Source organism: Henckelia pumila, chromosome 2 (genome assembly GCF_033568475.1).
Source record: "Henckelia pumila isolate YLH828 chromosome 2, ASM3356847v2, whole genome shotgun sequence".
NCBI classification, from domain to species: domain Eukaryota; kingdom Viridiplantae; phylum Streptophyta; class Magnoliopsida; order Lamiales; family Gesneriaceae; genus Henckelia; species Henckelia pumila.
Genome location: NC_133121.1, coordinates 4,565,206 through 4,707,772, shown reverse-complemented (window position 1 = coordinate 4,707,772; position 142,567 = coordinate 4,565,206). Strand labels below are relative to the sequence as shown.

Genomic DNA, 142,567 nt, shown 5'->3' with positions numbered 1-142,567 from the left:
GTGAGTCGAGTCTTAATGAATGAAAAGGAAAAGAAAGTAAATGTTTTTGAATGAAGTGATTTGTTTGTGACAAAGAGGGGTGTTGTTAGGCCGGGGGATGCCTTGTCTACCCTACCCACAGAGGGGCAATGTGGGATCGGGAGCAATCTCGGTCTCCTTGTCATAGAGGGGCAATGTGGGATCGGGAGCAATCTCGGTCTCCTTGCCACAGAGGGGTTAAGTTCGTCGGGAGAAATCTCGTCGTCTTGCCGGCATAGTGCACTGCAGCCATGATCATGATCGAAACAGAGGGTCACAAATCAAGGAACTGATTTCTAAGAGGAAAAAGAAAAGAGAAGTTTAAAAGTTAAAGTTTAAAGTTTCAGTTTGACTCGTCTTACGTTGATGTCAGTCAGTCATGCATGAGGTTAAGAAAAGTATGAGGTTAAGTAAAGCATGAGGTTTATGTCAAGAAAGTTGAAAGTTTTCTATAGCGTGAGTTCATCAATGCATGTTTCCTATACACTCTAGTTTCATGCATATTTACAGTTAAAGTTCAAAAGTATACTAAGTATCATAGTTTGAGTAAAGCATCATCTATTTTTAAACCTTGATATTCAACTGTTTATGCTTGTTGAGTCTTTAGACTCACTACGCTTGTTTGATTGCAGGTGATGAGTTTTATGTTGAGGCGATGGAGGGGCAGGATCCACTGGATTGAGGCCACTGGTAGTGCGAAGCCCAATGACCGTCGCTATTGCATGTTTAAGTTTTCCGCATATTTACTCTGTTATGTAATAATGAAGAGTTATTTGAGTACTTACAGTGTTTTTAGCCAGGATGTGTATTTCCTGTGCTACAGTTGATGATTTGTAGTATGCCATCACCTATGCATGTTTATGTTTAACGCACTCTTTTAAATTCCTTAGTTTACTTTATGCTGTAACCGGGAGGTGATTACTAGGATTGCATGTTTATGTTTAACGCACTTAAGTTTTACGTCAGTTGCTTTTCCTTACTTGGACTGCTGACTGGGTTAAGATGGCTTGTTTCCTTTGCAAACAAGTCATGACAAAATTTTTATAAATTCGTAATTTCCTTTAAATTAAATAAAGCATAGAGGTTAGGGTCGTATTTAGAAACCATAGAGGTTAGTGTACGTAGGGGGCTAGGTGATGCAATTGGATTTGTTCCCTTAATTAGCAACCCAATATCAATCGAAACCAACTCAATTTTTGGTCCAATTATCAATTACTAAAATTTCATATTTAGAAATCAAATTACGATGATTATGTATTATTATTATTATTATTATTATTATTATTATGCCATAAATATATAATGGAGGTACGATTCATTAAATATACGAGATTGTAAAATTATGTAATGTATGCAATAAATATTTTACCTTGTATTTACAAGATCCTCTATTTAATTGACTTGCAAAAAAAAATAAATAAATAAATAAATAAAACCCGTCAACTAATAAAAACTTGGAACAATAACTTTCATTTCAATGGCTTCTTCCGCTCTTCTTCCCATCACACTCCTCTCTCTCCTACTCTGTTCCTCCCTCTCCTCCGCCACTCGCCACCACCACAAAACGCCGCAATTCGCCGGAAACCAAGGCCGCGACACCATCCACGAAGCCTGCAGGGCGTCGGACGACCCGGCGACGTGCGTATCATTATTGTCCAAATCCATCCAGCTGCCTCCAGGCGCCACCGTCTCGCAAGTGATCCGTTCCGCCCTGACGGTCTCCTCCGGCGATATCGAGAAGGCTAAAGGCATGGCGGAGAATATCCTGGACGCGTCCGCAGGGAATCTGAACCGCTCCACGGCGGCGAAAACCTGCCTGGAGCTGCTGCGTTACTCGGATTACCGAATCAATCTGACGAAGGACGCGCTGCCACGTGGCGAGATCAAGGACGCGCGTGCATGGGCGAGCGCGGCTTTGGCGTACCAGTACGACTGCTGGTCGGCGCTCAAGTACGTGAACGGCACGGATCTGGTGGACGGTACGATGTCGTTTCTGAACTCCACTCTCATCTTCGTTACCAGCAACGCATTGAGCATGTTGCAGAATTACGACGTACACGGGGAGAAAACCGGGTCGTGGGGCCCGCCCAGGACGGAGCGAAATGGGTTTTGGGAACCCGTGACGCGTCATTCCGGGTCGGGTTTCAAGCTCGTCGTGCCGGCGGGGCTGAAGGCGGACGTCACCGTGTGTAAAAGTGGAGGGTGTCATTATGAGACAGTGCAGGAGGCTGTGAATGCTGCCCCAGATGATATCGGGTCTAATAAGCTGTTCGTGGTACGGATCAAAGCCGGAGTATACGAGGAGACGGTTCGGGTCGGGTTGGAGAAGAGAAACGTGGTGTTCTTGGGGGATGGCATGGGCAAAACGGTCATCACAGGTTCCATGAACGTGGGCCAACCCGGCGTGTTTACGTATGACACTGCAACCGTTGGTAAGTGATATTCAAAAATCCTTTGATACATTTGGTGTCGCTCGACTGCAAGTAGTAAAGTATTACTATTAGCTATTGACAAAATCTGGTTTACAGGAGTTGTAGGAGATGGATTCATGGCAAGTGATCTTACAATCCGGAACACGGCAGGCCCTGATGCTCATCAAGCAGTGGCGTTCCGCTCCGACAGCGACCGTTCCGTCGTGCAAAACTGCGAATTCCTAGGCAATCAAGACACCCTCTACGCGCACGGCTTACGCCAGTACTACAAGTCGTGTCGTATCCAAGGCAACGTGGACTTCATATTCGGGAACTCGGCAGCATTCTTCCAAGATTGCCTGATCCTCGTCGCCCCTAGACAGACCCGCCCCGAAAAAGGCGAGAACAACGCCGTGACAGCACACGGCAGGATTCACCCCGGACAAACCACGGGCTTCGTGTTTCAAAACTGTTTGGTTAATGGCACCGAAGCTTACATGGCTCTGTATCATAGCAAGCCTGGAGTACATAGGAATTATTTGGGCAGGCCCTGGAAGGAGTATTCGCGGACGGTTTTCGTTCATTGTACGTTGGAGGCACTGATAAGTTCAGATGGATGGATGCCTTGGAATGAAGATTTTGCATTGAAAACTCTGTATTATGGCGAGTTTTCTAATTCCGGGCTTGGTTCGGATAGGTCGAAACGAGTGAGTTGGAGTAGCTCGATTCCAGCCGAGCATGTTCAATCGTACTCGGTGCAGAATTTCATACAAGGGGACCGATGGACTAATGCATTTTCTTGATTCAAAAATTTGAACATGATCCATTCTTGAATCTTGATACTTTAACTTTGAGCAAGTTGAAGCTAACAAGCTCCATTGTACCAATATTAGCTTCTAGTCTTGTATTTCAAGAAAGAAGTTAATTAAAACTTGATTAATTCATAACTTTTCACAAATATGATTCTTATCCAAGTTGTGCCGATGGGTATTTGGGGGTTTAAAAAAATAATTTTGCATCAAATATGGATGAGTGAAAGTGAATTATGTATAAGGGCAGTTGGAGAGAAAATCTTCTGTTACAAATTGGTGTAACATTGTCTGTTACACCAATCATTTTTTGACAAGTGTGTGTTATTCCACTACATTAAAATTCAATTTCTCTCTCTACCAAACACATGACAAGAAATGATTGGTGTAACATATAATGTTACATCAATTTGTAACAGAAGATTTCTTTCCGGGCAGCTGAGCTTGCGCAGTTGCGCTAGCGTCTGCTCACCTACTCTGATACCATTGCACGCCTATTAGGGCATCCACAATGCTTAAAATCCCCTAACCACTCTTTTGTGGTCCTCGCTCCGCCACATCATTGTCATATAAAAAACAAAAAAAACTCATTCAATTTTCCATTATAACAAAAACTCAAACAACTTTTTTATGGACCTCACACTCAATTCAAATATCACAACTATCAATTTATTTGATATATTTATATATACATAATTTATATAAATAGTTTCATTTTATTAATGAACTTGTGTATTTTTTATATTTAAAGAAAATAAATATAATTTTTTATAAATATTTAATAAATTTATTTCATAAAAAATAAATATAATTTTAATTCAATTTCAAAGTTAAGTAACGTTACATACAGATTTTTATTTTTAAAAAAAAACAACTAACAAATGATTTTATATATTTATTTATTACAAATAATTCATAATATTTAATATATGATAGTGAAAATATTCAACATTAATTAATAATTAAAATTTCGATACATAATGCTTAAGTAGATAATAAGAGATATAGAAATTACAACTGATATTAAAAATAACTAAAATACATCTACTATATTTCATGGTTCCTTTTAAACTTTGCGCATATTTTGAGATGTATGTTAAGTTGTTCCGATGTTATGTCACTTGTATTTTTCATAAGGATTTCATAATCCTTATGAAGTACCTCAACCTCTCGGGTCGCCACCTCATTTTTTTGAAGTTCTATTTTCTCTATGTGAAGTTCTTCCAACTTTTGCCACTTAAGGTCCATTTTTTATTTCCATTTTTCGACATTTACAGCTTTCATTTTGCCCTTCCTCTTTGCATCTTTTTGTTCAATTGGACGAATACGAACTTCACAGTCATCTACGTCAATGCTCATATCTGGATTGGATGAGGTTGTATGTCCCCCCGACTCAAAGGTTCGATACTTCTTATTAGCATGATGATGTTGTGGAGCATATTTTTCACACTCTCTAAGAATTCTCCATACATATACATGCTTAAAAGGCTTACTATTATGAGTTGTCTTCCACAGTTCACGAGCTCTGACAAGTACATCCTCATCGCTCCATCCACTCGGACGATGATTGTATAATTTATTTTATATACCAAAAAACTCATTTACCAAATGATGAAATAAATAGAAATGTGATTTTACCTTATTCCAGTCTCTCTCCTTAAATCCGGTATCGCGATGTTTGTTATAGTAGTTTGTAATTAGTTTTCAGGATGCTTGATCCTTCTGGTCATTACCAATAATTGGTTCGGTGCTAATGGTGACCAATGAGTCATGACCTTGCAAGGAGCTTGTCTTCATCAACTGATCAAGGTGCTCGTTTTCCATCCATCTCATTATCTTTATCGAGAACAATGTTGTCGAGTCCTAGTTGTATTGAAAACGTAGGAAATTGAGAACCTGGAATCGAGGATGGTGTTGTGGGTTCTTTGTATGCATCTGTAGTCCTTGATTCATTCGAAGGTATGATCGGTGGTTGTTGTGGAGAAAATACAAAAGGGGGGAGGGGGGCTGAAATTGCAAATTGACTAGCCATGGCTCGCCAATGAATAGGTGGACACACATAAAATGGAGCTTGAGGGTGGATATTACTCGGAAAAGTATGCAAGCTTTGAGAGCTTTGAAAATTAAGCGGATATTGTGAAGGGTTTGGAAAATTGTGAGGATATTGTGTGGGAGCAATAAATTGGCTGCTAGGACGATTCTGAGAATTTTATGCGGTATTTTCTTTGATATTTTGAGAATGCAAATAGTTTCTAAAAGCCCCAAAAAAAATTTCATCCATTTCGGATAAATTGATAGAGTGACTTAATGATTTTGTGTGAAATAATTATAGCATGAAAAATGAAAATATGTTGTGTGTTTATAAAAAAATTTTAACGGCTTGCTTTAATTGAAAAATAAAGGGACGGGTCAAACCCAGACCCGGAACCGGCCCGTGGTCAACGGTCCGGTTAACCGGGTCAACGGGTTTGACCCGAAATCGTGACTGGACTAATTCTTATTTTTGTTTTCGTATCATGGATCTTGGTTCGCGCTTTATGGCACTTCCACTATAAAAAAAATCCAATCCCGCAAAGGATTGTTCATGGAACTACTATCGAGATTCTGTGGACCTTATTTCCTAGTATCATCCTGATGTTCATTGTTATTGAAACACCCTAGTACTATTAAATGCGGAAAAACTTTCTTTTTTTTTTTTATACTATACTATATACATATACGCCCATACATATATGTATAAACTTTAAAAATAATATTACAAATAATAACTCGCTTAATAAAATAATAAACATTTATTTGATAAAATCTTGAGTCATGCAATAGATAAAATAATGTCTATAATGAAAATTTATAACTTATGTCTACTAAAATCATGAAAAATCAATAAGTAATCATAACCACTGAAAACATAAAAATATCCTGAATAAATAACTCATGCATAAATAAAACTCTAGCGAGACGGTCACGGGGCCACTGCCATGCTCGCTCATACGTCCTCGCCACCGATAGGAGCTACATCATACTCACCTGCACCATATAAGCGTAGTGAGCCTAGAGGCTCAACATGTCTAATCCTTTATAACAAGGTTAAAAATAATGCATCACGTAAATACTACTACATATACATGTACATGAGCATGCGTGGAAACATTTTTCATAACATAAATGCTTAATCATAAATCTTATACATAACATAACTTTCTTCATCATACATAACATAATTGAGCATGTCATAAACATAAAAACTGTGTATGGTCATATCCATGAATGTGACTAATAACTGTGCCGACTGATCAGTCTAAAGAACCATCGTACGTGGCGGTGGATAAATCCACCTCTATGCTGGTAGTAAACTACCTCTGTGCCAGTGGTAAAACCCACTTCTATGCCGGTAGTAGAACTACCTCTGTGTCAGTGGTAAAACCCACTTCTATGCTGTCACATCACTTCAATTTCCATAAAAATATTTTTCATGCTCAAATCTTAATCATAAACACATCATAAAATATTTCATGTATGCATGCACTTAAAATATGTCCGTAATATATATTTAATTAATTTTAATAATAAATATACTTTTACTTAAAATAGACTTCATGCATAAAAATAATTAAATATATATTCCGGACTTAGTTTATTTTCATGGATTGGTCCAGACTGCTGGTCTCTCTACTAACCCCTTAACTGACTTAAAGCCTGTTAACTAACTTAAAGCCCATAATTAAATAATTAATTTTAAAAATTATAATTTTTACTAAAATAAAATACTTAAATGTTATTGGGCTTAAATAAAAATATTTAGGCCCAATAACTAATTAATTCATAAAAATTCCTAGACTGACCCAATAAAATCACTGACTAGCCCAAAAATTCCGATGGGCCCACGGACCCATAAAATTATTGGGTTAACTTAAAAATAATTTAAAAAGCCCAAATAAAATTATTTGGAGGCCCAAATAATTTTCTAACTAATTAAATGGCCCAAAAATCCAATTAAAACATTAAACATTTTAAAATTAAAATACTCGAGCCCGGCCCACCTAGCCCGGACCCGGACCTGCCTGACCCGACCCGACCCGACCCTACTGACCCGACCCACTACCCTGACCCGACCCGGAACCACCCAGAACCCCCCTTACCCGACGCCCCCTCTCCTTGCCCTCGGCTGCGCGAGCAGCAGCCCTTTAGGGGCTGCTGCCGCCTCGCTCCGGCAGCCCCTGGCCGGAGCGCCGCCGACAGGACCTTCCCAGGGTCCTGCCGGTTCGAACCCAACCTTGGCTCGGCTGGGTCATGGCCTAGCATGACCAGCCGAGCCCTCCTTCCACTAAACCCTAAACTGTGAGCCACCCTTGACCAACATGTTTCCAGCCTTGTACCCGGTGAACCTAGCCTCTAACCAACCAACCAGACCATCTCCCAAGACCCTTACGCACCCATGACGGCACGGACCAGCAGCCATGCCCCCCTCCATGAGAGAAAACGTGATAAATGTGCATCTAAACCATCGAATACATATACCGCAAGGGAGAAATCATTATTTTCTAACATAAATCAGAAACATGAACGTAAAAATCTTTCAAAATCTGTCCATGAATGCATACATAGCTTATATGGTGTTCAAACGAAGGAAAAAGACATGCCTTTGATAATTTTTAAAGAAGACTATCGCGTGTACGACACCCGGACGACGAACCAACGGACAACTCTAAATTTTTCCTTGAAGAACACGGCTATGGAGTGAATTTTCTGCTGTTGGATCGTGAGAATGGTGGTGAGGGAGAGGATGGAGGCGGCTTAGACGTGAGTTTAGAGTTTAGGGTTTGGCTTAGGATAATTTTTGTATAATAAATATTAACTAATTAATATAGATAATATACCATAGAGAAATATAATTTAAAACTCTCTAATAATAATAATAATCTGATAAGATATCTCCAAATCTCGAAATTATTAAATAGGCAAATTTTAAAAATTAATAAAAGTCAATAAAGAGACTAATTTTTTGCTAAAAATAAACCCTTAAATAAATATATAATTAAATACTAAAATTTTCTTGATTAAATACCTTAAAATATTATTTTAAGGCTCATAAAACTCATAAAATATTTTTGGCTAAATATTTTGGCATCTCGTCCGTCCACGGTCCCGTCTACGCGATCAAAACCAATTAATTTCCATAAATCACAAAAATCACTAATTTTGGGTTAAATGCTAAAATAACTTAAATCATGCATATAAATCACATAATAACACATAAATTCATTTAACCCTTATTTTAAAATTAATTTCTCCTAATTATGCATGCGAATTTACGTATTAAAATTTCCGGGTGTTACAATTCTCCCCCCCTTAAATTGAATTTCGTCCTCGAAATCCGACGGATCAAATTCTAATAACGAAGTTCTTCAAAAATCCAATTCGCCAAACTCATTATCACATATCTAGTTCCCAAGTTTTTGGTATCCCAAAAGTAATGCTTCTGCTGCGCACTCTGATAAACAAAATATTTTTAACTTCGCCAAAGTTCCCTTAAAAGAATAGGTTAGGGCATACCGGAGATTAAAGAGGTGTTTGGGTCTGCCCCGGCTGCTTGCATGACAAACACCCTCCCGGTGGTGTTCTTCTTCCTTGGACAATTTATGGACATGTGCCCCGGCTCCTTGCAATGGAAACACACATTCGACCCACTCAGGCACAGACCCGAATGTGGTTTCTGACACTTCGGGCAAAGTGGTACTCATCCTGCCTTAGGGGCCCCGCCCCTCTGTTGCTGCTGCTGCTGACCCTGCTGATTCTGCTGGTTAAGGTCCTTAGATGGCCCTGTGTACTGTTTCTTCGTGGGTGGCTGCGAAGATGGTTGATAAGATTCCAGCTGGAGCTGTCTCTTACGCTGCTGTTCCTTCTGGATCTCTCTCCGACCCTCCTCGAAACGCAAGGCTCTACTCACTGCAGACTCGTATGTAAAAACGTCTGCCATACGCACATCATGCCTGATCTCAGCCTTCAGTCCCTCCACAAACTGTCGCAGCTTCTCCTGCGGACTGTCAGCAATCATGGGCACAAAGCGACAGCCCCTCTCAAACTGGCTCACATACTCCACAACAGACCTGTCCCCCTGAAGGAGACTCATGAACTCACGGATCATGCGGCTGCGCACATCCTCAGTAAAGTACTTGGCGTAGAAGATATGCCTAAACTCCGTCCACGTCAGTGTGGGCAAGTGAACTCCCCTAACTGCACCCTCCCACCAAAGGGCTGCATCCCCTCTCATCATGTACGTCGCACAGTTCACCCTGTCGGTGTCTGTGATCCCCATGTAATCAAAGATGGACTCAAGAGAGCGAATCCATCCCTCAGCCACCAAAGGATCGGTGGTCCCAGCAAACTCCTTAGGTCCCTTCTTCTGGAACCTCTCAGCCACGTCCTCCTCATGGGATAGTCTGGGACGTGCAGCCTGCTGCTCCAACAGAGCAGTAATCCCTGCCATCATCGTAGCACTGGCCTGTTCCAGTGCTGTCATAGGGTTCTGCGGAGGTGGCGGTGGAGGTGGAGGTCTTCCGCGTCTATTCATCTGTCTGGGAGGCATTCTGTACCACCACATATTTCTTTACGTAAATCGCAATGCATAACTAAGGGTTTCAAAAGTCTTACTGAACATGAAATACTTAAAATTAATACATATGCTCCTTCTAAATCTTATTAAAACATTTAAAACTTACAGACCAGTAGCAGGATTTCTGAGCTTCACGTGGCAGATGGACACCCTCCGAGGACCGTGCTCTGATACCAAATGAAACACCCTAGTACTATTAAATGCGGAAGAACTTTTTTTTTTTTTTTATACTATACTATATACATATACGCCCATACATATATGTATAAACTTTAAAAATAATATTACAAATAATAACTCGCTTAATAAAATAATAAACATTTATTTGATAAAATCTTGAGTCATGCAATAGATAAAATAATGTCTATAATGAAAATTTATAACTTATGTCTACTAAAATCATGAAAAATCAATAAGTAATCATAACCACTGAAAACATAAAAATATCCTGAATAAATAACTCATGCATAAATAAAACTCTAGCGAGACGGTCACGGGGCCACTGCCATGCTCGCTCATACGTCCTCGCCACCGATAGGAGCTACATCATACTCACCTGCACCATATAAGCGTAGTGAGCCTAGAGGCTCAACATGTCTAATCCTTTATAACAAGGTTAAAAATAATGTATCACGTAAATACTACTACGTATACATGTACATGAGCATGCGTGGAAACATTTTTCATAACATAAATGCTTAATCATAAATCTTATACATAACATAACTTTCTTCATCATACATAACATAATTGAGCATGTCATAAACATAAAAACTGTGTATGGTCATATCCATGAATGTGACTAATAACTGTGCCGACTGATCAGTCTAAAGAACCATCGTACGTGGCGGTGGATAAATCCACCTCTATGCTGGTAGTAAACTACCTCTGTGCCAGTGGTAAAACCCACTTCTATGCCGGTAGTAGAACTACCTCTGTGTCAGTGGTAAAACCCACTTCTATGCTGTCACATCACTTCAATTTCCATAAAAATATTTTTCATGCTCAAATCTTAATCATAAACACATCATAAAATATTTCATGTATGCATGCACTTAAAATATGTCCGTAATATATATTTAATTAATTTTAATAATAAATATACTTTTACTTAAAATAGACTTCATGCATAAAAATAATTAAATATATATTTCGGACTTAGTTTATTTTCATGGATTGGTCCAGACTGCTGGTCTCTCTACTAACCCCTTAACTGACTTAAAGCCTGTTAACTAACTTAAAGCCCATAATTAAATAATTAATTTTAAAAATTATAATTTTTACTAAAATAAAATACTTAAATGTTATTGGGCTTAAATAAAAATATTTAGGCCCAATAACTAATTAATTCATAAAAATTCCTAGACTGGCCCAATAAAATCACTGACTAGCCCAAAAATTCCGATGGGCCCACGGACCCATAAAATTATTGGGTTAACTTAAAAATAATTTAAAAAGCCCAAATAAAATTATTTGGAGGCCCAAATAATTTTCTAACTAATTAAATGGCCCACAAATCCAATTAAAACATTAAACATTTTAAAATTAAAATACTCGAGCCCGGCCCACCTAGCCCGGACCCGGACATGCCTGACCCGACCCTAGACCCTACTGAACCGACCCACTACCCTGACCCGACCCGGAACCACCCAGAACCCCCCTACCCGACACCCCCCCTCTCCTTGCCCTCGGCTGCGCGAGCAGCAGCCTTCCGGGGCAGTTGCCGCCGTGCTCCGGCCGTCCACTGGCCGGAGCACCACCACCTACCTCTAGCCCTCTTCAAGACGTTTCCAACCATGTAAGAACCAGCCCAAACCATCAAGTATAGAGGGAGAACGAAGCTCCGCAAAACTGCCTACCCGCAGCTCGCGCGCAGACAGGAGCAGCTGTGGCGTTTTGCTTCGTTCTCGAGATTCCGACACCTAAAATCGCGAAACCAATTGCAAAACTCAGCCAACATCTAGTAGGTTCCAACCCAACAAACCTCACCCAAAATAGTAGTTCTAGGGCGTTTCAATTGGTATCAGAGCACGGTCCTCGGAGGGTGTCCATCTGCCACGTGAAGCTCAGAAATCCTGCTACTGGTCTGTAAGTTTTAAATGTTTTAATAAGATTTAGAAGGAGCATATGTATTAATTTTAAGTATTTCATGTTCAGTAAGACTTTTGAAACCCTTAGTTATGCATTGCGATTTACGTAAAGAAATATGTGGTGGTACAGAATGCCTCCCAGACAGATTCCGTCGAATTTCGAGGACGAAATTCAATTTAAGGGGGGGGGGGAGAATTGTAACACCCGGAAATTTTAATACGTAAATTCGAATGCATAATTAGGAGAAATTAATTTTTAAAATAAGGGTTAAATGAATTTATGTGTTATTATGTGATTTATATGCATGATTTAAGTTATTTTAGCATTTAACCCAAAATTAGTGATTTTTGTGATTTATGGAAATTAATTGGTTTTGATCGCGTAGACGGGACCGTGGACGGACGAGATACCAAAATATTTAGCCAAAAATATTTTATGAGTTTTATGAGCCTTAAAATAATATTTTAAGGTATTTTGTCAAGAAAATTTTAGTATTTAGTTATATATTTATTTAAGGGGCTATTTTTAGCCAAAATTAGTCTCTTTATTGACTTTTATTAATTTTTAAAATTTGCCTATTTAATAATTTCGAGATTAGGAGATATTTTATCAAATTTTTATTATTATTAGAGAGTTTTAAATTATATTTTTCTATGGTATATTATCTATATTATTTAGTTAATATTTATTATACAACAAAAATTATCCTAAACCAAACCCTACACTCTAAACTCACGTCAAAACGCCTCCATCCTCTCCCTCACCTTCTCCTTCATCGGCTTCAACAGAAACAACAGCCCCATAGCCGAAAGCTTTGAGTTCTTTGAGTTATTTTGGAGGTTCGTCGTCCCGGAGTCCCGTAAACGCATCGTTCGTTGTCAAATAATTACGAAAGGCATGTTTAATTCTTTTCTCAACACCATATAAGCTATTATTTTGGTTTTTACAGCAGAAAGTTTGTGGTATATATGTTTGTTGTTCAGAAGTATATGCAGATGGTATTTTCCTTTCCTTTTTCTCACGTTTTGCTTGATCTTTCATGAGTATGATCACGTTTTTTATGCATGGTAAAGGTCCAGGCGGCTAATCCACATCTGAGGGCATGTCTTAGGGTCCTTGTGGTCGTGTGGTCCTGTTGGTTTTGTCCATGGTTGGTCTGAAACGAAGCACTTCTCCTCTAGTGCACCAGATCGCACAGATTTGTGTTCTGAGGGAGAAGGCTTCGTTCTCCCTCCTCAGGCCACTATTTTGGGTGAGGTTTGTTGGGTTGGAACCTACTAGATGTTGGCTGAGTTTTGCAATTGGTTTCGCGATTTTAGGTGGTCGGAATCTCGAGAACGAAGCAAAACGCCACAGCTGCTCCTGTCTGCGCGCGAGCTGCGGGTAGGCAGTTTTGCGGAGCTTCGTTCTCCCTCTATACTTGATGGTTTGGGCTGGTTCTTACATGGTTGGAAACGTCTTGAAGAGGGCTAGAGGTAGGTGGTGGTGCTCCGGCCAGTGGACGGCCGGAGCACGGCGGCAACTGCCCCGGAAGGCTGCTGCTCGCGCAGCCGAGGGCAAGGAGAGGGGGGGTGTCGGGTAGGGGGTTCTGGGTGGTTCCGGGTCGGGTCAGGGTAGTGGGTCGGTTCAGTAGGGTCTAGGGTCGGGTCAGGCATGTCCGGGTCCGGGCTAGGTGGGCCGGGCTCGAGTATTTTAATTTTAAAATGTTTAATGTTTTAATTGGATTTTTGGCCATTTAATTAGAAATAAAATTATTTGGGCTTCCAATTAATTTTATTTGGGCTTTTTAAATTATTTTTAAGTTAACCCAATAATTTTATGGGCCCGTGGGCCCATTGGAATTTTTGGGCTAGTCAGTGATTTTATTGGGTCAGTCTAGGAATTTTTATGAATTAATTAGTTATTGGGCCTAAATATTTTTATTTAAGCCCAATAACATTTAAGTATTTTATTTTAGTAAAAATTATAATTTTTAAAATTAATTATTTAATTATGGGCTTTAAGTTAGTTAACAGGCTTTAAGTCAGTTAAGGGGTTAGTAGAGAGACCAGCAGTCTGGACCAATCCATGAAAATAAACTAAGTTCGGAATATATATTTAATTATTTTTATGCATGAAGTCTATTTTAAGTAAAAGTATATTTATTATTAAAATTAATTAAATATATATTACGGACATATTTTAAGTGCATGCATACATGAAATATTTTATGATGTGTTTATGATTAAGATTTGAGCATGAAAAATATTTTTATGGAAATTGAAGTGATGTGACAGCATAGAAGTGGGTTTTACCACTGACACAGAGGTAGTTCTACTACCGGCATAGAAGTGGGTTTTACCACTGGCACAGAGGTAGTTTACTACCAGCATAGAGGTGGATTTATCCACCGCCACGTACGATGGTTCTTTAGACTGATCAGTCGGCACAGTTATTAGTCACATTCATGGATATGACCATACACAGTTTTTATGTTTATGACATGCTCAATTATGTTATGTATGATGAAGAAAGTTATGTTATGTATAAGATTTATGATTAAGCATTTATGTTATGAAAAATGTTTCCACGCATGCTCATGTACATGTATATGTATTAGTATTTACGTGATACATTATTTTTAACCTTGTTATAAAGGATTAGACATGTTGAGCCTCTAGGCTCACTACGCTTATATGGTGCAGGTGAGTATGATGTAGCTCCTACCGGTGGCGAGGACGTATGAGCGAGCATGGCAGTGGCCCCGTGACCGTCTCGCTAGAGTTTTATTTATGCATGAGTTATTTATTTAGGATATTTTTATGTTTTCAGTGGTTATGATTAATTATTGATTTTTCATGATTTTAGTAGACATAAGTTATAAATTTTTATTATAGACATTATTTTATCTATTGCATGACTCAAGATTTTATCAAATAAATGTTTATTATTTTATTAAGCGAGTTATTATTTGTAATATTATTTTTAAAGTTTATACATATATGTATGGGCGTATATGTATATAGTATAGCATAAAAAAAAAAGAAAAAAGTTTTTCCGCATTTAGTAGTTCTAGGGCGTTTCAATTGGTATCAGAGCACGGTCCTCGGAGGGTGTCCATCTGCCACGTGAAGCTCAGAAATCCTGCTACTGGTCTGTAAGTTTTAAATGTTTTAATAAGATTTAGAAGGAGCATATGTATTAATTTTAAGTATTTCATGTTCAGTAAGACTTTTGAAACCCTTAGTTATGCATTGCGATTTACGTAAAGAAATATGTGGTGGTACAGAATGCCTCCCAGACAGATTCCGTCGAATTTCGAGGACGAAATTCAATTTAAGGGGGGGAGAATTGTAACACCAGGAAATTTTAATACGTAAATTCGAATGCATAATTAGGAGAAATTAATTTTTAAAATAAGGGTTAAATGAATTTATGTGTTATTATGTGATTTATATGCATGATTTAAGTTATTTTAGCATTTAACCCAAAATTAGTGATTTTTGTGATTTATGAAAATTAATTGGTTTTGATCGCGTAGACGGGACCGTGGACGGACGAGATACCAAAATATTTAGCCAAAAATATTTTATGAGTTTTATGAGCCTTAAAATAATATTTTAAGGTATTTTGTCAAGAAAATTTTAGTATTTAGTTATATATTTATTTAAGGGGCTATTTTTAGCCAAAATTAGTCTCTTTATTGACTTTTATTAATTTTTAAAATTTGCCTATTTAATAATTTCGAGATTAGGAGATATTTTATCAAATTTTTATTATTATTAGAGAGTTTTAAATTATATTTTTCTATGGTATATTATCTATATTATTTAGTTAATATTTATTATACAAAAAAAATTATCCTAAACCAAACCCTACACTCTAAACTCACGTCTAAGCCGCCTCCATCCTCTCCCTCACCTTCTCCTTCATCGGCTTCAACAGAAACAACAGCCCCATAGCCGAAAGCTTTGAGTTCTTTGAGTTATTTTGGAGGTTCGTCGTCCTGGAGTCCCGTAAACGCATCGTTCGTTGTCAAATAATTACGAAAGGCATGTTTAATTCTTTTCTCAACACCATATAAGCTATTATTTTGGTTTTTACAGCAGAAAGTTTGTGGTATATATGTTTGTTGTTCAGAAGTATATGCAGATGGTATTTTCCTTTCCTTTTTCTCACGTTTTGCTTGATCTTTCATGAGTATGATCACGTTTTTTATGCATGGTAAAGGTCCAGGCGGCTAATCCACATCTGAGGGCATGTCTTAGGGTCCTTGTGGTCGTGTGGTCCTGTTGGTTTTGTCCATGGTTGGTCTGAAACGAAGCACTTCTCCTCTAGTGCACCAGATCGCACAGATTTGTGTTCTGAGGGAGAAGACTTCGTTATCCCTCCTCAGGCCACTATTTTGGGTGAGGTTTGTTGGGTTGGAACCTACTAGATGTTGGCTGAGTTTTCCAATTGGTTTCGCGATTTTAGGTGGTCGGAATCTCGAGAACGAAGCAAAACGCCACAGCTGCTCCTGTCTGCGCGCGAGCTGCGGGTAGGCAGTTTTGCGGAGCTTCGTTCTCCCTCTATACTTGATGGTTTGGGCTGGTTCTTACATGGTTGGAAACGTCTTGAAGAGGGCTAGAGGTAGGTGGTGGTGCTCCGGCCAGTGGACGGCCGGAGCACGGCGGCAACTGCCCCGGAAGGCTGCTGCTCGCGCAGCCGAGGGCAAGGAGAGGGGGGGTGTCGGGTAGGGGGGTTCTGGGTGGTTCCGGGTCGGGTCAGGGTAGTGGGTCGGTTCAGTAGGGTCTAGGGTCGGGTCAGGCATGTCCGGGTCCGGGCTAGGTGGGCCGGGCTCGAGTATTTTAATTTTAAAATGTTTAATGTTTTAATTGGATTTTTGGGCCATTTAATTAGAAATAAAATTATTTGGGCTTCCAATTAATTTTATTTAGGATTTTTAAATTATTTTTAAGTTAACCCAATAATTTTATGGGCCCGTGGGCCCATTGGAATTTTTGGGCTAGTCAGTGATTTTATTGGGTCAGTCTAGGAATTTTTATGAATTAATTAGTTATTGGGCCTAAATATTTTTATTTAAGCCCAATAACATTTAAGTATTTTATTTTAGTAAAAATTATAATTTTTAAAATTAATTATTTAATTATGGGCTTTAAGTTAGTTAACAGGCTTTAAGTCAGTTAAGGGGTTAGTAGAGAGACCAGCAGTCTGGACCAATCCATGAAAATAAACTAAGTTCGGAATATATATTTAATTATTTTTATGCATGAAGTCTATTTTAAGTAAAAGTATATTTATTATTAAAATTAATTAAATATATATTACGGACATATTTTAAGTGCATGCATACATGAAATATTTTATGATGTGTTTATGATTAAGATTTGAGCATGAAAAATATTTTTATGGAAATTGAAGTGATGTGACAGCATAGAAGTGGGTTTTACCACTGACACAGAGGTAGTTCTACTACCGGCATAGAAGTGGGTTTTACCACTGGCACAGAGGTAGTTTACTACCAGCATAGAGGTGGATTTATCCACCGCTACGTACGATGGTTCTTTAGACTGATCAGTCGGCACAGTTATTAGTCACATTCATGGATATGACCATACACAGTTTTTATGTTTATGACATGCTCAATTATGTTATGTATGATGAAGAAAGTTATGTTATGTATAAGATTTATGATTAAGCATTTATGTTATGAAAAATGTTTCCACGCATGCTCATGTACATGTATATGTATTAGTATTTACGTGATGCATTATTTTTAACCTTGTTATAAAGTATTAGACATATTGAGCCTCTAGGCTCACTACGCTTATATGGTGCAGGTGAGTATGATGTAGCTCCTACCGGTGGCGAGGACGTATGAGCGAGCATGGCAGTGGCCCCGTGACCGTCTCGCTAGAGTTTTATTTATGCATGAGTTATTTATTTAGGATATTTTTATGTTTTCAGTGGTTATGATTACTTATTGATTTTTCATGATTTTAGTAGACATAAGTTATAAATTTTTATTATAGACATTATTTTATCTATTGCATGACTCAAGATTTTATCAAATAAATGTTTATTATTTTATTAAGCGAGTTATTATTTGTAATATTATTTTTAAAGTTTATACATATATGTATGGGCGTATATGTATATAGTATAGCATAAAAAAAAAGAAAAAAGTTTTTCCGCATTTAGTAGTTTTAGGGCGTTTCACATTACTATCAAAGCTATTGGACACCAATGGTATTGGACTTATGAGTATTCGGACTATAACAGTTCCGATGAACAGTCACTCACTTTTGATAGTTATACGATTCCAGAAGATGATCCAGAATTAGGTCGTCAACGGGTTTGACCCGGAACCGTGACCGGACTGGACCAGTCCGGTCACGGTTTTTTTATGAAACCCGTCTGGGATGAATCGAACATAACCTTCTGGCCATTGACTGCATTACTCGTCTGGGAGGGGCGGGCTATAAGAGCGCCTCACGACCTCCGGTAAGAAAGAAAATACTTTTTCGAGATAGCAAATGATATAATAATCAGTTGATGTTGAGTTGGGGCACTTTAACCATTCAGCCATGGATATTTAAAACCTACACATATTGGATTTGAACCCAAGACCAATTGGTATTGACACATAACTCTTGTCACTAGGCCAATAGATCATTTGACATTAGAATCTGATTGAAAATAATTAAATGTAATAAATTTTGTATACAAGATGTTTAAATTGAAATGTAAGAGATAGATATATTTTTTAATATAAAATTTTGAAATTTGAAATATAATATATTTTTTATTGAATAAATGTAATAAATTTTTTATTGAAATATATATAATTTTTAATATAAGAAATGTAATATATTTTTTATTTAATAAATATAATATATTTTTTTATTGAGATAAATATAGTTTTTAATATAAAATGTTGAAAGTTGAAATGTCATATATTTTTTATTGAATAAATATAATATTAAAAGATGTTAAAAGTTTAAATATATATATTTTTATTTAATAAATTTATATATAGTTTTTATTGAGATAATAAAATATTTGATAGAGTTTTTAAAGCTTAATTGTTAAAGTTTTTTTTTTAAAAAAATATTATTTTTTTAAAAAAAACAAGAGTTGACCCGGACCCGAAATCGGCGGTTAACCGAACTCGGACCGGAACCGCCGGTTCACCAACCCGAACCGAAACCGGCCAAGGGCGGGCCGATTAACTGTTGGTAAAATACCAACCCGTACCCGGCGGTTCCGACCCGGAACCGGATCAAAACCGGCCCGTGGCCAGGTCTAGCCATTGTGGAATGCCCTTACTCGTTATAACATAAAAAGCAAGGTTAGTTATACTTCTTTGGGTGATTATGTGATACACGCTTCTTTTGGTGTAGGATTCACACATTTTGTGATCCTACGGGTCCGACACACCAAATGAATGTTGGATGTTACATTAGATTCATCACATTTGTTTGAAGGGAGAAAATATCCTCGAATTCAATTCACTAAAAAAATATATAAAAATTTTGTCCTGTTTTTAAATGAATCCCATCAATGCCAATTGAAAAAATTACAAACCTCATAATTGAAGTTATCATAGATGCCAACATAAGCTAATGAGAATAGTTGTAGGACTAGTTTGATGTTCCCTTTAAGGGTATTATATTTGGTAACGATTCATTGGCTTTAATCAAGTTTGCAAGTACCTTGATTCGAGTTGTTTTGCATGAGTTTGAGTCGGTCTAGAGCTTTAATATCCTAATTCATCATTGAATACTCAAGCTCAATAAAGTTTTTTTTAAAAAAATTTACAAGCTCTTAAAAATATCAACGAACTATTTTCTTTTTATCATATTCATAAGTTACATAGATGATACCATAACTTTGACTTCGAAAAACACTTGATTCAGCCCATGTTTCGAACAAATAGAAGAAAATGAGTGTTTGTGTTGGTAGAATAGTAGAACGTTTGATCGGTAGTCACATAATCAATAGATATCAAGAAGATGTTCGTATTAGTTTTTCGTTTAATTGGGTCATATGTCACACGATCCAATCTATGTAAAAAGGTTGGTCGCCAACAAGAAAATGTCATTTTGCTTTGTTCGAGTCAGACATTCAACAAACACAAGTCACTCTAACATACAAGTCAAACATTTTCAATGCAATTGAGTCATCGACTTTCACCTTTTGTTCAAAGACACACGAGAGACATTCTATCATCCGATTAATCTTATATCCGTGAGATAAGTCAATCATGTTCATATTATGATAAAATCAATATATTTGATATATATAGTAATACTTTTTCATGGTTTACTCAGATAAAAAATTATTCTCACCAAATTGATTTGTGAGAAGTGACAACCAGGATTTTTTCTCAGGAGAAGCTAAATTTTACGTGCATAAAATTTATAACAAAAGATTTGCCAAATTATCAACTATACATATTATGAAATTTTTTAGTCTCTAAATTTATATATCATTTATTTTTTTCATATATTTTTAAATGTATCAAATATCAATATCATAATAATGATATAAAAACTAATTTTTATTAGGTTAGTTTTCTAAACTTAATAGAGAATATTAGCTTATATTACAATATATATATATATATAAAGAATTAAGCACATGAGATCTAATGCCGGTGGATTATTTTTATATTATTTTTTAATTAATTACATTGAAGAGTTAACTTTTTTATATTATTTAAAAAATATGGGTTATCTTTTTATAATTTAATACACATTATTTTCACTTTTTATTATGAATCTAAGATTAAATTAGTTCAATAAGGCACCGTTCTGTTCACGATATTACTAATATATGTACAACTCATCTCATCTCATCCTACGTTCTTCTCATCATATTATTTATCTATATATTAACTATTTATTTTACATCAATCAAATCATTAGTTATTTATCTCACATCAATCAAATCATTGAATTCAAATTACTATATTATCCCTTATAAATAATATAATTTTTATTTTATTTATTGTTAAAAAGACAAAATAGTCATTTAACATTTTTATATAAAATTTAATCAATCAAATCAAATAAACCATAATCTATCAATCAAATCCAATACAATTTTAACTATCGTTTCTTATTTATTTTTTATTACATTATACTAATTATTTATATATTACTTATATCATACCTCAAACCAAACGGTGTCTATAATGAATTTAATATTGTAATATCAAATATGAGGAGATGAATCTTTATATTGAAAATTAATTAGACTGAATTTTACATAAAATCATGTCCAATTTAAACACCGAATAATTCGCTGCCAGAGAGAGCGGACGCTGCCAATGTGCAGTGTCCGTTGTCAGTGACAGCGAACGCTGCAATCCCGAAAGTAACTACTTCACTATCTAGTTGTGATATGATAATTAAATATTGTTAATTTTATTTCTAGTAAAACTTACTAATATAAATTGAATTTATATTTATTATACAGTTTACTATCCATCCAATATAATTGTCAGACATTGAAATTTCTAAAACTCCATTTGAAATTGTAGTGAGCCCATATCAAACAATAGATAAGCGAAAAAGAAAAAAGAAAAAAAAAAGACTATCTATATATTTATCATATTGGACCCTAATATATATATATATATATATTATATATATATATATATATATATACCTAATCTAGCTTTAAGATTAGGTCTGTCTCTGTTTGTAAAATCATCTCATAGAAATTTTTTTTATATATTTTTATGTCAAAAATATTATTTTAACCTTTAAAACCAATACCCAAGATACCCATATCCAAGTTATTGTACTTTTGTTTTAAATATGACAACATATATGACAAAAAAAATCTAATTTTCCCAAATATGAAATATGAATGTGACTGTAAAAATAAATAAATAAATAAAAAGAATGCCGTATGCCAGTTTTGAAAAAGTATTGATCTTCAAGTTTCCAACCTTGTTTTGGTTATCCTTATAATTTTTAAGCATTTCGAGACATCAAATACTCTGTTATATAATCAATGCGGCGATTCTTTGATAAATTTTGATATCAAATTTATTCCAGTCACGTAGTTTACTTCATCTTCCAGCCCAATTCGGTGCTCAATTTGGCCTACTTTCCTGGTCAACTTTAATTCATAATCAGTCAGTTGTTTAGGCAGACGACTAAGTATGAAAATTCTTTCCAAAATTCAATCTTTGAGATTTTCTTGCATTTGATGCAGTTATGATGTTTGACGAAATGTCCGCGTGAGTAGATTGAGGAAATGGCACTTCTCAGAGAAGTAAGCCATAGAACAACGAATTATTCCTCGAAGTTTTTGCCAAGTTTTATTGGAAGAATTTCTATCTGGGGTAAGGAGGTAGGAAGTGGCCACAAGTATTTTACTTATTCATACAGGAGGCCGAGCTACTCAAAGATTTATCATGGCTTGATGCATCTATCGTGCCATTTTTCAACTGTTGCTGGAACCGTTTTAGTCCGGGCTCGTGACTTGGGTAAACTTCATGAGGAGTTGGAGAATGCAATTGATGAGCGCAGACTTAATGATGCATGGGATTTGCATGAGAAGCACATGCGAGTTGAAGGGTTTGCCAGGAAATCTACTGTGACCAAGTTAATTTCAAGTTTGACTGAGACTTCAGACCTTCAATGGATTGAGAGAGCTTATGGTTTGGTGGATAAAGCTTTTGGAGAGAACAAGCACACATTATTTGACAGGGAGATTTTGATTTTTCTCTCTTTGGGTCTTGCTAAATGTGGATTATCAGTTCCTTCATCCATCCTTTTGAGAAAGCTGATTGAAATGGAACATTTCCCACCTGTGGCAGCTTGGTCTGCGATAATTGCTTATATGTCAGAAAATTCGTCTGGGGCTTACCTTGCAGCTGAGTTGACTCTTGAAATAAGTTACTTGTTTCAGGACAGTAGGATTGATCCTCGAAAAAAGGCAAACGAACCATTGATTGCCATGAAACCAAATGTAACTGCATTCACCATTGCTTTGGCGGGGTCACTTCTGTTTGGAACTACTCGAAAAGCAGAACAACTCCTTGAAATGATGCCTCGGATAAATATGAAACCTGATGCAACACTGTTAATCGTCATGGCACATGTTTATGAAAGAAATGGTCGAAGAGAGGATCTCAAAAAGATTAAGAGACATATTGAAGAAGCTCATAATGTAACTGATATTCAGATTCGGCAATTCTACAACTTCCTGCTTTCTTGTCACTTGAAATTTGGGGATCTGGATTCTGCATCAGGCATGGTACTGGAGATGCTTCACAAGGCAAAGAAAGCTCAAAATTCTCTGGGTGTGGCTAATTTAATATTTGGAACTCGTGAAAATGGTAGTATGCCATCTCATCCAGATGATTTTGAAAAGGATTTGTACCAAAACTCCGATCAAGCTGAAAAACCTGTATTGCTTGGACATCATTTCTTATCTTATGAAGATTTTATAAGGGACAGAAAGTTTTTGAGACTTGAAGCTAAGGCAAAAGACTTACTCAATATGTTGATTGCAAAGTTACAGAAGCATGTTGAATTAATTACTAGTGAAAAAGGTATTCTCAGACCTACCGAGCAAACTTACGTGAAGTTAGTTAAAGCTTTCTTGCAAGCTGGTAAACTAAAGGATTTGGCAGATTTTTTAATTAAGGCAGAAAGAGAAGATGCACCAGTGTCTGCTGATAATTCAGCTTTGGTTAATGTTATCAACTCATGCATTGCCCTTGGATGGCTAGATCAGGCGCATGACCTTCTTGATGAATTGCGATTGGCTGGCATTAGAACTAGTTCCTCGGTGTATGGATCCCTTCTAACAGCATACTTTAAAGAAAATCGAATGGGTGAAGTAGCATCATTAATAAGAGATGCTCGTAAGGCTGGTGTGCAGCTAGATGCCAGTTCTTATGAGGCAATGATTCAGTCCCAGGTTCTTGAAAAGAATACTGAAAAGGCACTTCATCTATTCAAGGAAATGAAAGAGTCTAAAATACCCAGAGGTGGTCATCGAACATTTGATGAGTTGGTCAAAAGTTCTACGGAGGCCAGAGAAACTGGTTTAATGGGAAAGCTATTACAGGAAATAAAGGAAGGGCAAGTGGTGGAATCTGGAGTTCACGAATGGAATAATGTCATTCACTTTTTCTGCAAGAAACGGCTAATGCAAGACGCCGAGAAGGCTCTGAAGAAGATGATAAGCTTAGGACATGCCCCCAATGCACAGACATTCCATTCTCTAGTAACCGGGTATTCTGCTATAGGTGGGAAATATATTGAGGTAACCGAATTATGGGGTGAGATGAAAGCTTTTGCTTTTTCCAGTGGAATGAGATTTGATCAGGAACTCTTGGATGCTGTACTTTACACATTTGTGAGAGGTGGATTCTTTGTTCGAGCAAATGAAGTAGTGGAAATGATGGAGAAAGGAAATATATTTGTAGACAAATACAAATATCGCACTCTTTTCTTGAAGTACCATAAAACACTCTATAAAGGCAAAGCACCACAATTCCAGACTGAATCTCAGTTGAAGAAGAGAGAAGCAGCATTGTCATTTAAGAAATGGGTGGGTTTATGTTGAAGAGACCGAATGTCACTTTTGGCCACTTTATTCTGTTACCCACTATCCATCTCAGCACTAGCAAACATCTCTTTGTCTCACTCATTTCATATAAGAGCAAAAGACTACGGTTGCTCACCCTCCTACTTTAAAGAGTACCAACTTGACTTTGTGTAAAAACATGCTCAGAAGTTTAGGAACAACTAATAGATTAAAGGCTCCTGTAATGCAGTTAGATATCGGTGAAATTATTTACAGTCGTGGACATATACAATCTAGATTGCTCAAGGAATTTGGTCTTTCAGCTGTGCAATGTTGATTGTCCAGGAATTTAATCTCGAGCTTGCGGTTTAATTTCTCAACTTGCTTAATGAATGTTTTTGTGTATTTGATATACTGAAGAAGTAAATACTCAAGTATTCTATTCTGCTAATCTGTTTGTGCTGAAAAATGCTCTTAGTGTGAAGTACTATTTTTAATAACATGTTTGGTTTCTCCTCGTTAGTTAACGTATGCTGCAACCATGTTTATCAGTTATCAACTTTTCTATTGTTTTGAAGGTTAAGATGCGTTAAGAAGCACAAAGTACTAAGATCAGATGCTAAACTGCTCCAATTAGTCACTTATGTGTCGATAAAATGATCTAATCATAAATTTGCAGAGCCCATTTACATTGCTGGCAGCGTAGGAACTTGGAATTCACTATCAGTCAAATTTGTCTCCCCCCAATGCCGCAACATTCCCTCCCAATGGCAGTGATCATCAATGCATCTCTTAATTCGAGTATCTTGTATTTTGATCTTCCAATGACCATCAGAATAATTTCCTTTCTCTGCCTGCCGTCTATCCCATTCTATCTGTGCCTTCTGTCTTGACCTCAACAGACAATAATCTTGCAGGTTTTCACGCATGGTGTCATGCACTTTCCACCACCTTTGATGGGCAACATCACTGGCAAATTCTTGTAATAAGTCAACATTCCAGTTGCAATCATAGTCCCTGTAGCACAACCATGGCTTATTTCCCAAGTAGTGAAGACCATAAAGAATAGGTGGTTCTGCCTCAAAGAGGTGAGTTTTTTTCTGCTTTGCTTCTTCATCGTCATGAGCCCAAAAATGTTTGAGGAAGTTCACGTGCCTGGGTATGCGGTGCCACCATGTAAATATTTCGTTCAAGTAACCCTGGTCTCCACCATTATAGGATTCTATTTCGTTTATGTGATCCATTAAAAGTCGGAATGTGGTATTTGATGGTTCTATCACCATTACTCCGGAGTTGAAGAGGGTTCCAGCATTTCCTGTCGCTGAAATTTCTGGCATTCGGAACAAGAAATCAATGTTTTTGAGAATAAGCAAATCAGCATCGATAAAAATTATCTTATCATAATCTGTTAGTTGCCATAATCTGAACTTGCTGTAGTTCCACTCATTGTATGCATCCTTTTCTGCTTTAGGATTTCTTATTCTTTGTATAGTTCGAATTTTCCAGCCTGCCAATGCAAGACCACTTCTGTGGTGATCACTGATTGTATCATCAACAAGAATTACAAGATCTTTGCCAGATCCTGCCATTCTAATGCTCTGAGCTGCAACTATGGCCCCGCAAACATAGATATGGTCTGAATGCAAGATCGTGGCATATGCCTCTCGCTTCCTTTTGCCTGAGTAATCTTGTTCTGTTTTCACGAGGTTGCGTTAGCAGCTTGTCAAGCAGTTATGAACCACATAAACTTCAATTTTATTTAGAATATACATCATTCTATACTTCTTGCTTACTGAGAAATAAGAAAGCTTGGTTTGAGTTTACCTGTGGCTCCAGGAGGTATTGCAAGTTCACATGATCCTATTGGAAGCCGAAGCTTTTCTCTCAGTGCATTCAGCTTTGGTGTGTATAACCATGAATTTCTTTCATGTGCAACAAGATCTTTGGATATAAACAGATTTGGCACTGGAAATCTGGTCGACAATAAAAGCAAATGCACCGGGTAGTCGCTCTTGCTAGAGGCAGCTAAAGCAGCAGCAGAGATCTGTATGTGCAGTCGGGCAACATCTCTAGACCATTTTGCATCATTTCTACCAGGAAGTTTAACCGCAATGAGGTCAAGTCGTTGTCTTGGAACTACAAGTTTTGGTAGAGAAGGGCAATTGGGAACATCCAATTCTTGTTCTTCATCAATCCATTCAGGGTACAAAGATTCCCACGTAACGTTTTTCTCAGCAGGTTGCAGGTGCAGAACCGTGTGATTGGCAGTGGTAATAAACTGTCTCCATCGAAGAATTTCGTTTTCGTTAAAATTAAGAAGACCAACTCCTTGCATTCTGCTATCTTCAGGTAATTGCTCCAACACTTTCAAAATATCATCCCAGTTGATATCTAACTCTGATATGTAGCGAGGATCTGGCCCACCCCATATCCACCTGTTCACAAAGACTGGCTTGCATTATACCTTACATATAGAGAAGCTGACTATTGTTTCTTATAATACTATGGTAGTGTTTGGGATTGCTTCTAGGATGTTTGTGAAGGAAAAGCTCCAAAGCGCTCCTAGAAGCAATCCCAAACACTACCATATATATCAGACTGCAAACTATAACTAATATAAGAATCCATAATCACAGCTGGGTGGAACCAGGATTTTATTGTAGCGGAAACAAAACATGTTTCCATGCGAGTTTCCTAATTGAAATAGAAAATTGTGCTGCAGTTATCTATCTATATAAATCGCTGATAGAAAACTTTTGGCCTTGCGGGCTTCCGTGCAAGGGCCGACTCACATTATGCCTCAGGCTTAGATATACATCTTGGGGGCTTTCAGTAAGTATGAGCGAGTGGAAATAAAAGAAAGCAAGACTTACTGGGAAAGTGTGTGAGATAAAGTTTTGTGATGACAAACTGTTGGAGAAGAAAGAAGGGTGAGAATAGTGGCAATTAGAAGGATAAGTAGCACCACTTTTAGTTCCAGAAACTTAGGTTTACTGGTCTTTCCTGCAGTAGATAATTTCAGCCTCTGCAACTTCTTTTTGTATGGGTCATCCCTGCTAACAAGAAACAGAAGTATAAGTGTCAGATTTTGATTAATTGCATTCTCACATCAGAGGTCTTGATGACTAATCTAGTCCATTTACAGCACGAGACTGAAGCCCTTCACAAATCTAGTCCAACCTCCGATTCTTCGACATCATTTTGCTAGGTGATGTATTGTGTGGTAGAACAATGGTCGGTCAACAAGGGCTATTATCAATTCTTGAATGAAATTATCCTTAAGATTATTGTATAGTTTTCGTGGAGAGATGTTAATCTTGTCCCATAAACATAATCATCTAGAGTCTAGACTCGTGAAAATCGTTGAGACTTTCCTCAGTGAAGATCAAATTACATGATAAATATGAAGCTTAAGTAGTAATACAACAATAAATCAAACAAATAAATGTTCTTACATTCGTTTTCTGGTGTCCATAAACTTTAGAAACAATGGACCAATAATTTCTACTCTGTTAGTCAAGAACGAGAGAACAAAATAGAATATAATTTCCTCAGATACAAGTCCAAATGTACTCTGCTTGAACTAACAGAAAAATTCCCAGAACAGGGGCGATATCAAAACATCATGGATGATCAACTTTGTAGCATTTTTCTTCAATATTTTTCAGTACCTAGAGATGAAAAATGGATATCACAAGATTGTTTGTCAAATATCAACTTATAAGCCCAGAATTGTTTAGAAGAAAACGTGCAATAAACGGTTTTGGTAAGTATTAAAATATTGGATATTAATGCATGTCTTACTATGGGATTACTGCCACACGATGATATTTGTACCTTGTCATTTGATATATTACCATAAGATGCAGGAAGAGCGATCACATTTTTGAATAAAAGAAACAACCATTTAAACCAATTTAATTCAGAAGTTTGGTTCGGTTTGTTCAGTTATTCGGCTTTATATTTGAAACTATTGGTTGAGTGACCATTACTTTTTAAAAAATGGATTAATGAAAGTGAAATGAGTGTGTACATTTAAGAATTGGTAAATGTTTTTTTATATCGGTCTGTTATAACATCAAATGTTTCTATGATATTTTGAGTATAATTATTCATTTTCATGACTAATTCTTTTAGACAAATTGTATTATTCAATAAATATGGCATTATTTTTTTAAAGAAAAATGAATTATTTCATGTTTTATATACAAATTTCGATTAATCGATTTTAAACGGTTTGGTTTGTTTGGCTTTAAATAATAAGTTTTAATCTACTTGGTTCGGTTAAAAAAAAAATCAGTTTTTACTTTTTAATAATTCGGATCGGCTGATCACTGAACTGATCATTCACACGTCCCTAACATGCAAGAAATTTTTACTTGCCTCTGCTGGAGATTGTGTACAAAGTAGACAAGGAATTATGTCGTCTTAATTTGACATGGACATTAGCATCTATTAGTAAATATCTATTATCTCATCTTTATATGTCAAACATGATATTATTTATTCATGATTTATAATGATTTTTTTCTTCTTTATGTTGTCTTTCTTCTCCGAGTTGAAAACATAATTCTTCACTTAAACGCTCGTTTTAGACAATATTATACTCCCTCCGTCTCAATTGTATTGTCCACGTTTCCTTTTTATTTATCCCAAATATATAGTCATATAACACATTTAGTAATATTTTTTTACACTTCTTTACTAATATACCTCTATTAACTACACCTTGAAAATTGTGCAATCATTTTTTAATACATTGAATAGGTTTAAAATAGGAATTTTATATATAATTTGCTTTTTCAATACATTTTTTTTAATATGTGAAAATTAAAAGAAAACAATATATATGGGATGGAGGTAGAAGTATTTTTAGGGTCTTTTCAAGAGAGATGTTGGGAAATTAAACAAGGAATTAGTAGGTAGGACGAAAACATTAGGTTTACTGGATCATGATGTACGTATGGCCATAAATGAAAATGAATAATTTGTTGATGGATATGGTCATTGCTACATTAACTCCGGATATGAAAACATAATTTCCAATTATGCTTGGTCATTAGTGGCAAACTTTTATCTCTTTCTTTTTTGAGAGATCATTATAATTTATATCGAATTATCCTTATTTATTCTTACATGTAAGATCTATTATTTGTTTCCTGTGGATCCCATGTATGAGAATAGATTTGAAACATCGGACACATCCGAGGTTAATGTCTTAAAGGTAGCATGTCATGATCTTATTAATTTGATTCTGATGTGTTATTGCGCAAAAACAAAGTAAAGAAGGCTGGAAAAATGTCCGCTGATGCTATGTTTCTCTATGGTTAAACAAGTACTTGTACTACAAACCAAGAACTAAATATTTATCTGCTTGTTAACTTTAACATTGGAACTGTCATTTCTGCAAATGATGTAATTTACATTCGAAAGAATTTACGATCTGTTGAACCAATGAATTGAACCACATAAAATAGTTTGTTGCTGACCTTACTAAGCCTAACATATTACTTTGGCCTTGTATGAAAGCCAAGATTCTTGAAACTCGGTGAAATAGAAACCAAACTCGGGCATCATCTCTTCCAACAAGTTTCCACCATGGAAACAGATGCGTGCTTTTGAAGCTTAATGCAACCATTTCTGCTGTTTTTCAACTCCGTTGAACGAACAATGTACATAAATTGACATTCTAATTTTGAACAGGCAATCCATAATTATGAAACGTTCTGATTGTTCCGTCCCAACCAGCAGTCACGAACACGAGGCCCCATGTTGCTGATACAATTCTGGAGTTAATACTGTGCTGCTGTTTTTGATGAAAATGATCGCCACATTCTTTACAGGGATGACAATCATTTTCTGAAGATGGTGAATCCCATAAAGGAAGTTTTTCTTCGGGCCATGTTACAGAACCCCTAGATGAACTGTCCATTGAAAACCAGTTCGCTAGGGAGAAGCGTTCGAAATCCCAGGACCTTGATGAGGCTTCTAAACAGTTGTTCGACGGAAACATATTGCAGTTCACATCTAAATCTGTCCAGGGTATTGCTACTGACACACCCTCAATGAACAAATGCTCGCAAGAACGTATAGATTTGGTGTGTTTGTTTTTTTGGATGCATGGATCATCGTAGTTCCACAGGTAAACACGAGAATCGTCCCCAACTGATACAATGTGCCTTCCGTTTGAAGTAAACGAAGCCGACATTTGACAACCTGATTTTGCCAGACCTGTTTGGTTGAAAACAGGTTCAGAAAGGTAAGCTTACAAATCTTGACTGGTATTGTTTTCAAGAACTAGAATCAATTCATTTGTGCACCTCTGTATTTGCGGACAACCTCCAGCCCATCAAGTACTCGGATTTTTGAATCCTCAGACGTTATCATCACCCTTTGCGTGTTGTCCTTGAGAAACTGGAAGAGAAAAAAATCTGTTTAAGACTTCATCCACGTTTGACAACTACAGTTTCAGCAGTTTGGGAATATGATATACCTGAATGCCAGTAATTTTGTTGCCGGATGACTTTTTTCCCCGAAAGTTAATCGTTGCTTTTAACAGCAGTTCGCCTTCTGTATAATGAAAAAATTGGGTTTAAAATCTTCTCGTTTGAGCATATACTGACATCATACAAAGTTCTATTAACAGGGAAGAAATGTGCACCTGATCTTTCAAAGAAACGACAGGTGCCGGAAACAGAACCCACGACAAAACCCTGCGAATATTTGAAATGGGAAAGATGTTAAGAAACTTCGTAGTTGGTAGAATCAATTTCAACTCAATAAAAATATCGTTGTGAATCATACTTTTCCATTTGGCTGGTAGCATACTGCTGTCACTAAATCTCGAATGTTCGCCCAGTCCTCTACTCTCTTCTTGTGGACTCCCCAAATTCGAACTTTACCATCAATGGAGCCACTGATGAAGCAACTCTCGTCCACAGGATTGAATTGCACACACGTTACTGAACCCGCCAGAAAACCGAGGTAAGTTTAGTTTCTTTTTTATTTAGTCAACAACACAACATTTACAAATGCCAAAGAATCAATGGTAAGTTTTTTTATGCTAACCATAGTTGCAGTGATGGAAAACTCCAAGACATTCGTCCGATCCTACTTTCCACAAACGCACGGTTTTGTCTGTTGATGCTGATAGAAGATGCTACAGCAAAAAAAAACTACTTCAGAATTCAGACATATAAGGTTAAATGGGAAAGCTACTGCTCAAGTTGAGGTAACTTGACTAACATTAGAAGGGGACCATGCAAGATCCAAAATTTCGCCCGAATGCCCCTTCAACTTCTGCAATGGCTCTTCCTCGATATGGAAAATCTTTTCAGGGATGACATGAGTGTGGCACACTGTTTTTCTTTGATGACAGGACCTATCCATCGATCCTTGGCGGCCAAAATCGCAGTTCACAGTCTTGCAAGAGGAATCCACCGCGCTCACACGCCATATGCAGATGACCCCATCTTCACCACCACTAGCAAGAAATTTGCCGTCGGAGCTAAACTTCATAGTCCAAATAAGGCCATTGTGAGCATTGATCTGTTGTCCGGTATAGACCGCGGAACATTCCACACACTTCTTCCTATTCTGTTCTGTCCTAACTCGAGCCATCTTCCCCATGCTGGAAGTCGGAATATGGGATCTCTGCCTTCTCATCTTCTCCACCAAGTGTTTCCACCATCGTATCAAGTTCTTGTTTTTCTTGTCCGCGTCGAGGCTTTCGCCTACCGAGACACGACCAGTTTCAAGACTTCCATCGATCTCTGGCTCCCGATTGATGCATATGTCATCCAACCAATCCTGATCCGAATAATCACCCGAACTACGTGCTTCGCTGTTAGATTGCCGTCTTTCACATAGAAAAGTTTCATCCATACTGGCACTAGATGATGCACTAGATTCCGCAGCCCTTTCCATTTCCACTCTTTCAAACCCACCATAAGTTGAATCCTCAAAGAATTTGCTCAAAAAATTTTCCCTTCTTTCCTTGACACTAAGTGGCTTGTTCACCCAAACACCATACTCCATATGGCTACAAACAGAATCTTCTTGCACAGTGAAAAACTCGTCGGATGCCAATCGATCCTTGGTATCAAAGAAAACCTCTTCTCCTTCAACAACACTCGGCATTTCTTGAATCAGAATCCCACATCAAAACAGTATATATCTAATACCAGTACCTGTTTCAGATAAAAATTCACACAATCAAGCTTTTTACACGAACCGAAACACCAGAAAGTTAACAAACTTTTGCACTCCTCCAAAAGAAATCTAATCATGCTGATATACTAACACCACACACCACAAAAGTATTAAACAAAGACACCAACAGACAAATCAAGCCAATTTACGATCCCAGAACACAAGAAAATCACAAAAATAATCCAAGTAACTCCAATTGTAAATCCAGTAACCCAAAGCCCTCAAGTAGTTGAAACTTGAAATCATCATAATATAATGTACCTTCTTCAAGAGCAAGCCCGAAGCAAAGGTACAAAATCCGATCTTTGGTTCAAATAAGAATCATAAACAATCAACCAAATCTCGATCTTCTTTCATTAATGGGTCACGAGATCTGCGAATCACAGAAGATGGGATATCGGGAATATCGGCGGTGCACGAGCGGCGCAGCCCAGAATAGCAACAGGCGATTACAGATGCCTATACAGTGCGTATGTATGTGCATACAGGTGGATATAGATACAGACACCGTATGTATGTATAGGCTCGTGTCTTCTGCAAATTTGCTGCTCTTTTTTTTGCAAAAGCTCACTCCCTTTTTGTACCCTCAGAAGGCAACACCATCCAAAGTCAATTTCCACACAAAGTCCAAGACTCCTCCCCCACTTGAGCAACCAACAAGCTGTTAAAAATATAAGCACTGCAAGAAAATTTAAATTTTTTTTTTAAAAAAAGAACCAATCTTTCACAATCCGAACATAAATCAAGATTTGCAAGAGATTATTTATCTAAAATAGAAGCGGCCCAATAATCGTTTTTTAGGAAAACAAAAGGGGGTTTGACTTTTGGCCGAGAATAGAGGGCAGTAAATATAGCATGCAAGAGCATAATTGGGCAAAGATTACCTTTTTAAGGCTACGATGATCAATGAGATTCTATATTTTTCTGCGTAATTATTGGTGGTTTAAAGATTATCCTATAATTATTTAGTAATAATGGGAAATATTTACGATAATAATAGAGTATATTAGAGTAGGCATGGGCGTGGAGAGATTCAACACAGGCTGTGAAGTGGTTGTGTCTGTATTCATCCCAACAACCATATTCGTAATAGAGAGAGAAACGAGATTATTTTGATATGTATATTTTGTAATAATTTTTACATTTAAATCTGAATTTTCATGGTAAAATAGTAAAGGAATTAATTTTCTTGTTATAATTACGAAGAATAATCGGGATCGTGAATCTTTTTATATTAGAGATGGTGATCATCTCAAATCCAACTTTGAATTGGGATAATAATTGTTTTAGTATGCGAATTTCGTATTGGTTATTATATTTTTTTTTTGAAAAAATTAAATAAAACTTTAAAATCTGTGATTAATTTGTACATTATGCCCTGATTTACATCACGAACACTCGTGTAAGACTATATCACGTATTAATTTTCGACTCAACTCATAAAAAAATATTTTTTTTAATGTAAAAATACATGTCAGACTGTCACAAGAAAAACCTACTCGATTTATATCTTAGAAAGCATCGTGTCATCATTGTTCTCAAACAAATTATTAATTTATGAGTCCAATTTCGATCATAGAATTTAAATTTTCTTAATTTTTTTGTGACGGGTTGAATTTTAAATGCTTAATATTCATAAAATATTATCACCCATTATTATTGGCGTGTAATATGAAGAATAGATCATGGAGACATGAATGCACACATGTGGAAATCCATTTAATCGTGAACTTATTATTATTTTCAAATAATTTACTTGATTTCTTTTATCTCTATTCACTACCATATCGCAATAAATAAATGACAGAGAGCAACTTAGTATCATGATTTGCTTCACAAAACAATAATGTAACCTTAAATCATAAAAATGTAAATAAAAACTATAAAAGACCATATACTTTTTTTAAAAAAATCACAAAATTTATTCTACCGAAAATTTTGATTTACATTTCTTATAAAAAAAAAACTCGTAAATAATTATTTTGAAGTATTTAATTTTAGTATGATCTCGAAAACTTTTAGAAAAAAGTAAAATATTATTAATGAGTGGCATATGTATGTATTGATTATGATAAATTATTTACATGCAATGCATATACACCTATCAATGGCAATAATGATAGGATAGTACAACAGCTTGATATGACAATGGGAAAGTGGGAATTCAATTTTACCATTTAGGATCATATATAGCTTTCACATACCCCATCCCCCTTTCTTTTTTTTACTTTTTTTTCTTTTGCAGAAAATTAAACACTACACAGATATTGATGTACAATTATATTAGATGCACACATTTATGTCAATGTCTTTTAAATAAATTAATCCATTAAATAATTAATCATTATTTGTATATATACATATTATATGTATATGTGTGTTCGCGCGCATACAAGAATTGCATTCAAGACCACAAAACCTAAACACCTATATCCATTTTTAAGTCTTGCATGTACAATTTATTGTGCCCCATATGTGTTGTGTTGTTGTCCAAGGAAATAAATGTCAAGATTTTAATGAAATTAGTAAAGAGTTGTACTATAAAATTAATTAAGTAAGTTGGCAAATTGCACCAGTAATCCCTGTAAAAAAAATTTAAAAAAATACGAAAACTCTTGTGTATAATATTAATTAATTACATTCAAAACCCCATGTTCTTAAAAATTGGGCATATCCACAAATAGGGTAAATTTGCTCGATTTTTTTAAAAAAAGAATAATATATTAGCTAGCCTATTGATCTTGTTTTAGAGTTTTTTTATTAGCTTCTTCATTACATTACACTTCTATCCAACATGGGCAAACAATTATCACTAATATATACGTTGTAGCACATATTTCATATATTTACAATATTTTTTATATGAAATAATATTATAATATATATTTATAATTTATTTAAAATTCTATTTTGAAAAATTCAGCATTTGAGATCACTTGCGATTTGACGTTGGTACTTTGAGATTATGATTAATATTGTAAAGTGTGTGATGTAAACATTATCTTATCAAGAGAACATTTATAGTCGAAAAAGTGACATTTATATGTCACAATTGAAGCCCCACATATCTTCAAATCGATTGCATGTCTCCAAAAGTTCAATAAATTCTTGCTTAGTGCGATATATCTTATTCTTATACAGAGGATAAGGCTCGTGCTTCTTTGTGGACAACATTATGTTTTCCAAATTTTTTCTCCTTTCCTCCCCATCCATTCGAAAAAATTTATTTATTATCACAAAACTCATAAAAAACTGATTAATTTTGTGATATAGATATTCGACTTGAATCATGAAAAACATTATTTTCATAGAATACATTAAGTAAATCGACTCATCTCAATGATAAAAATCTACTAGATCGTCTCACGAGTCACGAGAGACCTACTCTTTCTATAAAAATAATCTATGTAGCATTATCGTTTTTCAATTATACAAATATATAACGAGAGGTATTATTATTTTTTTTAAAAAAATGCACAACATGCGTAGATTTTGATTTCTACGTATAAATGGAATAATTTAAATATGAATACTTTTGTATTTGACTAATTCCCGAGACAACCTGTAAACCACGTGTTTTTTTTTTCAAAAAAAAAAATTTAATAAATTAACTAGATATTAAATTATTATTTTTTGCTAAATTAAATTAAAAGAAAAAAGAATGTAATAGTTATCCCTTTCCAAGTTATAAGGACGTACCAACTACCAAATCTAATAGTACTTTTTTCTCATTAATTGTAATATAATAACAACTAGGCATGGTCAATTAGTTGTCCCTATGTCATTAGGCTACAAGTTAAATCGCCTTCAAATGTTTAATTAATTTATATAATTGCCATTTGTAATATTTTTAGAATTGTCAATTTTATCTAGAAAATATTTTATATGATCTTACTCGTCATATTTTAAAAATGGGGTCACAATTTGACAAATATAAAATTACATTGGAAATTGGAGAATAAAATAGAGTGGTCCAGGAAAGATTACAGATTCATTAAAGCTTGAAAGTGAGAGGAGTAAAACAATTACAAATATATATATATATATATATCTTTCAAGTGTCCACCTATCATGCTCACTACCATGCCCACCAATGATGTGGCACTATTCTATTGGACCAACAATTTATCACATCCAATAGAATAGTGTCACATCATTAATGGGCATGGTAGTGGGCATGATAGGTGGGTACTTGAAAAAAACTCTATATATATATTATTTACCCACCGCGGATGAACTATTTATTTATTAAAATTACATGATAACTTTTTTTGAAAATAAATATATTTAATGATTTTGTGCACTGATAAGATATCAAGATGTGTGGAAAATAAATTTCGTGTATTAATTATTTTTTAGTAATTAATATGTGTATTTTTTTTAAAAAATAACTATTTGTCACAAAAAAAATCCTATGAGATGAAGATCTCACGAGTGATCAATTTTTGAGACAGATCTCTCGTTCGATCCGAAAAAAAAAAGTATTACTTCATATTAAAAATATTATTTTTCACTCTAAATATGAACCAAGTCGATTCATCTCACATATATATATACATGAAAATCGTTTCACAAGAAATATACTAGTCCTCTCACTATTTGTTGTATTATTATTCTTCTTTTCCAAAATACTTGGCGGGAGGGTCGGAGAAGATCGAGGAATGCTCAATAAATCACCGAATTGGTTGTTATTTTTTGTTCGTTTAATCTTTCTTATAGGTCGATTTATTTTATATTATTTTATTTTTTAAAAAAAGGAAACATAATAGTATTTGATTGGACAACCAAAATATGATTCTGATTCTGTCTTATATTATTTTAATTAGTTCGTGCCTTTTTGAAATAAATAAATTATTTGCGTTTTCAATGAATTTATTTAATTCAAGGGTGGTCCAATTGTCATACGTGTGGAGTAAGAAGATATATATATATATATATATATATATATATATATATATATATATATATATATATATATATATATATATATGAGTTTCTTTAAAGTGTCCACCTATCATGCCCACTATTATGCCCATCAATGATGTGTGTGTATTAATATTTATGTAGTGAGAAGTCATGCATGAAATGAAATCACCATTTATTGGTATTAATATTAATATATGTATATATATATATATATAAGATTTTCTTACAAATTTACCATCTAAAAAATTTCTGAAATTGAATTTGTATTGCTTCATATTATCATCAAACATAACTAATAATCATCGTATGGAATATGGATATCACTAAATTTTTTTAGCATGAAAATGTCACGAACAAATAAACAACATTAAAAACCCTATTCGTAACTCGATTTTCAAATAACACCTAACATGCTCGATATATATATATATATGTTTGGTTTAGTACATGCCACCCGCAGGGCACTACCATGCGGGTGACGTATAACCCTATGATTGGTCAAAATTAGTGTGTCTCACGTGAGGCCCATTGATTTTAACCAATGGGGAGCCGCCACGTCACCCGCAAGATAGTACCCTGCGGGTCTACTCAACCTGTATGTTCAGTGAGCTTTTATGCCTCGGATTCAACGATTTAGCAAATTAAAGCTCTACAGTACATATGTATGCAACTCTAAAACAAAAATATATAGATAGAATTCACATTTTTCTTGAATAAAAAACATCAGTAATCACATGCACGAACATATATAAACAAATTAAATTCAAAGCAAATATAAACATAAAATTTGTGTAAGTAAAACGAATAAAAAAGAGTTGGAATTTGAACTAACCTCACACGATTTTGGCTTGCCCGATTCTTGAATCGACACATGCATAAGAATGATAACATTTAAGGGCTACACGTCTATATATATATTGGGGGGATACCTTTATTTGTATATATTATATTTAATAACATATGGATATGATTTTTTATAATATTTATAATGTATAAACTATTCTATAAAAAAAACCCCAACACTTTTTAGATATTTTACTCGTTTTTGTAGTTGTTATTCGAAGCATATCTCTGCCCGGCTCAATCTTGATTTCCCCATTCTTCAATGAATACAAAAAGACGATTTTCCCACTTGTATCTTCATTTACTTTCGGTGTTTCTTGGTTGGCTACCATTTATTTGACGTGGAAATTTGTATTTACCATTATTGTGAAAAATCGAAATAAAATGAAACTCGATCCATGTATAAATGGTAGAGTTCAACCTAAAATATGGGTATTATCCCAATGATATATATAATGCTCCATGATTTGTCATGTCAACAATATATCATTAATTACGCCTATGTGTAAAAATATGAACAATCGGATGCATGATTTGAGTATTACTCATATGCTAGGATCTCATCAAAATCAATGAAAATGGGTTCGGTATTTTCCACACGAGCCCACGTAATTCAACGACTCTATTATGCACAACACAGTGTACAGTACAATAGAGGAGATCTTTATTCAAAAATAATACGTTTTTTTTATTTTTTCGCTCTCGTGTTGTTTTTAAATACAAATTTACTTGTTAAACCCACAAACTATTGCCGGTGAAAATACGTTAATTTCCCTCAACTTCCAATCCAAATGTAAGGGGATTTTATGTAATTTGTAATTCAAAAATATAAGATTCTAAAAGATTATTGATTTCATATAAAGAGAATGCGATTTGCACAATTACTCCATTCGATATGCGACTGAAAATCTGGAAAAAAACATTAAAAAAAACCACTTAAATGCTCATAATAATAATAATAATATCTCTATTTTCGCATAATTTTTTAATCCGAAAAAAAACTAAATCGGGGTATTTTTTTGTTGATTGGCACAAAGAGATGAATGTTGCCTTTTTGGCACAGCTGTATTTTACTATTATTTTAATAAGAATCGCGATCTTTCAATTTATTTTTTAAAAATACAATCTGTATATGTAGGTTACATTTAATTTGGACGTCTTTCCAAGGGAAACCATATATTGATTACATTATTCCACGTCGTTCCACATTCGATTCGTTTCAAAATTTTTGGACTCGTTCCAATTTTTTTTTCTTTAAAATAATTGAAATCGAGTTGATTTTTTGGTCGAAGAACTAATAGTTAATGGTGCATTAACTGTATATTAGCCCCACATATAGTTGCAGGGTTTTGTAATTTTCCAAAATGCTACATACATATGGAGTGTTATACATTGGTTACATATTGCACTTGAAATGACATAATTATTTTGAAGTATTTTTGAAAGAGTTTTCTCAAATAAATTAGAGGGATAAATTTGTGATTTTAATTTTTAAGTGCAATGTGTAACTTAACGTGTAACATTCGTGTACATATAACATCATTCATATATCTTTCTTTTGATAATTTAGCTACACTCATCGATCACTCGAGTAGTTTTAACTTCAATTCTCGATTGTATGCTCGAACATATATGAATTGAGTTCGAATAGTTTGTTGACAAAGACAGATCTAGCATAAGTCAGTTTTGATCTGTTATCCGCTCTAATTTTTCCCTTGTACATTTTTGTTTCACTTAGCCATAAAGTTGAGGACGAAATCCTCTGCTACACTTGGTGTTACAAACCGTGCTACATTTTGCTAAAAACAACTCCGTTTGCACAAATTATTAAAAATTAAATTTGTTAAACAATATGGACAAACAAAAGCATAGCTCACCTCCTTAATTCTAAAGCATAACCTCGTTGAACAGTACTTCTATATGTATAAATACGTACAGATGATCATGTAACCTTGATTTATTTGATCGTGAAATTTTTGTTACTTTTTCTCGTAGACGTACACAAGACGGAACCACGTAAATTGCTTAATTTACTTTCAATTATTCCATATATATTAATTATAATTTTGCATGATCTCCACACTTTGATTATTGGAATTCTTAGTCGTTGCCAGGTTCAAATTTAATTGGGATATTGTATCGAACTTTTCAAAAGTTTATCCAATCGCTCACACACACTCGATCTAAACTGATTTTCTTGGTAGAAAAATATAATGAGACAGAAATTAATAGTCAAATAACAAAGTTGTAAAGGATTTTCACGAGTGCCAAGATATATATATATGATGATTTAGGCGCATATGGTAACATATCTTTTCTTGATTTCTTCTCATTAAAACCAAAAAGGTGATTATGTCTCATATGTATTTCGAATGAAATAATAATACAAACAAAATCATACTTTTTCAGTTTCTGATAGCATAAAATATATAATCTCTTGGGAACTTGGAACTACCTTTTCATGCAACAACTTTACAGTTCATGGCAATATCAAATAAGATACATTTGTATAGTTTATACTTTATATCTATGTCGATGGTGTTATTAAATGATATATGTCATGTATGACATATTTGTAGTGTATTATAATTTTAAAAAATAAATAAAATTAATGGACAGAAGAGTATGGGGGATCCAGATTTTGTTGAGAATTAATGTGATGCCCTTCCAAAAAGGTTGAAATTGTTTTTCATTGTATGTATATTGTATTATAAACCCTAAAAAGCTGCTGGAAATAAATTATTGAATCTTTGGTGTGAACGTATAATCTTGGGGATAACGTAATTTTTTTTTTTATACTACTTTGGGGGTTAATGATATACACATTGTGTGTAACATAATATATGGAAACAAATGTCATGAAAAATTTTTTCTTCTTTAAAAAAATATATGAATATTTGTGTGTGTATGATCAATTTTTTTGCGGGTTTTGTTAATTAACTGAGAAAAAATTAGCTATTTTTAAGAGCAATTTTGATTTTTTTTATCTGAATAAAGTTTGATAGAAAAAAATAATTATAAATAGATGAAAAATAAGGCTATGATTGCAAACTTGGAGTGATCATACAAAAATAGTTACTCTTATGATTCTTCCTCTTTATAATATACCATAGATTTTGATATTTTATATAATAGCGACTAGAACGTAACCTCTTATTATTATATTTTCCTTCTGATAAAATTTTAACATTGTCAATTATAATTTTACTTTTTCAATCTTAAATTTATCCAACAAAATTTAACACAGAGGCCCCTAAATCCTTATAATTTGATTTACTAATTAAGTCTTATCTAACATTGCAATTTTGAATAGACTGATGTTATATTTTATTTTATTTTTCGATGCAATTTCATGGCATAAAGAAATATAATTATTAGGTCATGTGACATAAAATGTTTTTTAGAAATTGCATAATGTGACGTGTTGATATTTGATTAATTTTATAGAAATTTTAATTTCTTTTTACTTACCGACAATTTCACATCGCATGACCTCTTTAGGTGGATGTCACAATAACTTCTTGTATAGTTTATCATTTGCTAAATGTCTATTTCTTTCTAATATTTGGAGGCTTGAGTTGAACTTAACTTAAAAGTATTATTCGAATTATATATCTAATATTTCGTGATTTATTATATTAACATTCAACAATATATCATTAATTATATCTATGTACATAGATATTGACCATCATATGCATAATTTGCGTACACCCTTAATATATGATCTCATTAACTCATTTAGAGATGCTACATGTTATATATAGTATGTACAGTAAAGGCTTAGAAATTTATTATGTGCTTGTGCAGTTTGTTACATGTATACAAAATTTGGACTGTTTCGCTATAAATAATAATTATCCAACTATGTTAAATATATAATTTGTACAAGATGTGTGAATATTTGAATTTTCAAAGGTAAAATACTAAATAAAAATATATTATTTTTAAGATGAAAGGGATGCTTTCGTACAAATCAAACGATGTAACAAGGCCTTACCAAGTTATGTTGTCGCCTACAGTATGTTTGGATGTCTAAAAAATAGAATTTGGAATTGGATTTGGAATTGAAATCGGGATTGAATTTTAAATTCATGGAATTCAAATTTCATTTTGGTGTTTGGATAAAATTTAAAATACATATTGAAATTTACTAGCATAAATTTTAAGAAAATGATATTTTGTAAAAAAAAATATTAGAAAAATTTAAATTTATAACTAAAGTTTATGAATTTATTATTAAAAATAATTTTATTGTTTTTATAAATTGAAATTCCATGAAATCCGACCAATTTTGTAATGATTTTAAAAAGTCAAATGAAATCTCATGAAATCCCATTAAATACGAATACGTTTTAAAATTCTATTTTGTCAAACACCACAACGGTATTTGCAAATCCAAATCCCCTCCAAATTCAGTCCACCAAACACATAATATAATTATCTACCATTACATAATACTTAAATGATAATAGATATACCATATATACATATATATATATATATATATATATATATATATATATATATATATATATATCACACCACCCAATTTACTCAAATATGTCGCTGAGTTGTTTATGTTATGATTTTATCTGCAAATAAATACTTTTAGATGGAATATTCTAAATAATTATGGTTTTTGAAAAGAAAAAAAAAGAGAATGAAATCAAGAAATATAATATATAAAATTTTGCTTTTGAAATGGGACAGAATCAATATTGGGTATAATTTTTTAAAAATAATAATTATACCAATAATTGTATGAAAACTTATAAACTTTCGACCAAACGAGATTAAGTCCAATCACTTGTACTTTTGACATTGACACACTTGCCCTTAGTCACCAAATCTTGGTCCCAAAATGCCTTTTTTTGTGGAATTATAATATTTAATTTCAAATCATACGGGTCCCAGTTATTTATTTATTTATTTATTATCTCTTAACTAATTACAATTACACAGCAAAACTACATTAAGATTTCCGTGGAGATCTTGTTGCATTTCTTCATTAATAATAATTTGCACTAGTTGGCATGATTAACGAACCAATTACTTGGGAAATGATCCAATTAGATCGTCAAAAAAGGTGTTAATTATTTTAATTATCATATTATTTTATTATCGAAATTGAGGGGGTTAGACTTATAAAATCTCCAAACCATGTGATGCTAGATTTTCTGGATATTTTTTTATATAAAATTAATCTTGATTGCAGGGTTTATTGGTTAAATAATCCTTAAGTATGTTGTTAATCATGATTATTTTATAGTTTATGGTACCTGATACTGTTCATTTTGACGTTATGTGCAACTAGATAAGCTAAGCACTGACGTAACAGACGGAAAATAAATCTATAAAAGAGAAATAACATGCAAGTTTATATAATATAAACAGTTACATGAGTCAGTTTGGTTAACAAAACATTTTGCTTTAAAAATAACTTTTTTAAGTTGATTTTTAAAAATATTTTTTAATTAAAAGCTGTAGTAATTTTGTGTTTGAATAAATAGATTGAAATCACTTTTTTTAGTTGAGTTATAAAAAAAGTATTTGAAAAACTATATATATGAACTTTTAAAAAAACACTTATTTTGACTTAACTAAGTGTTTTGAAAAGCACTGAAGATTTATCCAAACATATTTGGAACCAGTGTTTTCTTAACCGGATCGATGATCGAACCGGTCTATTTAAAAAAAACGATTCAACCGGTCGAACTGTTTTAACCGTACGGTCGAACCGGAAAACCGTTTATATAATTTATATAATAAATTATATATTTTGAATTTTAAAAATTCCAAAATTATATAAATAGACAAAAAAATATATATTTAACATAGTTTGAAAGCTAAATAAATATGTAAATATATTCAAAATATCAATTATAGTTATAAATTATTTAAATAATAAATTATTTAATTTAAAAAAACAATAATTATTAAAATAATTTTTTAAATGAAGTAAAAATTCTAGATAATAATGTATATATATAAAAATATTAAATTTAAAGTTTTAAAAATAAAAAATATTAAATTTTCAAAAAAAATAAAAAAAATTCAAAAAACCAGCTCAACCGATTTTCCGGTTTTTCGGTTCTTGGAGTCTTTCCGGACCGGTTCCCGATCGAACCGGCCGATCCGGTCCGGTTCCAAAAACATTGTTTGGAATAATAAAAGCATTTTTTTAATTAAAAAAATCAATTTTTTTAGCTTCTTAATCCAAACACACTTATAGTCACATAAGACCGAAACTTTATCATTTTATAAAGGGAATATCGTTAAAATGGTCCTGTAATTTTGTCTATTGTGTGTTTTGGTCCTGCAAAAATTTAATTTTGAATTTTGATCCTATAAGTTAAGTTATAATTGATTTTTAGTCATTTCTTCACAGAGTGTTGGCGTGGCATCAGAAAATACTGACGTGACAACTAAAAATACGTAAGTGGCATTGATAAATGATGACGTGTCTGTTGTGACATCAATAATTAAATGTTATGTTTTCAAAACCGAATTGTACCGATCGATTCGACCCAGAATCAGTCACGGATTTGATCCGAAACACTTTCAAAAACCATTTTAACGATTGAACCGGCAGAACTAGTCAAGAACTGAAAAATTGGTTTTTCGATTTTTTTTTTTGAAAATTAGTTTTTATTTTAAAACCTTAATTTAATATTTTATTATATATATACATGATTATTTGAAATTTTTTTCTTCGCTCAAAATATTATTTATTAATATTGGTGTTTATAATTTTTTTGAATATATTTATATAGTTATTTAGTTTTCAAACTACGATAAATATATTTATTTTTATATTTATATATATATTTTTTAGGTTTTTATAATTTAAAATATATTATTAATTAATTATATTATATAAACGGTTTTTAAATTCGACCGTGCGGTTAAAACAGTCCAACCAGTTGTATTGTTTTTTTAAGTTAGCTCGGTTTGATCACCGGTCTGGTTATAAAAACATTGGTTAAATGAAAATGGACTAAAAACCAAAATATAACTAAATTTACAAGACAAAAACCTAAAATTATATATTTACATGACCAATTCACAAAAAAAAATAGATTTACAAGACTATTTAGCTATTATCTCTTTTATAAAAATTATAATTGATAGTAACATTTCAATTCAATCCTCTTTGACCGTACAATATTAAACAACGCGATTTGCTCACTCTCAAGCATAGACAATCTTCACACCATAACAATTAAAATATTCTTTGGACTAAATATTTTATCCCAAAATTAATGAATACGTAAAATTTCGAACTATGCTTAAAATCAAATAGATAAAGTTTGACTATCGAGAGTAAAAAAAATTAATATTTTGTTATAATAAATATAAAGTTCATAAATATTTTTTTGGAAAGCTTGACCTTTGGATCACTCAAAATACGAAAAATAGATTTTGCTCCGAAAAAATATTGATATTAAATATATATTGCTTCATGGATAATTTTATTTAATAGATGTCCAAGAAAGAGTGATCGTGGCACATTGTAGTTCATAATTTTGCTTCTATAAAATAAATACTTTGTTGGAAATATATGGGCATGAATAGTAAGAGAAAGTCATTTTAAAATCTGCAATAAATTCCCAAATAAATGTTTTTTCCACAATTTCCAACAATATATATATATATATACTAAATACTTGTAAGTAGCATTAAATCATATCGATCAATCGATATATTGCAGAATAATTAATTTAGTCGCATCGTATAATATTATTAATCACATATTATATCATGTAAATTTGCGGTTGACCAATCAGCTCTTGGACCATATAATATCGCCTTTAACTAACTTTGTTCCGAGTAAAACGTGGACATCTTTGAATCACATAACAATATCAATTTCCAATGAAACTGGTAAATGCTTGCCACTATTGGAGATTGAATAATCTTCAAATTATTTTTTGGTCTCTTTTTCGATTTTCTAATTACAGTAGTGCATTAATACACAACCTAATTTCAAATCACGCGTGGAATCGTGAATCATATTTGTACATAAACTATGTTAAAATTATCTTATAAATCAATTTTGTGAGATAGATCTCGACAACATGCATGAAAATATCACTTTTACATTACAACACATGATTCGGGTCGATCTGTTTAACGGATAAATCCGTGAGTTATTAATTGCCAACATATGTAGGTCGAGGAACGTGTATTGCCTACTGCGAGAGTTATATGATTTATATCCAAAGTCCAAACCTTCGATTTCTAAGTATAATGTGATAACTCCATTTAAAAGACTGATAAGTAACTTTTGGATATGCCCTTTTTCTAAAATAAATTTCTTTAGAAATAATTTGAAATACTGTATTTTTCGGAATAATTTGTCGATAGATAATCAAGTCAGAATGAAAGGCTTAAGTAAGACACAAGCACACGTTGGGCTTGGGAGATGTAAAAGTCGAAACCCAGAGCCCAAAACAAAAATTACCATTTATTTACTGGATCAGTGTTGAATAAAACAAAAACCTAGCAACATTAATAACAGTGAACAAATGTTTAGACCCACGATTTAGTTTACAGACAGGCCCAAGACCAAAATTACTTAAGCCCAATTATACACACCGAGCAAGCCCAACCCCGAAACCTGTCTCTAGCCTGCTTCACGCAATAACACAATACTCATTAAATTAACGCTTACATTCATTGTTTACATTAACATTCATTATTTATGGATCACGCTCGTTCATTTTTATTTTATATAAAATAAATACATTTATAGTTTTATTTATAATTTTCAATCATTATAATTTGAAATAAATAACAATATTATTTTAAAATAAAATTTATTACTTTAAATTTTTTATATAATTAGTATAATTTATTTTAAATTAAAATTTTACTATAAATTTAAAATGACCGAATACAACAAATGAAAAAATAACAATTGCATAATTTTTTTTCAAAAAAGAGAGATTCTGGAAATGATTATGATGTAGAATCATATATTTGGTTTAATGAAATAATTTTAGAAATTTAGAAATATTTATAGATAAATTTTTTATTTTGTAATTAAAATAATCGTAACTAGCAGTTGGGTATTTCGATAAATTTTTATTTTATAAATTCAGATTTATTTTAAAAAATATCTATCTACCTATATATATTCTTTTGAAAGATTTTTCGTTATTTACCGTACAATTCATTATTTTTTTCGCATTTAAGATAAAACAGAAGACATTATGTTTCTAGTGTATCACGCCAAGTAGGCATACGTGATTTAATTAATTTAAATCATTCATGTTAGGAATGAGTGACTCAAAAAATATTATTTTTTAAAAACTTCAAATCACGCCACGTTGAGTAGCATGGCTTCAAGTTTTAAAAAATTTGTTTGTCTCGGTTAGGGTCGGGTACGATACAGTATACCGTACCGAACTACGAATAATAATAATAATAATAATAATAAAAACAACAACAATATAAAATTTTAGAATCACTAAAATAATCCAATCACGCAACCGTTTGATACACAATTTTATAAAAGATTACATAGATAATGAAAAAAAAAATCAACAAATAATAATTGAAATATTTTTAAAAATGTTATTATCATAATACACAAATAAACGCTAATAACATAATCAAGAATTCATTAATTAAATATTGAACCTAATTAACTTGAATAATGATAATAATATATAAATATTCACTCAACTTAATATTTTTTATACGAGTGTACCTCGATTTGAAGATTCAAACCAAATTTACCTGCAAAAACACAACATAAACAACAATTTTTATTTGCAAAAATATAACATAAACAACCATTTGTATAACAGTAAAAAAAATTTTAAAACTTCGACATGCTAGTAAGGTAACGTCAAATATATATATATATATATATTAAAAAAAATTTAAAATTTGAGATGCTAAGGAGTCATTTAAAATTTGAGATGCTAAGGAGTCATCGTGGAATATATATAATTGGTGATGGATGTCAACATCTCTTGCAATTTATTGGAAGATATCACAACCGAAAAGGGGAATTTTTTAACATCAAATAATTGCACTCACAAGATTATTAATTGTGTCTCCTGTGACCTTGCTAGTTTTTACTGGTCTGCCTCGATCACCCTAACCGAGGGCACGTAATTTTTTTTAAAACTTGAAGTCACGCCAGCGGCGTGATTTGAAGTTTTTTAATAAAATAATAATTTTTTGAGTCACGCCTTCATATTTGGCATGATACGGTATGATGTACCTCAATAAAGTGATTTATGGATGAGCTAACGAAACTCCTCCAACGAATGATGAGCTGCTGCTGGCCTGAAACCATGAACAAGAGTGTTAAGGAGGGGCCGGAAGGTGTTTCGGCGTATCCCTCCGACGCTCAAGTCAGATGCTAGGATAGCGAAATATAGAGAGTGGTGTATGCACACGAGTGAAAAATTAGGATCTAAATAATGAAAAGAAACCTGGTATTTATAGGAGAGGGCTCCATATCTTATGCCTACCTTCCTTATCAGGAACCCCAGAATCCCGGGATCACGATCCCGAATATCTAGGCTGAGATCTCGCCCGAATCTTGTTTGACAAATGAAATAATAATACACTTAATCTGAGCTGAACTGTCATCACTATGACTTTATATTGCTGCCCTATAAGGTCTAAGAGGTAGAATAGTGAGTGAGCTGATGTTGAATCCCAAGCTCACCCAAAACAACTGATCCTAACATCTTAACTAGCTTATTGAGGTTACTAAGCCAACCTGCTTAAACTAGCTTCATGCCGACCCCAATCCAAGCCTAGCTCCCGAGGCCGAGCTCCCGACCTGAGCTGGGAATCATGGTGAGGGAGCTTGGCCGAGCTACCGAGCTCCCGACCTGAGCTGGGAATCATGGTGGGGGAGCTTAGTAGCTTACAAGAACCTTCGAACTTAGGGTCATCGATGAACTGAGTTAATTTTCTCCTCCGGATATCACGGTAGAAACAGAATGTCCTTTATTTTACTTTAAACGCAAAAAAAATAATGGATTTATACCGTAAACAGCGAAAAACCCCCATTGTAAACCAGACTTTTGTGTTTTTTTTAAAACAAAATTTAAAACAAAATTTTTTTAATATAAAAAAGTTGAGAGAGCATGTAGGGTGGGCTCCTGTTCCGCGTGCTTTACACGCACAAAACTTTTGTTTCTGGTGCGTGTTTGCACGCGTCAGAATGCAATTGTTTTTTTTTTTAAACGAAAACTTAAACGATGTTCAAATGTATGAACGACGCAACTTAGTCGGCTATAAGATGAGTGCTATAACACTAATCCATATTGGTTTTAACACCAATTGGATGTTATAACATCCAAATAAACGAACCAATGTAGGTGTCCTTAGGTATGAAAAAAATGAATAGATAACTAAATAAATATATAATAATAAAAAATAAAAATAGATATGATGAATATTTCAGGTTGCATATGGATTGATATATTTCAAAAGTATTTTTATTTAATTTAAATAAGTAATAACATAAATTTTAATTTTTTTCTTATATGTTTATATATTATTTCATGTTATTGTAATCGATTTTAAATTTACTCAATAATATTGATGTAATTTGAAATCCACTTTGCTTTGTTAAAAGTAAAAATAAAATCGAAATTCATTGATTTCAAATACAAATCTCCAACATAGCCTCTATGTAAAGAGTAACACTCCTGTGAGACGGTCTCATCCATGATACAAATTAAATCAATCACACCCATATTTATAATAATTAGTAGAGGTGTCAAAATAGGCTAAGCCCGTCGGGTTGGCCCACCCCGCCCCGCCTAATGGTGGGTTGCGGGTTGGCCAGCAAAAAACCCGACAATTTACACGTGATCCCGCCGGGTTGACCTGCCCCGCCACCTAAAAAATAGGTGGGTTGGGTTAGTGGTCTCAACCCGCCTAAAAAATCGGTCGCCCGCCTAATGGTGGGTTACGACGTGTTGTGGGTCGGCCCGTTTCGCTGGCCTATTTTGACACCTCTAATAATCAGTAATACTTTTGACATAAAATATAATATTTTTAATGAATAACCCTTATAATAGACTCGTCTAAAAAAAGACCCTTGAGACCGTCTCATAGGAGATTTTTTCCTATGTAAATTGAATAGGAGATTAGGACTTAGGAGTGAACCGCATTTTGTATATATATAAAATCAAATATATTTTCTATTATCCTATACACACATACACACGTATATTCCATTTCAAAATTAGGAGTATCACCATCCATGAGTCAATTAAAATATTTTTTGGTGTCAATGACCTCTTGGTCAAATGGCACCAATTCTCCCATAATTGGGAGAGGTCTTGGGTTCTATACCCACTAACCCCCACCCCTTAGTAAAAAAAAAAATAAAAAAATTTTGGTGACCCTATGTTTTGAAGAATAAATTTTGATTTTGCAATTTAAATTTCAGAAATAGGATATGAATTTATGCTATATGAAGTAGATTTTTAAAATTACGTACTACGACAGTTCTTAAAATATTGCAATTTTTAAAAATTATAACTAGTAACGGTTTACTAGTTACTGGTTACTGGTTACCAAATACAGTTGACCTCAAATAATCTTCATTTCATTTTTTCTAAAATATACTAAATTCTTTAAAAATATAAAACATATTAAAAAATCTTACAAATAGTAAACAATACAATAGAAGATAAATCATAAAAATACTTGTGATACCGTCTCATGAGATAATTTTGTTTGATATTATATCTGTCTCGACCTATAAAAATATTAATTTTTATATAAAAATTGTATTTTGTGATTTCATATATATGTTATATATATATATATATATATATATATATTAATATGAATGGAGCATGTGCTCATATATACCCAAATTCCTAACATACTCAATTCGTGTGCCGTAAGTAGGGGTGGGTATTTGGGGTCGGGTTTCGGGTACCCGACCCGACCCGATCGGGTCGGTTTTTGTTTAAAAAAAACCCGAACCCGAAAATATAAAACTCGGGTTGGTGTCGGGTAGATTTTTTGCTACCCGATCGTGTACCGGGTACCCGACAAAAAATTTTACTTTTTAAAATTATATTATTATATATATACATATAGATAGCATGGAGTATGGACTGAATTATTTGAACTTTGAAGTCCAATACTCCATTAACGTAGAGCCCAGTGATGTTGCCCAACTTATTGATTCTGATTCCTCTGTCGTGCCTCTCACATAAATCATAATCACTTTCAATTTTAAAGTTTGAAGTCTCAAATCAATTCCTAATTATTCAGCGGCTAGGGCTTTTTCAGATGACCAGATCCCTTTTCTTCCCCTGTTCGACTGTTCCAGCACAAACCCACGGTCACAAGCTCACAAGTGACGAGCACTGTCTCAACTCTTGACTTGGTTTTTATTTCTTTCTCTCGATCCTATTCCTTAGCAAGTCTCAACTCTCAGGGCCACGAGTCTCGAGTCTCGACTCTCAAGTCTCAACTCTTTAGCAAGCACTCGCCCTCTCAGTCTCAGCCCTGCCTCTCACGATGAAGAAATTTGGTTTTTATTTCTTTCTCTCGATCCTATTCCTTTTCCTTTATGCGGCTTTATTTTTCAATTTGCATATTTTTTACGTTTCCTTGGTTATATTGTGTTTGTAGATTGAATCATTTTTTTTTTTTTGCAAACAGTACACTATTGTTGTGAAATGTGAAGATCTTTGAGAATTGAGCTTGTTGTGCTGAGAATTGATAAAAGAGGGTTAGCTCCAGCCTCCAGAAGCATACAAAGTGGAAAATCAGTTAAGTAAATGTTTGATTTTTCTCTTAACGTGACTTGTTGAATCTGTGATGAATGAAAGCAGTTGAATGTTGATGTAATGTTTTATGTGGATGATTAATATCGATTTCTATTTCAATTTCAGAATTTAAATAATGAAAGAAGTTAGTAATGTTAATGAGGAAAAACACAGTGGTGATGTGGAAAATTTAGATATTGAAGATGATAAAAATGAAGAAGTCGGGCCTAAGTCTAAAAAGAGAGGCAGAAAAGAAGGTTCTAGATCAGAGTATTGGGAACACTTTGTTAAATTCACTTGTGAAATTGATAAAGTAAAAAAGGCTAGATGCAAATATTGTGACAGATAGATTAAGGCAGATCCAAAAATACATGGAACTCGTCCTTTAAGAAATCACTTCGAGTCTTGTAAAAAAAAACCTCAGGAAGTTGCAACTAATCAAGCTCAAATTTCTTTTCAACCATCAAGAGCTGGTGAGAAAGAAGGACATATTGGTACATGGAAATTTGATCAGAACAAAATTAGAGAGGCATTGACTTATTGGTTGATTGTTGATGAGCTTCCATTTAAAACAGTAGAGAACAAAGGATTTAAACACTTCATGTCGATTACATGCCCGATGTTTTTAGTTCCATCTCGAAGGACAACAACCAAATATGTCTATGATTTGTACATGAATGAAAAAAGACAACTGATGTCTATCTTGAAACATTGCACTCAAAGAATCTGCATAACCACATACACATGGACTTCAATCCAGAGAGTGAATTATATGTGTCTAACTGCTCATTTCATTGACGATGAATGGAAATTACAAAAGAGGATTTTGAACTTTTGTCCAATTACTGGGCATAAGAGTGATGATGTAGGTAAAGGAGTGGAAAACTTTTTGCTTGATTGGAAGATTGACAAGATATTTACCATTACTGTTGATAATGCCTCATCAAATGATGGTGCAATTACATATTTACAAAAAAAGTTTGACAATTGGAGATCAAATATCCTAGGAGGAAAGTATATACACATGCGATGTATTGCACATATTGTCAATCTTATTATGCAGGATGGTTTGAAAGGAAAAGATGAGCATTTAGCTATGTCTCGAATCAGAGGAGTAGTGAGGTATATTCGAAACTCTCCAGCAAGATATAAAAGGTTTTGTGAATGTGTTGAGCTTGAAAAAATAGGGACAAATAAATTGTTGAGTCTTGATGTGGTTACAAGGTGGAATTCTACATATCTTATGTTAGAATCTGCTGTATGTCTCAAAAGAGCATTTGATGCTTATGCTGATACGGATCTTGCCTATGTGAATGATCTCTCGAAACCTCCGTATGATGGGATTCCAACGAATTATGATTGGGAAAGGGCTGAATTATTGTTAAAGTTTCTTGGACACTTTTATAAGCTTACTTTGTCAATTTATGGCTCTTTATATGTCACTTCCAACACTATATTTCATGAAATAAGTGTTGTTGACATGCTTTTGAAGGAGTGGTTAAATGGTGATGATTTTGAATTACGTGAGATGTCGAGAAAAATGAAAACCAAGTTTGACAAGTATTGGGGATCAATTGAAAAAATGAACATGTTATTGTATTATGCCGTGATTCTTGATCCTCGCCATAAATTAAAGTTTATTGAATTTTCATTTGATGCGATGTACGATGATATCACGGATGGCATGATGATGAAGGAAAAAGTGAAGAGTGGAATGCAAGAGTTGTTTTACGATTATAAAGTGAGATATGGAACTCTAGGAAGTCCAGCACCATCATTGTCTGGTTCTACTTCATTTTCTAAAAGTTTTCAATCTGATAGTCCTGTGGCTTCTCGAATTTACTTGAAAGATGAGTTCAAAAAATACAAACTTGGAGGAAAGAAAAAACATGTGAAGACAGAAATAGAAAAATATCTAAGTGAGGATCCGGAGGATTATGACGAAAACTTTGATATCCTTTAGTGGTGGAAAATCAATTCTCCTAGGTTTCCTATTCTTTCTAAAATGGCACGTGACATTCTTGTTGTTCCTGTCTCTACTGTTGCTTCAGAGGCAACTTTTAGTATCGGTGGTCGTGTATTGAACGCTTTTAGGAGCTCATTGTCTCCAAGAATAGTTCAAGCCTTGATATGTGCTCAAGATTGGCTTCGTTTGGATTCAAAACCAATATGTGTGGAGGAAGATTTGGTTGAAATCGAAGCACTTGAGAAGGGTATAATTACATTTTACTTTTTTAGTTTTGTATATTTCATCTTGTTTATATTTATAATTGTGTGATATTTTTACTATATCTAATCTCTTTGAATTGTTTTTTCTTATAGAATTAGAACAATCGGGGAATGAATCGACAATAATTGATATATAATTACGAAACACCTCAGGAAAGGATTATAGTAAGTTTAACATTATATTTCTTTTATTTCTCTTATTTCTTGTTTGACTTAGAATGCTTATTAAATCTTTTATTTATCAGTTTCTCGATGTATCTTTGAATTTGTCCAAATTTTCGAACAAGTTTATTAGGTTAACTTGTTTTAATTTCTGCAAATTGTTCGCCTTTTTTTTTTTTTCAGGAGGTTACATGAAAGAGGTTGGCAGATTGTTGTTTGGAACTTGGGAGACGTATTATTTGAAATGACGATGCATTAGTTTAGATGATGCTTTAACTTGTGTTTGGGCTTATTTTTATTGTGGATCATTAAATCTGCTCGTTTGGAACTTGGAAGACGTATTTCTCTAATTTCTTGTTGACTTTTTTATTATTCATGACTTATTGTTGAGTCTTAGTTGAATGTTGAATTTGTTTTCTGACTATGGATTGTTGATGCTTGAGTCTTGGGTTTATGTTTATTGTTAATTTGTTATTTGTTGCCTTGTTGGAGATTTTGGAGTCTGGAGGACCTTGGAGGCTGCTGCCCACTGGAGTCTCGATGGAAAGCCTCAATTTGAAAAAAAAATTGTATTTTTTTTCAAATTCATCTGTACAGGTTTTTTTGGGAATTAGTCTAATATCATTTTTTTGAAAAAAAAAAGTAAAAAAAAGTTCTATTTTCGGGTACCCCCAAATACCCGAAAATATCGGGTACCCGACAATTGGGTATCCGAAAATATCGGATCGGGTTCAGGTAGCAAATTTTGAAACCCAACGTATCGGATACCGACCCGAACTACCCGAACCCGACATTACCCGACCCGACACCCACCCCTAGCTATAAGGCCCATGTTTATTGATAGGGAGACAAGAGCCTCGTATCTAGGCTTCGTTTGATCTTATTTTAAATTTTTTTTCTTATTTTCAGAAATGAAAAAAACACATTTTACATTGTTTTTAAATTTAAATTTAAATCTTAAAAACATTTCGAATCTCTTTAATTTATATTTCAATGTCATTGATTTTTAACATTAAAGTTTAATCACACTAAGAAATAACCGATTAATCAAAGTATGCTTATTTTTTAGATTATATTTTAATTTTTCGAATAACCCGATTGATAACCCGATCTACAATTTATTATTATCAAACATGGTTTTTATAGGAAAGAAAAACATTTATTTTAGAAAATAAAATCGAAATAAAGCAAAAATAAATCTACGGCAATTTACTAAAAAAATAGAGAACTATATAAAAACATCGAAAATATGAAATATCGGACAAATAAATAAATAAATAATTTATAATTTATAATTTATAATTTATAATTAATAATTACCAAAATAACCTTTCTAGGGTTAAATAAGTGGTGGCGCTCACTCACACATAGGCCTTCTAAAACCCAACGAAACGTCTCCCCAAAAACCCTAATCAGCTGCCCGCCGCGTCTTCAACTCTCCGGCGAGTTTCAGGTAAGGTTAGAGAGCTGCAGTGTCTCCGGAAATTAATACTTATTCTAGTAAAATTATGCAATGCTTTTTGGTGAAAAGTCTATTTATTGACGAAAGGGCGTTAATTTCGTTGCCACGAAGTGTATAAAGCTTATGTTGTTTTGGCCAGGGTTTTGTTTATTTTGGAGAGACATTTGTTTGCCGGTGGTCGAGTAAAATGTTGCTTTTGTTTGAAACCCCGGCGGGTTTTGCTCTTTTCAAAGTTTTGGATGAAGGCAAACTCTCCAAAGTTGAGGTATATTTTCTCGTATCTTTGTGTACTTGCTCATGTTTTACATTCTTTTGATGTTTATGTTTGTTCACTTGATATTCACTTCCTTTTTTTTCGGGGTATTTCAGGATTTAGGGAAGGATTTCTCCACTTCCGAGTCTGCTAGAAAGGTCGTGATTCTAAGCTTACGGTCTTTTCTTTTTGCTGCATTTGCATTAGATTTTGTTATCTTTACCTTATATTGATGTTGGATACGTGTTGGGTTCCGCCGTACCACGATATGCAGGAATTTTAACTTGGTTTAGGTTAGGTTTGGATTGTTGTGTGAAATGTGAAAAGAAATTGAATTGATCTTTTTTTTTTGGCATGAAGTAGATGTAGCTACATCAATCTTTAGTATCATAGAGATAATACAACTCTAATGACCTCTACACCTGAAAAGTGGGTTATGAGTTAGAAATACCTTTATGGTAGTAGTTTGTGATGCTCATTGTGCAGGGATGCAATTGCTGACGAGAAATGCTCCGTGGTGATTTGATTGTGTGTTTGTGATTCTCATATTGATTTTCTTTATTCTTCACGTATCATCATAGTGATATTCAATTTCTAAATCATATGCAACTAACTATTTGTTTGATTTTTACATTAGGTTGTCAAGCTAAAAGCCTTTTCTAAGTTTGAGAACACATCAGAGGCTCTATCAGCAGCTACACTGTTGATTGATAGTAAGCCCAGCAAAGGTCTTCGCAGTTTTTTGCGCGCCCATTGTAAAGATGACATTTTAGCTGTAGCTGATTCCAAACTTGGGAATGCCATTAAAGAGAAGATGGTGAGTCATCACCATGCCATCCTAGTTATATTATGTTTCATGTTGCCATGGACTTATACCAAAATGTTGTGATTTATACCGCAGCATATTGAATGTGTCCACAACAATGCTGTCACGGAACTGATGAGAGGAGTAAGAAGTCAATTGACTGAACTCATATCTGGTTTAGCTGTGCAAGATTTAGCTCCAATGAGTCTGGGATTATCTCACAGCCTGTCCAGATACAAATTGAAATTCAGTCCAGACAAGGTGAAATGTTAACTAGTTAATTTCTGTTGTTGATACTCCCCTTGGAATCGTTTTACAACTCTCACAAGATATATGATATTATACTTCATACAAGCTTTCTTTTTAGCATTTTGTATGAGATATCGAATTTCGTAGACGTATCTTGTTTTTGCTTCCACGCAGCTGCTAATTTCGTGGTTTCTCTTATTCTGATGACAACAAAGCTCAATTTGTGAAAGTTGAAATGGTCTTGTGATTAATATTTAATATCATAAAATTTCTGCTTCAAATATTGAGACGTGGTGTGCTATTAAGGCATAGAGCCTTTGTTTGAAGAACTGGAGTAGTGAATAGTGACAGCTCACAACATTTCTGTGTTTGTAACTGCTTGTTCTGGGTATGGTATTCGACGATGATTCATTGGGAGTATCAATTTAACCAATATGGTTGTATCATTAATCCAATGATGTATATCTCGCAAAAATCCAAATGTTTATGATACTAAGCAATTAAATATATCTAATTAGTGGAGGAAGGAACTTCAGCAACTTCTTTACCGAGCTTTATTATAGCATAAATTTAATGTTCAATTTCTTAAGTAAAGTATACCTCTCCCTCAATTGGAACCATGCTTTGAAATCAGTTCCACTTCTTAGGGAGTGGAAATGGGTTTATATATACAAAAAAGAAATGGGTTTCTATAATTTTAATGTTTGTGAAAAGTGAAAACCATGGGCATGAATTGATGTATCATGTTATCATGACTCCCAAAGTTTCTGTTTCTGATAGTTTTTGGCTGCTGTTATGTTAGGTTGATACAATGATAATACAAGCCATCAGCTTGCTGGATGATCTGGACAAAGAGCTAAATACATATGCAATGAGAGTTCGGGAATGGTATGGTTGGCATTTTCCAGAACTTGCTAAGATTGTTCAGGACAATATACTTTATGCAAAGGCAGTGAAGTTGATGGGTAACAGAACGAATGCCGCCCTGCTTGATTTCTCTGAGGTAGATGTTTTAGATTCTGTTCACTCTACCCACCATGCAAGCAAGTAAATAATTTTGCTGATGCAATAATGATAAATATATTATAACTATATATATGTAATTAATTAATAGGAATGGCAAGTACAATGACCACATAAATTCTGCGTGCCTTGGTATTTTTGCTTGCGAGAAAGTGTAGTTCTCATGTTTTGCATATAAAAACCCTCTGTGATACCCTGCCAAGACGAATTTAATTTTAACGAAATAGTGCAGAAACTTTATTTATTTGGATTCTGATTTTTCATTTGTATACCTTATTGTTGATACTTGAATTTCTTTCAGTATCTATATTTAGTAGGTACGATAACTTTATGCATCATAAATAGATGTCCAAGGCTATTGATTAGCTCATGGATCCCCTTAAAATGTGCTTGCCACCTTTTAATTTTTAACTACCTTCTAGAGTTGCATGGTTTTCGTAATTTGATGTGGCAGCATTGCACCCCAAATGTAGAGAACAAATATTTTGTAGAATTCTTCTTGTGTGGTATTGTTTGAACTTTGATGCATCAAAATTTATTCCTTATCCAAATTGCATTGCATTTCTCTGATGTATATTCTATTTCATTTGTTGGTGCTTGTTCATGCTCTACATTGATCCCAGATCCTGGCAGAAGAGATTGAGGTGGAACTGAAAGAAGCTGCGATGATATCTATGGGAACTGAAGTTAGCGACCTTGATCTTGAGAACATCAAGGATTTGTGCAACCAAGTTCTTTCACTTTCTGAGTACAGAGCTCAATTGTACGACTACTTGAAGAGCAGAATGAACACAGTTGCCCCAAATCTTACTGCCCTTGTTGGAGAACTTGTTGGTGCTCGCTTGATTGCTCATGGAGGAAGCTTGATAAATCTTGCTAAGCAGCCTGGAAGTACAGTTCAAATTCTTGGAGCAGAAAAGGCTCTCTTCAGAGCTTTGAAAACGAAGCATCCAACCCCTAAATATGGGCTCATTTACCATGCATCTTTAATTGGTCAAGCAGCGCCAAAGCACAAAGGTAAAATTTCACGATCACTCGCAGCAAAAGCTGCTTTGGCAATTCGATGTGATGCTCTTGGAGAGGGGCAAGATAATTCAATGGGACTGGAAAATAGAGCAAAGGTACCGCATTTTGGTTGATACATGCTTTATGTTTGCAGTTTTATACTTAATTGTGATCATGAATTGTCAACCTCTCAATTTTACAGCTTGAAGTTCGGTTGAGGAACTTAGAAGGTAAAGAACTCATTCGCTCTGCTGGATCAGTGAAAGGAAAACCGAAGATTGAATTTTATGACAAGGACAGGAAGAAGGGGTCTGGTGGATTAATTACACCAGCCAAGGTTAACAATAAATTCCAGACTTTTACTTTGTTTCCCTGTTATTTTGTAATTTCATGTCTAAATTTTTATTTTGTTTTTCCGCAGACTTACAATCCGGCAGCAGATTCAATTCTTGGTCTACTCGAGCCATTATCCAAGAAAGAGGTGGAAGCGGTAGCATCTGCCACTGAGCAAGCTGGTAACGGCGGTGGTCATGTTACCGATGGAGAGCAAAATAAGAAGAAAAGAAAGAAAAAGACGGCAGATGGTGAAGAAACCGTCGCTCCAAATGGAGTGGAAGGTGTTGAGCCTGAAAATGAAGGAGCTGGGAAGAAGGAAAAGAAGAAAAAGAGGAAACATTTGTCTGATGATTCTGAGTTACAGAACCAAAACGAACAGGACAGTGCAGGAGACAAGAAGAAGAAAAAGAAGAGAAAGCATGAGAATCTTGAAGAAGTCCAAACCCCGAGCAAGAAGGAGAAAAAGAAGAAGAAGAAAGGTGATGATTGAGGAGCATCATTTTAGAGGCATGCAAGAACACCAGATCTTACAGTTTTGTGTTTCTTGTGTTTGATTTGGTATTTGGGTTTGTAAGATTTATGCCTTTCTTAGACTCTGGGATATTTACCTAATTATAAGTGCAATTGAACGAGACATTTACCTGTGTGAATTTTGAGGAATTTGAAGTCATGTTTTTGTAAAGGATCGATGGTTGAACTGATCTATCTATAAAAACAGTTCAACCAATCGGATCGTTTTAGTCGGACGATTAGACCAGAGAACTGTTTATATAATATAATTAATAATATGTTTTAAATTTTAAAAACTTAAAAGAGGTAAATAAATAGACAAATATATATTTACATAGTTTGAAAACTAAACTAACTAATTATATATAAAATATTAATTATAGTTATATAATTTTTAAAAATAAATAAATTAATTTAAAATAGCTATAATCTTTCTAAAATAATAATTTTAACGAATTACAAATTTTAAATAATCATGAATGTATAATTAATACTAGTTGTGTGTGTAATATAATGTATGATATTAAAATTTTGTTAATGTATGATATTAAAATTTTGTGTTCCAAAAATGCATGTGAGTGAACAGTTAGATTTTCAATTGAAGAGAAAATGGAAGAAACTGTTGTGAAAATTTGGCTGCTATCAAGGGGAAATCTGAAAGGAAATTTTGGTGTCCTCACACCATACTAAAAACAGTTTTTATAAGAGTATCAAATATTATAATATAGTAAAGATAAAGGTCTCAAGTATTATAATATAGTAAAGATTAATGTTTTTTTTAAAAAAACTAATTCTTAAATTTTTTTTTTGAAAAACCGGTTTTTAACCTGTTCGACCGATTCATGACTTGTTCTGACTGCCTCAACCGTTGAAAAAGGTTTTGCGAGTGTTTTGGACCGGATTTGTAACCGGTTGAATTGGTTGGATTCCCGATTAAATTGGTTGGATTAGATTTTGAAAACATTGATTTGAATGATTGGGTACAGTCAGAAAAAATGCGTACTTTTGCAGAGTTTTGCGGAAAATTCGGTCCTACCCCATGGGATAGGTGGAAAGATGTGATTGGTCTAAATGATGTGGACCCCACATGATTGGGTAGCTTCGATCCTACCCCATGGGTAGTTGACAATCAGTGGTTGGTTCAAATCATGTGGGTCCAACTGAATTATATGAGGCCCACATGATTTGAACAAATAAAATACATCCATCTGTCCCATAGGATAATACTCATAGGGTAAGTTGAAATTTTTCCTCATGATTGATGTGGGGTCCATATGATTGGACCAATGAAAAAGTTTCACCTATCCCATGGGTATTACCCCATTGGGTAGGATCATACTTACCGAGTTTTCCTCAATAATTCCCGTGAAAATGGGGGCCTTCGTCCATATCCACTGCATGGTTGATGTGGACCCCACATGATTGGGTAGCTTCGATCCTACCCCATGGGTAGTTGGCAATCAGTGGTTGGTTCAAATCATGTGGGTCCAACTGAATTATATGGGGTCCACATAATTTGAACAAATAAAATACATCCATCTGTCCCATAGGATAATACCCATAGAGTAGATTGAAATTTTTCCTCATGATTGATGTGGGATCCACATGATTGGACCAATGTGAAAGTTTCACCTATCCCATAGGTATTACCCCATGGGGTAGGATCAAACTTACCGAGTTTTGCTCAATAATTCCCGTGAAAATGGGGGCCTTCGTCCATATCCATAGTGTCCTGCGGGTGATGTGTAATTTCATGATTGGTCAAAATCAGTGGGTCCCACATAGGACCCACTAATTTTAATCAATCATGGGCCGCCACGCCACTCGCAGGCCACTACCCTGCGGGTAGCATATACTCAACCCCATTGCATTCCGGTTCCTTCGTCATAAATATATTCAACGTGAAAAAAAAAAATAGATTCTCAAAATTTATTTTATAGTTAATAATTTAAAATATATTATGAATGGTATGAAATTTTATATCCATATTTCAGATGACAATAGCTCAATTCTCTTGATAATGACGATATGTTCATGTTTAACAAAAAAATTCATATGTTCATGTTTAACCCAAAAAAAATCATAATAAGTAGGTGAGTGAAGTTTTCGAGTTGGTAGAATATATAAGCTTTTAGCAAATGGCCACGAGTTCGATTTTTCTTACCAACACTTTCTATTCGTTAATCTGGTGATTTACCCAATATACACCGAAACTTAACGGATGTAAATTCTCACATAATAAAAAAAATCATAAAAGTAACCATTTTTAAAAAAAAATTATTTTCTACGTCTCGCCAAAATACATCTATTAGGTGATCGCAACAATAAATTCATAAACTCAACTTCATTGTCTATTACTTCCTTTGTCACAAATGTGTGTTTTCACACAGATTAAGAAAGTGGTTGAAAAAGTAAATTTTATAAAATAATTTTTCATTTTACCTTTATTTAATGAAAATTTTAATAGAATAAAATAAAAATAATTATACAAGTAGTCATTGATATTAATTTAATACGATAAATTGGTAAAAGAAAAGAATAAGAAATATAACACAAAATATGGAACAAGACTATATTTGGGACAAATGAAAAAGAAAATCTTGTCTAAATAAATGAGACGGAGGAAGTATATCACATTACTGTTATATCAAAATTTTAAAACTCTGGCTAAAAAAATAAAAATAAAAATTTTAGAACTCACGATTTTTTTTTCCTTGCGTAAATTCACAATTTATGTAAACCTCATCACACAATCATTAACTCTAAAATCACCTTTTTATAGATTCCTCTGATATACACATCGTTATCTATATTTTCTATTTACTATTTTTATTATAATATTCATTTATATGCTTGATAAATGATAACCGTGTTAATTATTAATAATCTCTTTCTTCTCTTTCTATTTTATTAAGTTTGAGACCTTCTTAAAAACTGAATCAGTGTGTTGGTGTGGCCAAAAAATAAATTCAAACTTAAAAGTTCGTTTGGATTTTGCAGAGATTTTTTAAAATAAGTGCTTTTAAAAGCTATAATTTTTTGCTTTTAAAAAAGCTCTAATTTTGACTTAAAAAGTGATTATTTAAGCATTTTTTTGGTCAACCAAACACCTTGTTAATAAAAAAAACTTTAAAAAGTACTTTTTTGGCCTGACTTTTGAAACCAAACGGAGCCTTAATCTTATCTATATTGACCAAATAAATGATGTTAGTAGAAAATAACTTACACGGACAAGTTTTCTACGCAAAAACAGTCCCAACTTTTATTTGTTTCTCTCAATTCCTATTTTTCTTATCGAATTTGTAGTGAAATCATTTTGAAAACTCCAGAATTAATACCCTATAATTCATTTTGCTGTAGATATTGAGAGAATCGTGGAGTAAAAATGGTAACCAATTCTCCATCATTTTCTCCTGCCACATAACCCACAAATCCTTCAAAATGTTAACCACTCTTCTCTGACTTCTCCTTCAAAATATATTCCAAAACCAACAATTTTCACCGAACAACTTCATACTTTTCCTTCTATCATTCTATAGTTATATTAAGTTATCTTGAACTTATTTCTACAATCTATGACCACGACTGTTTAATGTTAGCACTTTATCTATTATTTGAAATAATTCCAATTTAGCGTGTATTAAGATATTTACGTGAATACTTTTAATTTTTAGCTTGATGTTTATTTATTTATGGGGTTTGTATTCACGTACGGTATATGCTCAGAGTTTGATGGATATGCGTTCCGGTTAATCCAAAAATCCGAGTAATTACTCTCAGTGGCTCTTGCTAAATTTGATTTGATTTTCATGAATATGTGATATCTTTAATATATGCAACCAAAAACTTCAAGTGATATTTATATTGAATAACCCACCGCTTGGCAAATCCATTCATTTGATTATTGGCAGCATGACTCTGTTAAGAATTCCAAATAAACAGTATGTTTTTAAATTTTCTAGATGACTTGGGGATTTTCATAATGTTTCATGCTTCATTTAACAATTTTTTTTTGGGAAAATTGTTTTTTTGGTCCTGTATGTTTGTCACTTTGCCATTTCAATCCTTTATATTTTCAGATTTTAGTTTTAGTCTGCTATCTTTATTTTTTTTTGGCAATTCTAGTTTTTTTCCGACGTGGCGCTGACGTGACACCAATTTAGTGCTAATGTGGAGCTGACGTGTACAGTGTCACGTAAGCATTTTCGAATAAAAATGACCGAAATTGCAAAAAATCGGAACATGCATGACTAAAACTGAAATATGAAAACATAGATGACCAAAATCGCAAAGTGATATACAGGATCAAATTAGCAGTTTTTTCAATTTTTTTTATCACATTTTAATGTGAATATTTGATACTATTTGAATAATTACACCTGCTGCGTTTTCAAATAAGTCTCATGATATACAACACAAAATCTTTCATCTTTGAGAAAGCAAGTGCATCGAAGTTCAAAAAAAAAAAATTCAAATAATCGAAGAGCGACGTCCGAAGGAAATATATGCGTATTTAATTTGTAAGAATACATTTGGTTTTATATCAGTTTTTTTTCTAAATTATTTTGCTGAATAATAGTTTTTCATTTACTCACTTATTATTTGATCATAATATAGATTTGCTCTTTATTTTAGGTGTATATATATAACAACCCGTCATAATCGTCCTTATCAACACCAGATAATTGATATTTGTATTTATTGATTTTCATAAATGATTTAACTTGATAGTATGTATAAAATTATAATTACAAAACTAACATGGAAATATTCCTTAATAACATGACATTTATATATTATTGATATTTTTTTTGTCATTTTATTTTTATATGCGGTCACTTAACATCCAGTTCTACAAAGATTAATGGGAAAATTTTGTAATTGAACCATTTAATCGATACGATTGAATTTGGTGAAATTATATATTTGTTTTTTTTTTTTTACAAAATTTTTTTACTAGAAATTCCAATATCATACATAACATTAAATTTTACGCAGCAATGACATTGTATATATATTAGGATTGTATTTTTAAACTTTTATAGTTCAACGTTTTTTTTAAAAGGTACATGATCATGTGTATATATACGTGTTTTAAATATTTTAGTTATCTTATTTGATTCCGTTAAATTAAATTTATTTCGAGAAATGTATTAAGTTATACACGAACGTGTTTGCCACATTTTTTCGTTACACACGTAACGTATGTGCCAAAGTTGCTAGTATATATAATTTTTCACTGAATTAACCATACATTTCAATTGGTTTCAAAAAAAAAACCATACATTTCAATTTAATGATTACATCTATTTATGATTTTCAATTTTTTACAAGCATACTATTTAATTTTGTTTAAAAAAATTGAAATAAAAATGTAGGAGGAACCTAAAACAACATTTAAAAATGATAAATAAAAAAAAAGTAAGTCTCACGAATCTTTATAAATGAGAGAGTTCGATTCGATCCACATTATAGATAAAACTAATAATTTTGACATAAAATGATTTACTTTTTTTCATGTGTTGTGTCAGATAAGATATTCGTCTCAGAAAATTGACCCTTGAAACTGTATCACATAAGTTTTTGTGATTAAAAAAAGGGTAAAAAAAATAAAATTCAAACATTTATCGTGAATTAAAATTTGTTGAAGCTCGCACAAAATTTCTTCGAGATAGTTAATAAACTCCCACTCTTCAAATTCTCTAAATTCAACAAAAATCTAAAAATCTCTTGATATGTTTAAACTGTTCAAACTGAAATTGAAGAAATCAAGTTTGATCAATTATGAAAAAATTACTTTTTTAGTCCGGTATGTTTGTCACTTTGCAATTTTGGTCCTCTATATTTTCAGATTTCAGTTTTAGTCCGTTATTTTTATTTTTTTGGTAATTTTAGTCCTTGTTATGATGTGGCACCAATGCAATGCTGATGTGGAGCTGACGTGTATAGTGTCACGTAAGCATTTTCGAATAAAAAAGGATTGAAATTGCCAAAAATCAAAACATGTAGGACTAAAATTGAAATATAAAAACATAAAAGACCGAAATCGCAAAGTGACAAACATAAAAGACCAAAATTGCAGATTTTTCATCAATTATAAATATAAAATATTAAATTTGTCGATTTTGTTTATACAAAAACTCATATAAAACGATTTTACGGGTCAATTTTAGTAAGATGGATCTCATTTTTGACCTGACTTGAATTTTTTTTATATTAATAGTATTATTTTTTATTATTATAAATATGGTCGATCATAGACATATATGTGAGAAACTGCTCTTTTATCTAAGACTGGTTATGTTATGTGTTCTTTTTCCTCAGTGAACTACCAATTTAATACCAAATATAATTAAAAAAACTTGGGCCTTTTCCTGGGTCGGGCCTATGGCCGTCGCCTCTTATAGCACCCACATTGGCATGTTATTTGGTGTTATTAACACCAAATAATATTAATATCCATTAACATATCAACATGAGTAACCAAATTAATTCCGACGTCAACCCGGAATTCATTCGAATGAAAACATTATTTTCATTTTTAAAAAAAACAAAAAACAAAATCGTAGTACTCCGTATAGGTGCACGCGCCAGAATCTACCGCTAGCTAGCACGTGCATGACACGCAATTCGCGTGAGGGTGGGACAAAATTAAAAAAAAAATTGAAATGTGTAGAAGGAAAGGTTGGAGACTCAATATACATATATTTTTTAAAACTTTTATAAGCCAACCGATTGAATTTGATAGTTAAAAAAATAATAATAATTTCATAAAAAACCATTGAGATTTTTTAAAAAAAAAATTATAAAAATTTAAGAAATAACCGTTAATGAAGAAAAATAAAAAAAATTATGTTGTTATATGTCTTTCTTTTATTTTGTTGTACTCTTTCATTTAAAATTTATAACAAAAATTGAAATGAAATTGATTTTATTAAAACCATTTTTTTAAAATAATAACAAAGAATACTAAATATCATTGAAATTATATTAATTTTAAAATAATAAAATATATTTTTTTCAAAATAATATTAATCTATAAAGTAAATTAAGAAATAATTTATTTAATATTACATATGATGAAAGATGAATAAGTGGAAAGTGAGACCATAAATAATGAGTGTTGATATTAAATGGATGTGAGTGTCTGTTAATAGGTTGAGTTTAACCTAGCACATGAGTATTACCCCAATGATAGATCTAATGTCTCATGATTTGTCACGTCAACAATATATAATTAATTACGCCTATGTGTAAAAATACGAGCCATTGGATGCGTGATTTGAATATATTAGGATCTCATTCACCCTGTTAATAATTGAAAGATATTAATGTAATTAATATATATGTGGCATATGAACTCTACGCATTTTGATTAGATGGAAGATGGAGCCGTTATAATTAGGGGTGAGCGTGTGGGTTCGGGCATCGGATACTCAACTTGACCCGATCTGGTAAATCCCCATCGGGTCGTGTGCCGACCTAGAAATTATGTTTTTCGAAGATAACTATGGAGCTAAGAACGCTTTGTAATATTAATTGTAAATTTGAAAATGACCAAAATGATTGACTTCCAATTGATGAAAGAGATTATGGGAAGGTGACATTGAATTATTAATTGTCCTTTCTTGCAGTTACACACAGGAAAAAGATGCTCTCCATGAAGAGAAAAACAACCTAGTATAATGTGCTTGGAAATAATCATGATTTTAATATTTTATGTGTATAATTAATTAATTATTTATTTAATCATTTGATATGAATTACAAAATATTCTTTAATACATATATTTTTTATTGTTTTTGTCTCCAACAAAGCTTAAACGTAAGAAAATTATCCAGTAATATGGAGAGAGAAACTAAATTTTAAAATAATAGATACGATTGATTTGCAATTGATTGAAAGGGATTGTCGGGAGGTTACTTAAATTATTAGTTTTCCTTTTCTCCGAGTTGCATAAATATAGGTAAAATAAATTTAAAATGATAATTATGATTGACGTCTAATTGATTGAAAGAGATCGTAGGGAGGTTAACTTAAAAAAAACGTAGAAATTTTTTTTGGTATCCGACTACGGATATCCGATTTTACTCGAAAAAATCGGATACTCGACTGTTGTGTATTCGATGTTTTTGAATCGGGTTCAAATAGTCAAAAGGACTAATCGACCCGTCGCATTTCGAGTGCACGACCCGATCCCGCCCCTGCTTGGAGCCAACTCTACCACTTGATTAAATTTATTTAAATTGACCTTTCTTCCAGAAGGAAATCAAATCAAAATAAAAAAAAAACTTGAAATAGAAAAGTGGACCAAAAAAGAATATGATATATTATCTTTCATTTTCAGCGTTACGAAGCTGAACTATATCTTTATACTAATCGCGCTGGAGTATGGCGGTTGCGACGGAAATGGCGGCAGCTACGCCCCTGCTTAAGACTTGCTTCACCTTCCGATCAATCGGAATCGACAGCAAAATTCACTGCTCGAACTTCAAGTTAAGATACAGAGCAGCGCCTATTAGAGCTTCTTCTTCTACTGCGGCTCCAGCTGATTCGAAGAGAATCAAAATCAGGCGCCCACAGAACGTCGATGGAGATTTCTTCGTCGGTACGAAATTTATCAGTTTTGCGTCGAATGCCATGCAAATTGAAATCACAGTTCACCGAATGATCAATATTTTATCTCAATCACAGTGTAATTTGTTGTAGTATTTGATTTCTATAATCTCCAACATGACGTTCTGTTAAAATTGGTTGCAGATGACACATGTATCAATTGTGATGTTTGTCGCTGGATGGCTCCGGTTGGTAACAGTACTTTCAAGTTTCAGCTTAGCACGAGATTTATACCGTCTTGCGTATTTTAATTATTTGTTAAATTAGGCTTCATAGATTTGAATTCGACGATAAGTATATGTCCCTAGTAGTGAGTAAACACTGTATTGCAAGATTATCAGATCTGATCATGTTATATTAGTTCCAATCATAGTATACTTATGGATCACGAAAAGAAAAATGGAGTTTTAACGTCTACAACTTTGCCTTTCAGGAGACATTCAGACGATCTGATGGAAAATCAGCAGTGTTCCAACAGCCAACATGTGGTGAACGTCGAACAAAAGCTCTTCAGGTACTTTTCTCCCAAAGTTTTTTAAAAACCGACAAAGCCTCTAAGTTAAAGCTCTCAGATCTTATGAAAGAATCTTTACTTTAGTTACTAGAGTTAGTTCTCAATATAAGCAACATAGAGAAGTAGGCTCTAGGCTTAGAGATAAGAAGGGAATATCACACAAATTCAATTTACTCGCGAGTTTAATGTGAAAATTTTCACTATTTATGTTTATTTTCTGTGTCTCAAGGCATTGCTTTCATGTCCAACAAACTCGATCCACACAGAACAACCACCTCCTGAAATTTTAGATGTTCAGATGACGTTTCCTATTCCAATAGATTATCAGAATACTCAGGTATTCTTTGTCTTGGCTACGTTAACTTTGGTACTACTTAGGGAGTGTTTGCAATAGATTGTGCTTTTGTAAAAGTGATTAATTTATAAATTATAAAAAAGTTAAGAAAAATCAAAAGTTGGTAGTGTTTGGAAACAAATGTGAAAATCTAAAAATCAAAGTTGGGTATTGTTTGATAAATAAGTGATTAGAGTGATTTTAACAATGACCTTCTTATTAGAATCATTTTTTGAGAATCATAATCACCACATGACTAGCTTTTGGATTTCAATTAAGTTAAGCATAAGCTAACACATAATCTAGGTTTAAGAAACACACAAAAATGATTTTTTTAAGTCAAAAGCTAACAATCACTTTTTTTTAGTGATTGCAAACACTCCATTGTTATTAAGTCACTCAAGAAAAATCAGCATGTATGCTCAAGTGTACGGACCAATGTTTTTAACGGAGTACTTTACATGCAAAGTACATTCGGCATAAATTTTTTGATGCTCTATGGCAGTGAGAATGCTCGAATTTCCTCACTTGATCAAAGTGTACAAATGCTATGCTCTCCATGAGTTGGCGGCTTCTAAGTCCTTGAAAATTGAGGATAATAAACTTTGTGGCGCTTCGTGAAATTAATTTATTACTCAACGCACTAGTCAAAACTTAATAGCTGAGGATGATAAACTTTGTGGTGCTTTGTTGAATTAACTTATTATTTAACACCGTATTTCTTCCCATCTCTATCCGTACTCAAATGTGTGTACTTGATACAAATTTTTTTCAGGGCGTATACCACTGCGGTTACCACTCTAAAAAATCATATGGAGCAGCATCCTATTTTATTACTCGACCTGAAGGGAATATATTGATAGACAGGTTGGTGTCAGTATATGCTGAATGAAATTTGCGAATGGGAAACCAATTTTCATCTACGTTTAGAATCATTAGTAGAAATCTGATTTTACATGTTAATTTTAATTTGCAGCCCTCGATACACGAAGAGGCTTTCTTCTATTATCAAAAAGATGGGTGGAGCCCGTTATATGTTTCTTACTCACAGGCAAGAAAAGTACATGCATTTATATACGCACCGAATGGGTGCATCTTCATTTCTTTGGATTTTGGCAGTTATCTTGTTATATATTTCAGGGATGATGTTGCAGATCATGAGAAGTGGTCGGAGGAGTTGGGTTGTCCGAGGATTCTTCATTCTGAAGAGGTACCATAATTTACTACTACTCTTGAGATGATTTATGACTCATATCGGTCATAGGACTTCTCTGTCTCTCTGTATATTTGGGGATCGTGAACTAAGTCTTTTTTTTTAGTGCAAAGTATATGCTCGGTAATAAAGTGACCTCGATTTACGAAGCTGACCATCAGTTTCCTATGAAATCAACCTGTTCTCAAACATTGTGGATATATAACATATCTAGGGAAAACTGTTCTCAGCAGATTATGTTTTCTTGCAGTTTTCTTGTGTCACAGGTCTTTGTGATATTTTTATGCAGCAAGTTTCTTGTTTCTCTCTTCATTCACTCTAATGGAATGCGTGTGGATTCTGAGATTAAAATGTCTTCTCTGATATTGCGTAACAGGTAAATTCTTCTACAGCTAACGTGGAGATCAAGCTGGAAGGAACCGGACCGTGGACAATTGGAAGTGATGTCATACTTATAAGCACCCCCGGCCATACAGAAGTGAGAACTCTTTGATCAATTTATTTTCATGTTACTTATTATTGGACAATTCACTGGGCCATCGACGTGATGGCGATCTACAATGCTCTTCATTTGTTGGCATCTGTTAAGTAGTGCTTGAGATTGCTACCAAAAAGTGCTTCTGAGTTTTTCCTTCACAAAATTTTCAAAAGAACTTTTTGCAGCAATCTCAAACACTACCTTGGTTCTCTATCTTATGTACGGCCCATGTCAAGTAGCAACAGAGGTAATTCTCGTGACAATAATTGTTTGGTTCATGTTTGCAGGGATCAGTGAGCTTGCTTTACAAAACTAAGAAGGTGCTTTTTACCGGAGATCATTTCATGATGAATGAATTTGGATTTACAATTAGTGAGGCATACAACTGGTTTTCAGGTTCGTTCAATATCCTTTTGGTAATCGTGCTTACTTTTGATTGGTTTTGTTATTCTGGCTGGTGTTTATTTGTGAATGTGAAAGAATAGAGTTAGCAACTAAATCCCTCTCTAATTTATTCAACTGTACAACAATTTGGGGTACAAAGAAAAAGCCAAATTGGCGGATCTGAGCAATTTCTGATATGCGTAACTATTTTCATAATACAGGAATGCAATAAGATGATACAAGTAGTAGTTTTTTCGTGCATCACAGATATTGATGTTGAAAGAAACTAATCACCTCCTTTTTTCCCTCTTGGTTAATTTTTGCAGTACCCATACAATTGAACAGTGTTAAAAAGTTGCTTGAGTTCGAATTTGAATGGATATTGCCAGGTGAATTCTCTTGGCTACTTGATTGTTAATGACTTGGTATTATTTCCAGTATTAGTTTACAAATACTTATAATAATCATTTAGTCAATTACGCACATGTTTTTCAGCTTCCATTGGGGTAAAAATCATCGAGTGTTTTGACTTCAATTGTAGGTCACGGTAGGAGAGCAAGATTTAAAGATGTCGAAGACAAGAATTCGGCTTTGAAAGCTTTCTTGGCTAGCAAAGGAGTGCAAACTTAGACCCCCTTTTGGTATTGTGTGTGTGTGTGTGTGTGTGTGTGTGTGTGTGTGAGATACCGCAAAGGGTGATTTGGTTGGCGTGTATAAGTGTAGTTCTCATGTTTTCATCAAATGGTTTTACCGTGTTTCCTGTAAATAAGTTAAGAAAGTTTCATGTTGTGAATAAAATATGAACATCCATATCACATATGTTAGTGACTATGTAATGTGTGTGTGTGTGTTTGTTTGTTTTTTTTTTTTTTGGTGTATATATAGCTCCGTGTCCATATGAAATCGACCTTCGAAGTACCATTTAAAACATTTAATTTTAAGTGATATAAGCCAACCCATGTGTTTTTCGTATGTGAATTTTCGTAGATTGATTTTACATGTTGCACTTTGTTTGTATGACACGCATTTTCTTATATCTAATCACCCCTGATAGAAAATAGCTAGTGCGAAAGTATAATAGCCCACGTCGATTAATTATTAAAAGAAATGTTTCTTGTGATGAATTTAACAAAACTCGAACACATAGTTATTTATCTATTACAGTTTTTTTCATAAAAAAAAAAATAAAAATTTGACACTAGTAATTTTATTCAAGTTGAGTAAGGTACTTGATTACAAGATTAATCAACAAAAAAAGGAAAAATTTCCACACACAGCAATTGAGTGAGCAACTATATTTGCCCCTTTGTGAGTATGATAGATAATGTAGTATTCTAGAGAGTTCATCTTTCTTAAAGTGTTTTCCAAACCATCAATGCAAATACACGTTTTGGGAGCATTAGCAACATTAATATTAATCATAACGGGGTATTCTATGCTAAATGCTACATCGGATATCCATGTTTTCTCCAGATGCGTGCACATCTCACTTAAAAAAGACGTGAATCTCATCAATAATTTCTGTGGATTTTAAGAGTAAAATTCGATCGAATATCTGAAGAAAAATGGGGTGCATGTCTACGGTAGAGAGCCTTGCCTACGGTTTCCCCTCATAAGTGGGTCTTCAAAACCCCATCTATAGCATCAAACACGTTCTGTAAAGTTACCTCCTCCACGATCACAACCTTGTCCCTCGATTTTGATCCAGACCCTATAGAAACTTGTCTTCTTTTCACCCCAATCACCTGTTCGCAATGGAAACGCAAATTTGATTCTATGGCTTTATCGAATACTCAGAATCTTGGTCGATCCAACAAAATATGCAGAGGACTTACCGAACTAATATAATCCAAGAGTGCAGCATTAGCTTCGCCGTCTTTCGCCGGCGCATCGATCTGCACTCCTAAAGCCTCGTCGTCGAAATCTGATGATTTCATTGAAACAAAAAACATCTGTTCACTTTTTCTTTCCGTCCTAGATTCAATTACTGATAAGCGGATTTAAGTTCAGTAATGAATGATTCGTCACCGGTGATAGTAGCGAGTTTGGAACCGGGCTTGGCGTGGATGGTGATGGCGACGGAGGATGGCGAAATCGAGCGTATGCAAGCGGGGTACTTTGCGGCGGAGATCGGCGGCGAGTGAGATGCCTGGCCGGAGATTCCCTTCGATTTGCCTTTCTTGCCCGGGGCCATTTGGATGCGTGATTCCGATTGCAAAATGAAAAGAATAATGCCAAAGGTGTAACATATATCGGGTACAACCATATTTACAATAAATATATCGTAAAATTTTACATACAATTTATTATGAGATTTTGATAAATAAAAATTTTGTATTAAATTTTTTGTGTTGTACAAATTTGATTGTACTTGTAAATGAAAACGATTGTGTATGTGTTTCATTTACCAGTCCACTAGTCGGTCATAAAAAAAACTGGGCTACGTTTGAACAATACTTATAAGTTTTTATAAAAATACATTATAAAAGTGTTTATTATTTATAAAATATTTTAAAGTTATTTTAAGAATAAAAATGTGTTTGATAACTTGCGTTTGTCTTCCGTTCTAAAAATATTTAAAACATCTTTCATCTGTATTTTGAAAATCATAGTTGAATAACATTTTTTTAAAAATATTTTTCAAAAACACATTTTAAGTTTTTTTACATTTATAAAATACTAAAAACATTTTTTAAGTACATTTCAAACGAACTTATTCGTTTTAATATTTATACTTATTATTATTAAAAGTAACCAAACAATTTTTCCACAAGATTCTATATTTTTCTATAAATAGGGACGTATACTTTGATGAGTATACATTTTTTTTATCATATATATATATATATATATATATATATATATATATATTACTATTAATAAAGCAAGAGCATGTTAGAGAAACCACCTTTTGGTATTTTCAAATAAACTTTCAAAAATAACCCAATACAATAAATGAATATACTATTTAAAAATTTCAATTTATTTTCATAAAAATTTCCCACCATTTCAAATTTCATATGTGAAATATTTTAATTTCAAATTTCAAAAACTAACTCTCACGTATATTACCTACATCACATAATTGATTTCTAAATTATTTTTAAAAAAATACAAATTTTATCATAAATTATTTTTTAATTTGATAATTTGATAAATACACGCATACCGTGTGCATCGGCTACTAGTATATATATATACTAGTGTATGTGACACAGGCTTTACGTGTATAACACGATATATAAATATTCATTATATTTAAATACAATGAATCCTTAAATTTTTTAATTGTATTTAAATTAGTGGGACATGTACTGTAACTTCTATGGGTAGTTAATTTTTTTTTAATAAATTAATTAACTAAAAATGAAGCTGATAAGCAATTTTTAAGTGGAAACATCAGACAATTAATGTAAAAGCCTCTCACTTTATAATATGGTAATAGATATAAATATTTAATTTTATTACGGGTAATGTAAGAAAATTATTATATATTTAACAATCTATATTAATAAAGCAATTAAGGTAAAATCCTTTTCTTATATAATTCTAAATGTTCTTTCACATATTAAATATATATATGTTGTGAAAAAGTAAAAATTTATGGTAAAAAGTAAAAACTCCAAAACTCAAAATATATCAAACTCTACACTTCACAAATATTTTTCTCTCAATTCAATTGTATTTTTCATCACAAATGAAGACCTATTTATAGATCCACATTTGAGATTAGTCCAAAAATAAATACATCATCATCTACATCATCACACACTAATTTTCCACATTTTACAACTCAATATTCAACATTCAACATTCAATATTCAACATAATATTAATAATAATAATATTTTTCAACACTCCCCCTTGTGATGATGATCGTGATATGAAGACTGTCTTCATTACGTGTTTTATACTGCCTCGTTAAAAACCTTACTAGGAAAAACCCAGTGGGATAAAAATCATAGTAAGAAAAAAAGAGTGCAGCCACGTAAACTCCCTCTCATGTTAACATGAGTTATTCTTCACATATTCTGCAGATTGCGCATCCCAATGTTGTATATATGCTTTCTGAATATCGTCGTGGGAAGTGCCTTTGTGAAGAGATCTGATGAGTTCTCACTTGATTGAATATAACAGATATCAATATCTTTATTCTTCTCAAGCTCTTGAGTGTAGGCAAAGAACTTTGGGGGTATATATTTTGTTCTGTCACTTTTGATGTATCCTTCTTTCATTTGATCAATACATGCAGCATTGTCTTCATACAACGTCACAGGCTTCTTGTCTACTGATAATCCACAAGAAGTTTGGATATGTTGTGTCATTGATTTTAGCCAAACACATTCACGGCTTGCTTCATGTAGCGCAATAATCTCAGCGTGATTTGATGAAGTTGTTACGAGTGTTTGTTTCTGTGAACGCCAAGAAATTGCGGTGCCTCCAAGAGTAAATACATATCCGGTTTGAGAACGTGCCTTATGTGGATCAGATAAATATCCAGCATCAACATAACCAATGATACTTTGATTGGTGTCTTTTGAGTACAAAAGTCCCAAATCTGTTGTTCCTCGTAGATAACGAAATATATGTTTAATTCCGTTCCAATGCCTCTTTGTTGGATATGAACTGAATCTTGCCAATAAATTTACAGCAAAAGATATATCAGGTCTAGTGCAATTTGCAAGATACATAAGGGCACCAATGACACTTAGATATGGTACTTCTGAACCAAGAATAACTTCATCATCTCCACATGGACGGAATGGATCCTTTTCTATGTTTAATGATCTTACAACCATTGGAGTACTTAATGGATTTGATTTATCCATATTAAAACGTTTAAGGATCTTTTCTGTATAATTTGTCTGGTGAACAAAAATTCCACATTCTTTTTGTTCGATTTGCAAACCCAGACAATACTTGGTTTTTCCAAGATCCTTCATTTCGAATTCTTCCTTCAAGTACATCATAACTTCTTGAATTTTTTTATTCGTTCCAATGATGTTTAAATCATCAACATATACAGCAATAATTACACATCCGAATGTTGTTTTTTTGATGAAAACACAAGGGCATATTGGATCATTTACATATCCCTTTTTCATCAAGTGCTCACTTAGCCGATTATACCACATTTGGCCGGATTGCTTTAACCCATATAATGATCTTTGCAATTTTACAGAATAAAATTCTCTGGGTTTTGAACTTTGTGCTTCAGGCATCTTAAATCCTTCAGGGATTTTCATTTATATATCACTATCAAGTGATCCGTATAAGTAAGCTGTAACAACATCCATAAGACATATTTCCAAATTTTCAGACACTGCCAAACTAATCAAATATCGAAACGTAATTGCATCCATAACAGGAGAATACGTTTCTTCATAATCAATTCCAGGCCTTTGAGAAAAACCTTGTGCAACAAGTCTAGCTTTATATCTGACTATTTCATTTTTCTCATTTCGTTTTCGAATAAAAACCCATTTGTATCCAACAGGTTTTACACCTTCAGGTGTGAGGACTATAGGTCCAAAAACATTGCGTTTATTCAGCGAATCCAATTCAACCTGGATGGCATCTTTCCATTTGACCCAATCATGACGAGTTTTACATTCACCAAAAGATTTTGGTTCATGATCCTCATTTTCATTTACGATGTCACAAGCCACATTATAAGAAAATATCTCATCAATATCTTCTATGTTTTTTCGGTTCCATATTTTTCCAGTATTAATATAATTGATAGAGATTTCACGATTCTCGTCAGTTTGTGGTTCTGACAGAATATTTTCATCATCAGGTGATTCTTCTGGAACACCATTTTCTATTTTATGATCGTCGTGTTTCTCTATGCCTTTTCTTTTTCGAGGATTTTTATCCTTGGAACCGACTGGTCTTCCACGCTTCAAGCGTTTTATGACATTATGAGTGTCTTCAATTTGTTTCTTTGGAATTTCAATTCGAGCAGGGGCATTTACAGCATGTATATATGATTGTGTTACCCCTTTTGTGTCTGCAAATGCATCTGGCTCAATTCGAGCAGGGGCATTTACAGCATGTATATATGATTGTGTTACCCCTTTTGTGTCTGCAAATGCATCTGGCATTTGATTTGCAATTCTTTGCATGTGCACAATTTGCTGTACATCTTTATCACATTGTTTGGTCCTTGGATCCAAATGTAACAATGATGGTACATACCATGTGATTTCTTTTTCGATGTGTTTCTTTTCTCCCCCTAACACTGGGAAGATTTCTTCATTAAAATGACAATCAGCAAAGCGTGCTGTAAACACATCGCCTGTCTGAGGCTCAAGATATCGAATGATTGATGGACTATCATAACCGATATAAATATCGATTTTTCTTTGTGGACCCATTTTTGATCGTTGAGGTGGTGCAATAGGCACATACACCATACATCCAAAAATTCTCAGATGAGAGATATTTGGTTCTTTACCAAATGCAAGTTGCAATGGGGAGAATTTATGATATGCACTTGGTCTGATGCGAATTAATGCCGCAGCATGTAAAATTGCATGTCCCCATATAGAAATAGAGAGTTTTGTTTTCATAATCATTGGTCTAGCAATCAGTTGTAGACATTTAATCAATGATTCAGCTAATCCATTTTGCGTATGAACATGAGCTACAGGATGTTCAACAGTGATTCCCATTGACATACAATAATCATTGAAAGTCTGGGATGTAAATTCTCCAGCATTATCAAGTCTTATTTTCTTGATTGTATAATCGGAAAATTGATTTCGCAATTTTATTATTTGAGCCATCAATCTTGCAAATGCCACATTCCGAGTTGACAATAAGCATACATGTGACCATCTGCTAGAGGCATCGATCAATACCATAAAGTATCGAAATGGTCTACATGGTGGATGAATTGGCCCACAAATATCACCCTGAATACGTTCAAGAAATATGGGTGATTCAGTTTGGATTTTAGCTGACGATGGTCTTATAATAAGTTTTCCAAGAGAACATGCTTTACATTGAAACTTATTATTCTGAAAGATCTTCTGGTCTTTCAATGGATGACCATGCATATTTTCAATAATTATTCGCATCATTATTGAACCAGGATGTCCCAATCGATCATGTCAATTTGTTAATATTGAAGAACTATTAACCACCATATTTGATTCGATTGGCCTTATATGTGTATAATGCAATCCAGTAGGGAGCATTGATAATTTTTCAACCACATATTTCTTTCCTCATTTATATGTGGTAAGACACATATATTTCTGATTTCCATCAGTTATCGTCTCAGTATCATACCCATGAGAGTATATGTCATTAAAACTCAACAAATTTCTTTTCGATTGTGGTGAATATAAAGCATCATTTATCAGAAATTTTGTACCATTAGGTAACAAAAAATGTGCTTTTCCACAACCTTCAATCAAGTCTACAGGACCTGATATGGTATTCACCATTGTTTTTGTTGGTTTTATTTCCAAGAAATATCTTTCATCTCGCAGAATAGTGTGTGTTGTACCACTATCTGGTATGCAAATTTCCATGATATTATTTCCATGTTTGCTCATAGCATTTTCCATATCAAACTTCACAAAAAAATGCAATAAAAAAAATTAAGTACAATACAAATGCAAAATATAACATGCTTTATAATACAAGAATGCATGAAAAATACAAATTTGTTACAATGTAGTCCCACTAATATTTTAATCAATGTCTTCGAAATCATTCAAAAAATTTGCAGCATTGAAACTAGTTGAACCAATTAAACGGTCACTATCTTCAACAAAATTTGTCTCTTTTCCTTTCCTCTTTGTCGATTCTTTATAGAGCTTACATAGGTGCTCAGGGGTTCGACAAATATGTGACCAATGTCCTGGAGTGCCACATCTATAACAAACACTCTCAGATCTTTTTGAGTGATTTTCATTTTCACTCGTATTTTCATGCTGCCTTTTTGGTGGGTGATTCGTGACGTTCTTTTGAGATGAGTTATTGAAATAACTACCTCGATTATTTTCATATCCACGGCCACGACCACGACCGCGATAATTTTTACGTCCACGTCCACGTCCACGCCCATTTCCTCGACCTCGTCCACGACCAAAATCTGTTCTATGCCTTTGATTTTGGTTTTCATTTTTCATTACGACATTTGCTCCAGGAAATGCCGTTGATCCAATGGGTCGGGATTGATGATTTTTTACTAACAATTCGTTGTTCTTTTCCGCCACAAGAAGACATGCGATTAGTTCGGAATATCTCGAAAATCCACGCACTCTATACTGTTGTTGTAGAGTTATATTCGATGCGTGAAAAGTGGAAAATGTTTACTCAAGCATTTCCATCTCTGTGACTTCAAGTCCACAGAATTTCAATTGTGAGACTATTCGATACATCGCTGAATTATAATCACTGACTTTTTTAAAGTCTTGGAATCTTAACATATTCCATTCATCACGGGCGGTCGGGAGTATAACTTCCCTTATATGCTCAAATCTTTCTTTCAGCCCTTTCCATAAAATTATTGGGTCTTTTTCTGTGAGATACTCACATTTCAATCCTTCATCAAGATGTCTACGTAAGAAGATCATAGACTTTGCCTTTTCTTGTGAGGATGATATATTATTTTCTTTTATGGTATCACTTAGACCCAATGACTCAAGATGCATTTCTACATCGAGAGTCCATGGCATGTAATTCTTTCCGGTGATATCGAGCGCAACGAATTCAATCTTTGTCAAGTTTGACATGGTGGTACTAGAAAAATAACAATGCATTTTATTAGTTAATTTCTATTAGTATGACAATACAAAATAATGGAAGAACGTAGATTACAAGTGCGTATATAAATAGATAAAAAATATGTGGTGAAAAATCACCGGTGAATACAAAACTCGTGAGCATGATGATCATAGTCGTTATGAAAAATATCCTTATAAATGCCATCATCTCCATCTTCGAAAAAACCGAGGATAAAATATTTTGAGAGAAATAATGAATTTTGGTGTGATTGAAAATGAGTTTGAGTGATCATATATATAGGCAAAAAAACTAGCCGTTTATGACCGTTTGTGACCGTTGGGGGTAAGAAAAATCGAGTATGTGTTGAATAAAAATTTTGTGATAATGATGCAATGCATATAATGATAATCATAATTAAATAATTATGTATATCATATCACATTATTATAAGGTCGGTGTCGTAGACAATCTTTTATATAATATTGTGAAATTATACTAATAAAGTTAGTATAAAGTCAGGTATAGTATATCATATCACATTATTATAAGATCGGTGTCGTAGACAACCTTTTATATAATATTGTGAAATTATACAAATATGATTATAATGTTTAAAAACTTTAGAGGCTTTTATACTTGTCGTATCCCTTACCGAAAGTGTGGGATGTCGTCTTAACATCCTCCCAGGATTTATAACAAGTTTTTTAAAAAAACATAACATTATATTATATATTAAATATATACACAATAAAAATATATAAACAGTAAAATAAAAATTCTTACATGTTAAATATTTTTTATCTTCTCTTTGTGTTTTGGAGCGTCGGAAATCTTCGAGCGATCGTGCTGATAACGTGTTGTGAAAAAGTAAAAATTTATGGTAAAAAGTAAAAACTCCAAAACTCAAAATATATCAAACTCTACACTTCACAAATATTTTTTTCTCAATTCAATTGTATTTTTCATCACAAATGAAGACCTATTTATAGATCCACATTTGAGATTAGTCCAAAAATAAATACATCATCATCTACATCATCACACACTAATTTTCCACATTTTACAACTCAATATTCAACATTCAATATTCAACATAATATTAATAATAATAATATTTTTCAACAATATATATATTATTTTATTTCGGATAATGTAAGAAAATTATTATATATCTATCTATAATATCTATATTATTATTATTCTTATTATTATTATTATTATTATATAATATAAAGAGGGAGCATTCCTTGATATTGAGTATTGACCACCTAAAACGAGGGAGCATCTTTTCGTTGTTTGATTCAAAAATAATTCGGAAAAAAAAAGTCGCTGCTAAAAATTATTATTTTTTAAAGTTAATTATTACACGAAAAATCGAATATTTTTTTTAAATAGCTATTATTTTTTCAAAAAATAAACAAAACTAATATCTTTTCCACATGTTATATAACACATATAATGGGTGTGCCCCTTAATTCCACTAGTACTAATAAACAAGAGGGTTGAAAGTAAAGTCTTTTTTCTTAATTCAAAAATGTTCTTTCACGTATTTATTTTTATTACACATCTCTTATGTTTTCATATTTTAATATTATAAAACTTATGTTACTATATTCCATGTCTTATTTATTAAATAAATCGAAACTTGAGGTGACGTGGGAAGAAATTCACCAGCGTTGCGGGTTCGATCCTCGTGTGGAGCATATTCCCTACTGAAATATTGTGGGGGATATCCTTTGGGGATTGAGCCATGTGCTCCCTCTTTCAGGTCTCTGCCGCTCGTGCACATCCCTCGATTTACCCTCCGCATGAGCCAATGAGCCTCTGACTCGTGTGGAATGGAGTCCCCTTCGGGGTCAACCCTTTTACAAAAAATAAATCGAAACTTTCAAAATAAAATACGTGAAAATCTATACTATATATAAATCAAGAACATCTTAGTGGTCTCTTAATATACTAATTTTTTGATAAAAAAAAACCCCCGCAAAATTTTCAAATTGCAAAAAAAAAAAATATATATTATATACACACAGAAAATAATATTTGTATACAATATTATACACGCAATGCGTGCAATGCGGCTAGTATATATTATGTTAACACAAAACATGTGTCCGGTAATTGGTATTATATAACAATAGTAGCGTGTCACACATGTTAAGATATAATACTCAGTATTCTAAAAGGTGGCGCTATACGTTTGTCCACCGTTTCGATTTTTAGACAGTTGAAACTTTTGATAGTTATTATATTAATTTGTCATCTAGGACGCCTAATCACCTCAAAAGCCGCCTAACGGCCGACTTGAGTAACATATATATAACTTATTTATTTTTTTATTTTAATTTTTTTAATAAAGATTATTTGACATATTTGTTCATCAATTTGTAGCGGATGAAGATGAGAAATATATCATGTATTTCAAGTTTGAATTCGATAAAGATGAATTATTGGAGATATATTAGATGAACAAGAATAATTAGATATTTAGACTAAAAAACACCGCTTAGACATATGAATTCGATAAAGAAGAATTATTTGAGAAATAATAAGATGGATAAGACTAGAATAATAAAATATTTAGCCTAAAAATAAAAAACCGCCTAGGCAGGCGTCAGGAGCTAGGCGGTGGGTGACCGCCCGCCTATCGCTCACCGCTTTTTAGAACATTGACATTACTAATCACCGCGTAGGCGTATATGATATATTGATATTATTTTGTTGTTGAATATATTTAATTTTTAAAATAATTGTTTAAATATAATTTTTTTTATGCGTTGTTTAAAATTATTTACCAAATCTTTAGATTTAGTTGAAAGAAATATGGACAAAGATTGGTGGTATGCGTCTAAAATACTCGTAAAAAATATTTATATACAGAATGTTGGGAAAAAATATTAGAATAAAACGATTTCTATTATAAAATGGAATGCACAGTCCGAGTGTAAAATAAAACCCCAATTCTTAGTTCTTCCCCACTCCACCAGTCCACCGCCAGTTCTAAACCCTTAGCAGAGAAGGGGAACCCCGCGGATCAAATCGTCAGCTCTATCTTGAACTAAGGTTAGATCAATTTTCCAGTCTGTAGTGTCTCATGATGATTTATGGGAACAATTTGGGGTTTGGTTTGCTTTATTTTGCAATTTCTTTTTTGTCCCTTTTGCATTTGGTTGTGTTTAGCATTTAAGTTAAACATGGTGTTTTGCAGATTCTTTTTTGAGCTTTTTGGCCTTTACTTGTTTCTTATATGGTTAAAAAATAATTTCTTTGTATGTTTAAGTTGGTGGTACTTGATTGCATCTTTTTTGTGATTCGGTATCTGACAAGGTTATGAGATGAAAACTGGAGATACTGATTTGCATTCCAAATAGGAGATGAAAACGAAGAAAAAGTTTAATACTTTGCTCACTTCATGTTAAAGTGTTAACAAATGCTAGTGTGTAGACTGATAAAAAATTGCTTATCTTAACTTTGTAGCGGGCATTTCTCTAAACATTCCAAGAAGCAATGTTAGCTGCCAAAACGACTCTGCCTGCCAAGTCTCCACATTATTTATTCGCCGGAAATTCTAATGGTTCTGCTTTCCCGTTCCGCAACTCGGTGCCTGTCAAGAAATTCGATGCCGTTAAGAGATGTCCACTCGTCATATCATCAGCACACTCAGTATTAGCATCGGGGATTTCGAAAGATTCCACCTCTGCACAAACCCGAGTTGAGATTTTATCCGAAGCATTGCCCTACATTCAGAAATTCCGAGGCAAGACAATCGTCGTCAAATATGGGGGAGCAGCAATGATGTCCGAGGCCCTCCAGGCATCTGTCATTGCTGATATTGTGCTCCTTTCTTGTGTTGGCATGCGTATAGTCTTTGTACATGGAGGTGGGCCCATGATTAACCGGTGGCTTGGCAAACTAGGCATCGAACCAAAATTTGTCAATGGCCTCCGCGTCACTGATGCACCCACCATGGAAATTGTTTCGATGGTTTTGTTTAAAGTGAATAAGGATCTTGTGGCGCTGATTAACAAAGCCGGTGGCACTGCAGTTGGGTTATCAGGGATAGATGGCAGACTTATAACTGCTCGGCCATCTCCGAATGCATCACAGCTCGGGTTTGTAGGAGACATAGCTAGTATCGATCCAATTACTCTCCGACCACTTGTCGACAATAACCACATCCCTGTGATTGCCTCTGTGGCAGCTGATGCGAGTGGACAGAAATATAATATTAATGCTGACACAGCTGCTGGAGAATTGGCAGCAGCTTTGTCTGCCGAGAAGTTGATACTTTTGACAGATGTGGCTGGAATATTAGAAAATCGGGATGATCCCAATAGTTTGGTGAAGGAAGTTGACATTAAAGGGGTGAAGAAGATGGTGGAAGATGGCAAGATTGCGGGTGGGATGATCCCGAAAGTTGGTTGCTGCGTGAGGTCTTTGGCTCAAGGGGTTCGAACTACAAGTATAATCGACGGCCGGTTGAAGCATTCTTTGCTCCTCGAGATTCTCACTGGTGAAGGAGCTGGAACGATGATCACCGGCTAGCTATTGCCATAGCTAATACCGAGTAAAAAAAATTATATAGCTCGTTTTAAAAACTTTTTGGTCATGTTTTCCAGTAATTATGGTTGATAGATTTTGTTTCGTGACATTTGGTTTTGAATGATTCTCACGTACCTGGGGGGTTTATGTTTGATTTAATTTACCAAAATGTCCCAAATCTGAGCAATCAAATGATAGAATCTTGGGAGAAAACGTACATCGTAACGAGACTACGAGTCTTATACGTACCATTTCTTCACCAAGGGATACTGAAAGTGCATCTGAATGTGAAACTAGGAAAGTCTATCACCCCTTTCAAATGAAGAAAACTTGAATATTTTTGCATAATATTTCATGTGATGTAAGACTCAGAGTCCAATTCCCACCCCCATCCTATTTTATACAATCTCCTTTCCTTAGTTACATTCGCCCCTCCTCCGAATTTCTGGTTTCGCCCCTTCCTATTCCACAATCCATCCATAGCAACAATAGATTGAACATATGACAAACATGAAATTTTCCTAGTGATGGATAGATGGAGAGTTTCCAATGTGTGTGTGTGTGTTTTTTTTTTTTTTTTTTTTTTTTTACTTTTAAACTTCCAATATTGTGGTGCCTATAATGCCTCTAAAAAACAGAGGACAAGAAGAGAGATTTCTATTATTTTCCGCAACTTATTCATTCGGAGCACAGCGTGTGCCAGATGGGACATTAACAAATGAAAATTAGAGCAAGGCAAGTAGTCACTTACCACCATGTTCACCTCATTGAGCCCATTTACACATTTCATACAAAACCGAATGAAGTCGGGAGCTATGAGGAATAAAACTTTTGATTGTATAATAAAATTTCACGCTAGTGTTGTTCTCCGACTGTATATGTATACAACTATTATGTACATCAGAGCATTACAAATGCCTTGGCCAATACCAGTGAGTTCCGCACACCTCAATACAAGCACATAGTTTATTTGCTCGAGTCAAACTCTTACAGAAAGCATTAGATTAGATAAGAAATAGGCCTCGCATATTTTTACTAGAAACTGTACAAATAGAAATGGGGTTGGAACAAACGAGATCCTCTGTAGTTTCAATTTCAAAGAACCTTGGCACCACAAAGAAAATGCTACACGGATGTTTCAATATGTAGCAAGAGAACCTTGGAAGCTTCCTTTATTCTTGCACACACGTCCTCTTTGGTAAAAGAGGACAGCCTATTGCTGAGAAACTTTACCTTGCTTCAACAGCAAGTCCTTCAACTCTCTGTACCCACGAAGCTCGTCTAAAGCATCAGATGTGGTCTTTGATGAAGCAAGTCCAGAAGATGTAAGATTTGTAGAAGCAGACTGCAGTATATTGGACTTTTCAGAAATTTCATTTGAATCTTGATTGCAGTTCGTTGGTGGTGTCTTAAGCTTGGAATCTTGCAGAAAATCTGTTGTAAAAGAGAGGTCTTGGCGAAGAGGTGGCGCTTTCTTCAGCATTTGAACCAGAGCACCAACTGCAGCATCTTGTGATTTTCTAACCATGAGAAGCCCACCAGGCTCGTGGGGCACCATTGGATGGTGCGGCTGATCGAATGAACCAGGCCTGGAACAACCATCGCAATAAGTTTAACATCAACCAAGTGAATGACTATACCTTAAAACCTCAAAGAATGGGAAACAAAACAAGATTTAAAGTTTTGACATATTTAGCAGTCTGATCCTCGCAAGGAAATAAACATCAATACTTAATCTCAGCTATATTTTGCAGCTGGTATCATGGTCTGTTACTTTTTTGAACGGCCCTCTAGCGCCCAGTGGTAGCGCTTAGTCGTATCACGCTCAAATTAACCCAACTCAGATTAACTAAATAAACATGTAGTAGCGAGAGTAGGGATCGTTCCCACGAGGAAAGTGAATTTAATTGTGTTATTAAAAATACTGAAAATAAATTAAAAAAGGGGGTTTTGGATTTTTAAATTAACAACTAATAATTAAAATCAGATTAAACTAAATTTTATTAACTAGCAGGCAAGATCAAAAGTATAATGAAAAAATCAATTAAAAACAAGTCTTGGTATCGGTCAACTACACCCTTGAAGTTATTCACTCGATCATTGATTCTCCAAAAATAATCAATTCACATTGAATATTCATCATTGAAAATTTAATTCCTTTAATTTTAGTTAATTAGACACAATCGTTCTAAATTAACTCTTACCAATAAATCAATCAAGATACAAGCGATCAAAATTTAAATTTAAAAAAAAAGATTTAAATTCAAGGTAGCATTCAAATTAGTGAAATTGATGAATCTAGACAACACAAACACAAGCGGTTGTATTTAATCTAGTCAATCGTTATTCCTACGAATTAACAAATTCACAAGCGGAATAGCTATATGGTGCTGACTGCAATGCAACAATGACTTGGCATGATTAAAATAATATAAAAAAATGAACTTCATCATGGAACATTAATAACCAGCACTTTCCAACAATTCTCGTTAGAAGGAGCTACTAAAGACTGGTGTGGCACTGTTTGTACAAGGAAAGCAAAAGGGTTTGTAACTCCTACATAAAATTCTCTGAAAAATGGGTTTAGTATGAAAGTATTTCTTATCTAGGAAGATTAAAATTCATTTTTCATTACATTTTATTTCAATTTTTTTCTTTCCAACTGAAGCTGCCTGAAGCTCAAATCACTTAATCTATCTGCATGCAAATAAAATTGATTCCACCATCATAAACACAACATGAGAATAGAACAGGCGAACCTTTAATATTCAAAAGATAGATGAACAACATATTTTTTTGCACCTTGAAGGAACGGAATTAAATAAAAAAAAATGTTTCATGATTACCTGGAAAGTGGATCTATCATGTCGTCATCATCTACAAAAAATGGCCCAGAAAATTCAGAATCATCATACTCGTCCTGAAAAGATAACCTGCTGGAACTTCTAGAGAATGATTTTGAAGGAGAGCTATTTGATGATGGTTTCACTGCAGACATCTTTCCAGGCTCATCCTTGCTGAAAGGAGACAACTGCAAAAGCAAACAACACTGCTGGTTAAACCATTTGGTGATATTTTAAAAGGACAAATAAACTACAGTATACCTTGTCAACTGTTGAATTGGCAGTATGAAGGCCTGTATGTGCAACTTGCTTGATAACAGTGACTCGAGTAGCTTTCATAGGAGGAGAAAGAGGCATTAATTGATTGTTGGGCACTGAAGGGTGGCTAGAAAGCCTTGATGCAGGTATACTAACTGGGGCACTTTCAGACCGTAAAAGAGCTTTTGATAAATGACTGCCAGGGATATAGGTTGGTGGTGATGGAGATGGAGACGGTGAAAATACAAGGGAAGGCCAATACTCGTCATAACTTGGATTTTTCAAATGAATGGCAGTTGTTTCACTGGGCAAATTACGAGGTAAGCTTGCAGGGGGAAGACGACAGTTATGCTTTTTTAATGTTGAAGCATGGGGTTCAGAATATGTGGGTGAAGGTGTGGGGTTTACCGAAGGTGGTGATGCTCTATATATGTCATAACTCCAGCTATGCCGCCTACCAAATGGTGATGGAGATGGGGAGCTTTGTGATATAGGATATGATGGAAACCTTTTAAGTGGTTCTGCCATTGGGCTTCCAACATATTCAGGTATGAATTGTGGGGATATAGGAGTTGATGGCTCAGAACTTACATCCAATACTGATGAACGATATGCAACTGAGAGGCAAAGCCTACCAGAAGAAGTATCAATGGGAGAGAACACAAAATGCTGCATATCTTCCTCCTCCTTAGGGGTAAATGGCTCCACAAAAGATGAAACCCGGTGCCCAAGATTATAGAATCGAATTTGTGCTGATGAAATAAGATCACGGAACAACTTGTAAGCTGGCAGGAGCCTAACGGTTGCATACAGAGATCGTAACAACAATATTGACTTCTTGTATAGAGCATGAGAGCTTGTGCAAGTTGATCTCTTACTACCCGATGAGCCACCCACATTAGCACCAGTCTTCTTACTCTCACATTGCAAAATCCACCTCTCAATTATCTTCTCGTTATTTGCCTCACGCCCAAATTCATCATTATCAGAACCATAACAATACCTCTCTTTTCCCCATATATTCTGCACAAGCATTCTTTTAGGGGAACAATTCAAGGGGTCCCAGCTTCTTGGTCTCTGCACCAAAAAGACATCGACTATCATGGGTTCAAGATTACTCTGCCGCCAAAAATCTATATTTTCTAATGCAGCAGGACAATCCCGAAGGGCCAAATTAAACCACTTATCCCTCGGCCTAAAACTCGATGATGAAGACGACGAAGAGGACGGTGAAGGGGAGGATAAAACTTGTTCACCGCTGTAATTCCGTGAAGAAACATATGGGCACCGCGATTCCAGTATTATGTGTAGGCTTTTAGCAAAGAATTCAGTGATTATCTGTTCCATTCTCGCGGGTTCTGAATTGGCATTGTTTCCATGATATGTAGCCATAGATCCTATCAAAATAAACAAACACAAAAGAACTTGGCAATCAAAATCCTCAACAAGAAACAAAATTCTAAACAACCCAAATCTAAAACTTCGACATCAGATCATAGGCAGAAAACTGAACTTCAAAACACATCCAGAAACTGCCCCGCAAAAGAAAGTAAGCTTGAAATCATCAAATCACTCGAGGGTATACATAGAAAACCCACAGACTGTTCTATCAAGGAATTTCAAAAAATCAAATGGGTATTTTTTTCCTCCCTGAACGCCTGTACTAGCTCTGCCGCATTTGTGTCCAGTAAATCAATCAAGAACAGGCACAAATACTCACAGTTCTGCAATAAAGACTCCCCGGTGACTTCAAAAATTGGTGCCTTTTGTATTTCCCGGAGAAGACCGATGAAGAGAGAGTCGTGGCGCAGCTTTGTAGGTTTCTATACAGAGAAAGAACATTCTTTTTCCTTTTTCTTTTTATTATCTGGCGGAGATGAGATGATCAGCTCAGTGATGATGATTGAGGATCACTGCTGCCGCTTCGAGAAGTTGTACTTTTTGTAGTTGTACATTTCGGACATTTTTGACACCCTTGGACTGGCCCCAATAATTGCGAACTGCTACCGGTTAAACTGTATTGACATTGAATAATTTCAGAAAAAAATATTACTTCCTACTACATTTTATAGTGTAGCTAATCTCACCCGTTGCGTCCTTTTATAATTGAGATAATTATTCATATGTAATAAATTTCGTTGTTTCTAAATGATTGTATTTTAATGTTATTGTTTTATTAGAAGTGATATAGCTATCTAAAAATTTTTAAAAGACAAAAAAAAAAAAAAAAAAAGCTACACTAGTAACCCCCGTAATTATTATGTATTCGTATATAATATTGATTTTGATAGCATTAATGAAGCAAAACAGGTATTGTTAGATTAATGTCCTCGTACTATATTGAACTATTTAAACGAATCGAGTCGACTCGAAAAATATTTGATTGATATTTTAAATTATCGAATTTGATTTGAATTTGAATATGTAGGAGGTTTTCGAGTCGAGCTCTGTCCAAATAAGTTTTGTTCGATGTTTCACGGTCTTTAATATTTTATTAAAATAATATAACTATATGTTGAATAAATATATTTTGACGGTATGTTGAGTAATATATTGATAGTGTTTATTTTCGAATAATTTGCGAACATGTTCAAATTGACAATTCATCAATATCCATAGTTATGTATGTATTAATTTATTATATGATGATTTTCAAATGAAACAAGGTATTTTGTACGAAAATAATTACTTTTTAATCCTTTTTTTTGGCGTGTAAATATTGAATTCGACTCATCTAAAAACATAGATCGTTGAACGTGTCACAGAAAACATACTCTAAACTTCTAAATAAAAGTTAAATAATAATATAACATCAAATCATACACGTTTCAAAGTTGCTTTGCTGGTGTTGTGTATTCATGGTCACAAGTCAAATCCTCCGACCTCATTAGTAATTAAAAAGAATGAGACGGTCTCATTAATTTATATTTGGAAATTAGATTCAACACGTACGGGCACAACTCCGACAAACATAAAAAAAGTAGAGATTTATCAATACACGTAAGGTCCACTATTTTTCAGTGGATATCACATATATTGATAAATTTCTATCCATAGATGCACACTGCAAGGGTAATTTCTGAACTTGTGAGGTTAAAATTTTCTTATATATTTATGATACGGATCAACCAACCCACATTGAAATAAAAGTAATATGTTGGCATAAAGGAGTTCTGGTGAAAATAATTTACTTACCGAACACTTTTATCCACTTTTGCAATTTGTTATATGTATATATACACACACACACACATTTAACTAATGTGTGTCTTTACTATATTATAATAGATACTGTTGGGTCAAAAAATGCAAGCAATATTGATTTTGATGATAGTGTTTCTAACATATTTTACTTAAGTGTGCAGTTGCAATATCATATTTTGGAAGATTAGTGTTTGATTAATTTGAAACGACAAATTGATTGACATATCAGCTCTGATTTAATGGTTATATCTCGCAGCTCTATTATCCAAATGAAATGATTCAATATGTGTTGCAAAGCTAAGAACATGATCTACAAATCATCTTCACAAGTAGAAGTCCGAATCAGAGCCTAAGTTGCTGATATATTGAGTGGAAGTTGTTGGTTCTGCACAGTTTGATGATAGAACTCGAGTCTATATATTGTCTGGTACTTCGAGCATATTTCTCTCATACAAACTCGAAATGAAGTGATTATTGATTCCATTGAAATCTAAGAGAAAGATCTACAATATTCATGTTTATCACTTTGCCACTGAAAATCGACAAATCAAGAGATATAATAACTCGATCAGACTACATTCACTCGCCTGTTTTGTCCTCGGACGTTTTGGAGCAGACACGATATTTCAAGCATATCTCTCTCATATGAAATTCAAATGAAGTGCTTCTTGATGCGTTGGGAAGCCAAGATGAAGGGATACAAATTTTTTATGTTCACCACTTTTTCTAGAAATCAACACATCAAGATCTATAAGTAATCAAACGGTCGACATCTCCTCGACCGTTGTTGAGAAGCTCTGGTATTTTGAGCATAACTTTCTCATATTAACTTTTAATTGAGTGATTCTTGATGCGTTGGAAAGCCAAGATGAAATGCTACAACTTTTGTGTTTATCATTTTGCCCAAAAATCAATGCAACAAGAATTATAAGCACCTGAACGGACAATATTCACTCACTCGTTTTATCTCTCACACGACCTCTCACCGAGCTCGTCACCTGCTCTCACACGAACGCTCACCAAACTCGTCACTTGCTCTCAATCGACTGCTCACCAAGCTTGCCACCTGCTCTCTCCAATCGACTTCTCCAGATCTAGTCAACCAGTCAAAGCTACTGTCCAGAAACACAAATATGACCGCTATGTTGTCATAAACAGTACAAAAACCATTTCCAACAGTCGTATTATTGTATCTAACATCTATATCATTCTTGGAGGCTATAAATACAAGACATGGAGATTAAAGAGAAGAGAAAGTAAACAACCAAAAGAGTATTCAGCTAGTTATAGTTTTTTCTCATGAACAGGGCGTCAAAACAGATCCATTTAGCTGGTTGAGAGCTTGCTCTTGGTGTGAATAACACAACAGATTTCTCAAGCTTTTACAGTCAAGTTCTTCACACTCTAGCTCACTCACACACATTTGTTAGATGATTTGTATGAATTAGTTGAGCGAGAGTCTTTTCACAAAGACGTTAAAGATGTGTAAACTTTGTATCTTAAGTGTTATGTCATTGGAGAGAGATTGAGAATCAAGGAGTTCTGACTTAGGCGGTGGGGGTAAGTCATAAAGTTGGAGTGAGTGTATTACAAAATATTGTAATAGCCAAAGTTTTCTAGTGCATTATTTCAAGAGGAAGAAGGGGTGACGTATGAGCGGTTGAGTCTCCGAACAACCATAAATAAATTCGTGTCTCTTTACTTTATCGCATTACTTATTGTTGTTGTTTTTGGATGATTTATTAAAGCATTTTATGTGTTCTTTAAAATACCAAATTGTTTGCATACAAAGTGTTTGATAAAATATTTCAACCAAATTTTTTTTACTATCTCAACTTACAGTCTTTTCAAACAATTTCTTAAACTCTTAAATTAGTTTTTAGACGGATTATTTTGAGTGTTTTCCGCATGATTTTGTAGTCAAACTCGATATAATTTATCGGTGATCGGTTCATTTTCGAACATTTTAGGAACGAGCTATTGTAGCTCATAATATTTTTTAAAGTATGCATTCATCTCCTACGCACACTCAATTCCCAACAAATACCATTAGTGAAACTAGATTTGGTCATTTTAATAGATTTTCAAATTGATCTTTATAATTTTTTCAACACATTCAATAATTAAGAAACAATAAAAGTAATTTATCATTTGAAAACTTATTTCCTCATCTTCCCACTAACTATCTCATTATCCTAATTTTTAATTACCACTATTCGATTATCCTAGCAAAAGAATTTTTTTTAAATAAATTTAAATTTATAAAAATATATTAAGTGTGCATGTAAAGTATGTGCTCGGGGGTTGAGTCCGCACGGTAGTGCCCTGCGGGTGACATGACGGCTCATGAGTGATTAAAATTATTGGGCCCCATATGGAATCCACTATTTTTAATTAATCATGGGGTTACACGTCACCCATAAAATAATGTCATGCGGACGGCATGTATTAAATCGTGCTCGGCCTCGGTGCCCTAGTATTTATTTATATATCAAAAGAAAATTTGTTATGTTATTATTATAACAATTTGCATAGACCGGACTTGCACCGCAAACATCTGATCCAACCTCTTCGTTCCCTCGCTTTTTTTCCCTCCATTCGTCAACAGGAAAATGAGAGAGGGAAAATCAAAAGTTACCCCATAATAAATAAATTTATTTTTATTATTTATAACAATAGTATATTGTTAATTTTGATCACTTGCACGCTAGGGTGGTGCAGGATTTTTCGTACCATTAAAATCGATACCGTATTTTAATGTAAAAAAAAAAAACTAAAATTCAGTTTTAGTGATCGCACACAAAAGGGTGCAGGTGAACATTACTTATTATATTGTTATTATAAACAAATGAAAATATTATATACATATATACATACATATATATAGCCCTAGATACTTGTAATCCCAAAACCTCTACTTTCGATCGCTCCAACAATTTTGTTTCTAATCGCGAGTCATCACGGACGAGGATTTCATCAGCTGAGAATTGGAACCAATTATTCAAAAAAATCTAGGATATTTCTCCTGAAATTTTCGCTGATCAACTGAAGAAATAAATGGGGAATCATCGGCCGACGACGAGGAGTAAGAATAAGAGGAGCAGGCCGGACGAAAATGCTGAGGCGACCACTGAAATCCTGAGGTGTAGACTTTTCTCTTTTATTATAGGCACATATGTTGTTGATTGTTTCTGGATTTTGATCGTCATCGTTTTTGTTAATGTCGAATTTGTTCGTAAATTATTGCTGCAAATATGCTGGAAAAGCTGCTAAAAGTTTTAACGATATTTGATTTTTGTGATCTGAAATTTAGTGCAGTATAATTTGGTCGCCTAACTTTGATTTCCACATGTTGTTTTTACTTATTTTGGTTTTGAGGAGGCTGCATTTAACTCAAACACTCTAAATTCCGGCCTGAATTAAACTTTTACTGAAAAAAATGATAACTTTAGTTTGTCCAGTGCAAGAATATAATTGAAGATTGTGTGATGACGAGGAAGAAATTTTCAGGCGTGCTGAAGCTGAAAAAAGATTTGTTGACCAGTTGCATTTTGCATCTACAGATGTCAATTTGTTTCAAATATCTATCGAGCATAAACTGTTTTATATGTTGTGTAGGAAAATTATTTTAACTAAAACGGTGACTGAGGATGATGTGCACCAGCTATATAATGTATGGAGGCCTGTTTGTCAAGGGTGTCGCGTGAACACCAAGGATAACCCCAATTGTTTCTGTGGATTGATTCCACCTCCTAACGGAAGTCGAAAATCTGGGTTGTGGCAGAAGACATCAGAAATAGTAAATTCTCTTGGTCCTGATCCATCCAAAGACCTTCGTTTGTCATCCAGTACACCTGCAGGCCTCACAAATCTTGGTGCCACTTGCTATGCTAACAGCATACTTCAATGCCTTTACATGAATAAATCCTTCAGGGAAGGTGTTTTCTCTGTCGAACCACAGATTCTGGAAGGAGAGCCTGTGTTAAATAACCTAATACGGCTTTTTGCGCAGCTCCATTATAGTAAGATGGCTTTTGTGGATTCAGCATCATTTATCCAGACTTTAGAACTGGATAATAGCATTCAACAGGATAGCCACGAGTTTCTCACCTTGCTTTTTTCTTTGCTTGAGAGATGCTTGAGTCAGTCCAAAGTTTCCAAAGCTAGAACCATTGTACAAGACCTTTTCCGGGGAGGTGTTTCTCATGTCACCAGGTTAGATGTATTATCCCGTATCTTTGTTTTTTTTTTTTTTTGCTTTTTTTTCCGGGCACTTTAACATGCACAATGTCAAGATATTTCTTCTTGATATTGGCATATACAGGTTCATAGAAGTGGCTTATAGACACAGAAGATTTATATAGCATGAAGCTGAAAAAAAGGAAAGGTTGGCATCAGTTGAGTATGCCTAGAAAGGATTTTTGTTGTTTTTGCTTTAGAATTTCTGACCTAAGCTTAAGCAACTGCAAAGGAAATGGAGTGCGAGAGAGAAAAACATCTCATAAAAACAAGGACATAATAGGTACTTGCATTTGATGTGCTGTTGGTTGGAACCAATAACTTTACTAAAGCCTGAGACTAGAATGTTTGTCACATTCTGAAGTCATCCTGTGTCACTATTCACTTCTTTACGACTTAGACTTGTTTCTTAAGTCGCCTGTGTGGCCTGAGTAATGGTCATGATTAAAGGTATTCTCTCATCACAGAATAAATTTGTTGGCTAATAGTACTTTTCGCCCTCAAAGTGGCACCTCTTCCATGTTTTCTTCTTCCCACCACTCTCTTTGCTTTGTTGATTTTCCTTTCACCACACACACCAACAAAGTCTTTGCAAGTTTTAAGAGAAGGGACGGAGGAATCTGCATAGAGACCTTTTGCCAGTTGACTTCACAATAATGCACTATCAACCATGTTAGGATTGCCATATATTTTGCAATGTTTGTATCTTTTTCCTTGATGTTTGTTACTAATTGCATAAGATGCACACTTCTTATATCAAAAGTTATTTTGAATGGTTTGGTTATGGAATCAATTATTTTCTTCTACTTATTTTTCCACAATTCTATCTATTCTGAGATAAATTATTTTATCAATAACGGCTTGGTAATATTTTTATTTTATTGTAATTGACCATGTAATTCATAGCGTGTATTGGCTTGTCCGTGTGCTGTTTGTTTTTTGTTTTTGTTTTTGTTTTTTCAATTGTTACATATTATTTGTAGTGAAATGACCGAGCCTGGCTTTCTTTCTTTATTTTTTCCGAATTTAGATGCTCGAAATGTGGGAATGAGTCCGAAGCCTCATCAAAAATTGAAGATTTTTATGGACTGGAGTTAAATGTTAAAGGTTTGAAGAGTTTAGATGCAAGTTTGGATGATTACTTTAGCATAGAAGAGCTTCATGGGGACAATCAATTTTACTGTGATGCATGTGCTACTCGAGCTGATGCTACCCGCAGCATCAAGTTGCGTTCGCTGCCTGCTGTTCTAAATTTTCAGCTCAAGCGTTGTGTATTCCTTCCAAATGTAATAGATATTGTTCACTTACGCTGTTTCTTTTCAATAACTTTCAAATATTAGTCACTATTCTCTGAAATTGACTGCTTGTTTTTTGTTGAATTCTAATCGGCAACACTGAACCTTAATCTGATTTTTGCTTGGTTCATCAAGAGTTGTCCCATAACTCAAGCCTTGTATTTTACCATGTTAAGGCTCATTCTTGTATTTACATTTCGAGTGATAAAAATTCATTTGGCACTTCGCGGTTAAGTTTCTGTTGCAAATAAAACACATGTTCTGAATTGTTTGATCTTCTCTATTTATGCACCACTTCGATTATTTCTTTGCAGACGACAGCAAAGAAAAAGATCACTTCTCTGTTTCATTTTCCTGGCGAACTTAACATGGCCCAAAGGTTATCAGACTGTTCGGAGTTGGATTTAATATATGATTTGTCAGCTGTCTTGATACACAAGGGTTCTGCTGTCAACAGTGGCCACTATACAGCTCATATTAAAGATGATAACACTGATGAATGGTGGGAATTTGATGATGAAAACGTATCAAACTTGGGTCAAGAACCGTTTGGGTCCACTTCTACAATTTCTACTGCTGAAATTGGGCAAATTGAGCCAGTCGACTGCTCATCTTCTGCGAAAGAAAAGGACATTCTTCTAGATGATAATAATATGAATGTCAATCAGATGCACTCTTTAGAATCAAATGGTGTTTCTCGTCCGAAAACATTCTCATCTGTTGATGCATACATGCTAATGTATGCTCGTAAGGCTTCAAAGAGTGATAGTCAAAGAACTGCTGTACTGTCCGGCGAACAGAAAATAGAAAAAGATGGTTCTCTAATTTCACAAGAAACTGATGGTTCTCTTCCATCCCATATTTTAAAGGACATTGAGCTGTCGAATGCAGCATATCTTGATTCTTGTGAACAATACAAGTCAAAGAAGGAATTCATGTTAAATCACATTATGGGACGGCGGCAAGAGGTGCGTTTAATTCTTTCCAAGGCTCCAGTTCAACCACTTGAAACACCTTACCTTTGGATTTCCACCGACTGGCTTCGTCATTGGGCTGACACTTCCATGCCTTCGTAAGTTGTAATTTCCTTTTCTTGATCTTTTGCTTGGAAGCACGCCTCTCTTTTTAAGCTTCCCCTATTTGATTTTTTGGAGCAGAAACATCCTTTCAGTTGGATGGAAAAAAATTATGCTCGCACCCTTTGAATCATTGTACTTTGCTCGTGTTGCTAATGGTGTCAAAATGAAAGGAAACCAAAATAGCTTTGTAGCAACATCTTAATTTAACCTTTTGGGTCTTTTGTGATCTATAGAATGGAGTTCTTTCCTTTCGAACTCTTAGCTTCTGTGGTATAAATTTTATTCACAAGTATAGATAACACTCACAGTATAACCTCCAGGGACTTCATTATGACTTTTTAATTGGAGAGGAGAAATATTGATTGCAAAGTTTAATGTTTGTAGGATTATCGACAACACCTCTATTCTATGCTTGCACGGCAAGTTGCCACTATCAAGTATCAGCTGTGCGAAGCGATTGTCGGCTGAAGCTTGGACCGATTTATTTTCTCAGGTATTATTATGCAGTTACCTCTCATGATCAACCATGTGATGCAAACTCCAGATATTGATCTTTTTACTCTTTGAACCGTTCATACCTTTTTTGGCTACTATGGAAGGTGGAAACATAACAAACTGTAAAATTTGAAGTAAACAACTTTGTTTTCTTTGAGGATGGAAATTTCTATTCCTATACTTGAGGCCAAGGAGTATTTCACGGAACTTTTGCTATTCCTGTTCATATACATGTGCACAGAGCTGAGTCCTTTAGTGTAAGCATCATTGGAGTGGTCTCAAAAATCTCGCAAGTTTGTTGATTGTTTGCCACCTGAGACCGAGGAACTTGATTTAACTTAAACACTATTGACACCGTCATCTAACTTAATTTTTTTATCGCTCATACATGTCGACATTAACACGATTTTTATTGTCGTGTGGATTTATGTATTATTTCTTGATGATTATCTTGCAAAAATTCAATTCTCTGCAAAAATTCAATTCACAATATCCTGGAAAAGTTTTAAATGTTTATTTTTACCAATGCTTCAAGGTTGGATTGCTAGATAATTAGTTATTTGTATGAGTATCTTCCTTGCATGGGAAGTATGGAATTGTTAAAGATTGCATCATCTTTCGGGTTGTTTAGTACATTTTCTTCTTGTGTTTGTGTCTTTCTTACTATACGTAGTTCTCTGATTCTTGTGTCAAGTATGGTGGGGGTCCCACATTGACCAAGGATGACTACTGCATCGACTGCATTTTTGAGATGGGACGCAATATGGCACGCGCAAATATCTATAGGGATCAGAGATTACTGATGAAAGAGCTTGCAGAGGCAGCGCTTTCTGGGGAGCATATGGATGGCAAGTTGTATTATATCTCCAAGTCATGGTATGTCATACATAAAGAGAAAAGGGTTAACTTGTCTGTCCACTCTGTATCTCATCCTATACGTGTTAATTTGTTATATGTTACCATTGGAAGGTATATTTGTGAGTTTGGGCTACTTGTCTGCCTGAATTGTGACCTGGAGTTGGACGTTTTACATGTGTTTATGTACTTGCATTTATCATTTGCCCAATTGCTTATAATGGGCTTGTTAAAATGTTACAATTAAAAGGTTAACTGATGTGGGTAAGTAAAGGAAAAAAACGCCACAAATTAGAGAACACGAATAGAACTCAACTCTCAAGTTTTTTTGGACCACCTACCTGATTCTGAATATTGTTTGACACAGGAAAAGTGAAATATTACCATGTTAGGTTATTTTATGTTCCATGACTCTTACTTGATTTATGTTAGATGAAATATCTAGGATCCTGTCACTATATCAAGGGATATGTCTTGATTGAGATAAAATTTCAAGTAAAATGATTTTTTCAAACTTAGGCGGTGAGTCTTTTCAAATAAGAACTAGAGTTGATTGCAAGAGCCCGTGTTTGTTTTTTTTTTCAAGCTGAACAAAGAATATCTGAAATCATATTATGCAAGGGAGGATATCTTGGTATTCACTGATATGCTGATGATCTAAGGAACTTTTCCTAATTCAGGTGTTTTCTCCATTACGAAAGCATCCTCCTGGATTTACCTTCTTTATCACCAAAGTGTTTTGCCATTTGACATCACCTGATAACATTAGCTGATTTCTTGGTAATGAATCTTGGCCTCTGTTCTTTATTTGCAGTTTTCCTTCTGTGGTTGTAATTTTCAGGTTGCAGCAATGGTTACGAAGGAAACACATAGACTTGCCTTGTGATGCGGATTCTGGACCGACAGCTTCAATTAGGTGTCCCCATGGTGAACTTATGCCTGAACTAGCTTCTGGTGCTAAACGTGTACTGGTGCCGGAGAGTCTCTGGATGTTTTTTCAAGAGACTGCTATGGAAGTGAAACCTGATGATTCTGTGGGTCGTTCAACTTTCTCTTCTGAATCTGAACCATGTGCGATATGTGGCATTGAACTTACAGAAGCAGCATTTTCAGAAGACAATTTAAGGTCACCTAAGATATTTTTATGTTTGAAGCTGTAATTTGAAGGTGTAAATGTGTTTATTTAACTTGTTACTGATAATGCAGAGAGTTCAAATTGAAGCAGCGGCAAAATCATGAAAAATTATGCATGAATAAAAACATAGCACTGTGTCCACGCACAAAATACTATTTAGTTCCCTCATCTTGGCTGTCGAAATGGAGAAGCTATGTCAATGCTGGTGGGAAGAATGCTTCTTCAGCAGAACTTGATGCACTCAACAATGTCATTGACATGCTGCTATGTGATAAGGTTATCCATGACTCTATTGATGATTTTTGTGAAAAACAGTACCCTACCTGGTTAACGGAACTTTATTATGTTTTTCCCCTTTTTCTGCACGTTTCTCTTTTCATTGAAGAGATTTTACAAGCCTTGAATGAAAGAACCTTTGGTTAATTGGTTAACCCTCTAGTTATTATCTCCAATAAATTTCTTTTGCATCATTTATTTATACTTAAAAAATATGTTCCAAGTGGTTTTTCAGCAGTGAGTAAACTCTAGAGATAGGCAAATCTATTCTTGACCTGTTTTTGTCTATCGTATCATTTGTAGTATGCATACTGAATTGTGTCTCACTCTTTCTTTATGAATCAGCACAGTAAACTTCTCGAAAGACCACCTGAACTCCTCTGGAAGCGTGACCTTATTTTCCAAAAACCATCCATTGTAAGTCTAAGCTGTAGTTTCCTTAAAATTCTTCTACTTTGAATACCATCCCCATCTTTCGTTTCGTCTCCTACTTTTGCGATGCGTGAGCTAACATATTGAAGTTCAATGTCATCTCATTCGGATTGGATTTCGTGTGTTGGTATCTCTTTTTGTAACTTGTCAAGTTGCCGACTTCTTCAATATTCTAATGCTACATTTCGTATTTTTTTGATATTCTACTTTAGACAGATGGACTGACAATCATTGCGGAGGATGATTGGAGATTGTTCTGTGAAGATTGGGATGGTACAGAGTCAAAAGGTATTTCGGCCACAATCGAGATTGATAGTGATGTGAAGGATGATAATATTGGCACTTGCATTGATACATCAATTCCTGAGGAGCATATAAATGATGGAATAAGTAATGGATCATCTCGAAGGCTTCTTGTTGAGACTTCTCCACAGGTGAATTTAAAATCCCATCCTCATTTTCATGCTTAACATGACAGAGAGAAATTATTTAGTTTGTGGGCTCTTCCTTAAATATCCAGCTTCATCCCTCAAGTTTCCTACCTGATAATGTGCATACATGTATGGATAGATGCAATTTTTTTGTCATATTATACCCTTGGCTTCCCAATAAAGGTAAATATATATATGTATGCATGTATGTGTGTATATTTATAACCAAGACAATGCTGCATGTTGGACTGCCCATAATTTTATGCATATATCTATTGGAATGTTCATTTGTGGGATAGGGAAGAGAAGTAAAACAAAACTCGTTATGTTGTATCTGCTATCTATTCCTTATTTTTTTTGTGATATTGGTAATTTAATTAACATAAGCATTAAAAATAGTTCATGTTTGTTTAGGAGGTTTGAACTGAACTTTCCACCGCATATATCTTCAATTCAGTTGTGGAATATTTTCATGTTATCAAGTATCTTTCTTTCGTTGCAGGTTTGTGAGGAGTGCATTGGTGACAGGGAATGTTCCGAGTTGATGAGAAAACTTCATTATTCCAATGAAGATATATGTGTTTGTTTAATTAGTGGCAAGGAACCGCCAAAATCAATCTTAGAAGCATCAGGGAGCATTTCAGAACCTAGTCGCCGAACTTCCAAGCGTTCGCGGAAGTCAACATATGGAAACTCTGTAAATTTGAATGTTTCCGGAACCACATCGGTTTACCAGCTGAAGATGATGATCTGGGAAACTTTTGGGGTATGATATTTATCCAGCTTTGGTGTTCTTTCTATAGTTAGATTTTGTTCTCCTCATGTTTGATGGATACGTTGGTGGACCAGTGCTTCAATAGCTAGAATTGTTTGAATTAAAGATGCTTTTGTCATCATGGCTAATCTCTATCTGTAGCTGTGAGATGCAAGGTGAATGAGTTGGCATGGAAGGACGTGAGCCACATATTAATATTATACATTTTACACAGTTCTGGAAGGATTATGGAAGATATGTTCTGCAATCTACATTACTTGAGCTCATTTTATAATGCGTGAGCTTTGTATTTAGCAGTTTTACTATGTATTGAGGTTGAGTAAACAGAGTTGAAGGAGAAATGGCATGATCTGGATTCTTACAGAATGAAATATTAGCCTGTGCCGATGGTTTGCGATGGCCATATTAGGGAAAATTGCATAGGAGTGCCAGGAAGCAAGGTCTTCGTGTGAAACAGCTTGCTTTTTGTGAATGAATTTACAGTTGTCGGTAGTTGTGAGAGTTGTGAGTTGCAATTAAGTAGAAGTATGTTGCAAACTAATGATGCCACAAAAGGTTCAAGATAGCTGAAGTGAGCCTTAAAGTCCAAGGTCTGAATAGTCGTTTGGACAATTGGAAAAGTTTGGCTTATTGAAAGAAGCAGTTTCTTTCATATGGCATCTTAACATGTCGAGAAGATAATGAGATTTCCAAAAATAGGATCAAATTTTCTTTTGCTAGTGCATTTGGATCTTAGTTATTAGTTATGCTTCAAATTCATTGTGATGAATTAATATAATTAGGCTTGCAAAAACTTGTACCTCTTGTCAGCTTTAATATTTTCCTGGTTGCATTTAATCTCTAAATTTCATAGGCAGTTGGTGAGACGAGATTTGGTGTAGGAATTTCAGAAAAGTTCTGTTTGACATGCCCTTTTATTGGTTTTCTAAACCCCTTAATACAGATCTCACTTTCTATTGTTTTGTTGGTGTTGAAAATACGTTGAAGAGCAGTGAATATTTAATGATGTTATGTATCTTTAAGTCATGTATGTTAATTTAAATTTCAACATAATCTGAAATAATTGATGGTGAAAGGTCTTTTGGTGATTTGTTTACCTCAGTTGTCTTCTAATATTCATTTTTTTTTTCACTGCAGGTTGTCAAGGAAAACCAGATACTCCACAAAGGTTCCAGAGTAATCGATGGGGAGACAGCCTCTCTGGCTGACATGAATATTTTTCCTGGAGACATCCTATGGGTGACTGATTCAAAGATTCACGAGAATCGGGATATTGCTGGTAAGATGTAGTAAGACTCAGAAATAGGTGAATGATCTGTTTTATAATTTTTTTGAGAGTTAGAAGTTTAAGTTACTTACAACACTTCTGAGACACCTCAGCTCATCGATATTTTATTCACTCAGTGCCATCACTATCTTACTATGTTGCATTGGCTCACATCAGGGCATGCTGTTGTTTCATGTGTGAGGCTCCTTCAGATGTAAACTTTTTTTAATTGTCAAACTTTTTCCAAGCTTAAATTGGCGAGATTGCATTTAAATTGCAACCAGTTACAATCAGCCAACTCTCCAATTCAAACCTTTTCTAGTATCAGTTGTATCCTGACTTACTCTTTCTTATGTCATTCAGGTCAGAGATCATTTTTCTTTCTGATGGCAGTTAAAGCATATAAAATTCATGTTTATGAATTCATTAATTTGAAAAATAATTGATTTAAAAGAATACAGGCTTAATAAATGAGTTGAAACATTTATTATACCTTGACCATCGTGTAAGTCCCATCAATTAGACTTTTGAATGCCTGCAACTTAACGCTTATCTAGCAAATTATACGGGTTTAATCTGTTATACATTGGAAAAAACACTCTTGTATTTGTTTTCTTTATTTTTACCTTTAATCACTCGGCATAGTTAACTGATTGTTACTGCATTAGAATTTTAACGATGTTGGCGAAAATGATTTGAATGATTCTATATTTTAGGTTCTTCCTTCAGTTTCCTTTAGACTGTCAAAGATTAGATTGATTGGCTCGATCAATGAATTGTCATGTTCTTTTTACAAATTTTAAGTTGAGTGCTTTTGATGGATGACCTTCTAGTTTTCTTATATTCAGATGAGCTTTCCAACACAAATTTGGAGGTACATGTTACAGAAGAAGGTTTTCGTGGTTCACTTCTCACATCGGCTATTTCATCTCAAGCTGTCTCAGAAGCATACTTGAACTAATGAACCTTCCTTCAGATCGTGAGGGGCCTTAATATCATGAATTTTTTTCCATCTTTTCAGGTTAGATCCTGCGGATATTTTATGCATTTTCTATCTTTTCTTTTTTCATGTACTTGTCATCGAAGTTTTATTATTTTCTCCTGAGTAGCTCTCTCAATAAAATGAAAGATAAAAATACAATTTTGACTCAATAAACAATAAATAACAAGGTTGTATCACAATCTTTTGCCACTATGTTATTGCTTGATTGATTACATTTTAGTGGTCACTTGGCAAATCCTGATTTTAAGTTGACATGCTCCAGGAAATGTGGAATTGATTGCTTTAAGCTGTTGCATATGAATTGACTGTGGCCTTCTCTTCAATAGACATTGTGGATAATACTTTCTTCTTGCACATCATGTCATCTGAGATATCAAATGCCATGCATCCATTATTACATTTTTACGAACTTTTGTATGCTATCTAAATTTTAAAATGAAAATTGTAGTTCGTGCTTATTTTCTACTAAAGTAAATTGGCTTATTAAATTTTATAAAAATATAGCTATGTTATAAACTTCTGTTGGAATCTGGTCAAACTGTGGGGTAAATTCATTGAGAACTTGATTACAGTATCTCTATGCTTCACTAAGTCCTGAACTATTATAGAATGTTTTGATCAGGGGTAATGTGTTCTATGTTACTGCTTCTATGGCTGTTTAGGGTTTCAGTTGGAATAATTCATTTGTTTTGATATTACGCACATTGTTTTGGGGATAATTGCAGCTTAGGATCCATGTTTTTCCCTTCATAATTTGGTTCAAAAGTTGGCAGAGCATCCATTTCTCTGTAAATTAAGAATATATCATTGGGTTGGACTGCCTTGTGTTCTATTGCTTTTTAACTTCCCTCCAGATCATCAGTTGCTGAAAATAATGCGGTAAATTTGGCAGCCGTTTACTGATCGTTCTACTGGAATCTTAATTTAGTCATTTTTTAGATAATATTCTTAATTTAGTGATTCAGGACAATATAAATGGAGATTTTATGTCTCAATGTACTGGACAATCTTGAGCCCTCGTCACTTATGGAAGCCTTATCATCTGAATTCAAATGGTTCTTCCAATAAAAACATGATAATGCTCATCTAAAAAAAACATGATAATGCTCATCTAAAAAAAACATGATAATGCCTATGATAGCCTTGACTCCAGTTAACATGGGGCTGAAATCCCCTGAATTTGAGTTTGCTTTGTAAATTGAAGTGTTGAAAAGCCAGTAATTCAAGGAGCATGGGCACGTGTTAAATATTTTTAAATTAATGTAACCTATTTTTGAATGGAAGGATCAAGGACGGTGAAGTTTTATATTTCAAGTAAGAAAAATGGTGAAGTTTTAACATAATTACCATGGATCTGTTGTTATTCGCATTATGTTTATTCGCTATATGTTGCTAACTTAGTTATCTACCTCTGCCCCACTCTTATTTCATGTTTGGTTTTCAAGATTTTGTTCAGCTGCCGTTTTTTGACTGCGAAGAAACAGCAAGCAAAGCTCTGTGTTTGTACAAAGTTAGCACAAGATTTCTCTAATGCATTTGGAAGTAGGTTTTCATATGAAATATGGTTATGATGTTGCCCCTTGTGTGTTCATCCTTTGCCCTCTTTCTCGACTGCCTTTTCTAGTCCTGTAATTGAGGGGTTTGTTTAAGGTCCCATTGATGACGGGAAAATTTTGTATATTTTTTTATATTTATCGAGGGCCAAAAATTGAAGAAAAAATTGATGTTTTAAGTAAGTTCTCGTGTGTTATTAAAGTTGATAAATTGTAATAGATGATGAATATTGAACGAAATTGGGTGTTACACAAGAATGGCACTCATTTTAAATCTACCTTTCAAAAAGTTTATCAAACTTGTTTTTATTTTATTATCGCTAATATTAACAGTTAAGGGCATCTGCTTGTGTCATTTGTATGTCATGACATGAACATAAAAGTCCTCTTGCTTGGGTATATTAGACTATTGTATTTCTTTTAATTCTCTCTCTCTAAAAATCAAGGTAGGGATTGTTTTATTTTCTGTACGTCATTCAGATTCGAAAACTTTTTCTTCATATATACGTAAAATATTTTTTTTATTTTATTTCTCTGATTGAATTAAAATCGTAAATCATATGCGTGAAAATTTGTTGCTCCAAGTAAAATCAGATAATTATAGCACATTTTTATCATCTACATGTAGGAAAATACAAAATCAACGCTTTTAGAATACGTGAACTATAAGATGTTTGGAACATGAAATTTTGGTTGCTTCATGTGTTTACTCGGTCTATAACTGTGCCTCAAAAGCGTCGATGTCCAAATTGACATGCGTCAGCTCAAATTGGGATCTTTTCACTAGGGTAGTTTTTTGGGTTCTCAAACTTCATAGACATTCATCATGTCAATCTAAGAATTGAAGCTACATTCTTCACTAAACAATAGGATCAAAGGGCAAAAGCCTCTCTCTATATTACTAAGTGTATAACATACAACAAAAGCATTGTTAGTGCTCGAGAATACCAGTGATGCAACTAAACTAAGATAAAGCCAAAAATGAAACTAAAAATAAAAAATGAAATTAGGAAACATGCTCAAATATTAACTTGGTTTCTGAATGAAAAGCAGACAAATAGGCTACAAATTCAAGGAATCTAAGTTAGTATCATTGCGACTCAACTGTGTGATGCAATGCAACTAACAAAAGAAGCTGTGATTGTACTAAATCTTCCTTCACTCCTCTTCTTCGGGTGCTTCATTCAACCACTGCATAGGATGTAACCAAAATTTGTACAAAAATTTACCATGAAAAATGGCACAACAAACATTCCCACTTCTTGACGTGAAGGAAAAAGAAAAAAGAGAAGATAATTAGATAATTCATAATTGCTACAATGCTACTTACCTGGATGAATTTTTCAGCCTGCTTTAGAAAAACTTTGTCCGACTCGTCTGCCTCTTCCTTTTCAGCTGCCCAATTAAGTATAGCCTCCTCTTGCAATATATCTTTGTCGTATAAAATTGGCAAAATCTATCAAGTTTTTTTTTCAAATGTTCAGCGAGTGTACATGGGCTTCTCGAGAACCAACCAAAAAAAAAAGAAGAAAGAAAGAATCTAAGCTCCTTCATGTATTTTGTCTAGTGCGCAAAACTCTACCGTGGTAAGTTCTCATTTGAAAGTAATTCTCAGATGGACCTTCGTATAGTTTATAAAATGTCCGCAGTCTTTAACATCTACTTACCCTGTTATCTATTTTTCCTCGAGGGAGTTGAGCAAAATTATGATTATCAGGGAGCTGTGTGATTTAGACATTACCCAGCAATTTTTCCTAGTTCATAAGCATGATAAATGTTAGTCGTCTTCTTCTTTTTAGACGGAAAGTATTTAGACAATCACAGCAATTTCACCAAGTTCACAAGCAAGATAAATCCGTTTTTTTTTTCTTTTTCCACTCTCTATCATGCCAAGTTACCATGCAATTAGACATTGTTCATTTCCGTTTTCCATTTTCTTCTACACCTTCATAGTGGAGCAGAGATTCATTAGATATTATGCATGATTATGAAAAGCATGGTGGCACGCCAAGAAAATAAAAAAGAAAATAGCATTTCCAACATCAGCAATACACTGTAATTTGACAAGGACTGATGATAAAACAACTTACAAAAAAGGACTAGATTTAACAGAAATACCTGCTCAAAAAGTGGAGCGAACTCCTTTGTGGACTCCAAACACATTTCTTCAAATTTCAGAATCACCTCAATCTGTAGACATTTGAGACAAAATAAATGCAACACCAAGTAACAAATAATTCATTACAAACCTAAACAAACTAATTTTTTTATGGAGTTGTTATGCATGATTAAAGCAAGAACAATCAAGTTTCTTAACAGACTACTGAACTAGAGATTCCGGAAATGCAGTGAAGATTGATTCAAATGGTGAACCATCTTGCTCTCAAAACAAAATCATATCACCTCCAGTGGGGCCAAAATTTGAATTGATCAAAAAAGCAACAAACACAATTGACCTGCAAGCAAAACTTCAAGATGTCCATAAACCAACCTCTTCATCTAAGCTAGCTAGGTAATACTTCAAAAGCCTTCTCCATTTTGTAATCACACTAGCAACATTTTTAACAAGTTCTCCTGCAACAAAGCATTAGATCCATTTAATAATATAAAAAAGAAGACGAGTGTATAATATTAAACATAACACAATATTATACATAATACATGTAATATTGAACAGAGAAATTGCAAATGCAGTCCTAGATCCTCATCTTTTGAAGAATTCTATCAGGAGGGAGGTCATATTCACAAGAAGTATCACAGTGATGGTTTTTACAGTCACAAGCTCCAATCCAGTCTGGTGGATACTTGATAGTAAATGTTGAGTTACAGGGGGAGAATTTCCCCATTTTCAACAGAGTACTTCAACCTTAGATAGACATCTTTCAAAGACTAGATGCTTATAAGATTAGGCATCTTCTATTTTTGGTATAGGATGAAAGCTTGTGTCTATAAGAAATTGACCTTGAAGCATACGCCGTTGAGTTCTTTGACATTGTTGAGAGAGCAAAAAAAAAAAGGATCATTTGCTTCACAGCAATTTCAATGCATTCATCGTGCAGTTCAATAAAAATTCACACTCATATTATTGCAGTGAAACAAAACGAGAAGCAAAGCAAACAAAACCACATGGCTAATATATTTCGAAAGGTGGAAGAAAAAATGAATCCAACGAGAAGAAACTCACCAAGTGAATTGTGAGGGGTATCCAATGCTAGTTTCATCATCCCATAGAACAATGCCCCAGCACAATCACTTGAAGTCAGATTGTATGACAACCTGAAAAATAAAAGAGATGATACATCACAAATTTAAATCAGCGAGAACATAAGACACTATACCAGCAAACATCAAAGGTCACAAAACCTGTAAAAGGAAAATAAGGCAGTTTTGTGGAGCTTCTAAAACAAGAATATTGTCAGAAGTGACGAGGATAACATCTGAATGCAAAAGGTATTTTTATCTGACCAAAGAAAACCAAAAGAGGCTAAGGTGGTCCATGAGAAGGAATTTGTTGTAAAAATGGAACAAAGAACCAAAATACACGAGGAGAAATTTCATAAACAGATACAGAAATTGAGATCCACGCCCTCATCAGTGGAATAAGTAGGTCTAGAATTTGCAATGAATCCTATGAACTATCAGTCTTTTTCCTGTTGTCATGGCCAGTAACCTTTTTCCTGGCATACAAGTATGTTTTGCGATTGTGAGCCTAAAATTCTAAAACTTACTACAAGAAAGGCTTGCACATATAAAATGTTTAGAAAGCAAAAGCGGAAGAGTAACTTTCGTATCATACCGTAGAGAGTTCACTTCTAAAATTACATGATCTTCTTTGACATTTTCATGTACAGCCCTTAAAAAAGTTGCTTCAACCTGCAAGAAATATTGTCAAAAATGGAAAAAGGTTCGGACAAATCCATGCCTTAAAAATAACACCAGCATGCACCTCTTTCTCAAAATGGGCAGAATCATCTCTGACATCTCCATCAAAGTCACTGTCAATTGAATCAGGTCCCAGCTCTCCTGAAGGTGGAAGAACATCGCCATCTTGATTGGATACCTCCAGCTCATCAGTAGCACTTTTGATCATTTCAACTAGTCTATCTGCAGGTATTGGGGCAACTGAATGCCTCCATTCTTCTTCATGCCCTGCCTCACTAATCGACCAAATGAAACCAACCCCACCATTACCAACCTGGTAAATCAGTTATAAATTAGAATTCTAATATAACCAGATTCGCTCTACCACATGTTACAAACACAGCGATTAAATTATTTCCTTTCTTTCATGAACTAAAGGATATTTTCAAGATGTTTTTCAGTTGCAAAAATGTTGAAGCCCTTGTCGGTGGAAATAAAATTGCAGAGAACCTTGTTGCAGAAAATTATGATAAAATAACTCATTAAATATTTTAAATATTCATCTGAAGAAGTAATTCACACGATAGGTTGATAAGTGGATAAAAGTAGGTCCCAAATACACGTACAGAGTAGAGTACCACCAGTTTCCCAAAGATAAACCAAATATTTTAAAATAAATAATGTAGTCTTCATAAGACCACCTGGCATACCAGGCTTTTGCTGAGAAATATAAAATTTAGTTCCCATTTCTGAAACATTGTAGACCACATCCCAGATGACATTAGTGTGAAAATATTGTTATTATTCTATATTTACAGATACACTTTCTAGAACAATGTGAGTGTTGTCTATTCAGAAAATCTGACACGTGGGCTTTTGAAACTTTTTCGCCCATACACTGCAGAACCATCTTGCACTTTCTCTACGGGGTAAGATCTGAATTTCCAATAGTTAACTCACATTAGGTATTAAAAAACACATTGAAACAGTCTTATTATGAAAAAAGCACCAAAATATGTCTCCTGCTTCATGTGATAATGGTAAATATATGAATTCCAAGAAGTGGATGTAGAGGCCTACTGTTCAAAAGCACCAGACATTGTATATCGCCTATCGGGAGACCAAGAAGGCTACTTTTCTAAAACTTAACGAGATAGGATATTTCAATAACTAAGTAGGATAGCAGGTAACTAAATGGATGGATTTCAAGTTGTCTTACTTGAACACTGTCTCGGTCTAGATTTTATAGGGAAATGCAGTTTTTCACCTTCATTTAAATTTGAAGGCATAATGTTTGAAGCCACAAGTGAGTATAATGACATAATCACAAAGGAACAGGAAAGAAAAATAATTGTTTTGAAAAATTAGTTTCCATTTGGAGAAGACTAAAAGATGAGAAGAACTAGGCCAGCAACTACCGATGCTTGTCCAACTGGAAAATGAAGAAGATTGACTAGGAAAAAAATGACCTCGGATGCGGCCGTTGTTTGTGGATCGGATAACTTCTCCCTCAATTCCTCATCCATATGTTCAGGTGTACTTGATATTGCTGAATACCAAAGCACAAACAATAAGTGTCCACTTAAAAAAGAATACATAGTTCTGCATCAATAAGAATGCTGCACAGCCTAGTCACTTAAATTACAGTTTGGAGGGCTTGCAAGATGGACAGGTATGTGCATGAACACACACTTTGTCCCTTGCCATAAATTTCCATAATTATCTATCAACCATGATGTTATGCTGAAGAGAAGCAAGTACAATTTATAAGGAATTTGCAAGGAATTATTCATCCACAGGAATAACTTCGTCATATCATGTTACAAATAAAGAATATATGTCTAAATGTATTTCACTAAGATCTATGCATCATCATTAGTCAACAGCAATGTTTGGCTTGATAATAAAATTTTTGTCGCCTTGCACAAATCAAATGCACATACAGACTCTTGATGATACAGTTGAAAGCTAAATCCCATAGCATAAGCAGAGAATCACCAATAAGAACAAGCTAGTCATAACAAATCAGTATTTTTCACCATAAAGTACAAAAAAGAGGGATATTTGATAATTTCATTGCACATACATTTCAGAAACTATGCAAAATTGAGGTACAGGAGAAAAAAGAAGCAAATTTAATGCAAAGTTTCCTCCTAATGATCACTGAGATTCAATATAATTATTTCATACCAATGGCAAAGCATATGATAGTCAAGAGGATGATAAATTACATGATATTTCAATGTTCACACTGCTATTATCAGCATATTCCAGCTCCTCGTCACTATCTTGTTTGACAGGTTGTTGAAGTAAAGACACTTTTGAATAAGCAGGAACAATAAATTGTTCTCCAATTATGACCTGCAAAAGTTGAAAGCATGACCTACATAATTCAATCCAAGAGAAAAAGAAATAGCTGCGATAACATCTCAATTAATATTCTGCTCATTGTTATTGTACAATTGCAGGCACAAAAGAACTGCCAGCATGAATTCACACCAAAATTTGACAAACCGATAAATTATTTCATACTGGATTCGCAGCAAATTTGTGGAGCTTGAATATTTTAAGAATAAAATTCAAGTATCAGAGATAATCATAAACAAAACTCCCAAGCAGGTGAAAAAAGAACACTCATTTAGTACTACTGAATAAGCACGATTTTGGGAATAAATATAAAGTCAAAAGAAAAGTTTGCTGCTCTTTAGCCACTTAGAGAATGAATACCTTGAAAGACAAAACAACACCAGGTTCCAAAACTGCCCCAGATCTCATGATCACACCATCACACACTATTGCATGCTTTAGTTTACAGCCATCTTCAATTGTAACTTTATCCCAAATATAACAACCGTCTATTGAAACATTTGATCCAATTACACAACCTTCCCCAATCACAGAATTTGATACGTAAGTGTAGTTTCCAATTGTGGTGCCATTTCCAATCACCGCAAATGGGCCAATATGTGCAGAATGTGATAACCCAACATCTGTGAAGTATATTCAACACAATGTCAAGATCGTACAAAGGAATCGATGCAATTGAGATGGTACTGGGAATTAAAAAAAGATCATGTGTAATTAAGGCAACAACACCAAAAAGAAACAAAAATGCTCAAAAATAAAATGATAAAGGTATTTCACCAACTTAAAAGAATCATATCCAGAAGTAGAAAGTAAAGACTATAAGAAGAATATACAATAGTTACACTTATAGATGAATGACTTCTAAGTTAAAAACCAGTATGATTACTCCCCATTAATTGTGAATAGGCAAATCATTTAGATCAAAAACATCTTCTGTTAGATCCTCTGCGATTGGCCGAATTCCAGAAAGGATATTTGCTTTCTTTAGCTCACAGAAGTATGGAGGAATGCATGTGTCAGAGCAAGTGTTTTCTCGGGGAAAAAATAACTTAATGAAATGAGGATGCACATCCTTCAATGATTGCAGAAAACAAAAGTCATCAAGATCAAAATTAATTTCTACCAGGCATCTATTGATAAGCCAAATTCCAGAAACAACAATAGCATATTTTGAGCTTCAGAAAAGGATACAGGACTGTATCTGGAAAAAATTCCTAGCCATCTTTAGTTTTCTCAACACTATGAGAGCATAAACTGAATATGGAATATCGATCTAGTTTGCTGTTATAGGGAAAAAAAGTGTTATAGGGTCCAAACTAGTTATAATTATGCCAGCATCCAAGACTGGAATTATGTACAAGTAACGAACTGCTGAAAGTTTTTGAAGTTTTATTGATTATTCATGAATCATCCAACTCACAATTTTACTGCAGTTCTGACATATTTAAAGTAAAGGTGATAAATTTGAACACAAATAACATATTGGGCAACACCAATAAAGGGTTGTAACAGCATTTATTTTTCGAAAAAATAAACAACTGCCCTCCACCTCACTTTAGTCCAAAAACAGGTGCAAACCATATAGATCTGTACATATTTAGTACAAACATATAACAAATTTGACGGAATCAAGTTGTTTTTCACCTGATGCTCTATATATTCCTTGTCTTTCAAGCCTGGTCACACAATTGCCGGAAAACTGGACATCGGGCACAAAAGGATAGGTCCATCTCTGGATTATATCTTTACTAATGGTGCCATAGCTCCGATAATTATCAACCCTAGTCGCATAACTTGCATGAATTTCATGGGTAAAGATTTTGTAACCCATTATCTGAAAAAAATAATAAATAAATAGGATTATATATGCAGTATAAATGGCCAAAGGAGAAAAACATGCTACAAATCTGTAGAATAGTTCAAGATCATTGAAACTCCCCGTCAAGCAACAGAGGCGCATCAAAACATTTCTAAAATCTCAGACCAACTATTTTTCTTATGGACCCATTTACATACATGCTGAAGAATGAATAATGTTACCAAATGATTATCATGTTCATTTAGGAAGAAGATAAACCATTGCATTTTAGTGTCCTGAATAGCTAGATCGGAAGTTTGATTTCGGTCCACTGAATAACAAAACAAGTTTCTCCAAAGAAATTAAAAAGATTTGCTGCTCAATCATACATACATCATCAACGAGCAACCCTTTGACGAAGTGACGACGTAAATGTTGATAATCAAAATTGTCTGTGAAAAGGCTGAGCACTTCTGGAGAGCATATATCAATATAGCAATCCTGCAAAAATCATTTCAAAATGTGAAATATCAAGAGATTCAATTTTAGAAGAGATTTCACAAGCAACAAGAGTCAACTAAGCCTACAACATGAAGTTCAACACGAGTAACCAAAATTCGCGAGTGAACACAAGCTTAGCTCTAAAACTCAAAAAAAAATGTTGGTTTAATGCACAGAATGGTGTTGGCATCCAAGACATGCTAATATCCACTAAGAACCATCTCACATAAAAAGGTTCAATCAAACGCCTAAACTGATAGAGACAAGGTCACAAGCTGATATGGTAAGAAAATGAGGAGGGATAAAGCAAATGCAAGTTACATCTATTATTGCTTACGTATTTCTCCAATTTGGTTAATATCAATATCATATCAAAAAGGGATGTGATCATCATGTAATAAGGAAAGTAAGGTGAATACTCTGAATTCTGAGTGCCAGGTTCTCACGTGGCACTGTATACATGATCAGGATTAAGTCCAACAATGCTTGTCTAATTTCATTATCTATTAGCTACATAAGTGTTTATGGTAATTCAACAAACTCGATTTATAAAATATTTTGTGGTTTAAAGTTTTAAACATCCTTGTGATGACTTGAACTACAATGGTACTGCAAAATTCAAATGATAAGCATTGCAGTGTTGGGAAGGGCAAGAGAGTCGAAAGATGAGGGAACAGCAAAATGCAGATCAAGAATAATGCTTAAACTTAACCTTCCTCACTAGTCTAATACTCTAAATAGCAAGGGATCGAGAGTCAAAACTTGACTTTTACAGAGTAAATAATTTTTTCCCTACGAAATTAGTGGACATAATACTTCTTTACTTCAGAGATATGCAAATTACGATGAGGAGGTGGGGGTGAGGGTGAGAGGGGCTTCAGTAAGTGGTCCACTGGTTGAATTGTAAGCCATAAATCAAAAGCTTAAAATAAACTAAAGGATCTGGTACCTGTTTGTCATTGTGGAGAAATATAGAGGAGTTATCAATCAGCAATCCCTTGTCTAGATTGACTGTCCCTTTCATATTATCAGACTTTTCCTCATAATGCAGGAGCTGTTTCGTATCAGGGTCAATAGCCAGAAACAGCTCCTCGTTTCCAACACGAGATTGACGAGTTACTGCAGATGGCTTCGACTGTTTAATCACCATTGTCATTACAGCATTGCTATCCTTTCTTCTTCTTTCCTTGTGTTCTTTGAGTACCTGTGCAAGTGACATGTTGCTCACGGTATCTCCAGTAACAAGGACAAAATCTCCTTGTATCTGCCAAGAGAAACAAATATAATCAGGAATCTAATTATAAGCTCAAAGAACGAAAAAATAGTATGTTTCACAGTTCGAATACTGGACCTCTTCAAAGGAAACTCAAACATAGCTCAAATGTTCTAAAGCTGTAAAGGCTAAAGTGAAGGAAGAATTTCTTATTGTGTTTGATTTTTCATAGGATTGACACAACCTTTTGTGGTATATATTCTCTCACCTACATGCTAAAGCAATCCATTGTTTAGAAATCAAATGATAAGCTTCTCTGACATGCATTGAACTCACTAAAGCCAGGTGAAAGAATATGGTTACTGCACTTCATAGTGCCAGCAAATTGTTATTGATCTACTTCAAAAGATGAATGGTTATTGGTGCGAGTTGTTTCTCACTATGAGAAAATCAACCGAGGGAGGAAGAATACCATATAATTGCTTCTATGCCGCACTTCCTCACTGAGATGGTTCAAATATGACCAGAAGTCAACAATGCCTACAATCCATGCTCAACATCCTCCTTGTTGCGAGGATAAAGTAAAAATAATATGCATTTCCACTAGAATCCTTGCCTGTTTCAGCAGCATTCTTATCTTGACACATGCCAACCTTAGGCAAACTTACCTTCAACTTGATATTACACTTACCAAAACTCTACAATCCGCTGATTTCAAATATTATTATTTATTACTGCAGTCTAACAAACTTGTGAAGAATCTAGGATAGATGACAATCATTTTGAGTCGATGTCTGCATCTCAGGTATGAGAGCCACGCGTATACCCTTCATATGCCAAACTAAGTTGAATGAGTTTAGGTTCATTCAGATGCCAATTTATCCTTTCGCCTTTAACAACCAAAAGAAATTTGAATGTCATTGCAAATTAATCTTTAGTCTTACATTTGACACTATCAAATCTAGGCTCCATGGAAAGACTTAACGAAAAAGTTTTTTGTGTGACATTCTTTTTAATGGAAAACCAACTTTCAGAATATATGCGACTTCGACTATTTCTTGTATAAGGAGTAGCTACAAGAAGAAAATATACAATAGCTTAAGAAATAATTCTGATGCAGCAATCAAAATATCCCTATAAACCCAAAAAATAAAAACTAGAAGCAACATACCACATGCCTTTCATATATCAATCTTAAAGCATCTCCTGCACTGATGGCATTATGTGATTCTATGGTGGTGACTGAAAAGTTTGGTTTGCCGAACCAATTAGAGTTTTCCAAATACTCGATCACTTGCTTGGAATGTGCACAGCAGAACACAAAAACTTCTTCAACTCCAGCAGATTCGAGCCATGCTAACGTATAGTCAATCATTGGAGCACTGACGAGCGGCAGAAGTACCTTCAAATAACAAACGTATCAACTCACGCCAAAAGAAGTTAATTAACCTTCCAGCTGACAGCAAACCACAACACTTGCATAATATCGGGAAAATGAAAGAAGATATCACCATTCGATGTGCTCTACTGAGTTTGCATAAGCTAATCAGTTCTTCGATTGATTATGCAACGGAATACAGCCCATCGTAAAAGATTTCAAGCGTTAATCTCTTACTAAAACAAAGTGATGGAAGCAAATAATTCGTCATGTATCTAAAGGCTGGATAAACAGTAAAACGCATACTTTGGGGCGCTCGAGAGTGATGGGGCGAAAGAGCGTGGCAAAGCTATCCGCCAGTACGATTGCCTGAAACGGAACACGCGACAGCTCCTCCTCGGCATCTTCTCCCCCCGCTCCTCCCTTGGTTCCCTTCTTCGCCGCCATTATCCTCCTCGCGCCGCCGTAGACGGTAGACTACTCCGGACGATTGCCTGTAATAATTTAATATTCTGAGGAGAATTGATGAATTGCAAACAGCAAATATATACTCTTCAAAAAAAAAAAAAAAACCAGCAAGATTCTGCAGTTCTGCGGAAAACCTTTTATACTAAATAAAATTAATTTTAAGAATCAAAATACTTATATTTTTTTTAATTATTATTATGGTATATAGGTATAAAAAAATAAACAAACATTTAATTTAAAAATTAGAGATTAGAAAAAAAAATAGATTTTTTTGGTAAAAATATAATTTTTCTTTTTTTTTTTTTTTTTGAGAATAACCTCGTCTCAGATTCTATGTAATTATAAGAGTGATCGATAAATAAAAACAGAATAAAAGTTTATCATAAAAAATAAAAATAAAAAGAGATTTATAAGTATAACACAAACCCTGATTAAAGGATTTTCCAAAATTCACATTTGCCCCTTACTTTAAGATAAATTAAACTTTGACCACATATTTCGACGAATTTGCGGACAAACCCCGTCTCCTTGAGAAGTTAAATGAGGGAGGATAAATTTATATATTTAAAGGTATTTAACGTTTTTTCGTTTATTAAATTTAGGGGTGGGCGTCGAGTCAGGTAAAATCGGGTTCGGATAATTCGGGTCGGGTACCCGATATGTCGAGTAGAAAATTTGTCTACCCGACATCAATCCAAAACTTTCGAGAACCCGACTGTTGGGTACCCGAAAATGTCGGGTAGTTTTGGGTATCCGACCAACAGGTACCGGAAAATTATAGCATATATTTTATATAAAAAAAAAAAAAACCAACTTTGATAATTTGATAGGAGAATAATTATCCTTGAGTAAACTTGATAAAAAAAAAAAAACAATAAACCAGGAACCAACAAGAGATTAACACCGAGAGAGTGACACAATGCCCGATTCAAATGGCTCAGCGAATGGAGATTGCCGATTGGAGAGAGGATGGGTCGGCTTAGATGGGAAAAGAAAATTGATAAGAAAAGAAAGATGAATTGGTGGGCTGCCTAAATTTAATTGTCATAGCCCTTAACATGCATAAGTCCATAATATAATTTATTTTTAAAAAAAATATCGGGTACCCGATATCTGATCGGGTAGTAAAAAAACTACCCGACACCAACCCGACATACAATATATCGGGTTTCGGTGCTACCCGAACCCGATATTTTTAAAAACTACCCGACTCGTATTCGATACACGATACTAAATGCCCACCCCTGATTAAATAACCGTTTGTAGTTTATTATTATCTGAATTTATATTATTTAAAGAGTTATTTGCACCAAATACCCCTGTGAAATATAAAAAATTCACACTTCTCTCATATTAAATTTTAATAAGCATTTTCAACCCTGACCTTTTATAAAATTAGCACACGTGCCCTTTATATGAGCGATTGTTGCACACGCGCCCCTCATGCGATTGGACAAATATTTTGATTTTTTTTACACCAAATACACCTGTAAAATATTAAAATTGCATATTTGACTCATTGAAAGTATAATTTTTAAATATTTTCAATCCATAAGATACAATTATAAAATATTTATTAAACATTTACATTTTATGAATTTTTATTTTATTTTCATTTTAAATTTATTATTATTGATTAATTTGTTTCTAAAAAAATATTATTACTCTATTTTGATATCATTATTTTATTAAACTTACTTCGTGCTTCCAAATTTTTCATTAAATATGCATTCATAAACAAAGATTTAAATACGTAAAAGTACCAAAATATTAAACAAATTAAAATAATAAGTTCAAGCATATTACTTTTTCGATTTAGGACTATATAGTATTGAACCAAAATCTAAATTTTTGAAAAGATGCATTGCACAATTTGCAATAAATAATAAAAAAATAAAATAATTGTATAATGATAAAATTTACTATTAATTTTATATTTAATTAAATAAAAATAGCTATGAAAATATTAGTTATTTTATCTTAGTATTAGTTATACAAAAAATATATTTTAATAGTAAATTTTATCATTATATAACCACTTTATTTTTTTATTATTTACTGCAAATTGTGCAATACATATTTTCGAAAAATTTAGATTTAGTTCAAACATATATAGTCTTAAATTGAAAAAGTAATATGCTTGAGTTTATCATGTTTATTCAATATTTTGGTACGTTTAAGTATTTAAATCTTTGTTTATGAATGCATGTTTAATGGAGAAATTGGAAACACAGAGTGTTTTAATATAATAATGATATCAAGAAAAAGTAATAATATTTTTTTAGAAATAAATTAATAAATAATAATAAATTTAAAATAAAAATAAAAAATCATAAAATGTAAATGTTTGACAAATATTTTATAATTGGATCTTATGGGTTGAATAAATTTAAAAATTATACTCTCAAGGGGTCAAATATGTAATTTTAATATTTCACAGGGGTATTTGGTGAAAAAAATCAAAATATTGACTCAGTCGCATGAGGGGCTTGTGCGCAACAATCGCTCATATGAAGGGACGACGTGTACTAATTTTATAAAAGGTTAGAGTTGAAGATGACTATTAAAATTTCACATGAGATAAGTGTGCATTTTCAATATTTTACAAAGATGTTTAGTGCAAATAACTCATTATTTAAATTTAAAAGTTTTGAATGAAAACTTACATTTAATAGCATTAATACAATAATTAGGTTTTTTTTTAGTAAAACTTGTAACTCATAAGGTCATGTTATATTAAATTTTTCTACATAAAACTTCGAATTTTGAAATTTCTTCGGAAAATTCAATTATTTTCATAACATACTGAAATATTTAATTCGATTTGATTTAACTGGTTTTCTGCGGTCTCTTTTAAACTTTTAAAAAAATCATTGATTATTCAACTCACGCTCAACGAAACATCAAACACCATATGATATGAACCAATCAAGCTGCATAAATTATCAATATCCATTAATTTGTTGTTACTCATATTACACATCTCTCTTTCGATAATCTCGTACCGTGTATAAAATGTTTTGCACTTAATAAATCTGAAAAAAAAGACATCCAGTTCCAAATGATGCGAGTGAAGCCACTTTTCACTGAAAAGAACAAAGATCAAGCAGTTTGCTCTAAAAGAAGGAACATAATGAATGGCCAAATATACAACTATGATAACTTGATGGAAGAAGAGGGAGATACAAGAAATATTAGATTTACATATCAAAGAATCTGAAACCAAATACTGTTAATGAATCTTGAGGGATCATCCTCCACTTATTCCACTCTTTCTAAGATGAAGATATTCCCTTTGTCATCTCTCCCTATCCTCAATGAATCATCAACATATCTGCCGTCGTAACAAAAAATTATTCGTCGAGTGGAAAAAAAAACTCTATAAATCTTTACAAGAAAGCTTAAATCAACATACGTGATCTCCAGCCAACCCTCGGGGTTGAAGATTCCAAGAAGGATGTCATAGTTTTTGCGGAAAACATTCATCAACTGTCGAATTCCCACGAACACAAAATGTATCAGTTGCCAAAATACTAATCACATGATTGGAACCTAAGGAAGAATACAGAATCTTGTACAACAATCAGGTGGGGACTCGAAAATCATAACCAAAGTTGGGATTTTCAATGTTTTGCAGTCGTATGAATGAATGAACAGGCGGCGAAATCCGACAAGGGAAGCGAATCCGAATAGGGGAGCAAGTATATCTTATGAGACATACATTTTTAAGTCTGTTTTCTGCAATGTACCTGGTCTGGAGTGATAATGGACTTCTTGTATATTATCTCAACTCTCTGCAAAGGGAATTTAGGCCATCAAAAGATTATATTAAGCCGGATTCCGATTTCAACGGTGTAAAAACTCACTGATTTCGAAGTAGTCTTGAACGAGGCTTCAATGGTGAGCTGACCACTCAACAGAGTGAGGCCTCTGGCACTGAACTTGATCACGTTAACTGCTTTACCCTCCATTGCCATCACAAATCCTGGACATGTTAGTACACATTTCCGGGAAATAGATATTATCACCTTTTAGTTCTTATTTTGATGCTATACTTTGAAGCGTTCTTGCGTTATACCTCGGCAAGATCAATAGATTGGACGAAATCTCCCAAGTTGATGAAATCTCTCAATCCCAATTTAGTTCTTCTTGAACCCAGAATCGTAATGGTGCTAAAGATGAGCTTCCACGCTCCAGCAACCTGTGATTGTAGCAAATGATGAGTTCACAAGTTCGAAAAGAAATGAAAAGAAAAGAACAAATGGGTGGCACCTTTTCTAGGCAAAGAGTGGGTTCAGGAGTGGGATTTTGAGACTCCAAAAGCTCGACCAATTTTCCGATTTCACTTTTCTTGGCAGACGGGACCCCAAATATGCCTCTGTTAACGCCTATCATAATGCATTAGTTCCTTTTATTTCTCCAACAACAGATAAACCTTAAGCTTCAACAAATTCAGTGTCTTTATTTTTGAATACCACTGGAATTTCTCACCTTGTAATGCAGCATAAAGGTCTCGTTTGATTTGGGCAGGAGACCCGTAATCAGACAGTTCTTCATCTGCAGCAGACAAGTGCGGGGTCTGTTCTGCAACTTTGAGGGAAGAATGATACCAAAATCGAAAAGGGTTGTCTCGAAATCCGATGAAACTGTATCGGGCGGCCATTAATGGGAGCTTCGTCGCCATATTGGTTGAACTGGGCGGGAACACGTGGGGAGCTGTCGCGGGCATTAGTCCGACCTCGTAGGCTGGCATTATGGAAGCAAATGAGATGTCTGGTTCGGCAGATCCAGTTTATACAGACTCACGATTGCCACCATAGCCAGATGATTGTGATGAAAAGCATACAATGAATGAAGAAATCCAGACAAAGAATTGGTGGAATGATTTTGGCGTTTGGTTTGGTTTGGTTTGGTTTGTGCTGTTTTTTTTGTGGTTGACTGAATGGATAGAAGTGAAGTATGTATGGCAGAAGATGGTTGTTGGAGGCAAGCCACTCAATAATAACCAAATTTGATCTATTTCATCACCTTGGGTTGGCTGACTCTAAATTCTTATTTAGAGAGTTCATGTGTTATTTTTTTTTTGGGTTTAAAATATTATTTTTTATTGAAAATTCGAGTAAAACTAATCAATCTCACAAATCATTACCGTCTTACCAGAAAGAAACCCGCTCATTATGAAGATTTACGATAATTGACTAGTTTTATCAATTTGAATATCCTAATTCCTAAACATAGATGTTTTGGTGGAAGATTTAAAAAACCAAACTAAAAATCACTAAAACAGGTTGATAATAGCCATAGCCCACAATAATAGAATTAATAATCCAATACTAAATAAAACCACATACGTAGTTGAAGTTCGAGTTATATTTACCACATCCAAGACAGACGAAAATAGTGTAACAGAGCATTGGGATTTGGGAGTATATGTCTTTTGTTTAATTAACATCTAATCTAAAAGGTGGAAATATTTTGATGCCACAATCTCATATATTTCAACCATATCCATGGCACATCCCATTCATATTGACTGGAGCATAATAGAAAAGTGAGGATACATTATAAGCAGATAATATTGCAAGCATCATTTTATTTTATTTTAGGTAACTAATATGCACTTTCATCATTGTCAAGTAAACGAGAGAGCGCAAGTTGTTTGAATTTGAGCTTCAGCATTTGCAATCGAAAGCACAATTTATTTTGTAAAGTCTGTTCAACCATATTCAAGTAGCTGCTTGGGACTTTTGGGTCTCTTGTTGTTCCCACTGCTCATCAGTCAGAGCTTTAGTTATGGAAAGGGCGTGAATTTCTTTCATCTCTTCCGCTAATGCAGTGTTCACCATTCGATGCCTCTCCAGCAATCTTTTGCCCACAAATTGTTCTGAGACAATCTCGACTGTGAAGCTTGCACCACATCTGAGAGCAAAACAGATGTTGATTGTTTATACAATGAACCTATCAAGAATCAAAGTAAACCTAAAAAGTGAATCACGTGAGAACATACCCTCCGGATATGTCGACGACCTCCTGAAATGAGGGGAAAAAACAAGATAGTGTGAAAAAATGAGATATAAAACCAGGATAGAATGGATCAACAAGAGTTTACGTCAAATGGTGGTAGTAGAAAGATGGAGCGCATTCTGAAAAATTTAATACAGATAGTTTTCTCACTTAATGTAGGTGCTATATAAGTATATATATATATGTGTGTGTGTGGGCTATACAAGCCATTGCTCCAGGTCACTACGACTCCAAGTTGCATCCAGACAAACCCAAAATAGGGGCAATTGCCCTCCAATCCCCCTTATGTCTCGTGTTATTTTCAGGATCCATACTAACCCGTAACCCATTCCCCTGCATATCCCCCACATCTGACATTTCAACGAAGAAACATATCCAATGGGAAGGCAACATATTTAAGGTAGCACTTTAACCTTTAGCTCTCCACTCAGAAACACCATAAAATTCGACAAAAAAACATAGACTTGGACTCTGTAGGATGGCCAGATAATAAAAAAAGCATAAGCTAATAGAAACTTGGGTGGTTCAAAATATATCCCCTCCAACTCCAACACCTCCCATGCATTCGTGGCGATCCATCTCCATGTCAGACATAGCTCTAGAAATCATTCGATCCAGCACAAACTGGTCATCGGATCACACAGTAAATTATACATTTTTCTTCGCTAACAGACAGAACAAAGAAATCTTACAAGGCATGGCATTATGGCCCTCGTCCGCCATAAAAATTCGCGCCACAGACCTCTTTTCTTAATCAAAACGTTACACAAAGTCGTGATATGGCCAGTTTCCAGTTCTTAAGCCTCCTCTTTCTCTAAAAAACACTCAGATATTTCATTCAATTCTATGATGTAAAGTCATATTGATTATGATTGTCATAACAGAAGGATTCGGCCACCGTTGTTAGAACCAGAATGTGGAGTTATGTGGAGTTAAGCGCATGGGTAGGTTCAGCCTCGTCTACCAATACATTAATCACGCAAAAGAAAGAAAGCCTTTCTAAATCTACAAGCTTATTCTGAAGGATACAAGCAAAGCAATCAACTTTATAATATCTGTCACGAATAAAATACTAACAAGTCCCACTTCGCTGAATAAGTATACTGTAGACTGGAGATTCAGAAAATTCCAATCTTTCCCACAATACACAGGAAAAAAAACGCAAATCGAACAGAGTTTAACTAAATTTAACACACAAAAAGCTTGCCAACTGAAAACAAATTGGAGAATCGATTTAATTGTGTCAATCAGATGCAGTGCTACGAACATTTCCAACATTATAATAATGCTAAAATCCAAAACCCACGAAATAAAAATCCATAAATCACGTATAACAACAAACAATACTAGATAAGAGCGATTACAAGATGAGATGGATTCATCTTTGACTTTAGGGTTGATTCGACCTGCTCCTTCGTCACCCCCATTTTCCGGTGTGTGTGTTTTTGAGTAATGTTTCGGTGCGTGCCCGCGAATCTAGTAAATAGTGCGTGCAAGTCAAGCTATAAGCGGGATGGATTTGGAATCGGAACTGAATTCGGGTAGGATATACAATTTTTGAGATGTAAATGCAAAAACTTACCGCCTTATCTTTGAAAATATTATTATTTTTATTATAAATATAGATCAATGAATCCGTATCACATATTACAAATTTAGATTCGATATCGTACAAAAGACTTTTTTTTAATGGTAATACGTGATATATTATTAAACCAAATTCAAATCTTTCGATACAAGCTTTACCAACAAAGAATGAAAATTTCGGTTTTCCTAAATGTCTTACTTCTGCGGCCATAGAACCATTATAACGGAAGTCCGTCTCAAATCTAGTGACTGCTTGCACCGTTAAGAGCGAATTTGTTGATGTTTCGTGAATCGGTAGACCTATGAGTTGTGCTAACCTCAAGCCCTCTTTTATCGCCTCTAAGGGAGTGCTTGTAATCACTATAAAAAAAGTGATTGTTAGATTTTGGCTTAAAAAAATCACTTTTGTGTGTTTTTTAAATCCAAATTATGTGTTAGCTTATCTTAATTTAATTGAAATCCAAAAGCTAGTCATATGTTGATTATGATTCTCCAAAAGTGATTCTAATAAAAAATTAATATTAAAATTACTCTAATCACTTATTTATCAAACAATACTCAACTCTGATTTTTAGATTTTCACATTTATTTCCAAACACTTTCAACTTTTGATTTTTATTAACTTTTTTATAATCTATAAATTTAGGGAGTGTTTGCAGTAGATTTTGTTTTTGTGGAAGTGATTAATTTATAGATTATAAAAAAGTTAAGAAAAATCAAAAGTTGGTAGTGTTTGGAAACAAATGTGGAAATCTAAAAATTAAAGTTTGGTAGTATTTGATAAACAAGTGATTAGAATGATTTTAACAATGACCTTCTTATTAAAATCACTTTTGGAGAATCATAATTATCACATGACTAGCTTTTGGATTTCAATTAAGTTAAGCATAAGCTAACACATAATCTAGGTTTAAAAAACACACAAAAATGATTTTTTTAAGCTAAAAGCTAACAATCACTTTTTTTAGTGATTGCAAACACTCCATTAATTATTTTTACAAAATCATAATCTTTTGAAAATACTCCCTAGTTCTGCTACCACAACATAGGACGGCTTCTCTATTCTCCGACCAAAAGCAAATATCATCTACCCTTGATGGCCATGGATCAACCCCACCCCCACCCCCACCCACGCAAAAATAACATAAGAATTTGAGGTATGATTAAATGACGCATCAACATCCAATCTCAATCGGTTTAGGAGAGGCGCCACCCATCTAATTGGAGCCAAAGTGCTTGGAATGATTGGATGTTGATACCCCGTGAAATATCCCGGGTTATCACCAAACCCGAGTGATTGTCGAGTGCCCGGACGCGAGATGGTTTTTAGGTTAGTGGCAAGAGAAGATCAGCGAAACAGGGAAAATGTGTCTCCCCTTCCCTTGCCAAGAGGTCTTTTCCCTTGCCAAGAGGTGTCCTTCCTTCCCTGGGCAGGAGGAGTCTTCCCTTGCCAAGAGGTCTCTTGCCTTGCCAAGAGGTATCCTCCCTTCCTAGGCAGAGAACCCTCCGGAGCACCCTGGCCCCGAGCACCCTGGCCTCCCAGCATCCTGGCATCCAGCACCCTAGCGTCCAGGACCCTGGCCTCCCAACATCCTGGCATCTAGCATCCTGGCATCCAGCACCCTGGCCTTGAGCACCCCGTCATCCAGGCTAGAGGACCCTTTCCAGGCCAAATCATAACACGGGTCCCACAACATGGGCACCATCTGAAAATGACAGAGAATAATAATGAGTAGTCATGAGCACTGTCCAAAAATCACGGAAAACATCTAATCACATTTAATAGATGTCAGAAACCCATAACGTACAATTATTGGGATCTCTCCGGAATTCCTATAAATACCAGGCTCCCTGTCCTGGTCATGGTATGTTTCTATGTTCTCTTACGTTCTTTGACATCTTCACATTTACACTTTCAATTTTTCTAAATATCATAAGCCCACTCTATACATCTTAATCTAACTTAAGCATCGGAGTGGCGATGCCGGAAACCATTCCGGCTCCCCACTGACGAGTTTCCTGGTTTTTCAGTGTATAGGTTTCATCTCCAAGAAGACAAGAAACTCGCCTTCTATTTCGCTCGGGAATTCACCCACCCCCGGGTACCCATTTTATGATAATCGCATCAGATGTATCTAAGAGGATCAACGCGCAAACTGGAACTCTTGAAGCATAGAGACACTCCACTCCACGTATAGCCTCGACCCAACATTATCTAGCTTGTGAACAATTCGATTTCTTTCACTCCAACAAGCCCAAGATCGGATCGCAAATTCCTCGAAGTCCTTTCTGTCCAACATCTCCTTCATCCATAGAAACACATCCAAAATGTCTAAATGTCGAACCTGCTTAAGAAGAGACCAGAAGTGTGTGTCTTTCCTTAACATTCTTTCACCATAGTGCACCAGACTAATGCATGGCCTGTAGTGTCGCATCCAAAATGGCATAAAGGACATTCGCTGCTCACAGGGGACATGATGAGATTTCAGATTTAGTGTCGTCGTCGCGATTAAATCGTACAAAAAACTTACTATAATGAAAAATAATAGTTTTGACATAAAAAAAATAATGAATTTTTATAGTTATGATTAAATAAGAAATATAACCTACAAAACTGACCCACGAGATGGCTTCACGTGAGTTTTGTTGCGTCAAAATTTTCAATTGAATTAGATGCAATGCATCGTGCTAATTAAGAAAAATACAAAATTAATTATAATGATTCGAAAAATAAATAGATGAAGATTTGAAATTCAGCTTGGTTAACCCAAACAAACAAATTTCTAACCAGTCCTTCATGCTTCCAATCAATCAGTCCATGTTTCAATAATCAATTCAAATGCAGCTTTAGACTTTATTTTTTGGGAATATGTTGAAATAATTGTTGAATATATGAAGGTTTGATTGGAAATTGTTTTCGTATTTTCTACAATCAATAATTTGGTTGTTGATGAGGGAACAATTATTTCGATTGCATTTGGATTAGTGGCTTTGTTTTTGGAAAGAGACATTCAATTTGATAAATAATATAGATCTCAAACGAGAATCGGAGAATGCATTTGAAATACATAACAATTACTATTGAAATTGCATAATTTAATGCGAATTTAACTACTTGAATTGTTTTCATCTAAATAAATCAAAAAAAATTAGATTATATCATTTTAAAACCATCAATCCAAGCATAACATAGGAAAATCTTAAAGTTATCATTAATTAATACATAAATATTTATATTTTATATTGTTAAGTAGTCTGACTTACTTACTTTTACGTGTATAATATATATATATTTACCAAATGCATACTTACATCATGCCTAAACTCAAAACTTTATAAAAAAACTTATCCTCAAAAAAACTTTGTAAAACGTGTAAAATAATTAACTGAATTTTAATAAATAAGATAACTAAGCTGAAATGGATATTTTCATTTAATTTCTTACGTGTCCACTATATCTTTATATTGGTTTTCTTTAAACATTGGGAATCAAACCAAGTCGATCTAGAGATTTACAATATTATCTTCGATACGATAAATATTGGACCCATAGATTTATTAAAATAAACTCTATATTATATTAATTTCACTCGTGACTAACCATTAGCTACGAGGTCTAGTCCATAATTTTGATTGATTAAATATAAATTAAGCTGACTCGATCTAGAATCTGCTTTGAAAAAATCTTGATTTCTTTTTCTCAAAGTATGTAATATAATTTTAATTGTAATATAATTTTAATCGTCATTTCCATAGTTATCATCAGGTATATATGTAATATGATATGAAATAATTTTATGGATTTATATTTATAAAACTATGAGACGGATCAATCACATTCATATTTGTAATGAAAAGTAATATTTTTTGTACGAGTAATACTTTTTCATGAGTCGATTTGGATCGGATACTCGTCTCATAAATTTGACTTATGATACAGCCTCTTATAAGTTTTTATTTAATTATTATTATCATGGATCAAAATTTCGATTTAGGAAAACTTTTATTTTCATATATATATATATATATATATATATATATTTCTATGTTATCAGATTTCATTTTTCATCAAATATCTAATGGTTTGGAAATTTCAATTATTTTTGAACGAGATTGTTGGTATAGTAGCACTTGCACTACATACGTCACCATTTTATTAGTATCGATGTTATCAAATCAACGTCACGTTGAAAAAATAAATAAAATTTAATAAAAATAATAAATATTCATCAATGCGCAAAACCCATAAATTTTATTTTTCTCAGTATCATAATTTATTTTTTAAAAACTTATGACATGATTTACATGCACGACAAACGAATATTTACAAAACATCCTATCTCATAGGATATATAAAGCATTTTCATTACACGATGAATTTGAAAATCATATTATTAAATGATCCATGAAAAAGATAAAAAATTACGTTTTTAAGTGTATTTGAACACAAGAGAGATATGAAAAAATATTGAATTTTCAGTATATCGAAATTACAGTATCAAAAACATATCGAATTTTCCAAAAAAATCATTGATCATTTGATGCAACTCAATGAACTCATTTTCTTCAACAAAAATGTAATATGCATTAACTTTAATTAGGTCATAATATGCATTTTGTTACTTTTGAGCAAAATAAATCAGTCATCCGGTTGTTTAGATTTTGAGTTTTCCATATAAGCTATTTTGCAAAGAGTGTTTAAAATGTAAATCTGCATGGTCCTTAGATATGGACATTTTTTTAAAAAAAAATTTAAACCCATAATTCTTATTAATTTATGATATAAATGCATTGAATGGCATTGTTGTATTTTGAATTGAAGAATTAAATAAGACGACAAATAACATAATGCGAATTCAATGGTCAAATCAATGAGTTGGCGAAAAAGTGAACCAGTTTCACTGTTACATCACACGTTCAAAAACAATATTACATGCTATGTTTAATGTTTTTTAATTATATATATTGTCATTGGCGCTTACAAAGATGAAATAATATATAGAATTTTAATTTCACCCGCTACTTATTTGCAATTACAAATTATAATGAATTTAAAATGATATTGTTATTAGATGTAGTTGAAATATATAATAATTAAAATAAAATATACGTGAGAAATGAATTTCAAGTGGTATATGATCTTTACTTCTATAAACAACAAAAATTTATTTAAAATCTATTAAAAAATTTTTTGAGCATAATTAAAATCTATAAATTTGAAACCAAGCAACCAATTTTTATTCTTATTTTTTGAAAAAAAAACCGAAGTTTTTTAATGTAAATTAAAGAGGGGTCGAAATGATAATAATAATAATTAAGCCAGTGTTAGAAGAAAAGGTGTAGCATCAAACTTTACACCTCACAAATAAAGGGTAACCCCAAAACAGTAATAAAAAGAGAGAGCAAGAGGAGAAGTGTGAAATAGAGTGATGCATGCGCATACTGGCGCAACATATGGCAATCCCCCTTTCCTCCATTTCTCTGCCAATAGTCGCCGCGGGCACGCACTAATTTACGCCCCCGTCGCGCATTCCGATATCCTACACCCACGAATATATATAAGCTCTGACATTGCTTTTGGCTCTTTCCATGGCCGCCGTCGCTATCTTGTTCATGGTGGTGATTTACACCCCATTCTTAACCTGCGCCGTGTTGAATGCCGACACTCAAGCCGAGATCCAAGCCTTGACTTCTATCAAGCTCAGCCTCCAAGACCCACTCGGCGCGCTCGCTGACTGGGACCCATTGACTCCGGCGGCTCCCTGCGACTGGCGCGGCGTCGCATGCGACGGCCGACGGGTTACGGAGCTCCGCTTGCCTAGCCTCCAGTTGGGGGGTGCTCTTTCCCCGGAAATCTCTAACCTGCGAATGCTGCGGAAGCTTAGTCTTCGCTCCAACTCCATCAATGGCACCATTCCTTTGTCAGTCTTCCAGTGCACGCTCCTCCGCTCAATCTTCCTCCAAGACAACTCATTCACCGGCCCTCTACCGCCGGAGATCTCGAATCTCACCAGCCTTTTGATTCTCAACGTCGCGGGCAATCAACTTTCCGGTGAAATCCCCGGCGAGCTGCCCGGGAATCTCCGCTTGTTGGACCTTTCATCGAATGCATTATCGGGTGAGATACCTGGAAATATTTCGAGCGGGTCTCAGCTTCAGCTCATCAATTTGTCGTACAACAAGATTTCCGGTGAGATTCCTTCCAGTTTTGGGGAGCTTCAGAATCTTCAGTATCTTTGGTTGGACCACAACAGTTTGCAGGGAGAGTTGCCTTCGACTCTAGCTAACTGTTCAGCGCTCGTTCATTTCAGCGCCGAGGGGAATGCAATTGGTGGGGTCGTACCGGCGCCGGTAGGGGAGCTACCTAAGCTTCAAGTCATTTCCTTGTCTCACAATAATTTATCCGGCCCAGTGCCGGCTTCTTTGTTGTGCAAGGAGTCTAGTTCTTCCCCATCGATTCGAATAGTGAAGCTTGGATTCAATGGGCTTACTGAGATTGGTATGCCAGCATCTGCTGCGTGTTTTAGTGCTCTTCAAGTTTTGGATCTTCAAAAGAATAAGGTCAGTGGGAAATTTCCGCAGTTTCTGACCAATCTTTTCACACTAATTTCGTTGGATTTGTCTGGGAATTTCTTTTCTGGTTCATTGGATGATGAGATTGGTAATTTGGGGAAATTGGAAGAGTTGAAATTAGCATATAACTCGTTTAGTGGAGTAGTTCCCGGTGGCATAAAAAAATGTGTGAATTTAAAAGTTCTTGATCTTGAGGGGAACTTATTTGCTGGAGTGGTCCCGGCATTCTTGGGTGAGTTGAAAAGTTTGAATGTTTTGAATCTTGGAGGGAGTAACTTTTCTGGTTCAATCCCTTCCAGTTTCGGTAATTTATCGGCCCTCGAAGGACTGAATTTAAGCAACGCTGGGATAAAAGGAGAATTGCCTGATGAAATAATGGTTTGGAGCAATTTAAGTTCATTGGATTTGAGCTGGAACAAGTTATCTGGGGCTATTCCAACAAGCATCGGTAATTTAAAGAAGCTTACTGTTTTAAATCTTAGTAACAATGGTTTTTCGGGTTCTATCCCAGAAAGTATTGGGACTTTGTTCAAGTTGTCAGTTCTTGATTTGAGCAAACAGAATTTATCTGGGATATTGCCTAATAATCTTGTTGGTTTGCCTAATCTGCAAGTGATTGCATTTCAAGAGAATATGTTTTCGGGCGAAGTTCCTGAAGGTTTAAGTAGCTTGTTGGGTTTACGGTATTTAAATCTTTCTTTCAATTCATTTTCGGGTCAAATTTCTTCCACGTTTGGTTTCTTGAAGTCATTAGATGTACTGTCCTTGGCCAATAATCACATTTCTGGATCTGTTCCTTCGGAACTGGGTAATTGTTCAGCTCTTGAAGTTATTGAGCTCCGTTCAAATACTTTGAGTGGTTCGATCCCGACTGAATTTTCACGTCTCTCGCGGTTGAGGGTGCTTGATCTAGGAAAGAACAATCTTACAGGAGAAATTCCAGAAGGACTTTCTAATTGCTCTTCACTGACATCTCTTTTACTCGACTCAAATCATTTGACCGGATATATTCCAGGCAATCTCACATTAATTGCCAGCCTTTTCAATTTCAATGTGTCCAACAATGACTTATCCGGTGAAATTCCAGTGACGTTAGGTTCTAGGTTCAACAATCAGTCGGCTTTTGCGGGTAACCAGGAACTATGCGGGATGCCACTGGATAAGAAATGTGAGCGAAGTAGTAATAATGGCAACAAGAAAAATAGGCTGATCTTGTTCATTGCTGTTGCTGCCAGTGGAATCCTTCTGATGTTATCTTGCTGCTGCTTCTACATTTACAGTTTCTTGCGGTGGCGTGAGAGGGTTCGAAAAGGCAACGACGGTGAAAAGAAGCCGAGCCCAACTACTGCCAGTTCAAGAACGAGTGGTGGTCGTGGAAGCAGCGAAAGTAGTGGACCCAAGCTTATTATCTTCAATAACAAGATAACATTGGCAGAAACAATAGAAGCGACAAGGCAATTTGATGAAGAAAACGTCCTCAGCCGAACTCGACATGGTGTAGTTTTCAAGGCGTGTTACAACGATGGAATGGTGCTTGCTATTCGTAGACTCCCTAATGGATCCCTTGACATGAACACATTTAGGAAAGAAGCTGAATCTCTAGGCAGAGTGAGGCATCGAAACTTAACTGTTCTACGTGGATACTATGCTGGATCACCCGACCTTAGACTCCTCGTTTACGACTACATGCCTAATGGAAACCTCGCAACCTTGCTTCAAGAAGCATCACACCAAGATGGCCATGTCCTCAACTGGCCAATGAGGCACCTCATTGCCCTTGGCATATCCCGTGGCCTTGCCTTCCTCCACACAAACTCAATGGTTCATGGCGATGTGAAGCCACAAAACGTGCTGTTTGATGCCGATTTCGAAGCCCATTTATCCGATTTTGGATTAGACAAGCTCACCATCTCCCCATCATCCGAACCATCCACCTCAGCATCTGTTGGAACACTAGGTTATGTAGCACCAGAAGCAGCACTAACAAATGAAGTGACTAAAGAATCAGATGTCTATAGTTTTGGGATTGTTTTGTTAGAACTCTTGACCGGCAAAAGGCCCATAATGTTCACTGAAGATGAAGATATAGTGAAGTGGGTGAAAAGGCAACTCCAGAGAGGTCAAATTTCAGAGCTCTTAGAACCAGGTTTGCTTGAATTGGACCCTGAATCATCAGAATGGGAAGAGTTCTTGCTAGGAATAAAAGTCGGATTGCTTTGCACCGGATCCGATCCATCGGAACGACCCACAATGACCGATATCGTGTTCATGCTCGAAGGATGCCGGGTTGGACCCGACATCCACTCATCAGCTGACCCCACTTCCCTGCCTTCTCCGGCTTGACCCACCCCGTTATACCGGACCCAGTAAACCCGAGCTCGTTTACATCCATTTGTCTTAATGATTTTGTTTTTCTTTAGAGTAAAAAGATTCTTGCTTTTGGGATTCTTTACTCTTGCCTGCCGCCAATCGCCATCAGCATCTTTTTCTTCTTCTTTTTTTTTTCTTCTTGTAGGCAGGACCACATTTGAATGGGGGGAAAGTGAAGTGCTTGGAAGTTAATATGTTAAATTCAAAAGTGTGTTTGAAAGTCAAATGATTTGGACAAAAGGAAAGGACTTTGTTTGTTGCTGTCACGTGGGTAGTTTGCTCCATTTGTTGTGGGCTTTCTCATATGATCTGTTCTGTTTTTCATTAAATTTATGATTTTCTTTATCAGTCAAGATTTTGAAAGCTTCTTTTGGGGCCCGACACCAAAAATTATAGCCGTTAATGCTACAGATAAATAAAAAATAATAATTGCCAGAGCTTGGTGGGTAGTATCCAGATTCCAGGGTGTACCAAAGATTGTGGGGGGTGGGCTCAAATGGGACGATGGGTGGTCAAATTTTAAAACTTTTTAATAAATTTGCTTTATTTTTTTAATATATACTTGAGGATGAATTATGGTGCCCATTTGGATGATTGGATCCACCCTAAACTATACACTTTCTCATTACATGCTTAAAAAGATATTGATGTTAAAAAATGTATTGAATCATCTCGCTGCGATGAAAAAATGGATCCCGTGCCATTAAATACGTTCTGACCGGTCGTTTTATTTGATTTGGTGCGAAGTGATATTCTCAAGGGTTATTTTTTTATACGGGTTTCTTATATGAGTTATTCATTAAAAATTATTACATTTTATGTAAAAAAATATTAGTTATTATTATAAATATGGGTAAAGTTGATCTTTGTTACGAATGAAACCGTTCTTTCTCCCTTATACGAGCATCTCATTAGTTGCCCTTCTTGCATGTTTGGGAAAATATGTTTATTATATTGTGGTTTTTAGGGATCAAGGGACAAAAAAATGTGTGGAATTGGTTCATCCAACTGTGTAGATGGATAATAGGTGGACACCGAATTTCAACAAACTCAAATAATATGCGAGTAGCTTTTGGGCAAAGCTGTCAAACGAGTCAACCCATGGCGGGTCGTGTCGGCCCACCAAAAACCCACATTTTGGCGGGTCGATGGTGGGCCGACCCACCATTTTGGCGAGTCGAAAATCCTCAACCCAACCCAACTCAAGGTGGGTTGCGGGTTAAGCGGGCCGGCCCACGGGTTGGGTCACGAAAAATAAAAATAAATAAAAAAAATTATAATTAATTATAAATATAATTTCATAAATAAATATTAATAGAAATATATTAATAAAAATTTAAATTATTGATTTCATGTGTGTAAATTTTATATAAAGTAATTAATACAAAAAAAATTCATAACTTTTATTAAAAAATACATATATCATAATAAAAATAAAAATAAATTAATAATCCTCCAGGCCCGCGGCGGGCCAACCCGCGCGGGTCGCGGGCCTTGGCGGGTTGGCCCATCTAGGCCCACTTTTTGTTGGGTTGAAAAAATGTCAACCCAACCCACTTAAATTGTGTGGCGAGCCGGATCGACCCGACGAGCCTAACCCAAATTGATGGCTCTACTTTTAGGTCCATAACTTATTTGGGCTACATGCATAAATGCCATTTCCGTATTTGGTTTTCATATTTTATTTAATAGAAAAAAAAAGATTTAGAAAAATTTCATAAAGAGAAGCATGACAATAATGATAATACCGGACAATTGTACGTGACACAAAGCAATAAATTGGGGATTCATGATGGTACGCCTGCTTACATATGATATGGGGCTGAAATAGCACAAGTAGTGTCACATTCAATGGTTGTGACCCGGGTTGGTGCTTGATTTGATTTAGATAATGTTTCAAATGGCTTAAAAAAGTATTTTTGAGTTTTTTTCAAACATATTTTTTTAATAATTTTAAATATTACGTTAGTACTGACTAATTTTCGTCAAAGTTATGTTTTAATTTTACAACTTTGCGCTTTGTTGGTTTTAGTCTTCGAAACATTAACTTGAAATCCAAAAATAGTGGTAGGATACTAGAAAATATTGACATAATATCGAATCAAAAATTTGATCATTTATTTGATGTCACATCAACATTCTCTTTAAAAATTACCAAAAAACAAAGTTACATGAAAAACATACAATTTTGAAAAATTAGAGGAAAAAAGCATATCATCTTTAAAGACAAGAGTCTAAACTATTAATTTTCTTAATTTAAATTTAATTTTTTTTAAAAAATGTCAATTTCAAAATCCAATTTCTTTAAAAAAAATTCCCGCTGATAAATGAGAATAAAAATGTTCCAATATTGATATATTTTTCCTTAAAATAATTTTCTATTCCATTTATTAACAACAGTTAGAAACCGGTCAAAAAGTGTTTATTGGCCTTTTCCCGTTAAAAAACACCTAAGGTTGCATCCCAATTCCTAACCGATCTTTAGGTGGCCGAATAATTTTTCTTTCTTTAAATTTTGAAAGTAATGAAATATGAGTAATACTCCGTTGAAATGGTATCATCCGTAAGATAGGTCAACTTTACCCATATTTATAATAATAAGTACAAAAAAAATTTTATGAGACGATCTCAAAGGTCATTTTTTATGTCAAAAATATTACTTATTATTATAAATATGGGTAAGGTTGATCTGTCTCATGGATGAGACAGTCTCACAGGAGTGTTACTCAAATAAGTAATATTTTTGGCATAAAATGTAATATTTTTTAATGGATAACCCATATAAGAGATCCGTCTAAAAAAAATGACAATTGAAACCGTCTCATAAGAGTTTTTGTCATGAAATATATATTTTTTGGATTGAAACTTTTTCTTGATGATAAATAGAATACAACTTCTCTTATGAGATAGCTTGTATCAATTTTTTGAGAAATTTTTTTTATTTTAATTACACATGAAAAAATTAATTTTTATTCAAAGTATGAGCATGATTGACTCATCTCATTAATAAATATTTGTGTTACTCTTAAACATACCTTTCATATTAGAATAATGTTAAAGGTACCAACCAATATATCATGTAACGATATTTACAATAATTATGTCGTGATATTTTGCTATTATCTCGTGAGATTTTAATATTATATCGTGAAATTTTGCTTTCAATATATTATGAGATTTGATAAATTAAATTTTTGTATTGAATTTTGTACGGTTTACAAATTTCGTTGTACATGTAGCATTACTCTTCATATTATTTATTTTTTAAAAATTAAGACTGAGGTTAGGCTTGAAAATATATATTTTGAAGTTCCAAATGAAAAATTATAAGATACTATGGTAGTGTTTGAGAAAGTTTTTAGAAAGAATTTTTAAGCTTTTTCTTAACAATTTATCAAAATTTTATTAAAAAAAAGTTGAGAAATACTTCCTAAAAATTTTGTAACCTACATCTTAATTATTTAAGTAGACATTGAATTATAATTTATCTTTTATATATTTTTATTTATTCCAACTTAAAGCAAGATCAATTTGCCCATTATATAATCTCCTCATATCTAAATTTGAATGTTCGTTGCTGGCATTGTCCAGATATGAAATTTCATGGGATGGGGTTGGAAATTTTTCGAAGTTATTCGTTTTCGCAAATATTCAACTTTCGGACCGTGCAATGGTGGCAATCTAGTACCGATCGAATATTCTCAACACTGAAAATCAACCCTTCTCATTTCCCTCCAGAACTATATAAAACGAATAAGAAAATTTCCCAGATGATCCGAAGTGGCAACCTCCAATATGCAAGAACGTTGTTTGATAAATTATCCCAAAGAAATACCGTGACTTGGAACTCCATGCTGACAGGGTATGTTCAAAATCGGGATATTGCAAGAGCGCGGAAACTTTTTGATGAAATGCCGGAAAGGGACATTATCTCATGGAATTTGATGATTTCAGGGTACATGTCATGCTACAGAAGGGGGTATGTGGACGAAGGTAGGCTCTTGTTTGATGCAATGCCTGCGAGGGATTCTGTTTCTTGGAATACCATGATCAGTGGATATGCAAAGAATGGTAGGATGGATGATGCTCTGAAGCTGTTCAATATTATGCCGGAGAAGAATGTGGTTTCTTGGAATGCAACGATCACGGGGTTTTTGAATAATGGCGATGTTGAGAGCGCCACTGATATATTTAAGAGAATGCCAAAGCGAGATGCTGCGTCTCTGAGTGCGTTTGTGTCTGGATTGATTCAGAACAATGAATTGGATGAGGCAGCAAAAGTTTTAATTGAATATGAAGAAATAGGAGACGAGAAAAAAGACTTGGTTCATGCTTATAATACTTTAATTGCAGGGTATGGTCAGAAGGGAAGGGTGGAGGATGCTCGTTTTCTTTTTAACTTGATACCTCCACGTAGTAGCAAGGAAAATGGGAAACTTGTGGGGTTTGAAAAGAATGTTGTGTCATGGAACTCAATGATCATGTGTTATGTGAAAGCAGGGGATATGGCGCGTGCCAAGGACTTATTTGATCAGATGGAAGACCGAGACACTTTTACGTGGAACACAATGATTAGTGGCTATGTTCATGTTTCGACCATGGAAGAGGCTACAGATCTCTTCACTAAGATGCCAGCTCCTGATTCATTGTCATGGAATTCAATAATATCGGGTTTTGCTCAGCTAGGAAAGATGGAGCTCGCTCTTGATTTCTTTGAGAGAATGCCTAACAAGAACAAGGTTTCTTGGAATACCATAATAGCTGGATTTGAGAAAAATGAGGATTACAAAGAAGCAACGGATCATTTTCTTCAGATGCAGTCTGTAGGAGAGAAACCTGATCGATTCACTCTGTCCTCTCTTCTTAGTGTTTGCGCAGAATCTGTTGTTCAAACACTTGGAATCCAGATTCATCAGCTGGTAACAAAATTCGTTATACCCGACATACCATTGAATAATGCTCTGATTACCATGTATTCAAGATGTGGGGCAATATTTGAAGCAAAAAAGGTTTTCAACGAGATTAAATTTCAGAAGAATGTAATCTCTTGGAACGCCATGATAGGAGGATATGCATCTCATGGATTCGCTAAGGAGGCCATCGAACTTTTCGAGTCAATGAAGTTGTTGAAAGTACGGCCAACTTATATCACGTTTATATCGGTTTTGAATGCATGTGCTCATTCTGGCCTAGTGGAACAAGGCAAGTCATATTTTAAATCCATGGTTAAAGATTTTGGTATTGAACGTAGAGTGGAACACTATGCCTCCCTTGTGGATGTTGTTGGCAGGCATGGACAGGTTGAGGAGGCCATGGATATTATTAACTGGATGACTATTGAGCCAGACAAGGCTGTGTGGGGGGCCTTGTTGGGTGCTTGTCGGGTGCACAACAATGTTGAGTATGCAAGAGTAGCGGCTGAAGCATTGATGAGACTTGAACCAGAAAGCTCCGGTCCCTATGTCTTGCTATACAACATGTATGCCGATGCCGGAAGATGGAATGATGCTGATGAGATCAGGGTCTTGATGGAGAGAAACAATATAAAAAAAGAACGAGGTTATAGTAGTGTGAATTCCAGTTTTCCATAATTTTTTATCGGAAAGTAACACCGGAGTAATGAGTTCCCAGACAAAAGAGTGCTCACACTAAGTTATGATTGAGCTACTGCGTGGATGATGAAATGTGATCTGCAAGTATTGTTATGGGCGGAGAAGTCTTACCATGGCTTTCAACTGGTAAGACTTGATTACTTTTCTTCTTTTTTTTTTCTTTTTTTTTTTACTGTTTTCTATATTCCATCTGCTGTTGGGGGTAACATTGAATTCTCTTGCATTACTACTTGCGTATGGTGGTGCAGAATGATGATTTGATCCGATCAATCTGGAGACATAAAGCCAAAGTATTTGGAACTCTGGGATGCTGGGAAAGGTGCTGGTAGTCTTTTGCGAGTATGGCGCGCGAATAGTGCTGCTTATGGCCATGACAAGTAATTTGTCTTACTGCCGTTACTGATAAAGTTGCATGTCCATAGGATTTGAAACAATTCATCTTTCATCGGCATTTACGAAAGAAACCAAGCTTAGTCCTAGAGAAGAAGCAAGATCTCTAGGAAATGAAATAATGTTGGAACCTTTTGCACAAGCTTGATTCCTCAATAGACAATTGTTGAATGTTCAATGTATTCACGAATTCAAAAATAACTGTAGACATCTCCTTTTTCCCATAGTATTTGCAAGTCCCATGATTGAGAAATGCAGTAAAGAATCAAACCCACGCACTTTCTTCAAAGGTACCTTCAACTGGGATGACTTTGAACACAAGTTTTGAAATCCATTATAGTTTTCCTCTTTTTTATTTGGAAAAAACCAATAACTCGACTACTGATTTTGGTACCCGAAAAACTTAAATGGTTTATTGATGTATTAAATAGAAGTGATGAATGTTTTTTTAACATAATAGTGATTGATTAATGTTTAAATAAAAGTTGCTTGATCTAAAATAATTGATTTAAGTTTTGAATTGAGTTTTCTAAGATATATTCAGTAATTGCATGCAAACTTATCTAATCCAAATAGTTTAGATAACACAACCAAATGTTTTAGAATCTTTATTACTTCTTTTTTCTCTGTTCTTCTTCACGGTTTTTTGAACTATAAATTGCATGTTATATGCTAGATTATTGAAATTTCTTTTGAGACAAAACAAAGTTTTTAATTCTCAGATGCAGAAGACAAATGAAAGATAAAATTTCTTCCAGACCAAAACTGAAACTAAATACCCTTACTTTAATTCTGCTGGAAAAAAAATTACATTAAAACCAGAAAACAAACCATCATGATCATGAAACCTATTCACAAACCTACGAATTTACTGTTAGATCACAATTACACAATCCCTAAGCTCTAGCCCTCTTCGTTTTCTTTGCAGCAGGCGATTTAATACTCTTTGGCTGTTTCGGCTTAGGCGCGGCTGCCTTCTTCGGAGCCACCTTCTTCACACCCTCCGTCTTCTTCGTCGCCGCCTTCCTTTTTGTCCCCACGGTGGCAGCCGTGGCTTTCACTGCTGTTGCTTTAGGTTTCTTCGTGGTGGCAGCAGTTTTCTTAACAACGGCGGCAGGTTTCTTGGCGGCGGGCTTGGGCGTGGGCTTGGGGTTACCCTTCTTTCCGGCATCCGATAGCTTAAACGAAGCCTTGACTTTGATGAGCTTTCCTTTCGCGGTGGAGTTCTTCAATTGGAGGCCGAGAATTTTCCTGAAATTCTCAGGTAAAACGGATTTGTGCTTCTCTTCCATGTACTTGGCGATCGCGTAGGGGCTGGATCCACCCTTCTCATTTAATGCTAACAGAGCCTCCTTGATCATCTGCATGTAATCAAATTCAAACCCATACTCAGAATTACAACTCCAATGGCGAATAAAGATTAAAAAATGGAGAAAATATCATATCATACCTCGAAGTATGGAGGGTGAGAAGAAGTTTTAGCCACTTTGGGCTTCTTCACTTTGGCAGCCGCCTTGGGTTTCTTCTCTTTCACGGCAGGCGCCTTCTTCTCCGCCGTCGCCTTCTGGACTTCCGCGGTGACAGTCATATCTCCGATCAAGATTGGAACAGAAAAATATGAAGAAGTATGAGGAAATTGCTTTGCTTTAGATTCTGCGATGGCAGCAAAACTCCCCTCCAGAATATATAAGCGGGGAGCGAGATTCTGCCCAGTGGAAAACTGAAATCTGATTGGTCCATTTGAATTGACGCGGATTAATGCTCTTTGGCAGGGGGATTGTGGAACGTACACGTGGCGGTTCTCCTGGACGTTGATCTTTGTTTGAATTGGATTGGTGGTGCCATACTTATCCGATAAGATTAGGGGGAACATGTGTGTGTTTTCTTGGTATAATATGGGGGCTTATTTTTTGCGGATTTTTATTTTATTCGGATTTAGAAATTAAATGAGATTTAAATTGCGAGCTTTTTTTTTTTGACAATGTAGTTTGGATTTGGGGAAATGGTGCTGAATTGGATTTGTTTTGGTAGCGGAGAAAAATGGTTTTTATAAATGTTTTGTTTTCATAATCACAATATTATTGATTGTGTGTTATTTCGATTCCAAAGAAGAAGAAGAAACCTGGGATTGTATTGACCCTGCTTTCATGTAACTTGGGATTGTATTGACCCTGCTTTCATGTAACTT

At 34.3% G+C, this 142,567-nt stretch overlaps 16 protein-coding genes across 23 annotated transcripts; 8 read left to right on the top strand and 8 right to left on the bottom strand.

Moving 5' to 3' along the window:
* Positions 1–1,486: 1,486 nt before the first annotated feature.
* On the top strand, positions 1,487–3,232 carry LOC140884470 (probable pectinesterase/pectinesterase inhibitor 51). The gene is made up of 2 exons (XM_073291244.1): positions 1,487–2,450; positions 2,547–3,232. The coding sequence occupies exons 1-2, from the start codon at positions 1,496–1,498 to the stop codon at positions 3,230–3,232; spliced, it is 1,641 nt and encodes a 546-aa protein (XP_073147345.1). The 5' UTR covers positions 1,487–1,495.
* Positions 3,233–21,914: 18,682 nt separating this feature from the next.
* On the top strand, positions 21,915–25,300 carry LOC140880640 (pentatricopeptide repeat-containing protein At1g03100, mitochondrial). Of its 2 annotated transcripts, XM_073285259.1 has the most exons (2): positions 21,915–24,506; positions 25,162–25,300. In XM_073285259.1, exons 1-2 carry the CDS (start codon positions 22,197–22,199, stop codon positions 25,186–25,188), a joined length of 2,337 nt encoding a protein of 778 aa, XP_073141360.1. In that variant the 5' UTR covers positions 21,915–22,196; the 3' UTR covers positions 25,189–25,300. The 2 variants fall into 2 exon arrangements, with proteins under 2 accessions (XP_073141360.1, XP_073141361.1); XM_073285260.1 differs by lacking the exon at positions 25,162–25,300 and having other exon boundaries at positions 21,915–24,888.
* On the bottom strand, positions 25,162–28,184 carry LOC140880642 (UDP-glucuronate:xylan alpha-glucuronosyltransferase 1-like). The gene is made up of 4 exons (XM_073285262.1): positions 27,938–28,184; positions 27,356–27,535; positions 26,307–26,917; positions 25,162–26,175 (listed from the first exon to the last, which is right to left on the bottom strand). The coding sequence occupies exons 1-4, from the start codon at positions 27,955–27,957 to the stop codon at positions 25,169–25,171; spliced, it is 1,818 nt and encodes a 605-aa protein (XP_073141363.1). The 5' UTR covers positions 27,958–28,184; the 3' UTR covers positions 25,162–25,168.
* A 1,676-nt stretch (positions 28,185–29,860) lies between these two features.
* On the bottom strand, positions 29,861–33,499 carry LOC140880641 (uncharacterized). The gene is made up of 8 exons (XM_073285261.1): positions 32,955–33,499; positions 31,728–32,671; positions 31,551–31,641; positions 31,287–31,444; positions 31,144–31,195; positions 30,976–31,052; positions 30,803–30,896; positions 29,861–30,713 (listed from the first exon to the last, which is right to left on the bottom strand). Exons 2-8 carry the CDS (start codon positions 32,619–32,621, stop codon positions 30,172–30,174), a joined length of 1,908 nt encoding a protein of 635 aa, XP_073141362.1. The 5' UTR covers positions 32,622–32,671; positions 32,955–33,499; the 3' UTR covers positions 29,861–30,171.
* Positions 33,500–56,003: 22,504 nt separating this feature from the next.
* LOC140880322 (probable nucleolar protein 5-1) lies at positions 56,004–60,421 on the top strand. 2 transcript variants are annotated; one of them, XM_073284663.1, is made up of 9 exons: positions 56,004–56,081; positions 56,230–56,355; positions 56,460–56,501; positions 56,981–57,160; positions 57,245–57,409; positions 58,200–58,400; positions 59,044–59,541; positions 59,628–59,762; positions 59,847–60,421. In XM_073284663.1, the coding sequence occupies exons 2-9, from the start codon at positions 56,278–56,280 to the stop codon at positions 60,249–60,251; spliced, it is 1,704 nt and encodes a 567-aa protein (XP_073140764.1). In that variant the 5' UTR covers positions 56,004–56,081; positions 56,230–56,277; the 3' UTR covers positions 60,252–60,421. The 2 variants fall into 2 exon arrangements, with proteins under 2 accessions (XP_073140764.1, XP_073140765.1); XM_073284664.1 differs by having other exon boundaries at positions 56,015–56,086.
* An 8,170-nt stretch (positions 60,422–68,591) lies between these two features.
* LOC140883466 (uncharacterized) lies at positions 68,592–72,629 on the top strand. Of its 2 annotated transcripts, XM_073289939.1 has the most exons (11): positions 68,592–68,879; positions 69,032–69,075; positions 69,321–69,401; positions 69,631–69,738; positions 70,511–70,602; positions 70,712–70,786; positions 70,876–70,945; positions 71,325–71,426; positions 71,714–71,822; positions 72,137–72,199; positions 72,352–72,629. In XM_073289939.1, exons 1-11 carry the CDS (start codon positions 68,663–68,665, stop codon positions 72,438–72,440), a joined length of 1,050 nt encoding a protein of 349 aa, XP_073146040.1. In that variant the 5' UTR covers positions 68,592–68,662; the 3' UTR covers positions 72,441–72,629. The 2 variants fall into 2 exon arrangements, with proteins under 2 accessions (XP_073146040.1, XP_073146041.1); XM_073289940.1 differs by lacking the exon at positions 69,631–69,738.
* Positions 72,630–73,101: 472 nt separating this feature from the next.
* On the bottom strand, positions 73,102–74,135 carry LOC140884665 (uncharacterized). Its single transcript, XM_073291496.1, has 3 exons — positions 73,839–74,135; positions 73,646–73,734; positions 73,102–73,555 (listed from the first exon to the last, which is right to left on the bottom strand). The coding sequence occupies exons 1-3, from the start codon at positions 74,074–74,076 to the stop codon at positions 73,421–73,423; spliced, it is 462 nt and encodes a 153-aa protein (XP_073147597.1). The 5' UTR covers positions 74,077–74,135; the 3' UTR covers positions 73,102–73,420.
* Positions 74,136–83,485: 9,350 nt separating this feature from the next.
* On the top strand, positions 83,486–85,231 carry LOC140883351 (acetylglutamate kinase, chloroplastic). The gene is made up of 2 exons (XM_073289785.1): positions 83,486–83,618; positions 84,033–85,231. Exon 2 carries the CDS (start codon positions 84,063–84,065, stop codon positions 85,098–85,100), a length of 1,038 nt encoding a protein of 345 aa, XP_073145886.1. The 5' UTR covers positions 83,486–83,618; positions 84,033–84,062; the 3' UTR covers positions 85,101–85,231.
* A 680-nt stretch (positions 85,232–85,911) lies between these two features.
* LOC140881519 (autophagy-related protein 13b) lies at positions 85,912–90,098 on the bottom strand. The gene is made up of 4 exons (XM_073286893.1): positions 89,919–90,098; positions 88,202–89,595; positions 87,944–88,128; positions 85,912–86,686 (listed from the first exon to the last, which is right to left on the bottom strand). Exons 2-4 carry the CDS (start codon positions 89,588–89,590, stop codon positions 86,311–86,313), a joined length of 1,950 nt encoding a protein of 649 aa, XP_073142994.1. The 5' UTR covers positions 89,591–89,595; positions 89,919–90,098; the 3' UTR covers positions 85,912–86,310.
* A 4,192-nt stretch (positions 90,099–94,290) lies between these two features.
* Positions 94,291–106,521, top strand: LOC140879914 (ubiquitin carboxyl-terminal hydrolase 26). 3 transcript variants are annotated; one of them, XM_073283878.1, is made up of 14 exons: positions 94,291–94,545; positions 95,021–95,617; positions 96,672–96,927; positions 97,251–98,008; positions 98,400–98,508; positions 99,205–99,386; positions 100,207–100,491; positions 100,572–100,776; positions 101,122–101,193; positions 101,421–101,642; positions 102,142–102,405; positions 103,552–103,693; positions 104,530–104,702; positions 106,130–106,521. In XM_073283878.1, the coding sequence occupies exons 1-13, from the start codon at positions 94,460–94,462 to the stop codon at positions 104,640–104,642; spliced, it is 3,291 nt and encodes a 1,096-aa protein (XP_073139979.1). In that variant the 5' UTR covers positions 94,291–94,459; the 3' UTR covers positions 104,643–104,702; positions 106,130–106,521. The 3 variants fall into 3 exon arrangements, with proteins under 3 accessions (XP_073139979.1, XP_073139978.1, XP_073139977.1); XM_073283877.1 differs by having other exon boundaries at positions 99,184–99,386; positions 106,141–106,521; XM_073283876.1 differs by having other exon boundaries at positions 99,184–99,386.
* A 590-nt stretch (positions 106,522–107,111) lies between these two features.
* LOC140880561 (uncharacterized) lies at positions 107,112–117,936 on the bottom strand. Its single transcript, XM_073285119.1, has 15 exons — positions 117,662–117,936; positions 117,149–117,379; positions 115,714–116,028; positions 114,657–114,764; positions 114,110–114,299; positions 112,826–113,088; positions 112,330–112,459; positions 111,568–111,647; positions 110,184–110,432; positions 110,034–110,110; positions 109,422–109,513; positions 108,729–108,811; positions 108,356–108,427; positions 107,568–107,693; positions 107,112–107,428 (listed from the first exon to the last, which is right to left on the bottom strand). Exons 1-15 carry the CDS (start codon positions 117,800–117,802, stop codon positions 107,396–107,398), a joined length of 2,190 nt encoding a protein of 729 aa, XP_073141220.1. The 5' UTR covers positions 117,803–117,936; the 3' UTR covers positions 107,112–107,395.
* A 2,821-nt stretch (positions 117,937–120,757) lies between these two features.
* Positions 120,758–122,799, bottom strand: LOC140883475 (fibrillin protein 5 homolog). The gene is made up of 7 exons (XM_073289959.1): positions 122,315–122,799; positions 122,096–122,211; positions 121,902–122,024; positions 121,690–121,788; positions 121,573–121,617; positions 121,239–121,312; positions 120,758–121,157 (listed from the first exon to the last, which is right to left on the bottom strand). Exons 1-7 carry the CDS (start codon positions 122,574–122,576, stop codon positions 121,085–121,087), a joined length of 792 nt encoding a protein of 263 aa, XP_073146060.1. The 5' UTR covers positions 122,577–122,799; the 3' UTR covers positions 120,758–121,084.
* Positions 122,800–123,317: 518 nt separating this feature from the next.
* On the bottom strand, positions 123,318–125,414 carry LOC140883171 (protein BOLA2). 3 transcript variants are annotated; one of them, XM_073289537.1, is made up of 3 exons: positions 125,254–125,414; positions 123,831–123,853; positions 123,318–123,742 (listed from the first exon to the last, which is right to left on the bottom strand). In XM_073289537.1, the coding sequence occupies exons 1-3, from the start codon at positions 125,272–125,274 to the stop codon at positions 123,550–123,552; spliced, it is 237 nt and encodes a 78-aa protein (XP_073145638.1). In that variant the 5' UTR covers positions 125,275–125,414; the 3' UTR covers positions 123,318–123,549. The 3 variants fall into 3 exon arrangements, with proteins under 3 accessions (XP_073145638.1, XP_073145637.1, XP_073145636.1); XM_073289536.1 differs by having other exon boundaries at positions 125,212–125,402; XM_073289535.1 differs by lacking the exon at positions 125,254–125,414 and adding an exon at positions 124,925–125,173.
* A 5,460-nt stretch (positions 125,415–130,874) lies between these two features.
* On the top strand, positions 130,875–134,622 carry LOC140881934 (uncharacterized). Its single transcript, XM_073287615.1, has one exon. The coding sequence runs from the start codon at positions 131,024–131,026 to the stop codon at positions 134,348–134,350; it is 3,327 nt and encodes a 1,108-aa protein (XP_073143716.1). The 5' UTR covers positions 130,875–131,023; the 3' UTR covers positions 134,351–134,622.
* Positions 134,623–137,946: 3,324 nt separating this feature from the next.
* Positions 137,947–140,372, top strand: LOC140883697 (pentatricopeptide repeat-containing protein At1g62260, mitochondrial). The gene is made up of 2 exons (XM_073290264.1): positions 137,947–140,115; positions 140,238–140,372. Exon 1 carries the CDS (start codon positions 137,971–137,973, stop codon positions 139,966–139,968), a length of 1,998 nt encoding a protein of 665 aa, XP_073146365.1. The 5' UTR covers positions 137,947–137,970; the 3' UTR covers positions 139,969–140,115; positions 140,238–140,372.
* Positions 140,373–141,145: 773 nt separating this feature from the next.
* LOC140883430 (uncharacterized) lies at positions 141,146–142,294 on the bottom strand. The gene is made up of 2 exons (XM_073289886.1): positions 141,830–142,294; positions 141,146–141,740 (listed from the first exon to the last, which is right to left on the bottom strand). Exons 1-2 carry the CDS (start codon positions 142,250–142,252, stop codon positions 141,276–141,278), a joined length of 888 nt encoding a protein of 295 aa, XP_073145987.1. The 5' UTR covers positions 142,253–142,294; the 3' UTR covers positions 141,146–141,275.
* Between the last annotated feature and the right edge of the window lie 273 nt (positions 142,295–142,567).

Bases quoted from the DNA above. Each gene is read 5' to 3' on its own strand.
- LOC140884470 (XM_073291244.1), top strand. From the start codon at position 1,496: ATGGCTTCTTCCGCTCTTCTTCCCATCACACTCCTCTCTCTCCTACTC. The intron at 2,451-2,546 runs GTAAGTGATATT...TCTGGTTTACAG, and splicing joins GTATGACACTGCAACCGTTG to GAGTTGTAGGAGATGGATTC.
- LOC140880640 (XM_073285259.1), top strand. From the start codon at position 22,197: ATGGCACTTCTCAGAGAAGTAAGCCATAGAACAACGAATTATTCCTCG. The intron at 24,507-25,161 runs GTGGGTTTATGT...ATAAATTTGCAG, and splicing joins CATTGTCATTTAAGAAATGG to AGCCCATTTACATTGCTGGC.
- LOC140880642 (XM_073285262.1), bottom strand. From the start codon at position 27,957: ATGGACACCAGAAAACGAAT. The intron at 27,536-27,937 runs GTAAGAACATTT...TCTTGTTAGCAG, and splicing joins ATGGACACCAGAAAACGAAT to GGATGACCCATACAAAAAGA. The intron at 26,918-27,355 runs GTAAGTCTTGCT...CTTTGTGAACAG, and splicing joins TTATCTCACACACTTTCCCA to GTGGATATGGGGTGGGCCAG.
- LOC140880641 (XM_073285261.1), bottom strand. From the start codon at position 32,621: ATGCCGAGTGTTGTTGAAGGAGAAGAGGTTTTCTTTGATACCAAGGAT. The intron at 31,053-31,143 runs GTGCACATTTCT...TTCATTATACAG, and splicing joins TCGTTTCTTTGAAAGATCAG to AAGGCGAACTGCTGTTAAAA. The intron at 30,897-30,975 runs GTATATCATATT...TTTCTCTTCCAG, and splicing joins ACAAAATTACTGGCATTCAG to TTTCTCAAGGACAACACGCA.
- LOC140880322 (XM_073284663.1), top strand. From the start codon at position 56,278: ATGTTGCTTTTGTTTGAAACCCCGGCGGGTTTTGCTCTTTTCAAAGTT. The intron at 56,356-56,459 runs GTATATTTTCTC...GGGGTATTTCAG, and splicing joins GCAAACTCTCCAAAGTTGAG to GATTTAGGGAAGGATTTCTC. The intron at 59,763-59,846 runs GTTAACAATAAA...GTTTTTCCGCAG, and splicing joins GATTAATTACACCAGCCAAG to ACTTACAATCCGGCAGCAGA.
- LOC140883466 (XM_073289939.1), top strand. From the start codon at position 68,663: ATGGCGGTTGCGACGGAAATGGCGGCAGCTACGCCCCTGCTTAAGACT. The intron at 68,880-69,031 runs GTACGAAATTTA...AATTGGTTGCAG, and splicing joins CGATGGAGATTTCTTCGTCG to ATGACACATGTATCAATTGT. The intron at 69,739-70,510 runs GTATTCTTTGTC...AATTTTTTTCAG, and splicing joins TAGATTATCAGAATACTCAG to GGCGTATACCACTGCGGTTA.
- LOC140884665 (XM_073291496.1), bottom strand. From the start codon at position 74,076: ATGGTTGTACCCGATATATGTTACACCTTTGGCATTATTCTTTTCATT. The intron at 73,735-73,838 runs GTGACGAATCAT...TGAAATCATCAG, and splicing joins CAAACTCGCTACTATCACCG to ATTTCGACGACGAGGCTTTA. The intron at 73,556-73,645 runs GTAAGTCCTCTG...CATTGCGAACAG, and splicing joins TCTTGGATTATATTAGTTCG to GTGATTGGGGTGAAAAGAAG.
- LOC140883351 (XM_073289785.1), top strand. From the start codon at position 84,063: ATGTTAGCTGCCAAAACGACTCTGCCTGCCAAGTCTCCACATTATTTA.
- LOC140881519 (XM_073286893.1), bottom strand. From the start codon at position 89,590: ATGGCTACATATCATGGAAACAATGCCAATTCAGAACCCGCGAGAATG. The intron at 88,129-88,201 runs GTATACTGTAGT...TTGCTTTTGCAG, and splicing joins CCAATTCAACAGTTGACAAG to TTGTCTCCTTTCAGCAAGGA. The intron at 86,687-87,943 runs GTAATCATGAAA...TGGTTGTTCCAG, and splicing joins ATGATAGATCCACTTTCCAG to GCCTGGTTCATTCGATCAGC.
- LOC140879914 (XM_073283877.1), top strand. From the start codon at position 94,460: ATGGGGAATCATCGGCCGACGACGAGGAGTAAGAATAAGAGGAGCAGG. The intron at 95,618-96,671 runs GTTAGATGTATT...TTCCGAATTTAG, and splicing joins GGTGTTTCTCATGTCACCAG to ATGCTCGAAATGTGGGAATG. The intron at 101,194-101,420 runs GTAAGTCTAAGC...ATTCTACTTTAG, and splicing joins TTTTCCAAAAACCATCCATT to ACAGATGGACTGACAATCAT.
- LOC140880561 (XM_073285119.1), bottom strand. From the start codon at position 117,802: ATGGCGGCGAAGAAGGGAACCAAGGGAGGAGCGGGGGGAGAAGATGCC. The intron at 109,514-110,033 runs GTATGATACGAA...TTTATTTTTCAG, and splicing joins TTAGAAGTGAACTCTCTACG to GTTGTCATACAATCTGACTT. The intron at 107,694-108,355 runs GTATTTCTGTTA...AAAACTTGATAG, and splicing joins TCGCTCCACTTTTTGAGCAG to ATTTTGCCAATTTTATACGA.
- LOC140883475 (XM_073289959.1), bottom strand. From the start codon at position 122,576: ATGCCAGCCTACGAGGTCGGACTAATGCCCGCGACAGCTCCCCACGTG. The intron at 121,618-121,689 runs GTGAGTTTTTAC...TTCCCTTTGCAG, and splicing joins TCAAGACTACTTCGAAATCA to AGAGTTGAGATAATATACAA. The intron at 121,313-121,572 runs GTACATTGCAGA...GGAATTCGACAG, and splicing joins CCATTATCACTCCAGACCAG to TTGATGAATGTTTTCCGCAA.
- LOC140883171 (XM_073289535.1), bottom strand. From the start codon at position 125,125: ATGTTGGAAATGTTCGTAGCACTGCATCTGATTGACACAATTAAATCG. The intron at 123,854-124,924 runs GTTAGTATTTTA...CCCTCATTTCAG, and splicing joins TATTCAGCGAAGTGGGACTT to GAGGTCGTCGACATATCCGG. The intron at 123,743-123,830 runs GTATGTTCTCAC...TTTTGCTCTCAG, and splicing joins GTCGTCGACATATCCGGAGG to ATGTGGTGCAAGCTTCACAG.
- LOC140881934 (XM_073287615.1), top strand. From the start codon at position 131,024: ATGGCCGCCGTCGCTATCTTGTTCATGGTGGTGATTTACACCCCATTC.
- LOC140883697 (XM_073290264.1), top strand. From the start codon at position 137,971: ATGAAATTTCATGGGATGGGGTTGGAAATTTTTCGAAGTTATTCGTTT.
- LOC140883430 (XM_073289886.1), bottom strand. From the start codon at position 142,252: ATGTTCCCCCTAATCTTATCGGATAAGTATGGCACCACCAATCCAATT. The intron at 141,741-141,829 runs GTATGATATGAT...GATTACATGCAG, and splicing joins CTCACCCTCCATACTTCGAG to ATGATCAAGGAGGCTCTGTT.